The sequence below is a fragment of the Abramis brama genome, assembly GCF_963993115.1.
Source record: "Abramis brama genome assembly, chromosome: 4".
Taxonomy (NCBI): Eukaryota; Metazoa; Chordata; class Actinopteri; order Cypriniformes; family Leuciscidae; genus Abramis; species Abramis brama.
The window spans coordinates 12,785,479-12,929,657 of record NC_139966.1 but is presented as its reverse complement, the minus strand read 5'-3'; the positions used below and the strand labels follow the sequence as shown (position 1 = coordinate 12,929,657).

The window sequence follows — 144,179 nt, the reverse complement described above, 5'->3', positions numbered from 1 at the left end:
ACAGTGTTTTTTTCAGCAGCCGTTGGTATCTCTTCTTGAATTTCTCCTTATCTTTACGTTCCTTTTGCAGCTCTCTTTCCAGGTGTAACAAAAGGGCAGTTATTTTTTTCTGGTGCCTTTTTGAATGTTTCCTTCCTGCTTGACGTTGCCTGAAATGTAAGCATAAACACAAAAACTGACGCTGAAAAAGAAGTATGTCCAAATTCACAGTATAAGAGTAGGCAAAAGTACCCGGATGACCTACTTCTTCTGGTGAGATTCTGAAGTGTGCATACGATGAAGTGTGTTTTACTATCCCATGAGGCCACAGGAGAAGATTTATGTATGGCAGTGAAGCGACGCAACTGAAGGTGGTAGGTCACATGATAATGACAACACGGCGAATGTAGTACGTCCAGATTATATTCATACTACACACATTCATACTATATAAAACATACTTTTTTAGCGGTTATGAAGTAATTACTTATTCAAGAGAGTATGTGATTTTGGATGCAGCCTACATCTTGTGTAGTGTACTTGTTCTATGTCTATTCTAGAATGCATTGTCCCATGCTTCATTGCACTGCTTATACTGTTTGTCTGTGTATGTATGTATGTATGTGTAGCATTTTTTTTTTTTTTTACTATTCTGACCTTGAAGGACCAGCTGCTTCTTGTCGATCTGGCTGTAGTTCTGGGCTCACTGGAGGTGTGGACAGGCTGCTGAGTGCAACTGAAGCTGCCTTTTTAGCTGCCCTAAACTTTGCCTGGGCTGCTCTCCATTTTCTTCGCTGTAACCTCTGCTCCCTCTCGCTGCACTCTTGTATGTTTTTTTTCTTCTCCTGCTCTCTGTCTCTCCTCCTTTTCTGCTTCTCCCATTGAAGGTATTTTGCCCTTCTTTCAGGATCTGCATCTCGGCTGGGCACGGTAGCGCCTTTGTTTTTCTGCTGCACTTAATGGCATACTACTATCATCTGTAAAAGTGTATAGTGCAAATATAAAATAAAATATAAATCAACACAATAATGTTAAAACTATTTAAATAGTTAATACTTTAATTGCCAGATGCACCAGCAATACCAACTCTGAATGATATAGGCATTAGCTCAATAAAACACCCAGGATGACCTTTAAAAATGTTAGCAATTTACACAGATAAACTTTAAAAACAGTGTGGCTAAGGTGACACCTAATCTATGTCATCCCTGTTACCCCACATGTCAAAACCTGTTACTATACAAAAGTAACAGGCCTGACAGTAACAGGTTTGACAAATTCAAGCTAATTTGCTAATTGCTAGCTATTAGGGCAAGGCCACAAAAGCACATGTTGTACACTTTGAAAGGATATTACTTGTAGATACTGATTACATTAAGTTAAATAATTGTTTAAATTTATACTTTGAAAATCAGTAACAGTTTTGACATTGCATGATGTCCCCACCTCAGTTATACCTAATAAATCATCAAAATAGAGCATTATAGAAGAGAGAGAGAAACTTACTTGTGTTTTAACTGTTGGAATAATGATTGAGAGATGATGTAACTTCCTGGAAGTGATGTCACAGGAATGTACCATTATTTTACAAGGGGTTTTTGGTGAGGGTAACAGGCATGACATGAAATCAGGGGACACCGATAAAATGGTTTATATTTTACAAAACATTGCTTAACAGTGACACTATACTTAGAACAATATGAAATTGTGATTTTTGTATAATTTTTCCTTCAATTTGCAAATAAAAAGTCCTGCTGAAAAAGAACAATCACAGGGAGGGACAGGCCAAAAACCTTACCCTTATCAGCATAAATGCAATTTTAATTATTTAAAATAATATATAAATGACTTTAATTTAATGTAATATTGAGGAAATAATACATAGTACTATTATGTTTTTAAATCACAAATTTATTTGTTGTTATAGTAATTCTACGTCTGATTATTTCTCAGGGACACAAAAGGCACCAATTTCGTGGAATGACCCGTTTAAAGTTGAAATCTAGTGCTAAATAATAAAAAAACACATATTATATATATGAGATTCTGTCTAAATGACAAAACATGAATCACCTTTTTTTCATTTTTGTTTTATGTAATTTTTTTAAAACAGCTTTTATCAAAAACTATTATTTTGCTACTATACAATAAACGAAGTTCAATAAAATTATAAGGGCAAAAATACAAAGAAATGCAACAATCAATAACATTGTGTAGTATATATTTTGTTATACATACACACTCATATATTATATTCATTTATACATGTTGTATTCAGAAAATATACAAGCAGTTTATCAGTGCGTCTCATTTTCAACACTGTCAGTTCTTACTGGTCTATTCCAGACATCCCACCTCTCCCTTAAATTCAGGGATTCTCACTATTCCTTAATCCCTCCCTATTCTATCTTGAAATGATGGCTGACACTTTATATTAATAACACTTCTCCTGTTTATTGCCTCTTTAGATGACTTACTTCATTTGAATTACTCAACTGTAAGTCACTTTGGATAAAAGCTAAATGTAAATGTAGAAAAAAGAGAATTGAAACAAGGAACATTATGATATTTTGTCTTTATTTTCTGAGTTGACAGAGTAAAACAGCATTTGTTGTCTCTTTCTCAGCATAATATGAATCCAAAATCCCTTTCAATATTTCACTCTCATCAAACAGGGGAAATACATTCAAATACAATAGGATCTGTAGTAGAAACTGTTCCAAAACTGTATTTCATTGCATATGTTTACTGATACTGATCATTACTGATGAAAAGCCAAACAAAACTTTTAAAACTTTTTCTAATAAAATTCATCCTTATTTGCCAAATTAACATGTACAGTATGTCTTTACACAGATATCCTCAAATGATAAGGTTGAGTCCAATTGCATGAAGTTTCTTCAGACTTACTGGAGTCAAAGTCATTGTTTCTGGTCAAGATCAGTCTTTCCCCACCACCTGCCTCGTTCTTTCCAAAAGGGATCCGGTTCATATTCAGCTGCAGAAAGCGTTCTTTGAATGATGCTGTCTATGGCACCGACTGCAAGGGACGCACAGAGCTGATCACATCATTGAAGTTGTACGGCCCATAGCTGGGAATTCGATCGCCAGGGAAAGCAATAAGCTGGGCACCCCGACGATTGGTGTGCTCGTACAGCACCCAGACGCCACCTTTCACTTTGTGGGAAGAAGCATTGTCATTGAAATTAATTCCGGGAAGGTCAGTTTCTTTGTTTAGAGTCACACATCTTCCTCCATAGTTAGTGTGCTCAAACAGCTGGATTTCAGGGTTGGCCAGGTCATTTCTGACCATCTTGAAGGAGGAATACCTGCCTCTGTCAACAAGAGTAGCGTACTCTCCTTGCTCAATCACCCGCATCCATCCAGCAAAATCCTTGTCAAAATACGCCACCCATGGTTTGCCAATGACTTTTATGGAGGCGATGGGGTAGTTGAAGCCTGTCTCTCCTAAGTCGCCGACATCTTGGTTGAATTCAGCTGATTCGCCCCTGAAGCCGTCTTGGCTATAAACAATGATCTTGCTCATTTTGAATGATGACTCGAGGAGAGAGAGGCTGGAGAAGGCAAGTGTTTCTGAAGCAGATTCCTGTGGTTCTGCTGTGAACAGTGACTTTTAAAGCACAAAAACACACCAAAGTGGGCGTTGACTGGGTCTTGACAGGACATGTAGGTGTGGAAGCTGAGAAACATGCCTAAACTTCTGCTCAGTATCGACATACATGTAACATAATACAAGTTTCAAAACCGGACAGGGGAAAACAAAAAAACATTGTATTGTTGTTCACTTTGACGGCTGCTTAGCTCTCAGATACGAGTTGCAAGTGATAATGTCAGAATCTTAAATAATGTTAATTGACTCACTTTACTAATTTATTTCAATTATAAGATGCATCTTAACCGAGATGCAGAGATATCACAGAACTTAACTTACCATCATGCAACCACCTAAAGCAATCCAAGAGAAAATACACCAAAAGAATCTGCTAACCCACATGGCCGGTAATTAATGCATTCGGAAACAGTGTCAGGCCGTTGATATTTTTTTTTTTGACAATAAATTTGTTTGTTTTTTTAAATATCTTTGCTGACTAAAATGTATCCACACTTGTGTTTATTTGTATGGAAAGGTGTCTTGTACAACACGAATTCCGGTACGTTGGTACGTTCTTTAAATTTGAATAAAATTAAAACTAAAAGACTTTCAAATCACATGAGCCAACATTTTAAAACATAAGATAACATAAATGTTTAAACAGAGATATTTTACACTTTTATCTACTAAATGAGCTAATTTCAAATTTTATGCCTGCTACAGGTCACAAAAAAGCTGACACTGGAGCAATAAATGGCTGAAAAAGCATTAAAAAAAGAGATTCAGCTGGGAGAACAGCTAGCAACTAATTAAGTTCATTGATATCAGGTCTGTAATATCTGTCAGAACTGAATACCTGGATCGGTCGTGGCTCAAAAACCTTTGGGCGGCTTCAGTCTCGCGTCTGGAACAACAGCCACCTTTCTCTCAAAGTAAAGGTGCGCATATATGAGTCCTGTGTGCGCTCCGTCCTGCTATATGGAAGCGAAACGTGGCCTACATACCGGCGGAAGGAGCACAAGCTTAATGCTTTTCACTTCCGTTGTCTACGACAGATCCTTGGCCTGTCATGGCAGGATCGGGTCCCGAAGATCACCGTGCTGAAGCTGACTAACAGTGACATGTACACCGCGTTCCAGAGGAGGCGTCTCAGATGGATCGGCCATGTACGCTGTATGCCAGATGAACGTCTCCCAAAGTCCATCTTCCACACTCTCAGAAAAAAAGGTACACGGTGGTACAAATAATGTTCCTCAAAGAACAGTTTTGTACCTTTTCAATAATAGTACCTTTAATGGTACAGGAAAGACCACTGATGATACTGTTTGGTACCTGTTAAGGTACAATTGAAATGAAGGTACATAATTGTTCTCACATCAAGGGTACAGTGATGGACCAAATTACTGTTTCATTCATGATTGGTTGCTGTGTTGAGCATTTGGCATAGCAACAAGACACTGATTGGTCGAAATCGCTTCAGCCAGGAATTTTCCGAACTGACAGCGGGAAGCAGCAGGCTAACATTACACCACTGCAGCGCGGTCGAGATTATTTTATCAAACTTGAAGAAGACGAATTTTAAAGGTGAGTTCTGATAATTTATGTATATATTTAGTTCACAAGTCTAAAATATAAATGTTTCAGCCACTTAACGTTAATTTAGCGAGTTAAATTAGCTTTGCTCCAAATGCTTTTTAGCCATTTGACTTGTAAGTTATAACGTTACACTTTTAAAAAAAAATTAATGCAATTATTGACTATTATTAAGTCATCACGTGTACAATATATGGCGTTTGTTCTCCATTATCCACTATAACGTTAACTGTTAAATGTTAACTTTGCTATTAGGCAACATGAAACTGATTGCCCAAGGTTGCAGCCGTTACTGCATTTTCAAATAGACCGGAGAGCGGGAACTTCGCGAAGCAGATTACGAGCACGGAGCACCACCACAAGCCATGGCTTCGCCCTCTTTATCGTCAGAAGTACTTTAGTGGCTGGACTCGAATTATAAGACGAAGAGAAGAGGAAATTCAAAGGTGGGTTTTATGTTTATGTTTAACCAAATAAAATGTATAAAACGTTACAGCTACTCAACATGATAATAGCGAGTGTAAATAGCTTAATTGTACGAATCCAGTCAGTGATAGCCATCTGCAAATATATTTTAAAGCAAAATTAAGTTTCTGTGTCGTAAGTTCACATTTAAAACATTATTGTTGTAAATGAATGCTCAACCAGAGGTGCCATGCTGGTGTACTTTACATTAGTCCACAATACTGTATGCGGTTTTGGAACAACGTGATTGAACGCCAACGAACAGTGCGCAGATAAAATAGTTGATCACTCGTTCTGTGTTTAAATGAATGCGATTACCTGATTCTATCCTAAGTCATATAAAGTTACATGTCATATACTCAGCTAATGTGTCTTTGATTTTTAGATGGGGTAAACTGTCAGTGCTGGTCTCACTGATCACACATCTGAAAGTCTTCCTGCGTCCTCAGCTGTGAGGCAAGTATCAGTACAATGTGTTATTTGAGTTTCTTAATCTTATGATATTCTTTTTTCTGATGAGGTTGAATTTATATTTCTAAGACAAAATGTTTGCCATAATGACAGAGTGATGTCAATCTTGATAAAGCACAGTAACTGCACTTCAAATGAACTCTGAAAGATTTCTGTCACTTAACTGAAAGTATATTCACCTAAAACTCTAGCACTCACAAAGTATGGTAGCATACCAGTACCAAATGTCAATATGAAATGTAACATGCAAAATGGCAATGCAATGTGTAAAATGGCAATGTATTTCTGTATTTATATTTACATTTTCTATATATGTGCAACATCTGGAGCAAAAAAATATTCAAAATCAATAATATAATAATTTGCATTACTACACTAGCTTTAACATAAAATTAAAACATACATTTGAAAATGTTATCAGTTCAAAAATAAAAAATTAAATGTATTACAGAAATTAGATGTTTAAAATGTTCAAGCAAATATTATAGCAAAATTATAATTTAGGTTATTTTTCCTAGTTGCTTTTACACTCAAAATTTGTCTCGGAATCCTTTTTTTTAAAATCCAGATTGAATTTTGCCACGTTCATCGCGGGTATTTAATAAAAATGCAATCATAAGTGTCTTAACTGTGAGTGTAAATGCAATTAAGAAAAATAGCATTTAAATTAACATTTTGCTACAATTTTACGTTGAACATGTTAAAGGGTTAGTTCACCCAAAAATGAAAATTCTTTAATCAATTACGAGCTTTCTGACCCCCCATAGACAGCCAAGCAACTACCACTTTGACGCTTTAAAAAGTTCCTAAAGTGATTGTAAAACTAATCCATATGAATTGAGTGTTTTAGTCTAAATTTTGTGCTTCCTTTATGATGAACAGGTTGAATTTAGGCTTTTGTTCTCACGTGTCAAGCATGTTCGGTTGAGCTTCTGAAATCTGTTCATCATATAAAGCGATCATGTCTCTTCAGAAAATGTGAACTACGGTAAACTGCTCGATTCAAATGGATTGGTCTTACAATCTCTTTATGAACTTTTTGAAGCATCAAAGTTTTAGTTGCATGGACTATCAATGGGGGGACAGAAAGCTCTCAGATTTAATTAAAAAGATCTTCATTTGTGTTCCAAAGATGAACGAAAGTCTTACAGGTTTGGAACAACATGAGAGTGAATAATTAATGACAGAGTTTTTTTTTAATTTTGGGTGAATTATGCCTTTAAACATCTCTAATAATTTTTTGTAATATGTTTAAATTATATGTTAAAATAAGTGTAGGAGATGGCTAATTTAATTATATTATTGAATTTGAATTGTCACTTTGCCCCAAACATTGCACATATGGTATGGAAAATGTAAATTTAAATAAGAAATACATTGCCATTTTATATATTACATTGCCATTTTGCATATTACATTTCAAAATGTCTTTTGATACCTGTATGCTACCATAATAAAGAGATCGTAAAATAATTTGAATTGAGCAGTTTAGTCCAAGTTTTTCTGTAGAGATACGATCATTTTATATGATGAACAGATTTAATTTAGGCTTTTATTCACATATAAATATTCATCAATTCACACATCAGTTGCGGTAAACGGAAGCTCAAGCATGTTTGCTAGACGTGCGAAAACCGATGATGTTCATTCTCATGTGTTTTGCAGCACGTTTGAGCTTCCGCAAGAACCATTGAGGTTTGTTCTCGCTTGTCAAAGCAAGTGCGGTCGAGCTTCTGTTTGTTCAATGTTTAAATGTGAATAAAATCCTAAATTTAATCTGTTTATTATATAAAGCAGTAGTCTCTTCAGACATTTTTTACTAAACTTCTCAATTCAAATGGATTAGTTTAACATTTTACTTTTCTGGGTATTTTATATGAAGCTTTAAGTGAATAATTTAAAACTTTGTGGAAAATGTAAAAATGCAGAAAGTTTTTTTTTGTGTGTGTGTGTGTGAAAATTGTTTTCTTATCTGCATTTCAGATATTCCAGAAAATGGACCGAATGCATGCTGTGGTTGATTTAAGGTGTTTCCAGGATTCCTTAAAGGTATAGTTCAGCAAAAAAAAAAAAAATTCTGTCATTAATTATACACCCTCATGTCATTCCGAACCTGTAAGACCATCGTTTATCTTCGCAAATGAAGATACACAAATGAAGATATTTTTGATGAACTCCAAGAGCTTTATGTTCCTCCATTGGTAGCCTACGCAACTAAAACATTCAAGCCCCAGAAAGGTAGTAAAGACACCATTAAACTAATCCAAGTGACTCCAGTGGTTTAACCTCAATTTTATGAAGCGATGTAAGCTTTGTTTTGCGAAAAAAAAAAAAAAAACATAATTTACCTCTATATTTACAAAATAATATTATCTAAAGCACATTCACGGAACAACACCCGGTCTTGAGTCAACACAATTCGCATGCGTCGTAGTGCTCCCCCTACTAAATAAAGTGGTAAATTGTGTTTTTTGCTAAAAACAAAGCACCTGCATCGCTTCATAAAATTGGTTAAACCACTGGAGTCACATGGATTACTTCAATGATGTCTTTCCTATCGTTCTGGGCCTTGAATGTGTTAGTTGCATTGCTCCCAATGGAAGGACAGAAAGCTCTCAGAATTTCATTAAAAATATCTTCAGTTGTGTTCCGAAGATGAACAAAGGTCTTATAGGTGTGAAATGACATGAGGGTGAGTAATTACAGTTTTTTACGATTGCTATGACAGATTTTTCAATACTTTTAACAAATTTCCAAAACTCTTAACGCACCAACACACCTAAAACACACAATTGGCAAAACGGTTAATTTCATGCTCAAAATCACACATTGTAAACTAAACTCCAACACTAATTTTCAAAATACAATAATACACTAACACAATACACTATGTCTACCAAAACATTAACACATGTTCTCTTCCACCAGGAACATTTAGTCAATCATAGCACAATGTCATAAAAAACACTAACATCAGATGGAATTACAGAAACTGCATTATTTTATATGTGTCAGGTATGCCCACAACAGACAGTATATTGTATTGATCATAGATTGTGTTTTGCACTGCAGTTTCTTTTGAAGTCTCTCTACATTTTTGTTTTGTTTGTAATGTAAATGCATGCATTTTGTTGTTGTTTTTTTTGCAGCAGAAATTCAATACAACAAAATAAATTACCCTTCTTGGAGTAGCTTTATAGAATGTATGGTTTATGAAAAAAAGAAGACAGAGACAGTATTGCTGCAGTAACGGCTTTATTTTCAACAGGACATTTCTGCAAGATAACAAAAATATGCAATATAGCTGCCATTTACAGTATTACTGTATGTGAAAATACAAAATATACAAACAGAAAAAGCCATCTTCTAATCTGCCCGGTCTTCTGCATTTGTCCACATGTTCTCATCCACATCACACCTGATATCTTCCCTGGCAAGGCATCTTGGGAAGAATATTTTACAGTAACATGCCTTATCCACCCCTGGCAATGTTCAGCTGTGATGTCTTGGTATGCAGCATCTTTTGCATAAAGGAGGGACATTTGGTCCTGTGGACTATGGTCAAAAACCTTTCATCTCCAGGCTGAGAATACTCCTCAATGGGGATGAGGAAAGGGAAGGGGCAAGGAAAATGGACATCATCCTCTGATAGGCGTCAAACCAGGCTGTGACTAGACGGGAATGGTGGAATGCCACATTGTCCCATATTTGCATAACTTCAATCAGCTGTTTCTCACTAGCAATGGAATAATGTGAAAATACAAAATATACGAACAGAAAAAGCACCAGAAGAAAAAAGAAAAAGAAAAAAAAGAGTCATCTTCTAATTATTTGCATAATTCAATCAGCTGTTTCTCAGTAAGAATAGAATAAAATACAGGGGATATATTTGTGTTTCAGTTCACAATATAAGCAGCTGTTTACCTTGAGTTTAGCCTGTAAGGTTAGGTTTAGAACATGGTGTTATCTGTTCTGACATACAGTGTTAAAGCATTGGTAAATTTGGCAGTAAAAATCCATTGTTTTGGTCTTGTTTGAGCTTGTGTGTAAAAGAAGTTCAAGCATTTTAAATTTGTGCTAACTGTATGCATTTTGTGTTAAAGCAACAATAAATGTGTTAATAGTATAGCTTACACAGACGGATGTAGTGCTAACTGTGTTAAGAGTTTTGGAAAATTGTTAAATGTATTGAAAAATCTGTCATAGCAATCGTAAAAAACTGTAACAAAATAATTTTCATTTTTGGGTGAACTAACCCTTTAAGTAAAATTGTTGAGGTTGGCTAAGCTGAAATCCGTAATAGAAGCACATTACATGGATGCCAAACGAGATGTTGAAGGATTTGTAGTTCACCCAAAAAATGAAACAGTCAATGGGGCCCCATTGACTTCCATAGTATGAAAATAGTATGAAAAATATTCTATGGAAGTTAATGGGGCCCCATCAACTGTTTAATTTTCAATTCTTAAAATATCTTCTTTTTTGTTCAAGTAAACAGATTCTGAACAACTTGAGGGTGAGTAAATGACAGAATTTTCAGTTCTAGGTGAACTATCCCTTTAAGTCTAGAGGTTAAATTTGAGCTTGTCATTGGGAGTATAAATTTAATAAATTTACATCTGTCTTTACTAATATTGATTCTTCATTATGTTCAGGAAGAACTGGCTATCTCAACCCACTGTGCAGATCTTGGGAACTTCTTGACTGGACGTGTCTTCAGTGAGAGGAGAATCTTCAGCAGTGTAAAAATGGAGGGATCTGAATTGCCGAGCAGTTCGGTTGGAGGATGGTGTTATAAAAAAGTTAAATAAATGCAAGGGTATTGTGTGAAAAGTAGGGAAAAAACAATTCTAGCTTTGTTGTAGATGAGAAAATATATTTTATGTACTGTAACATTTTAGTGTAATTGCATTTTAAATTCTTTCAAATAAAGAAGTGCTATTCTGTTAATTTTGCTAAGTCTTTATTGTATTGTGAAGTCTTTGATGTATTTACACAAAGAAATACTTTACTGTAAGTTGGAATGAAAGTATTCAAACGTTCATATGTATTTGATATGTATTTACAGAAATGATTAAATTGATGCCTTTTGGATTCAGTTGTTGAATGTGCTTGTTATTCAATAGAAAAATAGCCTTTAATAGTTCTCGTAGGAACAAATTTGACACAGTTAAGGTACAAAGGGGCTTGTCACTGGGGTGGTACCTTAAAAGATCAAATTTGTTTATTTGACAACAATAACAAGTTTAAAAAACAAAAGGTACATTTTGGTTGCCCATGGTACAAATCATGTCCTTTAAGGTACAAACTGGAATGGAACAAATTTGTTCCTCTATATTAAGGTACAATTTTGTACCAGTAAAAGGTACCGCCCCAGTGACAAGGGTTTGGTACCTTCTTTGGTACAAAATTGTACCTTTTTTTCTGAGAGTGCATGGGAAGTTAGCTGTGGGACTCCGCCCTTGTTGCCGACCCAAGCTCCGCTTTAAGCTGTCAAGCTGGACATGAATGTCTTTACAATCAACCCTGACTGATGGCATCACCTTGCGGAAGACCGGGCATCTTGCCATGTTAGACACCGTTCAGATCGGCGCTTGCACTGAAAAAGGCCTTGATGATGAACATGAATAGCTATATTAGAGAGGCAGAGTCTCTCAGAAGTAACGATGGGCAGAGGCTCTCCAATCTGTGAAAGACTGCATAAAAAAGATTGTGGAATACTTTAAAAACAATGTTCCTCAACGTCAAATTGCAAAGGCTTTGCAAATCTCATCATCTACAGTGCATAACATCATCAAAAGATTCAGAGAAGCTGGAGAAATCTCTGTGCGTAAGCAGGGTATATGCAGGAATCTTGAAGTTAATTTTAATACCTTTTCAAGACTTTTTCAAGACCTTCTCAATATTTTTTAATACCTCACCGCCACTTCAAGCTGTAACCATTTACATCAGTGATACTTTTAACTTAACAGTTTTAGTTTGTGATAAAGACTATAGACCACTCTGATACAAAAAAATCAAATAGGCTGGGATAGTAAATCAAAGCAAAGTTTATTAAAAAACAAAACAAAACTTTGCTCCACCCTCAACAACAATCATGCTGACATGTGCCTCAGTTCTTCTGATTTTGTTTCCAGCAGCTTCTCAGTTTGGACCAATTCGTTCCGTTTTTCTTTACTACGTCTTCTGAGGGTGTTGGACTTCGTGATCAGTTGTGCCATTAATGTCCCAGATTTCCCCTCTGCCTGCTCGGATAACTTATCAGCATCTGTTTGGAGGGAGTCGCACACCTCTGTCAGAACCGTTCGTTTCCTTTTCAGGTCTTCTATCTCCTCTTGCACTGCTTTTCTTTTGAGGTCCTGTGTGGAACTCTGTTTCTTCTTCCGTTCATCTTCCAGGTAACTCCTGTACCTTGACCTTGCACAGGCTACTGAAGCCATGAGCTCCTTTGTGAGAGGTACCTTCAAAACACCCCCACAGACAATGATCTTGTCACATATCAGCCTCAAAGCTTCCATCGACTTTTCAAGGATGTTGCATGTTTCAACCTCCTTGTTGATGGAAAACCCTCTTTCCACCGTGGCTTGTCCGTGGGACAGAAGTAGAAGGCTCTGAGAAAACTTATATAGCTCTGGATAAGACTTGCTGAGGGCTGAATGCAGGAAGACATCAAGTCGCTCCTTCAGTGGCTGGAAGGAGGAGAATCTCTCATCTCTCGCCTCAAGAGAGAGAAAGCTCTGGAACTGTTGTATGATTACATCACCTGGAATAAGAGAAAAAAAAAAAAAATTACAAATAGGTAAAATATAATTCAAGTCATTTTATTAATCTTTCATTGGACAAATACACAGCACAGCGTCTGTACACATAAAAAGGTAAGTAGTGTACTGTAGATATCTTCTGTGTTGAAAAAAATCTTAGACACTTTCACACTAACACAACAGTAACTTCTTCTCTCCCTAAGTTTTTCCTACCAGCAGAGACGCCTCCTGCCAACTTCTTGTCCTGCAGCATTGTCTTAATCTTTGTGAGGGACCCTTCTGCATCGCTGTGCATGCTTCTGGGGTCCAGACATCCAATGGCCCTGACCACTGGAATTTTCAGGGGACTTTTCACCTGCACTTTCTGAACAATCTTAACCAGGCCCTGCATGCACTCTTTCCTGAAGGTGAGAACTAAAAGCTCACCTCCCCTGCTTCCTGGCTTGCTCTGAAGTGCCTGACAAATAAGCAACATAGACTATAAACATAGAATGTAAATGATGAAGAAGGTAAACTTAATCGTCTAAAAATAAGTTTCTCCATGTCGGCAATAATAATAATAATACAAACAGCAGAATAAAATGTAAAAATTTTACTAGTTGCATTGGTGTACAGAGAACAAAAATCCATCCCTGAAAAGAAAATAGTCAATATCAAAATTACCTTGATGGCAGATTCAGCACCCAGTCCTATGTCAACATTCTTGTAGGATACCCTATTCACTTCATCAGCAACGTCAATTTTGGTCAGCCTCAGGGAAGTGGCATCTTGCAGGAGCTCTTGCTTTACAAACCGCCGCAGGAGACTCTTAAAAGGATATAAGTAATCAGTGACAGAACCATCCTACTAGCCTACCATTAAACAGATCATTCTTCTTACTGCTTCTTTCTAATCATGAAAAATGTTGGTTTAAAATATGTGTTATGAATTTATGTATTAATTTTATATTGTATTATTGTGAACAAGAGGAACAAATAAAATGAAAGGAAATAATTGGTGTGTGTGTATGTGTTTGTTGGCATCCAGGTCTTATCTCAAGTGAGTTCTATGTAACAATCTATGTAAAACTGCACACATTGCATTGATTTTACATTTTACATTGAGTTGTGGACCACCACACATCCACGGGTAGATAGTTGAATTAGGCCCTATTGTAATGATTACCTTCAGCAGCTCACTCAAATCTTTGGCAATGAAGGGCAGAACTGGCTCATCAGTTTGATAGTTGGTCAGGAAGAGGCTAAAGGTCCTGGATATTGCCAGGAAGAACTGGAGCTTGGCAATCATGAGGGGATCTGCTTGTGCTGCCTCAATGGTGTCATAAGAGGCAGTACTGGGGTTTGGAAGCTTCTTCTGCTTAACAGCATCTACGTACATCATGACCATTGGCCACACTTGAACTGCCCTCTCTGCCACGGGGACATTTTCAATCCACCTATGCAAAAATGGACAATGTCAGCTCACTCCAATTTCATTTCACTTTATTGTTGCAAAATAAAAACACAGACATTTTGGGCCAAATCCTGTTTTGCAATGTGTATGGCAAACAACTCTCAACCCACCTGTGGCCACAGAATGGTAGCGGAAAGGAGGTGGACCCAGTCAAGGCAGTAAAATCTTCCCTCCTAGCTGGAACATTATGAAAGAGGTAGTGGAGTGCTCGAAGGAGCCTGTCCATCTGCCACATGGTAAAGCCTGCCTTCAGTGCATTGTGGAGGGTGTGAAGCCCACAGCTTCCAACATTAACCAGATGAGCACCATACAGCTCAGCATGCTCAGTCTGGAGGAGGTCTGCAAGCTTCAAGTTGACATTTGGGCCGTCCATACTGATGGAGAGAAGCTGCCTCATATTCAGTTTTGCAACACATTCCTGAGAATAAACACAACAGCAAGTATATTAATGGCAATATTCCTTTTATGTTTATTTTTGAATACACTGGCATTCAGTAAGGTATTAGCCTGATTTTCACTCATATTATGTAAAATGGTTATAAGAAACAATGTTTTTGGTGTGCAAATTCCTGGAGCAAAAAATACAATATTAGCACACCAATATGTTTTTATAAGTGAAACAAACAAGTGGTACTAACAAACATGAGTGAATGTTCTTCACTGTACATCCAGGTAATGTGCTCCAATTACTTCCAAGCCATTCAAGCTAAACTGAACTGCTAGTCTGGTCAACCAACTTCACTCTTCACTCTGAACCAACTTCAGACAATTTGCTAGTCAAAGAACCCACAGCAACCACACACACGCATAATCAAATACATGTACGCACGCGCACGCACACACACACACGTGCATGCAAGCACACAAATCTCAGATCTAAACAACAGTGACCTTGATCACACCACTGTGTGTGTCACATTTATACATGTTTATACTTTCTGACAGACAACCAACCTCTTTATCATCCATGGCTCCTCCTCCCCAACCCCATCAACCCTTTTTTTAGTCACTTGCCACATCCCAGTCTCATCTATTAATCTACACTTTAGCCACACGATTGTCCATAAGTATCAAAAATTGAAGATGAAATGCTAGTAAGTTAACTTACTTTGATGTGATGCAACAGGTCGACAGCTTTTCCGTGTCCCAAGAATTGCGAGCCAAGGTACCTAGCCAGAACAGATCTTTATTAATATGACACTCCTCAAAACACACACATAACAGGTTGAAAATGAAATAAATAAAAATATAGTATATAGAGTATATATAATATATAGTACTAAGCAGGAGGTACCTAGATTGGACACGGTCATCTTCCCAGAATCGAATGTGGACATCAAGCTGTTTCGTTTTTGTTGACTGGTTGAGCGACTCGTCAAACATTAACACATACTGGCCAGCCTTGTTGATGGTGTTGATGAGCTCCTGCTTGAAGTGTGGTGCTAACCCGAATCGTATGATGTATCCAGTTTTGTCCTTGCCACAAGTGAACGACTTTGCTATATCCGAATCTGGAAACATAGCATTGAAAACTTCAGCCAAGTTTTCGTTTGAGGTCAGTGAATGGTGTTTCTCCGCTGTGTGGAGACACCACAACACCTCAGCACGCAGTGTTGCTGTGCCGCCCAGAGCCACTCTGATGTCGGCTGCAGAAGATGAGGAAGCAGAGACAGCCCGGGTCGTAGCTGTAGCTTCAGATGCGACTGCCGGTGGTGTAACGACGTTGGCACTAGGTTGTGGTGGTGCAACGCGATTACCACAGAAGCTAGCGATGGAGAGCTGCCGCTCTCTGCGGCTAGCAGCGGCTTTGTGGCTAGCACAACACATGTGGGACTTTAACGAGTTAATGCCCATTGACACAATACTTATTTTTTTCTTGCATAATGTACAATATGCCTCCCTGGTTGCAGCCACTCTTTGAAGTCCGGCATTTCCAGCCAGGATGCTGCAAATTTGCACTTCCCCATTCTGTTCATGCGTTCACCAACCTTCTCTTAAAGCAGGGCTCAGTAGTTTCAGGATTGTACTGAAATGTTTTTGTATTTGAACTGACTAAATAAAAAATAAATAAAAAGTAGTTTCGGGATTTCTTCGCTGTGTTCTCGCTTTTTGCTCGCAGGTTTCTCTCTAGAGCTCCCCCCACAGCTTCGGAATAGATATTTGACAACACTGTTGTAAAAACTTGTTGGCGATTCTCAGACACCAGAGGCTAGTAGATCAACGACATCAAAGCAGATGGGACATTCTTTAAAACGTCTTCTTCATTCGGGTTCGAACAGCGTGAGGGAGTGCAATAATGACAGCATTTTAGCAGATTTCTTTTGGCCGTAAAGCAATTGTTTACATCGCGAGACCTGATATCACGCGATACTTCCTGACGCGGGCGGCTGGCGGCCAGCCGGCTCAAAGTTGCAAGTGCGGATTTTCCGCTCACGACCACCATTCAACCCGAAATAAGTAATATAACCACTCCAATGACTCCGAAGCTGTTCAGTTAAGGTAAAAAAGTTACTTAGATCACCTTTAAAACATTTCGGTGCGTTCGTAATACGCACTGGGACCGCCAGAGCTTACATTGTGCTTTTGAACTTCCGCCCGCCTGCCCGCTCTGGTGCTCTCAGAGGCAATTTACGAACGCACCCACAATAGCCTAGTTTTTTATGTACCTGTTAGTTTTTTTTAATAAAGATGACTAAATTCACACACTTTTACGATGTTTTTGGAACTCAAACTGTTGGACAGCTAATTCAGAAAAAATACTTTCAAAATTTAAGACTTTATAAAGCCATGATAAGACTTTTTAATACTTTTTAAGGGTCTTAATTTTCCTAAAATTGATTTATCACCTTTTAATACTTTTCAAGACCCCGCGGATACCCTGGTAAGGGACAAGGCTGAAGACCTTTATTGGATGCCCGTGGTCTTTGGGCCCTTAGGCGACACTGCATCACTCATCGGCATGATTGTGTCAATGACATTACTAAATGGGCCCAGGAATACTTCCAGAAACCACTGTCGGTAAACACAAACACAATGCTGAATTGGCCTGATCTTTCACCTATAGAGAACATTTGGCGCATCGTTAAAATGAACAATACGTCAAAGACGACCAAAAACTGTTCAACAGCTGGAGACCTATATAAGGCAAGAATGGGACCAAATTCCAACACCAAAACTCCAGACACTCTCGATGCCCAGACATCTTCAAACTGTTTTTAAAAGAAGAGGAGATGCTATACCATGGTAAACATGCCCTCGTCCCAACTTTTTTGAGACCTGTAGCAAGCATCAAATTTGAAATGAGCTCATTTTGTGCATAACATTTAAAAATTTCTCTGTTTAAACATTTGTTATGTTATCTATGTTCTATTGTGAATAAAATACTGATTCATGTGATTTGAAAGTTTTTTAGTTTTTATTTGATTCAAATTGAAAAAAAAATCCCAACTTTTCCAGAATTTGGGTTGTATATTGATCTCTGTAGCCCTACAATAACATTTTGTGAGGAACAGAGTGATATCTCTCTGCTCAGTGAACACAGCCTCATCCAACTCAAAAATGAATCCGAATATTAGCATGTGGCAATCGGCCACGAGAGCCAATGGCTTTTTAATGTTGAATTGCACGTAATGCTTCTTCAGTTATTGTGACTTTACTTTTATCTGCCTGTTGTGTGTTTTATAGAGAAATTGTTAGGTTTATGGCTATATAGGATATCAGACACCTTGGGAATGAGTGGGAATGTCTCACACCCTTTTCTGTGGCAGTTATAGCTGGAGGGGTACTAAAATGTTGATTAAATTCTTCTTAACCTTCACACACTAGCATGGATAAACAGACTACAGTATAAGGTAGGCTGCTTCCTAGGTGCGGACTATGCGACCCTGGGGCCGCTTTCCAGGGAAACGCCCTTCACATTAGAGCAAGGCTCACAGGTTTGTTTACGGCTGAGTCAGGTATAAGACATAGGTTAAGTAAAAGCAATAGAAAACTTTATTTGAAAACAAAAATATCCAACTTTTTTTAACACACAAAAACACCAACAAATCAAAGAAACAAGATAAAATTCACACTAATAACACCACTTCAGAATTGGGTACTGGCCCTCCTAAACAGGAAGGACACAGCAATCATACGTGCACACTCACACCACAGCACACCTCACTGTGAGCACAGCAGTCAGGCGAAGAACACAACCACCACAACACAGGGAGACGCTGATCCTCTGCAGCTGGCCGCCTTCATTCTGAAGAAACAAAAAAACATATATATAACACAGAATGAAACAAACACACGCATACACTAAACCAGTTATAAAAAAAAAAAAAAAAAAAACATTAATCGGTGCGGCATGTGTTTCACACAACAGTTTTAAACCACGTCAGTTCTGCCCATCTGATCGAAGCGTGTCCGGCCACCACGACGACAACCATTTTGCTGACGGACTGAAACAGGCAAAAGCATCCAACAATATTACAAATAGAGACACATACAATAGAACAACCTCAAGTAAAGAAAATAAAATAAATAAAAACAGACATGCCACTTTAGACTTTGATTCAAGTTGGTTACTCACGGCACATTTACAATCGATGGTGAAGGCCCCACGCCACAGGCCCAAACCAACGGTCCAGCTGATCCTGCGTGTTAAACGCTGCGAATGTAAACAGAAAGATAATGAACAGGCACTGTGCGCCTACACACAAGCTGAAACAAACGAGTACATAGCGCTGGTCTGCCGGTCCAATCCAGCAGCGAAATAGTGCAATCCCTTCTCCCTCATTTCCCAGGAACAGGATAACAGTCACAGTAGCAAGTCCAAAGCAGACAGTAAAACAGGCATCCAAACAGAAGTTAAGACGAGACCCAAAGCCCACTGTAACGTCCCTTGCATGTTGGCCCGCACCTTAAATGTGAAGTACAGTACACAGACACACAAACTTGCAACTAGACTGTTGTCTCAGACTGGCCAACTAAGCACTTAACCAGTGGACATGTATGCTATATTGCTCATAAACCGGGACTTTGATCGGCATACATGGTGGTGGCCATCTTGAACTGAGAAAAATAAGAAGATACCAAGTATGGTGGGAAAGGGCTGGGAATTTTTTTATGAGGTTATTGCTCTTGACTTTCTATAATTATTGTTAAAAAGGCCATTACTGGTTAGAATAATATGCCTTCTGACTTAACTCTTTTTCTTTTGCCGAGATTGATCGACACACAGCATCCAGCACAGCAGCCAATCAGTGTTTGCGGATCTACGTGCAAGCGAACATCCCGCCCACAGCGCTCAGTGTGAAGTTGAAAGTTGATTCTGTCGGAGCGCCAATGCTAACTCTGAACTTGGCTGTTGTAAATAATGTTCATTTCATGGGTGTTGTGCGTCAATGCAAAGTAAGTGTATTATATTCAATCTCTAGCAATCATGTGCAATACTAGACCTGTTTAATATTTCGTTTTGCTGTTATAACGTGCATTAGCTCGTTACAGTTAATTATAGGAGTTGTCACGTCTTTGGAACGATGTTGCGCTGTATATAGGATGTTATCTTTATGCTTAGTTGTTTATATGGATGTCATTTATGTACATTTCATCTGTGTTTGGTGCATTTCGATTGTCAAAGTCTGCGGTTGAGGTATTCTTAAGTTGTAAACAACTTAATGCTCGTGCGTGGAACAAGCCCAGACAGAGCACCGCTGACAAACTATATGTGACGCAGATAAAACTGTTTACAAATTAATTTAATTTATGTCAGAGCAAGTTTGTTTTTCTTTCATTAATTTCATTTCTGTATTTTGTTCAGTCATTATGTACCTGTTTGTTTTAAAACACTTAATGTTATTATCATGTATGTTTATACTTGTCTACATTTTCTGTTTTTATAGAAAAACCACAACCATATTATCTGAGTTGATGTGGTGACAAATAAACGGGTTATTCCCAAATATCGGACATCTACTGACCAGTCTCTTACCAGACACCCTGTGGCGGGTTTTCAACTTAACTGGCAATATAAATAAATGTGATTGTGCTATCAACAGCCAACTCATTTCTTCAATTATTGTTGAAATGAAGTTAATATGTTGTGTTGTGCAATTTATATTTGTGTATTGAAGAAATGGTTTATTTTATTTTTGATATTATTTCTGTGAGATGGTTGTACCCATGTGTACAAATTCTCACACAATGAAGCAGTCAGTCTGACTGATGTTCAGTGAGAGCAGTAACTGTTGAGGAGTACTCTGATTGAATTATTGTTATATCTGATCCAAAGTTTGGATTGGAGCATTACGGTCGATGGAGATGGTGATAGTTTTCGGGTTTGTTCTTTAAAGCAGTCGTTTGGGCGGAAGACCTGAAATATCTGATATTTTTTAATAAATTATTGTGGCCATACTTCCATTTTCATGATGAGAAATGGTTAGGCCTAGGTTTGGATGCTTTTGGCATCTGTGTAGTGTCACGCACATTGTAGCGATGCTACAATGTAAAACAAAAGAAACACATTAATATAATTAATACTTATATTAAATAAAGCGATAAACAACAGCAAGGATCGTCCGAATAGTCAGTCATAACATCTACAGCCAGTTTGTGTAGCCTCCATGTTGTTTAAAAGTAATTTAAAATCAACCAATGAAACCGGCTCCTTAAGATTCAGGACATTTTGCAGCTGATTCCAAGCGCAGGGGGCCGCATACTTGAATGCCCCTTTTCCCAATTCGGTCCGGACTTGAGGGACAGATAATAATAATAAGTCCTCAGAACGAAGACAATATCTTCCTATACTTTTCTTTTCGATGTAAGATTGGAGGTATGGGGGAAGCAGACCAAGAATCGCTTTGTAGATAAAAATATACCAATGATTAAGTCTACGGGTGGACAATGCAGACCAACCAACCCGATCATACAAAGAACAGTGATGAGTAAGTGCTTTAAAGTTTGTGATAAACCTAAGAGCTCCATGATAAACAGTATCCAATAATTTCAAGTTTGTAATGGACGCATGCATGTATATAACATCGCCATAGTCCAGCACTGACAAGAAAGTGGCAGCAACAAGCCTCCTTTTGGCCTCAAAGGAAAAACATGACTTGTTTCTAAAATAAAAACCCAATTTCAGCTTCAGTTTTTTTTACCAACTGCTGAATGTGAGGTTTAAAAGAGAGTGAGTCATCAATTAGGATACCAAGATACTTGTATTGAGATACAGACTCAATCTCGGAGCCCTGAGAAGTAGTGATAGGTAGAAGGTTCTGTTACTTTGATTTTTCACTGGAGAACAACATAAGTTTTGTTTTGTCGTCATTCAAAGCAAGTTTTAAATCGAACAAGGTACGTTGTACAGTATCAAAAGCAAGTTGTAACTGACAAAGAGCTTGGTTGGGAGTTGATGCAGAGCAGTATATCACAGTATCATCGGCATAGAAATGAAAATTTGCGTTGGAGACATTTTGATCAAGATTGTTGACATATAATATAAATAGGAGTGGTCCCAACACTGACCCCTGGGGCACACCCTTGGATATACTAAGAGGGCTGGAAGTGAGACCATCAGCCTGTACGCACTGAGATCTACCTGATAGATAGTTTTCAAACCAGCAAACTGTTTGTTCTGACAACCCGACACTGATAAGTCTTTGTTTTAATATTGCGTGATCCACAGTATCAAAAGCCTTCAATAGGTCAATGAAGAGAGCTGCACAATGTTGTTTTTTATCTAAAGAGTCAATGAAATAATTTACTACTTTTAGGGCTGCTGTAGTTGTGCTGTATTTTTTACGAAAACCTGATTGAAAATTAGACAAAATATTGTTGATAGTTAGAAACTCTTTCAATTGTTCGTTCACCAGAGTTTCCATAACCTTGGCCAGGACTGACAGTTTCGAGATGGGTCTTTAATTATTTAAATCTGTCGGGTCTCCCCCTTTTAACAGAGGAGGAACAAATGCGGATTTCCATATAAGTGGAATTTCATTCGTGTCCAGAGAAAGATTAAAAAGAAAAGTCAAAGACGGTGCAATAAAATCAGATGCTAACTGTAGAAAATAAGGCTCCAATTTATCAGGACCAGCCGATTTTCTAATGTCTAAAAGTGTAAGGGCTTTATGCACTTCTGAAACTGAAAATGGCTTAAAACTAAAAGAATTACTGACTCCAGTATGACCATGAGAATTACCTTTAGAATGATTCTGATGAGAAATGTTGAGGGAATCGAATAAAAAACAATTTATTTATAACTATCATAAAAAAAATTCCAAGCATTTTCGCAATAAGATACATTTTATCCCAGTCAAAATAAAACAGGTCATATAAAAACCCTTATTCCAAAAAATGTTTTGTGTCACGCTTAATAATGATGCGTGGCTTGGTTTTGGGAATTTTTGTGTTTCTGACCGTGGCAACAACACAGTGGTCACTAATGTCATTTGCAAAAACAGAAGCTGCTGAGTATTTATAAGGAACATTGGTTAGGATAAGATCAATTAAAGATGATTCATCTGGACATTTCAGGTTAGGTCTAGTGGGACTGTCAACGAGCTGAAAGAGATTTAGCGAGTCACAGTAAGCTTTAAATTCATCAGATACTGGATGTAACCAGTTCCAATTTAGATCTCCAATGACTACAATTTCGTTCTGATTCAGTCCTGATAAAAGCTGCATTAAAGAAGGCAGAACATCCCTGACAGCTGAGGGTGTCCTATAGCAACCAACTACCGTAATGTGGAGAGACCTCGAGATCAAGAGCTAAAAATTCGAATTGCTTACTCACTGATTTAGAGAGAAGCATATTAACACGAAACTTATTTTTGATATATACTGTGACACCCCCACCCCTTCTGGGACGATCAGTCCTATATACATTGTAACCATCAATACTGATATCCTCATTCAGAACAGATTTGCTTAGCCAAGTTTCTGATAAAACAATTACATCAGCATCAGTTGAGTGTGCCCAAATACGAATCATATCTATATTTGCGATCAAACTACGAACATTCAAGTGAATAAAACCAAGGCCAGCCCTAGATTTAAAATCAGCAGGGGTATTGAAACTTATGGCAGAGTCTGGGCCTGGATTGGGTTGCACATTTCCTGAAATCAACAGCAACAGAACAATTAAACACCTCAGCTTAAGTGATTTAAATGATTGAATAGAGGATTCATTCTTAGAACTTATTTTTAGTACAAAGCTACGAAGGCAGCTTTCAGAAATAGTAAAATTGTCTTGTAAAGCCATAACACTGATCAGATGGGCCAAGTCCGCAGTGTCAGAGGAGAAGAACAGAGGCAGGGGCATTGATTTAATGTCCGACGCACAAACAGATGCGCACGTCCCCCAGCGTATTGAGACTATTTAAAAGACCTGCACGGGAGTAGTTGGTCCTGTGCGGGCTTCCATACATTCCGCTCAAGGTTAGTAAACACATTACAAAGAAGGACAGCGCCATTGCACGTTCCGTTCCTAGCCGATGCATTAGTAATCCAGTCCAGTTTTTCCGACCTCCTGAGACAGATGACGTTGCGTCACGTCACACGTAAACAGGAAACAAGCCCAATGAAGCAATGCTGTGAAAGAAGTGATTAAAAATCAGGACCCGCCGGATTTTAAAACAACAAAGATACAGTTTCAGCACAAATCACAAAGGCAAGAAAAAAGCACTTCCCTTTCTCATGAGAAGTTTGGACTCGTAAGATTCAAACGGCGTGTCGGCGATTTGGCTCCGTTGAACAGGATCCAAGTTCCGCACTGACAGGGCGGTCCGGGTCATCCAAAACGTCAAGTAAGTTTCACTTCAATTAAATCCAAGTTCGATGTGTGATGGACTGGTTTCCTTTATAGACCGTTTGCGATGAACAGAAAACGGCCAGTGTAGATTAGTCCCAGCACAGTGCCTATAAACCACTTGCCGTATTCGCCTGCCAGATTAACTGTCTATTTACAGATCAAAGACAGTAACCTAGCTTACTCGGAGCAAGGCCAATATTTCAGAGACAGCACCATCAAGAGACAATGACATTAATGACAATCACACAGACAGACAGAAATGTAGACGATTTGGGACATGCTGCCATCTTGGATCTTGGAAATTACATCATAGAGATCCCTGCAGGATAGTGGATAGTGTGCAAACTTTTCATACAACATGCTAAGCTTATTATATGGTTATCAGCATTAAAAGTGTTAAGGAACAACAAAGGTAGTGGTAACCCGAAACATCAACTTGGCCTTATCAGTTCTATACCTCCGCTGGGGTTTCAGTTGACGGTGGATTGTCTTGGTGTTCAAGATTACATAAATCAGACTGTGTCGTCTGCCAATCTACAAACATACGAAAAAAAACTATTGTATGACATCCTACAAACAAATCCTAAAGTGTGTACCCATTAAGTTGGTAGAACCAATGTTTTACAACATCACATACAACTGCCCAAATTCCTATAAAACAAAAACCTTACCGCATGTCTTCTGTAAAACAGGCCATTGTGAAAGAGCAACTCAAAGATATGTTGTCTGCAGGTATCATCAAACCCTTTTTTGTATACTTAGTCAAAAGTCCAAGCGGCAACTATTGTTGCCGGTGGGCAAATGCCTTGGGAGTACAAATATCATGGTAAAATTGGGTATACGGTTAATAAATCAAGATTATTGGTCTTGTTTAGTTCATAAACATAACTTACCCTTTTAAACATACATCTCTACTGTTCATAAATGGTCTGTATGCACTGTTATTTTTGTTATTTTTAGTTTTTTTGTTATATAGATATCATTTTTTCTTCATTCTATTGATTTGTATTTATTTATTTTTATTTGACTTTTTGATACGAAATGCCCTGTTATGGCTGCACTTTGTTCTGCACTATGTTCCACTACTTTAACCCTTGTGCGCTGTTTGTTTGCGGCTTACAGTCGGGCTGTTTGGGGTCCAAACAGGTCCATAGAACCCAGGCAACAAAATGCAATTTTGTAACAAAATATATATATAAAAGTTTAAACAAATTTAATTTTACTCAGTTTATTAATGTTTTTACTCCACATTTGGACATTTTTACTTTTTTTTATATATGTTTACATTTTTAAATAATTTAATGTAAAAAAAAAAAGTTTTTTACCTTATAAAAGACCCACATTTCTAAATTTCATTCATGGGGATAACATGGATAATTTGGCATGGTTAAGTTTTAAAAGTAAAATTTTTTTTTTACTTTAATCAGTAGATGGCTACAGAGCTCTAAAAGTACTAAACGTTTAAAGCAACACTAAGTAGCTTTTCAACCTTCATAATATATTTCCAAGACCCTTGTGATGGTACATCGACTTACAATAGGATGAATGACAGGTCTGCCATAGCATGACGGGGTCTGTATCGCTTTTACTGGCACTACGTAACTTTGGGGTTCGGGTAGTAACCCGAGCACAAAAAGAACTACAAAATTTGACTGCTTTACGGCATATGTCACTTCCCCCACCACTTCCTCAAATTTGGACGTGAGAGGCCAAACAGCGTTTGTTTTCCGGCTTTCGTGCGTATGTTTTTGTCATGGCCAAAGCAGCAACGGACAAAAATAAAAGTCAGAAGTAAGCCTGTCTAAACGGCGTGTACAAGTTTGGTAGGAGCTACATTCTTGCAAGTAAATAATACATGATTAGACGGACAAAATTATCTTGCCTCAGGCTATAATGCAAATCTATGGTAGCTTGATATTATAATATTGACGATATATGGCTATTACCTACCACACAAACATTGAATTGAATTAGCATTCAGTAAAACAGTAGCCAATAAGCTTTAATGACGCTGGCTTGTAAACGTGAGCTACGCAATCTTTTGGCGTTTGAAAAAAATAAAACCCATGAAATTATATTCATATGACGTGCTGAAATATATGCCACTGTACCTGGGTTGAAGACATTTCACACGCAACGCAGGCAGTCTGCCCAAGACGTGAGAACTCCTGCAGAGTTCGGGGGTATCGGCTTGTCAACAAATGCACGTGTATCCCCTGGTGTAACCATGACAGATTTTACGACAGTAGTAGAAGACAATACTGTTTCCCAACTGTAGGGGGACCCCGAGAGCAAAAGCTACTTGGTGTTGCTTTAAAGCTAAAAGACAGTTTTAGGAAGGAAGTTTTTCCAGTTAGATTCATATCTACATATTATGAAATCACAGTTATAACAATAAAAGTTACTTTTTGTCAAAGTGTAGCAGGTTTTGTACTGAACATTTTTTTTTCCAATAGGCTAATGTTACATTATGAATAGAATCCAACCTGATCATGATGTTACAAAGAGAAAAGTTGGAGTTTTTACAGTTTATCATTTATTTCAAACATGTTTTTTTATATAATTCTACATATTTAAAGTGTGCCACTTAATTTCTGTCTATGTGTTTTCTGTGTTGTTTCTGATTTTGAGGATGAATTTTATCCATTGACAAAATTCATTTGATACTAATCATATAACATTATTCGACAGATTTTTTTTTCAGTACAAAAAAATGCATAAAGTTTGAAAAAAAGTAACTTTTATTGTTATAATTGTGATTACATAATACATAGATATGAATACAACTGGAAAAACTTTCAGTTAGTCAAATAGCAAATAGTGGAGATCTGCAGCCATCTACTGGTTAAAGTGATGGTTTATTATCCATGTTATCCCAATGAATGAACGTTAGAAATGTGGGTCAAAAAGACCCCGAACAGCGCACAAGGGTTAAAGGTCCCCTATTATGCAAAATTCACTTTTGCATGCTGTTTGGACATAAATGTGTGTTGGCAGTGTGTGTACACAACCAGCCAATAGTGATAAAAATCCACTCACTCCTTTTTTATTAATCCCCATAAATCATCAGCAGTGTCTCCCAACGACCTGTTTTCAGAATGCTGTGTTAGTGACGTCACTAAGCACAGGCCCCGCCCACGAGTGTTGACAGACACTGCCGTTTCAAAATAGACCCGCCCTGATCGAGTTCACAGCTGCTGCACTGACGAGAATGTCTCCCAAGCGTTGTAGGTGTTTGTGTGGCTGGATGTATTAATCCACATAGCTCTCTCTATTTACTCCCGAAATCTGAGGCAGCCAAGACGAGGTGGAATTATTTAGTTGTGAATTTCTGAAGTAAAACGGACGCTTCATCTTTTGTGTGATGTACAATAAACTTTATTAAACTCATCAGTATATGTTTGATCATCATTCGGACCTGGGGTGCGTTTCCCGTACAACTATATAGCTTGCTGCTTAACTACCATAGTACGATGTATCGTTGGAGAAATCAACTAGCTAGTCACGACTGTTTCCCGAAACCATATGTCGCAAAGTATCGTTCAACCACGTTGGTTTATGAAGTCTTGCACGCAGGGGCGGCCTTAAGCATCTGGGGGCTAAAGTTGTGAGATTATTTTATTTTTATTTTTTAAGTGCTAAGATTATCACAAATAAACAAAAGATTTTGATGCACGTCATTTAATTGAGAATCACTTTAAGCATGCAGACGCAGTTAAGACAATTTGATGTATTCCACTTAATACAAAATAAAACAATATACATGTACAGTAATATTCGTTAACAACGTACCTCATGGTGTTCTTCTAAAATGAAGGCGAGCCACAAATCCGTGAGTACAGTTTACAAACCCGTGGGAAAAGATCGGTTGCACGGGCACGGTTTATGAATTTGTGGGTACAGATTGCAAAAACTGAAGGCACGGTTTACAAGTCTGAGAGCGCGGATTAGAAACTCATGGGTAGCAGCTACAGTTTTTTAATCCGTGGATGATGCTGGACCAAAGAAAGAGGTAACTTTTGGTAGACTGAATAAAGCTTTTCTTTTGTTGTCTGATTTCTTTCGTTTTTCAGCACCACTGGCATATGTAGGCTATGTTTAATTTCCTATTCAAAGTATTTTCCTTGTCAAAAAAAACTTTTTAACCTTAAGGCAAAGTATAAACACATAAACTATTTATTTACTTCAGATCACCGTTCGCGGGGGCGGTAAACGTCGCCATGGTAACCGCGGCGTGACTCGACTTCGACCAATCAGAGATGTCAGTGTTTTGCTTAGAATTATGGGTAGTGTAGTATTTTTATATTAACAAATTTTTACACCTTGTGGCTTTTATAGGAGCAGAAACTTTCGTTTTGTTTCTACCTCGTCGCTCGTGGTCAATCTAACTTGGATGGTTTAGACATTATTTAGAAACTGATGTGACGTGTTTCCGGGTCGAGTACCCTGTGCGCGTTTGTGCTGCCGCTTCGTATCCTGGATTGTTTGTACTGTTTGTATGGTTTGTCTGGATTCGGATATTTATTTCGGATATTTATTTCTTTTTCATCGGATCTCTGTATTGACTACTCCGTTTCTCACTATTGCTCCCTGACCTGGACTGTTGTCACTGTCTGCAAGAAGTTGAGAACTCTGTGCGGCTGTTTCGCGCCTGGTTGGATTACTTAATTTTTTCACTGTTTGAACTCAGAACTGAACTGTTGATAAGTTTGCCATCGTGCTGCTGCGAGCTCTCTTCCCTGTAACATCTCTACCACACTCTACCACACTCTACCACAGTGGTTCTCAATTCCAGTCCTCGTGACCCACTGCTCTGCACATTTTGTATGTCTCTCTTATCTGACACACTTAGTTCAGTTCATGGAGTCTCTCCTAATGAGCTGATGATCTGGTTCAGGTGTGTTAAATAAGGGAGACATACAAAATGTGCAGAGCAGTGGGTCACGAGGACTGGAATTGAGAACCACTGCTCTACCACACAGGTCTCCCATCAACTACTCATTTCTCGCCTTTCGGATGTGGGTATTTCTGGTGCCGCTCTTTCATGGTTTTCTTCCTATCTCTCCGACAGACTGTTCTACATTTCACTTCAGGATTTTTGCTCACCTACTGTCGCCCTGAAGCAAGGTGTCTGTCATGTAGAGAATTGCCAAGAGGCCTGGGAGAAGTTAGGAAGGCTCAGTACAAGGGAGTGATTTTCAAAATGGCAGTGGTGATTTATTTCTGAAGCTGCATTGTACAAGGAGCAGTCCTCAAAGTGCAAAAAAAACCCAAAAAAAAAACACTTAGGGTATCATACATACACTGATGCTACAAACAAAAGAAAAAGGCTGTGAGCAGCAAAACTGGCACTAAACAATGCCTAGTGGTGCATCCACCAAAATTGACAGCATGTCTCACCTCAAACATGTTCAATGGTTTGCATAGCTTTCACAGGATGCAACAACCCCCCTTCAACCTGCTCAATCCATTGTTTAAATAGTCAGTTTTCCCGCCCAAACTCTATTGGGACAAACCATTATCACGGGGTACAACCCTTTGCCTGCAACACTCATCACAAACTTCCACAGCTAACATTAATACATAAATAACATAACTACAGTTCATGAACTCACTTCTGACATATAGTAACCACCATACAAACATGCATAACATAGCACCACAAAAAAACTTACATTAAACATTAACACCTCATAGCACTCATGTTTCCCTCCATTTTGTAAAATGGTACATTCCGGATATGCGCACTACCCGAACCCACCACCAAAACATTGGATCAAACAGGAAAGATCTAACATGTGATATAAAATGTAAACTCACACAATAAAGAAATAATTTAAAGCAAACAATGACTATTATCTTTCAACACTAACACATTGCCCACTTGTTGTTGGTACTGTCCCTCCTCATATACATTGTCAACACCCAATATACAATAACTTATTTCTGAACTCAACATGCCAAGTAAATTCAGAATAGCATTAGATTGATACTCTAGTGATGATGTAATAAACCTAGCCCATCATCACAGTGTCCCTCAGGGATCCGTTCTTGGGCCATTATTATTTATAATCTATATAATACCTCTTGGTCAGATCCTCCGCCATCATGGTTTTAATTATCATTTCTACGCTGACGACATTCAATTATATACTACCTGTACATCGATTTTATCTATCACAACTGACAAAATCTCTGCTTGTGTACATGAAATAAAAGATTGGCTTCATTAAAATTTTCTAAAACTTAACATGGACAAAACTGAGATTATTTTTACCGGACCTCCGTCACTCACTAATAAAATTTCTACCAACTTCACCTGTGAGATCGCTGGCTCTCATATCAAACCATCTAGTACTGTTAAAAATCTTGGTGTAATTTTTGACTCCTCTCTATCTTTCCACTCTCACATTAATTCTATCACTAAATCAGCATTCTTTCATCTACGTCGTATCGCTCAGCTCCGTCCCTTTATCAGTATCTCAGATGCTGAAACTGTCATCCATGCATTTGTCACATCACGTCTTGATTACTGCAATGCACTTTTCATTGGCCTTTCTGCTAGCTCCATTTCCCAATTACAATACATTCAAAACTCTGCTGCCAGCATATTACCCCAATTCTGCATGACCTTCACTGGCTTCCTGTGGCTTACCGTATCAAATTCAAAATCCTCCTTCTCACTTTTAAATCTCTGCACGGCTTGGCTCCCCCCTATCTCTGTAACCTGCTCCTCCCCTACACCCCGACTCGCACTTTACGATCATCCGATTCCAGCCTTCTCGTCATCCCTCGGCATCGCCTGTATTCTGCTGGTTGCCGCCCCATCTACCCATTTTTCATTTACTGTACTTACATTCTCATCATTCTCACCTACCTACTGTTGTTTTGTTTGCTGTCTTTGTCAATTGCCTTTATTGTTGTTTGTTTATTGTAAAGCGTCCTTGAGCCCTGGAAAGGCGCTATATAAATAAAACTTATTATTATTATTATTATTATTATTATTATGGCTGAAAATCAATATCTATGGAGAAAATGAATGGGATTTTGCTGGTCTGTTGGGGGCCCCCCTTGGAGGGCGGGGCCTGTTTCAATTGAAACGGGTGAAAGATAGGTAAGGCCGCCTCTGCTCGCACGTGGTGGACTAATAACTTATTTTAATTAATCTGTTTGAAATCAAATTAACGCTAGATTTTGTCATATAAGTTACAGACATGGCATCTGAAGACCATTTCTAATTTTTCTCAGTTATTTTGCTTTATTACCAGACTCAATATTTGGCTCGTTCTTACATAGTAGAGCACGTTCGCACATGTGCAGTCTTCAAAAACGGTGCTTTAAATCTCTTGACAAACTAAAAGACGTAAATTACATTTGTATGCATTCTAAATAAATAACACGGGTTGTACTGAATGTCAGCTTGCTTATTTTGCTAAAGATCAGGATTTATTCAATCTACATCTCATGTAAAATAGAAACTATGCTTCTAACGACAGCTCTGAGATGAAACTGTCCTGAGAGACTGAGTGCGAGCTCATGAAGCTCCGCCCCCTGTGTCGTGCAGCAGCAGCTTATTTGCATTTAAAGGGCACACACTAAAACAGCTCTGAGCCCCAAAAAATGACAATTTAAACATGCTGTAAAAAATGATCTGTTGGGTATTTTGAGCTAAAACTTCACATACACACTCTGGGGACATCAGAGACTTATTTTATATCTTTTGAAAAGGGGCATAATACGGGACCTTTAAGACAAATGGATTTGTTGTTAGTTGTGTTTTCATATTAAATAGATTATAAGATAGATGCAGCTTTTTTGGGTTCACATCAAATGTTCTTTGACTTTTATACATAATAAATTTGTTTATGAATAAAGATTGATCTGTTGAAAGCAGTTTGAAATAGATGCCAAATGTTCTCCTCCAATTCATATTTGACATTGAGGGGGTGCATACAACATATTTGCCCACCAGCAGCTATAGTTGCCACACATTAAAATACGATTTTCAAGAAAGAAAAAAAAAAAATGGGGGAAAATAAATGCAGAACATGTTCACATAGGACACTATTAAAACGACTATATGCATGAAACCATTCAGAAATTTTTTGGCACAAATGGGTTAAAAGAGTTGGTACTGGGAGACTTGCGTGGTCAGTGTTGCCTGGTGTACTTAGATGATATAATCATTTATTCTTCCTCTGTAACACAGCATAGTTTGGATCTTCAGATGGTATTTGACAAACTCCAACAAGCAGGACTAACCATCAACTTGATCTAGTCACTGATCATTCTACCTTGCAGTGGGTTCTGACTTATAAAAAATCCACAAGTCGTCTACTGAGGTGGGCTTTAAGATTGCAGAAATTTGATTTCATTGTAGAGTTCAGAAGAGGCAAGCTCAATGTTGTTCCAGATGCTCTCTCTCGAATACCTTTGACAGTTAGGTGCAATTTGTTCTCTACAAAGGAAAAATAGAGGATCTCCCCTTTACTGCTGATATTGTGTGGGCAGAACAACACCAAGACCCTGAGATTGAAAAAGTGTTCTGTGCTTTGGCAGAAGGAGATCCTGTCATGTTAGAAAAATATACAGTGCTGGAAGACAAAGTGTATAGGAAAACAAAAAATTTCTGATCACCAAACTAACTTCCGGATTTATATTCATTCTTCGCTAAAATCGCTCATGTTACAGGCTTATCACAAGAACCCCCTATGTGGACATCTAGGCATCTTCAAAACCTACAAAAGGCTTCATAATGTTGCATTCTGGCCTAAGATGTGGTCCGAAGTAAAACACTTTCCTGAAAAGTGACAATAAAATACCTCCTGGGAAAATGCAACAGACTATTGTGAACAGACCAAATGAGCTACTGGGAGTGGACCTTATAGATCCATTTCCACGCAGTTCTCAAGAACATGAATACATAATGGTGGTGGTGGCGAGAACAAGTATTTGATACACTGCCGATTTTGCAGGTTTACCCACTTACAAAGCATGTAGAAGTCTGCAATTTTTATCATAGGTACTCTTCAACTGTGAGTGACGGAATCTAAAACAAAAATCCAGAAAATCACATTATATGATTTTTAAGTAATTAATTTGCATTTTATTATTGCATGACACTGTATATGCGTTGGGTTGAGATTTTCCCCATGCGGACTGCAACAGCTTCCACCATTTCTCATATGTGACCCTGGACCACAAAACCAGTCGTATGTCACACGGGTATATTTTTAGCAATAACCAACAATACATTGTATGGGTCAAAATTATAGATTTTTTTTATGCCAAAAATCATTAGGATATTAAGTAAAGATCACGTTCCATGAAGATATTTTGCAAATTTCCTACCGTAAATGTATCAAAAAATATTTTTGTGAGTGGATGCAGCAAAATCGCGCAAAAAAATGTCCGGAAACACCCCTACAAACTTTGCTCGCTGCTGACCGCTATTTGGAATTACCCACTCAAGTTTGGTATCTATGTAAAGCTTAGATTTCCCACTTTCGGGTTCATAACTCTCCACAACGTCATTACAGCAGTAAGCCAATAAAGAGCGTTAAAACAAACCCTTCTCGTGTAAACAAAACTGTTTTCCTCTTAGCAACGGCCTGCTACAGCACCTCTGATTGGCTGGCGACTTCTTCGTATGCACAGTGTACACAATCCGCGATGGTTGCGGTGCAAGCCATTGATTCTGAGATAGCGCGTTTGCTCAATTTAAACTTTAATGACAACAATAATTTAACAAACATAGTAAACGATTTTTTCGCAAATGATTGGGAAGATGATACAGAATGTCCAGAGACTGGCTTGGCAAAGGAGGATGCCCTGGAAGATGATGAATTCGATCAATGTGTGGATCTCTTCGACTCCGTTATGGAAAATGCCGCCATGGAAGAATACAAAGTTTTCACTGCGGACACTGAATTTGATCAGGTTGAGTGGGAAAATGCCTCAAAGTTCAGGTGAGTCAGTCACAAACATTCTTAAATGCCTTCTCTACAAAAATAGTGGTTTTCATGAGTTGTTTATGTTACAGGTATAGCATATTTTGCTTGGACAAAATGTAAACAAAACACCAGCTTAGCTGAGGATGTCATGTGGGTGTGTATGATGATTATTTGCCATAGCCAGCTCCTATATTCAACAAAGTGATATTGTTTTGTTTTCAGCTGTAATTGTCAGTACAATGATGGGCAGCCGTGCTATCGCCTCTTCACCCCAGAGGAAATGATACATAGGAGAGCAGCCATGAGAGAACTGACATCTAGTTAGTATGCCAGGAGTAAAAAAAAAAAAAAAAGAATTCATGAAAATTGTACAGACAGGTCAATTGCTAAGTGCTAAGGTTTCAACAAGTTTAATCAGTTTTCTAACTGTTCCTTCATTAAAGGTGCTCTAAGTGATGTTGGGTGATGTCACTTCTTGTTGACGTTCGAAGTATTGTCAAACAAAACGGAGGCTAGCTAGACCCTCCCTCCTCTTCATCCACGCACTAACCCCCCAAACCCCACCCCCACATCATTCTTGTCAGTTATTGGCTGGAACAGTTTATGTTTTCGTGGTGCGGGTGAGCCCAGTTTGTTTTAGTTGCTGTTTGTGGAGCCTGTGGTGTCTAGAGAGACCGCATTTTTTTTACAGTGTGTTCAGGGGACAGGCAACTAGCGGATGGTGAGGAGATGTTTGCTGTATGTGACAAAAAATATTTTGGCCTAAAAAAACGCGTGACATCACTTAGAGCACCTTTAACAAGCATGATGACAGGAATATAGAATAGAATAGAATAGAATTTTTTTGTCATTGTCCAGTGAAAAATAATGAAATACAATAATGTAAGCCTTTCTCTGGCAAAATCCAGAACCATAAAATTCAGTTGTTTAGCTAGTTTGAAAGTTGCTGTTTCATTTTCAGGGGACCAAATGCTTATCCTCCTGGGGAAGACTTCGTGTTCAATCAACAACTCTGAGACCACAAACTTAACAAAAAGGAAGGAACAAACTCCTCGTCAGCGACAGAGGACTTACTATTGGATGGAAGGAAAGCGGTTATGCCGCAATACGTTCAAATTTCTGCACATGTAAGTAAACTAGGAATGACCCACCACTTAGTTTTGTAACAAAAAGCTCAAAGCTGCTTCCAATCTGTACACATAGGATTGTGTAGTATTTTATAGACACTTAAGATTTTCTTTCCTGAGATGTACAAAGACATTCTGTGTGCAGAAGTCATTGAAAATTAGTTGTGTTGGTCTGAATGTTTTTTTTTTGTTTTTTTTCATATATATATATATATATATATATTCCAGGCTAAGCCAAGATCGCCTCACAGGTCTACTTTCACATTATAAAGAGCATGGATTGGAGTCAAAGGAAAAGAAATCTGGAGGGAGAAAAAACAATACACGATCACTAGAATTTGAAGATATACAGCGAGCTGTAAGGTTCCTGACAAATTATGCATCAGAAAATGCATTGGTCCTTCCTGGGAGGGTTCCTGGTTTCAAGAGGGATGACATGCAACTTCTGCCTTCATCTCACACAAAGATTTTGGTCTACAACTGCTACAGACAAGGTCTTGAAAATACAGGTAAATAATTATTATTGAAATTGGTATTATAGAGAGAGCACAAACATTTCAAGCCTTTGGAATACTTCAGAAAATTACTTTATCAGATTCTTGTATTTGTTGCTTTCAGGACACAGAATAATGGGAGACAGCTATTTTTTCAATCTTTGGAAGAGAGTCTGCCCTTTTATTATCACGGCCAAGCCAATGACGGACTTGTGTTGGGTTTGTCAGGAGAATAATACTCTCATTTTCCGTAGTGCGAACTTAACAGACGTCCAGAAAATAGACCGCGTTGCACAACAAAACAAGCATCTATTAATTGTTAAAACTGAGAGGACCCTGTACAATAACATGGTCACAGAGGCCAAGAAAGTGTGTGCTGAGAATGACATCAAAGACCTAAGCAGCAACCAGCCATGTAGTCGCAACATCACTATGCATTACTCGTTCGACTATGCCCAGCAAGTCCACCTGCCAAGTAACCCCTTGCAGCCAGGACCAATTTATTTTCTAGTTCCAAGGAAATATGGGTTGTTTGGTGTCTGCTGTGAGGGGATTCCTCGGCAGGTGAACTTCCTTGTTGATGAAGCCCATCTCATTAGTAAAGCCTCAAATGCAGTGATTTCATACCTCCATTTTTTCTTCAGCAATTATGGCATTGGAGAAACAGATGTGCATCTCCACTGTGATAATTGCTCAGGGCAAAACAAAAACCGTTTTGTCCTTTGGTTTTGTTCCTGGAGAGTCGCAATGGGTTTGCACAGGAGCATAACCTTGAACTTCCTTATTGCCGGGCACACCAAATTTGCGCCTGACTGGTGTTTTGGGCTTCTCAAGAGAGCATTCAAACGTCATGTGGTGCCTTCACAGAGTGTGCTGGAGAAAGTTGTAAATGATAGCTCCACTGTTAACATCGCCCAGGTCATTGGAAGGGAGGATGGTACAACAGAAGTCCCAGTGTGTGACTGGCAGACCTTCTTCGCTGGATCCTGTAAACCAGTTCTTGGAATGAAAAAGTATCAACACTTTAGGTAAGTGTGCAACTTGTCTAAGTAAAATGGCATGTACAGTGTATTTATATTAAGCAAACCACTACCACAATCTGCATGTAGGAACTTTGCTCTAGTTGCCTTTTTAATGACCCTTTTTTATAAGCAATAAGCAAGATGAATCTGACCAGAAAGGATAGATTTTTGTGTTGATGTCAAGTCACCTTCAGAACAGCCATCTCACTTGCTATGTTTATAAGCACTAATATTCTCATTGTCTCATTATTTTTTCAGGTTTGATGCTGAGCATCCTGGAATGTTTTTTGTCAAGAAAGAGGCAGGCAGTGACGAATTACCTTTCCAGATCCTTCTGCAAGGCATGGATTTCCCAGATGGAGAACCAGTTATCCTGACTCCTCCTGGATTATCACTCCAGAGGCAACAGTACCTGTATGAGAACATCCGCCCTTTCGTTGATTATCCCTACAAGGATACTGTTTGTCCAAGGCCCGAGGTCCTACCAGTTGATGATTCTGATGACAAAAGTGCTCAAGAAATGGACCTTGTTGTGAACTTGGTCTTGGAGTAAACTAAGGATGCTGAACTGGGTCTGGGTCTGGGTCGGGGGTGTGGTCAGCCACCGAGATACAGGAGTCGAAGCCCTCACTAGGCAACTGGGACAATGGCCCCCCAAAAAAAGAACACTTTGTGGACTGTTCAAGGTCAGATGTGACTTAAGATATAGACCGTAACCTCATCCCTGATTGAGAGCATATGAAAATGAATGGCAAAATTTATGAAAAATTTGCAAAAAGTCAAGTGTAAAATTTTATATGTTCCTGATGAAATATTTTAATGAAATTTTGTGTATAAAGGTTTAGTTGTGGTAAATCAATGGTGTAAATTTCATTTATTTCCCTTCATTAGTAATATGCATAGCTAAGGACATAATTTGGACAACTTTAAAGGCGATTTTCTCAATATTTAGATTTTTCTGCCCCATCAGATTCCAGATTTTCAAATAGTAGTATCTCGGCCAAATATTGTCATATCCTAACAAACCATACATCAATGGAAAGATGATGTATTCAGCTTTCAGATGATGTATACATCTCAATTTTGAAAAAAATACCCATAAGACTGGTTTTGTGGTCCAGGGTCACATATCCTTAGAACAGAAGTTCTCACAAGATGGGGGGTTCCAACTTATATTCTGTCGGATCGGGGTTCCCAGTTTGTTTCGTCCATTTTTCAGGAATTGTGTGAGCAATGGAAAGTCATTCCAAAACTTGCTACAGCGTATCACCCCCAATCTAACATGACTGAGCGTGTTAATCGTACCTTAAAGTGTATGATTGCCTCGTTCGTTGAAGACAATCATAAGAAGTGGGATACATACCTTCCTGAGTTCAGATTCGCGTTGAACACTGCAGTACAGGAAACGCCTCGGTTACGACTGTAACCTCGGTTCCCTGAAGAGGGAACGAGCGTTGCGTCGAGTTTGACGCTATGGGAACGCTTTGCGTGATGACGTCTTGAAGCACATGTAAAATCAGTCCAATGGTGTGGCGGAACGTCAGAGGCGGGTGACGTCACGTACCAGGAAGCTATAAAAGCCGGCCCGAAACAGAAAACGAAAGCTTCGTAAAGTCTGAAGTCGTGTTGACAGGCATGAAGGAGATATGGCAAGGTGACGCAACGCTCGTTCCCTCTTCAGGGAACCGAGGTTACAGTCGTAACCGAGGCGTTCCCTTTCAAGGGAACTCGCGTTGCGTCGAGTTTGACGCTATGGGAACGTCTATACCAACGCCTCCATAGCTACAAATGTCTGTCCTGTGTGAAATCTGGTGAGCAGCACTAGGAAGACAAAACATGAGACCCTGGAGCAGAGTCTAGATCCAGAGAGTAGAACCTGACGAAAGTGTGCGGTGAGGACCAGCCTGCCGCATCACAAACGTCCTGTAACGAAACTCCTGATATAAGGGCCTTAGAGGCCGCCATACTCCTCGTAGAGTGCGACCGGACAGCCAAAGGAGAAGGCTGTCCAGCCGCCTCATAAGCAAGTGAGATAGTCTCAACCACCCACTGCTCATCCTTTGCTTAGACACTGGACCTCCCTTGTTAGGGGAGCAAATGTCACTTTTACGCCACAGGGCAGCTCTGTGGACATACGCGTCTAACGCCCGAACAGGGCAAAGCAAATTATTCGCCTCCTGGTCCGATTTCGAAAGGGAGGAGGACCTCCAAGTGCCACGAGGGAAACGAGATACCAAAGGGGTCTTTCCCCACAGACATTCCACCCAAAGGACTGTGGTAAGCACCTACGGCCGCCACATAAACCTTTAAAGTGGACGGGGTCAGACCTGCAGTGAACCGCTCTTGCAGGAACTCCAGAACTGTACCAATTGGGCAGTTGACTGGATCCAACCGACGGTCACTACACAAAGAGGTGAATACTCTCCAGTTCAGGGCATAAAGTTTCCTCGTGGAGGGAGCTCTGGACTGTAGAATGGTCTCAACAACCTCAGTTGAGAGACCTGACTCTATGAGCTGGGCCCCCTCAGAGGCCAAGCCCACAGGTTCCACAGTTCTGGTCGGGGGTGAAAAATCGAGCCCCCTGCTTGGGACAGAAGGTCCCTCCTGACGGGTAGCTCCAGAGGAGGCCCGTCGAGGAGGGACACAAGATCGGGAAACCATACTCTGCCCGGCCAGCGCGGGGCTATAAGAAGCAGGCAAACCCGGTCCCTGCGAACTCTTTCCAGAACTCCCGGGAGCAGAGCAACTGGGGGAAAGGCGTACAGACGTAGCCTCGGCCACGTCTGTACCATAGCATCCAGTCCCAGAGGAGCTGGATGCGTGAGGGAGAACCAAAGTGGACAGTGAGACGTCTCTCGAGACGCAAACAGATCCACTTAAAATTTCCATATCAGCTCCACCACCTCGGGGGTGGAGCCACCATTCCCCGGGCCTCGGCCCCTGTCTCGACAGAGTGTCTGCTCCTATATTCTGGACCCCGGGGATGTAGGCTGCCTTGAGTGACAGCAACTTCCCCTGGGACCACAAGAGGATATGGCGTGCCAGCGCAGACCCCCTTGATATAGGCGACTACCGACGTGTTGTCCGTATGTACTACACATGGTGTCCCCTGAGACCTGTGATAAAGCTCCTCAGAGCCCGGAAGACAGCTAACATCTCTAGGCTATAGAATGCCAGGAACGATGATGGTCTTCCCACAGACCTTGAGATGAGCGACCCTCAGGATCGCTCCCCAACCCGTGAGGGAAGCATCCGTCGTTAGCAGTTTGCGACGACAAGGAGCTCCCAGCACTGGGCCCTGGGACAGGAACCAAGGTTTCTTCCACATAACCAAGGCACGTAGGCATCACCGCGTGACCTTGATTGTGCGAAATGGGTTGCCCCTCGGGGAAAAACCCTCTGGTCCTGAGCCACCACTGCAGGGGCCTCATGTGCAGCAGTCCAAAAGGTATCCCGTTGGAAGCTGCTGCCATGAGACCCAACAGTCTCTGGAACTGTTTGACAGTGAGTAGCTGGCCTAGCTTTACACTTCTCACAGCTGCCAGGATCGAAGCGTGGCGATGACAGGCGCGCCTGCATCGACACTGAATCCCAAACCACGCCTAAAAAAGTGGTCCTCTAAAATAGAGAAGCACACTCTTCTTGGCGTTCAGCCGTAACCCCAACTCTTTCATATGGGCGAGAACAACATCTCGATGTTGAACCGCCATCTAATGCGACTGAGCTAAAATCAACCAATCGTCGATGTAGTTCGTGATGCGAATACCCCGGAGGCGCAGAGGCGCCAGAGCTGCATCCACGCATTTGGTGAAAGTGCGGGGTGATAAAGCCAGGCCGAATGGAAGAACTCGATATTGGTATGCTTTGCCCCCGAAAGCAAACCTCAGGAACTTCCAATGACACGGACGGATGGAAATATGCGTCCTTGAGGTCTATCGTGACAAACCAGTCCTCGGACTAATCTGTGGCACGATTGTCTCAATGTTAACATTTTGAACTTGAGCTGCATGACAACTCGAAGACCTAAAATGGGACGCAATCCCCCGTCCTACTTTGGAACTATGAAGTACCGGCTGTAAAACCCGGTTTCCCTGTTGGAGGGAGGTACATATTCTATGGCCCCTTTCTCTAACAGAGTGTTTACTTCCTGTTCCATAACCAGAACCTGCTCGGGGCCCACCATTGTGGGCAGGACCCCCATAAACCGCGGTGGGCGTTACTAGAATTGTATCTAATACCCTTTTTCCACGGTCTGCAGGACCCAACGAGAAACATTTGACAGTAGCTTCCACGCTGTCAAAGATTCTACTAGAGGTACCAGTCTCTCGAGACTGGTTTCTGGATTTTGTTGCTGTTGAGTAGGGAACGACCAAACAGACTGCTGGCAGGGAACGACCAAACAGACTGCTCTAGCACCCTCCTCAGAGGGGGCGGGCATCCCGAGGCCACTACGTTTCCGGGTGGACCTTGAGATATGTGCTCGCCGGAGACCGCTGCGCCCTGTAACACTGGAGGCGGCAGGGTTGGCAGAACGGTCCCCTGAGGGCACCGAAGAGAGACGGCACCGTATTTTTCTCCTGCTGTTGAGCAGTCGGTTCGTCGCCCTGTAATGGCGCACCGGCAGGGAACGACCAAACAGACTGCTCTAGCACCCTCCTCAGAGGGGGCGGGCATCCCGAGGCCACTACGTTTCCGGGTGGACCTTGAGATATGTGCTCGCCGGAGACCGCTGCGCCCTGTAACGCCGGAGGCGGCAGGGTTGGCAGAACGGTCCCCTGAGGGCACCGAAGAGAGACGGGCACCGTGAAAAGAGGTGTTAACCGCTCTGCTTCGGGGGGACTACCCTCATTTGTCCTGAGCCCTCAGACATCAGGACTTTTTCCCAGCAGCCTTCTTGGCGGTAATAACGGTCCGCAGATCCGTTTTACCCCTCGAAGACTGCTGGGTTTGAGAGCGCCCTCCGTGTCCCCGAGATTTTTGTGGGGGAGCACGGGAGGAAACGCTCTGTTTCTGAGTGGCGCGGTGCTCAGCGCTCTTTTTAGAGGAGTGAGGCTGCTCCCGCTCAGCAGCCTCATAGAAAGAACGGCGGGGGAGAAGTTTCTGAAGTGCAGCTGCCTGTTTTGAAGCTTCTTGTGACTTCGCTACAGCACTATTAACTGCGTCTCCAAATAACCCTTGCGTGGATACTGGTGCATCTAAAAGAACATGTTTTTCTTTGTCCTTTATGTCACTTAAGTTGAGCCACAGATGCCTCTCAGTGGCCACCAGGGCTGCCATAGAGCGGCCGATGGATTTAGCCGTCTCCTTGGTGGCCCTGAGAGACAAATCCGTGGCTCTACGCAGTTCAGACACCGTATCAGCACTAATACCCCCGCCCTCCTCAAAATCACCCAATAACTCAGCCTGGTAAGCCTGCATTATGGACATTGTATGTAAACACGCTGCAGCTTGACCGGCGGCGGCATAAGCTTTATGAACCAGGGAAGAAGTAACTTTTACTGGCTTGGATGGAAGTGCAGGAGCCTTCAGAGAAGATGCCGTTGCTGGAGAGAGATAGCTCGCGAGCGTCTCTTCCACCTTCGGCATCTCCCCATAACCATGCTCTTTATAATTGTGAATGGATGAATAGTGTGATGTTTGTGCAGTATACACTCGATATGACGGTGTGGAGATCGGGGAAAAACGGCAGGCTCCTGCGCTGGGGCTGCGCACGAGATGGCAGGAAGCGTTCGTCGAGCTTACTTTTCGAACGAACGTCCTGCCTATCTTCTGGCCACTCAATAGACAGTCTGTCAACAGCTCTAGTAATGACATCGAGCAGTTCCTCAAACGCATGAGACTGAGGTGGCGAATCCTCAGACTCAGCTACAATACTCACAACATCCAACTCCTCAGAGCTGGATAGTTGCAGTACTGGTACCTCTATCGGGGGGGAAGAAACCGCAGCGCGTGCTTCCACACCCTGATAAGAGGCACTGGATCTATCAGACGGATGCTGAGATAAGGCAGAGCCCGTCTCAACATCCACTGATAAATCCATCTGTGAACCCCAGGTCTGAGATCGACGCCGTGCCTCGGCAGCGGCGGGACCCGAGCCCTGGGGAGCGTGGTCGGGATTGAACCGAGCCAAGCGGGATCGGAGCGTACGCAATGGAAGCGCACAGCAATGCACACAGTCACCACCCTCGAGTGCTGACTGGGCATGCTCCTCTCCCAAACAAACAACACAAAGAGTGTGTGTGTCACCTCCCGTTAAATAACGCGGGCAGGGATGGACACACACTCTAAACTGCTGCTCGCTCGCCATACTGAATATATATATATATGATATAGACAGACAACACCAAATATACAGACAGATTTCACACAGAGCGCAACTGAAGACTCAGAAAGCTTTCGTTTTCTGTTTCGGGCCGGCTTTTATAGCTTCCTGGTACGTGACGTCACCCGCCTCTGACGTTCCGCCACACCATTGGACTGATTTTACATGTGCTTCAAGACGTCATCACGCAAAGCGTTCCCATAGCGTCAAACTCGACGCAACGCGAGTTCCCTTGAAAGGGAACTACAGGACTGACGCCAGCTGAACTTCAGGTAGGCAGGAAGCTTCGGAGTCCGATGGACCGAATTCTTCAGTCATCAATCCCTGTTCTACCAGATACACCTCTTATGAAACTATCGATAGACTCAATCAACTACAAGCTATGGCAGACGCCAGTTCAAAAAAATCACGTACTAGACAACTGAGAAACTATAATAAAAACAGAAGAGAAGTGACTTACCAGTTTCAAGACAGAGTATGGGTAAGACACTTTCCCAAATTGAGTGCCCCGCATCAATTTACTGCCAAGTTGGGTAAGAAATGGAAAGGTCCTTACCGGATAGTCCGCCAGCTGGGGCCGGCAAATTATCAAGTTGCCCTGGAAAGCACTTGCAAAGATGTTAAGAATATATGTTTATAACCTGAAACCATGTTATCCTACTGCTAAAGAGGTAGAAAGACAAGAAAAACAAAAAATTCTGGAAATCTTTCAGGACTCATCGGATGAAGAGGAATTCTTAGGATTCCAAGAATAGAACAACCATGGGTTGACTTTCCAATGGGGGGAGGATGTACCGATGCTACAATGTAAAACAAAAGAAACACATATTTAATTAATACTTATATTAAATAACACCAAATGGAAACCTACACAACTTCATAACATTTATCAGAATTTGTACTAACGAAAAACAAGATATAGTAACGAAAAGAGGTTGGGTTTGTGTGGAAAAGAAAAGAGGAAGTAGAGAAGCAGAAGCGAGGGCCTGGTCGGGAAATTTGGAATCAGCGTCTGGGGAAAACTAGGACGTTGTTTCAGCGTATCGTGAAGGTACTCTGTGGGATTATTGTCCATGTGGAAAGTCAGAATTTCTGCGCTGAAATGATGGAGAAGGGACACGTAAGCACGGAGTAAGAGCGGAGTAGCTGAACGAGCTGAAATCTGAACGCCGCCTGTGAGAAATCAATGCCTAAGGAAATGTTTGACCCAGTGAAGTTGGAGAAGTTGCAGACCTGTGAGGGTTGGTTCCTTTTGAGACTCTTTTCCAATGTGAGATCACCAACCTAAAATGTAAAAAGTCTTCCCGAGCCCTCCTGGTTACCGATCTCCAAAACTCTGAACGCATCGCATCTCTCATCACAAATAAAAACAATTATAATTTTTTCTGTCTTATACCTATTATTTTGTTTGAATTAATTTAGTTTTCATTATATACTTACTCACGGTTTGGGATGATTTTTGGAACTATTTTTGATTTTTTTATTCTTGTTTTTTAAAGAAAGGCCTACTGTTGAACCTTGGCGGCCTGTGTGCAAATGTGCCAGTATTTCATTGAAAATAATCTTTTCGTTTGCTCATTTCTGAGGGTGTGTTTCTGGACACTAAAAGACTTAAATATATTTATTATTTTTTTGTTGTTGCTGCTATAAAATGTGAATGGACATTTCGGTTTCTTTCTTCTTCCTGTAAGGGTGGTAAACAGAAAATTATAAATTTGTTTGTCAGTTTTTTAAACTGTCTGGTGCCCAAACTGAACAATTAAAAACTTGAAAAACCACAGTTACAACATTTGTCTTGGACACATGATGATATTGGACACCTTGGGAATGATAAGCCGTTGTCTCACAGCCTTTTTACAGTTAACCAGATGTGTTTTCTCAAGAATATACATTACCTATAAATCTTCATCAAAAAACCTAATGCCACCCCTTTGGCAGTGAACTGACAAAAAAAATTACATCAGTATTTCATCAGCAAAGTTAAATAAGAAATCGGTGTTGCAATGGCACTATTCATGATCTTGGCAACTGTAATAGTAAAATATATCAAACGAGTTCCAGGTGTAATAATTATTTCATGCAACAATATTACTTGATCACAGAAGTCTTAAATGAGACACAAAATCTTACAATATTTAAATCAGAATACTAAAATCAGGGTAGAAAATGAACTATGTATAAATTATGACAGTTTTGATGTAATTCTACTAACATTACAAGAACAACATGGAAAAATAAATATTGATGCATGATCTTTTAACATGAAGATACAAAAATGAGTGAACTGAGAAAATGTACAGGACAAAAATATTTGAAATCTCAGTTCATAATATATAGGCCTATTAAATTAATAAACAATACTAGGAGAATAGTTACAACGTGGTTTATTTGATAGTGTGCAAACTTTTCATACAACATGCTAAGCTTATTATATGGTTATCAGCATTAAAAGTTAAATATCAATGCTGCTTTTTGCAGTGCAAATTTAGTTTGGAAAGATGAAAATGTTTTTGTCAGTTATTTTATCTACAGGTTGCTACATTTCTTACAGATTTCTGCTTATTCGAAATCAGATACAGATGAAGTAGCACTGTATTACATTTGTTTGAATGCATTAGCGAGAGAGTGATTGCGTGTGTGAATAAGTGCTAACTGTTTCAAATGTGCTTTCACTCGATCATATTCAGTCTAGAAGGCTCAAACAAATTCCTTGAGAACTATAACCTACCGCTCATGTCCATCGCTGTCATCACAACCTTTTTCTGATTTGAGTGATCCATCTGTATTATGTGAGCTAAATGTGTTTAACGTGTGAATTCTTGCTAAAAAGAATTCACATTTTTGGATCAATTATTGTGACTTTACTTTTATCTAGCTGTTGTGTGTTTTATATTGTGAAATTGTTAGGTTTAGGGGTATATAGGATATCACACACCTTGGGAATGAGTGGGAATGTCTCACACCCTTTTCTGTGGCAGTTATAGCTGGAGGGGTACTAAAATGTTGATTACATTCTTCTTAACCTTCACACGTTTTATTAGCATGGATAAACCGACTACAGAATAAGGTAGGCTGCTTCCTAGTTGCGGACTATGCGACCCTGGGGCCGCTTTCCAGGGAAACGCCCTTCACATTAGAGCAAGGCTCACAGGTTTGTTTACGGCTGAGTCAGGTATAAGACACAAGTTAAGTAAAAGCAATAGAAAACTTTATTTGAAAACAATAAAAATATCCAACTTTATTTAACACAAAAACACCAACAAATCAAAGAAACAAGATACAATTCACACTAATGACACATGGATTGTACCACTTCAGAACTGGGTACTGGCCCTCCTAAACAGGAAGGACACAGCAATCATATGTGCTCACTCACACCACAGCACACCTCACTGTGAGCACAGCAGTCAGGCGAAGAACACAACCACCACAACACAGGGAGACGCTGATCCTCTGCAGCTGGCCGCCTTCATTCTGAAGAAACAAAAAAACATACATATGACACAGAATGAAACAAACACACGCATACACTAAACCAGTTATTTAAAGGTGCCGTAGAATGGATTATTTTATTATTTTATAATGTTTCCTGGGGTGCCCTTATAATGTTAGTATGTTTTTTAGATCAAAATTTGTTATAATTTAGAAATAAAAGGCATATTTCCTAGCCTGATTTCATACCCTGATTTGAACACTCTGTTTGAAGGGGCGTGTCTGCTGTGAGACTTCAGTGTTGTTGCCCACTGCTGTGATTGGCTGACATGCTTGCATATGAAATATCTGGCATTACATGTAGAGCTATCTGGAAAACTTTTATTATTACAGCTTTTATACGTTTTTACTATTACAGCTATCGGGATTAACGAATCATGAGAAGTTTTTTAAGTATTTAGATCTATTCCAGCATTGAGCAGATGACAGCCTGTTGATCGCATGAATGAAGATCTTATCACTGCAACGCGATTTACTGATGCATAAACAGTGTTGAACGACTTTGAGAGAAAGATTATCTGTGTGAACTTGAACAATTACACATCAGAAATTCACATAACCCACTGGTTCTCCAGAGGCTCGGATGAAGGAGCTAAAAAAATACTTTTGTGTTCATTTGTACATCCAAACACTGAGCAACTGCCATGCTTCGTTCGCTCGTTTGCAAGCCACGATGTCTCTCGAGGAAAAAACAATATCGCGCTGGATCTAGATAACACAGTGTAAATTATCGTTAATAAAATCACTACTTACCGCTTGCGGGAATATAACGTTAGTTGAAATTGCCCCCTTCGTCCGTTTGAGACGCTGAGAGAAGCCTGGCTGCTTGATATTGTTCAAGGTTAGAAAAACAGTCCGTGGTGAAATGGGCAGAGCAACTAACAACTTCGAATTAAACTGTAGCGGTATCCGATTATAGATAGATTATAGATAGATCTGCCATTTGATGATTCGGCTGCGCAGTTCCGCCTGGCACTGAGCATGGGCTGGCATATGCAAATTTTTAGAGGCGTACATATTAATGATCCCGACTGTTGCGTCACAGTCGGTGTTATGTGGAGATTCGCCTGTTTTTCAGGGGTGTTTTTCAAAAACGAGATTTAAATAAGAAAGAGAAAACTATGGTGTTTGAGACTCACTGTATGTCATGTCCATGTACTGAACTCTTGTTATTTAACTATGCCAAGATAAATTCAATTTCACATTCTAGGGCACCTTTAAAAAAAATAACAGTTGGGCAGAACAGTTAGTTCTGCCCATCTGATCGAAGCGTGTCCGGCCACAACAACAACTTGTTTGCTGATGGACTGAAACAGGTAAAAGCAGCCAACAGTATTACAAATAGAGACACATACAATAGAACAACCTCAAGTCAAGAAAATAAAATAAATAAAGACATGCCACTTTAGACTTTGATTCAAGTTGGTTACTCGTGGCACATTTACAATCGATGGTGAAGGCACCACGCCACAGGCCCAAACCAACGGTCCAGCTGATCCTGCATGTTAAACGCTGCCAATCTAAACAGATAGATAATGAACAGGCACTGTGCGCCAACACACAAACTGAAACAAACGAGTTCATAGCGCTGGTCTGCCGGTCCAATCCAGCAGCAAAATAGTGCAATCCCTTCTCCCTCATTTCCCGGGAACAGGATAACAGTCACAGTAGCAGGCCCAAAGCAGACAGTAAAACAGGCATCCAAACAGAAGTTAAGATGAGACCCAAAGCCCACAAGGCCCACACCTTAAATGTGAAGTACAGCACACACACCTGTATGAGTTTCTTTCTTCTGCTAAAGTTCAAGTTCACTTTATTTATATAGCACATTTACAACAGCCACTAGGCTGACCAAAGTGCTTTACAGAACAACCAGATAAATAAGAAAATAATACCTGCATAACAACACATACAACACAAATAAAAGCAACAAAGCTAAGAGCAACCTTAAAGGTCCCATTGCATGAAAATTTCACTTTATGAGGTTTTTTATCCTTAATAATAAATGTTATGTGAATGTCTGATGTGTAATTGTTCAAGCTCAGACAGATAATCTTTCTCTCAAAGTCGTTCAATACTGTTTATGCATCAGTAAATCAAGCCAGTGACTAAACGATCAACTTCACGTCGTTTATCTTAGTAGGATGAAAATAATCGTACTTAAACTGTGATTAATATATATATATATACAGAAAGTGATCAAAGAATAATCCCTTTCCAATCGCCTAAGGTGTCAATCACACAGTGCAAGTTTTTCTGGACACTTGCCAAAACTCGTTATGAAATCAATGACGCTGTTACACTGCATAACGAAGCTCTTACTGTACTTACCTCATGTTTGCATTGGTGAAATCATTAGTGGGTGTGCAGAAACTGCGTTGCAATGATAAGATCTTTTTTTAAGATCTTCATTCACGTGATCAACAGGCTGTCATCTGCTCAATGCTCATCACTGCAACCTTTTATGTGACGGGAATAGATCTAAATACTTAAACTTCTCACGTTTCGTTAATCCCGATAGCTGTAACAGTAAAAACATATAATAGCTGTAATAGTAAAAGTTTTCGAGAGAATTCCACATGTAATGCTAGATATTTCATATGCAAGCATGTCAGCCAATCACAGCAGTGGGCGTTTACACTGAAGTCTCACAGCAGACACGCCCCTTAATATGCCTTTTATTTCTAAATTATTACAACTTTTGATCTAAAAAACATACTAGCATTATAAGGGCACCCCAGGAAACATTCTAAAATAATAAAATAATCCATGCAATGGGACCTTTAAAACCGGAGTAACAAAACAGTATCAGACTCAAATATAAAATAGTAAAACAGAAGTGGCAAAACAGTATCAGACTCAAATATAAAATATAGCTTCAAGCAGCGATATGGGGCCAAGCCGCTGAAGCAGCTGCAACAGCAGTGCAGAGCAGGAAGAGCAAAAACAGCCAAAATTGAACATACATGAAAAAACAGCTGGTTCAGAAGTACAGGTGAAAATGAACTCAAAATGAACAGAAGTTCAGATGAGAATGAACACAGAATGAACAAAAACATACTTATTTATAATCTAAGAGAAAGAAAGATTAGTACAATGCTTGAATAATAAAGGAATCAAAATTACACAATATCCCACACAATTTTTCTAAAGTCGTCCCACGCGGGACTCTAACCGACTATCTCTAGATCAGATACCTGCCACTTATCTTGTTGCACCACTGGGAAGACTTGCAATCGCCAAGATGCCGATGTTCCATAATTCAAGTGAGAGTAAACTCAAAATTAATAATTTTTATATACGCCACATGTCTTATTTATTAAGTTCCTTCTCAGATAGATTCTAGTTTTTCCAGGTTTAGATTTACAGCTCTTTATGTTTCTCCAAAAGCACTCTTTTCATAAACAACCCTTGACAGTACACACAGTGAATGAAGTCTTGACCCTCACACTTTTCTTTTGGTTGTTTGAAGGGAACAAGAATTCCAGACCCTGTTTTTATAACTTCAGCATTATGTGCAAAGTTTCCTTTGTTTCTCAGAAATTCAAGCTGCAATTTCCTTTGATGGGATCCCTTTGGAAAAATCAATGCTCTTGAAACCTCAATCTCTTTTAAGTGAGCACGCTCCAAGTGTCTAGATAATTTTTGGACCGCTGATCTACAATATAGGCAGTACTGTCGCTTGTTGTACATTCGAGATCCATTACTCTTTCTGACAACAACAGGAACAAGTACTGATACATCTCCAACTGTTGTTTGTGTACTAGCAGCAATTATGTCATTATCCTGGAATTTAGCAAGAGGTGTCTTGAATTTGCACTTGTATGGAAGTACTGTTACATCAGCTCGACTTTTTAATGATAGTTATTGGATCACGTTACCAGAGGTGGGAGTAAGTCACTAAATGCAAGTCTCAAGTCAAGTCCAAGTCTTAACATTGCAAGTCAAAGTCAAGTCAAGTCATTCTGTTGTAAGGGTCAAGTCAAGTCAAGTCATACTCTTTGTCAAGTCAAGTCAAGTCAAGTTGCAACTTAGTCATCAAGTCATACCAAGTCACACACAGGCTCGTTTTACACATTTTTTTAACTCTGGGACTTTTATTACTTATTTAGACACAGAGGGCTGATGGGTTACAAAAATAAACAAATTAACTTGTGTGTAATAAATAAAATATCGTTAAGAAGCACTTTAAATGCTCTAAAATAAAAATAAATTAAATGAACACAAGTAAACAAGAATTAATAAAACTTTTCCCATCTTGTGCTAGCCCTACATATAGTTATTTTGCTGTGATGTCCCCTATGAAAGTGTAAACTAAACAAAAACATTCAAAATTTAAATTTAATCCAATTAGGCCAACCTGAACACGCTTAAAAAGAACTAAGAACATATATCTGGGAATTTCATATTATTGTAAGTTTTTCAGACAGTAGAATGTGCTGATGTTCCCTTCTCAGGAGGAGTCAGAACTACAGCTGTTAAACTGGATCATTTCTATCTATGAATTCCCTGATGTATCTGTGTAAACATGGAGTGAACATTGTCACATGCCCCCATCTCAACATATAGTAATAATACCTATAAGTGTCCAGGGATGCAAACACATGTGGTCAAAAAAGAGAGAGGTTATCGAAGCCCTCGCCCCGCGGCAAATTTCCAGATATTACATAATTGTGATGAATTTAATCCTTTTTAAGTTATTATTTTGCAGTGTAAGATTACAGTTAACACCTTTAAATATTACATAAATGTATTATGTATTTTTATTAAACTTAATGAGTGTATAAATCAGCAGCAAAAAGTAATTCTTGAAAAAATCTGCACAAAACTAAACATGTTAATAAAAACAAATTACTATTAGTACTCTTATAAAATTCAATCAGGCAATCATACATTTCACAATTTTATATTTATATATTAAGAATTCAGAAGTGTATATATTTATATAGCCTACACTACACAGAAATAATATACAATTAAATGATGCTTATTTTAAATGTATTGAGCAGGCTAGGTATAAAAAAAATATAGGCTTTTAATAATCTTTCAGTGCGGAAAACCATGATAATAATGCTTAGTCATGGGGCAGTCATGGCCTAGTGGTTGGGGAGTTGAACTGGTAACCCAAAGGTTGCTGGTTCGATTCCAGAACCGGTGGGAAATGACTGAGGTGCCCTTGAGCAAGGCACCTAACTCCTAATCGCTCCCCAGGCGCCACACAAAGGCTGCCCGCTGCTCTGGGTATCCACGTTTGCAGTGTGTGTGTGTTAACTACTCACTACTCTGCTCCTAATGTGTGTGCATTAACTTGGATGGGTTAAATGCAGAGGTCAAATTCCAAGTATGGGTTACCATACTTGGCCGTCACGTGTCACTCACACTCACTTCAAAACAGAGCGCACAAAGCGCGTATGCGCATCGCGGGCGCAGAATGATGTGCTCAAAGCAACATGGAGTCACAGTGTGCAGCGCTGCACTGCACAAGTGCGCATTTAAAAGTTCACGGCACAAAGCGAAGAAATGTTGAGCGCACAAATCCTAGTGTATATCTGTCCAACAGGTTATTGATCATTTGTTTCACAGTTTTAAATTCCAGTTATTGTGCGTTTGATGCCGATTCATAGTCCTTGTGATGTGTGTGATCTAACAAGCACACGGTAGTGAGTCGTTCAAAAACAGCAACAAACTCCAACAAAATGAACACAGATTCAATTCCCCACTTGTGAATGGAACACATTCTTCTCCACTGTCCTGACTTGATTCACTTATTTTTTCAGATCCAACAGAAATCTTCTGATTAACCTATAAAAACATAATAACAAATAAGCTACACAACACACAACTAGGTTTTTCCAATACAACAAAAGTAATTTAATTTAATAACTTTTAATTAAATGAATTATAGCTACACAGATGACTACATTGATAATGTATAAATCTAAATATTATTGGTTAGAATTGTTTTCCATTTTCATGGCCGAAGCCAGTAGTTGTTCACAACAAAGTCACGGAATGCAAATATAATTCTGTAAGAATATCTTATATTATCATGCACATTCTCATCTCTGATGTCTATTTTTTTAGTTCTTGCAAGTCTACATTTCTTAATAATTTTGTACATAAAAATGCTAACATTTTAGAGTAAGACTTGATAATAAAAATCACGTGGGTCTTAAACAAACGGAATGTATTACAATTGTGCTCATTGTAACTGGCTAAGTTAAGCTTCTCATTGGCTTCATTGTTTTCCACAGCAGCATCAATGCTAAAAGATGCCAAAAACAAATGATTTGTATTTATTTTGTAAATTCAAAGGTCCCTGAACACATGGACCAGCGAGAGGGAGAAGGATAAGTTAAGTTCAAAGGTAACCGACTGAATGGAAAAAAAGAGGAAAACAATGCAGCAGCTCAGTACTCCAAATGCCATTAGAGCGCCGCCTGCGCCATTCCACATCCATCACCGTACGGATGGTGGACCTATCTACAAACTGGTCTATATTAGAGAAAAAAAATATTTTGTACTCTAATGTTTCCCCGGATAGATCCGGGTACAACTGTGCATATGTGCATGAAGCCCGCAAGCTGGCTTTTGTCCGTCTTTAGCAGACAAGTCAGAAAGGTTAGCTATAAGCCACGCGACCAACATATATCACATAAAATATAAATGTTGTGTCCCAAAAGCCATTGTGCCGCCATGGTTGTGTTATCTCGGAGAGGGAACATTTGATTTTCACACATTTATTTATTTATTTATTTTTCCTTTTACAAAGTTCTATCTTAGCCCATTGGACGGAACAGAGTCCATGTCTCCAGCTGATCTAGCAATCCTACCAGCTCAACTCTGATCTCCCTTGGTAAGAGAACGGCTTGATAAGAGTGACAGTCAAATTATGACTTAAAGTGATTTAGGAACATAGACCAATGAAAGATTTTTAATGCTGTTCCCCTTTAACACTGTTCATACATGTTTTTTCAATTGGGTACATAATATGGTCGATAACGAGTTCACTTTTTTTCCAGAGTTTTGAAAAAGTGAACTTGTTATTGAAGGTTGCATGTATGCTATTGAAAAAGTAACCTGTTTAAATGCTGTCTAGATTCTTACCACCACTGTTTGCCATGCCAGTAGAAGTCAAACATAAAAACTGCCTGTGATGGATGATACTTCTTCCTCCTAGCTTGAGATTCAGCAGAGTCTATCATTTCTCCTCTGTACTCCACAACAAAATCCAATTTTTGAAATGGGGACAGGGCAAACACTCCACGACCTATCAAGATAAAATACATGCATGCATGTGTGTGTGCGTTCATGTTTTTGTGTGCGTGCGTGTGTGTGTGTGTGTGTGCGCGCGCGTGCGTGCTTTCAAGTGTTTGCTCGCGCGCCTGCGTTTGCAAGCTTGTTCGTTACATTTTTTGCATGCCTTTATGTATATGTATGCATGAATGTGTGTGTGTGTGTGTGTGATGTGGCAAGAATGCAAGTGCACTGTGTAACCCAGTGGTTCTCAAACTTTTTTGGTCGCGCCCCCCTTTAAACCTTTAAAAAAATCTGGGCCCCCCCTCCCAAAAAAAATAAATAATATACACACACATATAAGCGGAAAGTTTTTTTACAATGAAATATGTGCAATGATAAACTTACAAGTGATTTAGGAAATTATTGAAGGCCTGCTTTCTGTATTTCTCCTTGAAAAAAAAAAAAAAAAAAATTACAAAATAAAATAAAAACGTGCAATGAAAAACAGGAATAGTTTTAATTTGTCATGTCATTGAATCAACAGTAAGAGAGAATAATAAACCAGAACTTTAACTTTTAATTTATAATTTGTGATTCGGTCCGCTGAAGAGGTTTTTTTCTTTGGCGAGCAACTTCTAGGTTGGGCTTGTTCCAACGGTCTGAAGAAGAACGATTCAGTGTAATTGCCGTTCGTTGCCGATTTATAAAAGAAAAGAACGATTCAGTGTAATTGCCGTTCGTTGCCGATTTATAAAAGAAAAGAACGATTCAGTGTAATTGCCGTTCGTTGCCGATTTATAAAAGAAGAGCGCTATCACTACCGCTTTCACGCACTTGAACGCCGTAGTAACGTAACGGCTGTATTTTTTTTATTTATTTTTTGCAGATCTCCCGCGCCCCCCCTGCAGTAACCTTGAGAACCGCCCCACACTTTGAGAACCACTGGTGTAACCACTGTTATTGACAGTAAAGGCAATCTAAATTAATTGTACAAAAATATACATAAATAATCCCGAATTGTGGTAAATTGTGGTAAAAAATATTTTGTAAAACATTTCATGTTAAACTTGCCTTTTATTGGATTTATGTGTCGTGCCTCCAAAAAACATGTGTGGTCTGTGGCACTACGCACATGTTGCAGTGCCACACCTTCTGGGTTTATTGGCAACCTCTTTCTAGTGACTTCCTCCTGTGCCGAATAATTTAATTGCACTATTTTGGCTATTTTGAATTGTTATCACAATTGCATGTGATGTACCAAAAAACTAAATTTGTTAACATTTTGTTATATTAGGAACACATGTTCATCATTAACTCTGTCAGACCAAATTAGATATTCCAGGAGCTTTATGCAACTCCATTGTGTATTCATACAAGTATGAGATTGATTCTCACTGCGAGTTGCCCATTTTACAAGAATAAAATACTTTTTCAGCAAAGTAAAGTTACTCAAAAGAATACAAAAAGACAGTATACTGTATTTTGTCATTCAGCTACTCAATATGGTTACTACTTGAACTGTATTTATCTTGTGCATCTGCATTGCCAGGGCAATTACTTCAAACCTGTTGACAAAGAACTTGTTGAATATGATTTTTGAACAGCTGAGCGATTTAATCTGATGTGACTCACATAATTACCATCCTCAAATCACCCAAATGTTTTTCTAAAAACATCTTCTTCTTTTTTCCTGTACCACTGTTTAAAGACCTCTGCAATAATCTGAATCATCAGGGATTGACATTAATGCTTGTCCACTTGTCCAGAACAAGTAAAAAAACAAAACAAACAATTAGCATGGTGTGTGATCTGGAAAGTGACTGGTTGCACCTGAGCAATTTTATATTGGGGGCTGATCCAAAAAATGTATTTTCACTAATTAAATTGAAATAATTGTTCTGCATTTTTGTAAATGCTATTTTATTTTGATGTGCAGATTTTAATGTGTAAATACGGCTGGCAAAATTTAGATTTAATTTATTTTAATTTCCAGGGTGTATATTATGACAAAAGGTAACAATTTTGACAGGGTATGACGATTTTCTACTTTAGAAAATTTTGTCAAACATATTGGCACAATAATTTTAGTGACTTGCAGATTTTGTCAAGTGCCATGTTGTAAATGTGATTTCACTTCACATTGAATTTAATTGGTGCTTTTAAGAGAAAGTGCCAATTTCATGTGACAGCCCACTTGTGCAAAAGTTCTTAATTTTCAGAATATCAAGTGAGATATGTGTTTATGAATGTGTTCTGATCCTGCGTGATTTTTTTAAAGAAGCGTACTTCTTCTAGAAAGGGTGGATCCCACAAGTGTCCCAGTCATGGGGCCTCACAAAGTAACAAACACAAGTATGTGTGTGTGTTTGTTTTTATGGGCTGTGACATGAAATTGAGTTGGCTATGGCCTTAATTCCCTGGCCAACGACCTTTGTGCCATCACAAATTACAAGCATTTTTTTTATGGAGCTACTGTTTAACCATATATTCTGGTTTCGACATGACACAGGGAGAGTAGTATTGCTTGTCTGAAGGATAGACAATACATTTAATGTCAATGCCTGATCATGGTCAATTGATAACTAGGTCTTTATGAGCAATAATTTTTTCAATAACTCCATAGTTAATAATGTTAGACCCTAGCTAGGTAGTGAGTAGTGAGCTAATAACACTAGCAGGCAGACAGTAAGCTACAATTATAATGCTAGCTTGCGGCTAGTAAGACAATAATGCTAACTAGCGGCTAATAAGATAAAAACGAATGCAAACACATGTATGGTCAAAAAAGAGAGAGGTTATCGAATCCCTCGCCCCGGGGCAAATATCCAGATACTTACATAATTGTGATGAATTTAATCCTTTGTAAGTTATCATTTTGCAGTGTAAGATTACAGTTAACAGCTTTACATATTACATAAATGTATTATTATGTATTTTTGTTAAACTTAGTGAGTATACTGTAAATCAGCAGCAAAAAGAAATTCTTGAAAAAATCTGCAACGTAATTTTATAAAATCTAAACATGTTAATAAAAACAAATTACTATTAGTATTCTTTTAAAATTCAATCAAGCAATCATACATTTCACAATTTTATATTTATATATGAATGTCAAGAATTCAGAAGTGTATTTATATAGCCTACACTACAAAACACAGAAATAACATACAATTAAAGTATGCTTATTTTAAATGTATTGTGCAGGCTAGGTATAAAAAAATAAATATAGGCTTTTAATAATCTTTCAGTGCGCAAAACCATGATAATATGAAACGCTTCAGAACAGAGCGCACAAAGCGCGTATGCGCATCGCGGGTGCAGAATCATGTGCTCAAAGCAACATGGAGTCACAGTGTGCAGCGCTCGGCACAAAGCGAAGAAATGTCGAGTGCACAAATCCTAGTGTATATCTGTCCAACAGTTTATTGATAATTTGTTCCTTCACAGTTTTAAATTCCAGTTATTGTGCGTTTAATGCTGATTCATAGTCCTTGTGATGTGTGTGATCTAACAGGCAGACGGTAGCGAGTCATTTAAAAATAGCAACAAACTCCAACAAAATAAGTCATTTTATGCAAATCCACAGCCTTTTCTCTACAGATCAAGCATTATAATGTGAATATATCATATTGGAGAGAGTTTTACCGTGCATTCTGCTATAACCGGAAAAGACATGCACGCTGTTTGAATAGGTGCGGTAAGGTAGGTTTTATGTTGGACATTCGTTAGACATTCGGCAAGCAAATTAAGGGACTGTCTCAAAACTGCACACATACACACATTTTTAATGATTTTTTTAAATACGCAAATCTATATAACTTCCTGGTCATGTGACCTGATGATGTCACATGACCTGGAATTTATTCACCAACCCTTGGAACACATCATACACGACTTGGATTTGGAAAATGTCATTTCGTCTAATTTTAATGAATTTTTGAAATACGCAAATCTATATAACTTCCTGGTCATGTGACCTGATGATGTCACACCACCTGGAATTTGTTCACCAACCCTTGGAACACACCATACATGACTTGGATTTGGAAAATGTCATTTCTCCTATTTTTAATGAATTTTTGAAATACGTAAATCTATATAACTTCCTGGTCATGTGACCTGATGATGTAACACCACCTGGAATTTATTCCCCAACCCTTGGAACACACCATACACGACTTGGATTTGGAAAATGTCATTTCTCCTATTTTTAATGAATTTTTGAAATACGTAAATCTATATAACTTCCTGGTCATGTGACCTGATGATGTAACACCACCTGGAATTTATTCCCCAACCCTTGGAACACACCATACACGACTTGGATTTGGAAAATGTCATTTCGTCTATTTTTAATGAATTTTTGAAATACGCAAATCTATATAACTTCCTGGTCATGTGACCTGATGATGTCACACCACCTGGAATTTGTTCACCAACCCTTGGAACAAACCATACACGACTTGGATTTGGAAAATGTCATTTCGTCTATTTTTAATCAATTTTTTTTTCATCCTGCACAACACACAGAACCATTCCGTTTCAGAACTATTGCACAGTAGCTGTAGGCCTACACATAAAATGTGAAACCACCTTCAACACCTGTCACATTGAATCTGCAAGAGTGCAAAGTCATGATCTTAAACTTCACTGTTTTGTCAAGACATGTTATGTTATGTGTTTATGTTTCTGGATGAATTGCGAATGAATGCATGCAGTACTTTTGGGTTTTCAAACCTGTCCTGGAGCCTCCCCAGCCCTGCACATTTTGTATGTCTCCCTTATTTGACACACCCATTTCAGGTCTTGCAGTCTCTACTAATGAGCTGAATCAGGTTTGTTAGATGTGGGAGACATATAAAATGTGCAGGGCTGGGGAGGCTCCAGGACAGGTTTGAAAAGCCTATACTAAAATCATGTGCAATGCTACATCCATGCCGCTAAGTGTCACTCATAGGCTAATAACAACAGATGTTATTACTCCCTGGAACACTAGCTGGGTGCCACGCCACGCTTGAGCTGTGTGAACAAAACGATTTTTTATGCATTTACTATTTCTTGCACCTGTGCATATTTACCAGGGGGGACGTGGAGGCAAAATAACAAAGTAATTAATCAGAATACTTAGCAAAAGTTTCTCCTGCTCCGAGCTCATGGAAAGCTCCTACTCACACTCTCCGTCTCTACAAGATTCGGAAGGGAATGATTCAGATTTCTCTTGGCACAGCTACTAGAAAGACAGACGGGCTGCTCACGTCACATCTACGTCGTAAAGCTCAGTTTGAGTCTAGGCAGTACGCTCGACCATCAGGAAGTTAGTGCTTCTAGTTGACTTCACTTTTCTCTGTTGAATCCAATGGGGTTGCTGTGTCCAGTTTATATACTGTCTATGATATTTACCCAGTCAATCATCTGGACATCCGTCTTGTTTGGGAGGTCTCTCAGCCCACAGGTAGAGCAGAATTCCTCGTTTGATTCTAAGATAAAGTGTAAAGTTACTTAATGCATTCATATTTCCTAATTTTGTATAATTAATTCACTGTCATTAAGATGCAATGATAAATTGATTTGAGCAATTAACCTGCTGCAAGTAGAATTTCCTGTGCCATTTCCCTCCTGAGGTTTCCTATATTTTCTGCAGAAGGATTTATTTGAAATTCCTCTGGAATGACTGGAAACTCTTTCACAGTTTCCTTTACCATCTTAAAAATAAATAAAAAATAAATAAATAAATTATATAACATGAATAATTCTAACAATTTATGCTATAAGAAATCATTACTTTTACAAGGTTGGGTTTCCAGAAGCACTCATAATTGTTAATAATAATAGGCCAATTTATCGACAGAATTTGACAGCAAAACCTTTCAAATGAAGATATCAGGTGTGAAGAATTCAAAAGTGCAAATATTTAAAATATTGCTCTGTCTTTGTTTAGTATGATTGATATGCTTGAAATTCTGACTAACGATATAAGCTCAAGGATGTTTTTTTTTCCCGATCTTCGTGAATTAGCTGATGCAGCAGTGCTGCACTGCACTCTGGCAGCGAGATTCATCGGAAAGACAAAAGGCGAAATGTAAATTGGTAAGTACACATACAAACATTTCTCAATTAGGCTACTTTTTATTCTAACGCTATTTGCAATGTAAAAACAATTTCCCGTTAACTCTAGTTCCCGCCGAGAGTTCAACCCATGTGTAAAGTTTGCTTAATTGCCTTTTAAAAAGTTCTATTTTTAGAGTGATTTGCAAGGTAAACACATTAGAGTGATAAACACGTTTGAGTTACTACGTTTCTGTCAGAACATCACATTGCTCAATTTCCGACCTTTTGACGACCTACTGACATCTTTTAAAAGTGACTCGTATCAGATATGCATTTACACTAGGCACACTTCATAAAGGCGAAGTTTGGCCAGAGCCAGTGTAAACGATAACCTTTTAATCCATTTTTTTTTATTAATGATACGCGCTAAAATAATAAAATAGTACAAATAATTAAGACTCAATTCAATATCAAATATTATATCATATGGCCTATATTAATTCTCATATATCATTTTGACCCCACTCTACAAAATAGTGGATTACTCAGTAAATATTGGTGACATTTAATATTTTGCATTTCATCACTATTTATGTTTGTTTTTCTACAGAAAAAAAAATTAACAAAATAAAAAATGAACCGTGGTTGAATTGACACAGAATGACCCTATTGTATTTATATTATTGATTACATTTTATTATGCTGTTATTATACATTACAAAAGTTCAACTATGTAACCTTAGTAAAGCTCTTATTTGAAACAAAAACTTGTTTTATACCATGGGCTGTTTAAATACTCGATTCTGATTGGCTGGAAGGTGTGCAGTAAAACCGTTTAATGCACAGGTAGTTCCAGTCAGTTTGATTACAGTTCGAAATTAATCCGCTACATTGGTAACCATAGTAACACAGATACACTTGCAAGCAGAGTGAGAGACGCATATGAAAACGTTTATTTAGGTAGGCTAAATGGATGAATTTTTCATATCGTTTAATTTGTATGGTGAATATGGCAACTCTGAGAAATGGGCCCAGGCACAAGACGAAATAGAAGACTTGGAGAAGACGTTGAATGACAAAAAGCAGCACAAAGAATTAACAATAAATAAATGACATGATTAGTTCAAATAAAGATTGCCTTGTCACTGTCAGTGTTGCCTGTCATTCATAAATAATTGTAATAAATCCATTAAAGAATCATTAAGTTCGCTATATTCTTAAGCAACGAGGGGACGTTAGCTAATAGACTTTAAAGAAGAGACGCACACAGGTAACTCGCGCACGCATCTCTCTCTCTCTCTCTCTCTCTCTCTCTCTGTTCCTTCTCCTTCAGTTCTCTGTCTCTCTCTTTTAATAATGAATTTAAATAAATGTGAATTCATTCAAATAAAAGCAATCCGATGGCTCTACTTTATTTAAAGCGGTCGGAGTGCAAGAACACGGTCGGAGTGCAAGAACACGGAGTGCCTCTACTCTTCGTAGAGGCAACCACCCTCCGCTTCGCGTCGGGTGGTTCTTCGCCTCTACGTCGTGCATTAAAATCCTTTAATGCACGGCTAGCCGTGGATTATCCCTTACTTAATGCATTATTAATTGTTTTATATAAACAAGCAAAACAGTATATAAATGTAAAAGTTTGAGTTAAGTCTAATTGCCTTTTAATTGATCTGTTCTTAAAAGTTTAAGTTAATTCATGGAAAAGACCACATTAGGTGGTTGTATTAAACTGAGGGTAAGTTTCCTCAACTTATTAGGGTTTACAGTGCGCTACAAATGAGTGGATACCACACTACAGCAGTACACTTTCACATTGTCTGAGAAAAGCAGTGTAACTATTTTCATACTGGCAAAATTAACAGACGGAAAATCTGTTTTTCGCCACTCTGAAAATGCACTGCTTTTATGCGTTAAACAAGTGGCAATGGCATCGGGAAACCCAATCATACTTCTAGTAGGCCTATGTATCGTGCACAACAATACCTGTAAAACAAATACTCCACAACTGGTAGCATCCTCTTGCACTGTGTGGTTTATGTGACTTGTTTTCCACTCAATATTGACCAGGTCCTCTTTTCCCAGGCGATTGCGACGCATTTTGAAGTACTGTCTGTGTTGGACAATAACTTGCTAAGTAACAATTTTATTTAGATATCCTAAGTATTCCTTTTTTTTATATATATATTGTTTAAGTATTACCATTTATATGAAGAAAAATTGCTTACTGAAATTTTTCTGATGCGTTTGTCAGGCCCCTGATGTCAGGTGTAGCACATGCAGGATCCACAACAAAAATTTGTTGTGATGAAGGTACTAACACAACACATTAAACAGCAAAGGCACCATTACTGAAAATATTTTGTGCCGTCATATCTATTACCTATAGATTATTTACCTAGTCTTGGGACTGCAATGTGCTTTTGGGACTTACATTTCTTTCATGTTCTTGTTTTCACATGGATATTTTTAAATAGAGTCAAACCAGTTCTGTATTAGTTACATAGTTATAATTTTCACACTTTCTTTTTGATCTGTAGTTTTCTGTTAAATATAAGTTCATAATTTTTAAAAAAAAAACATGGCTATAAACAGTAAAAAGATAGTCCACCTAAAAAAAAAAATACATTTTGTCATCATTTACTCCCCTTCATGTGTCCAAATGGTTACCTGTATGTCTTTCTTCTGCTAAACAAAAGGAAAATATTGAGTCACTGTGGGATTTTTTTTTTTTTTTTAATTCCTTTTTATGCTCCTAAGAAAGTCATTGAAACGACATGAATGATATATTTGATGACAGAATTGTACATTTTTGGTGGACTATCCCTTTATTGCAAGTCTTTTCAAATCTTTTTTGGAGTCCCCATGGTTAAAGAAAAACAATGTTATATTCAACATAGTATGACAAATGAACACCACCAAGCGGTGGAACATCTGAGCTGAAAAACAGTCTATCTTTACTAGTAATTTTCTGTTTGAATCAGGAATTCATGCATACAAATCAGTGTATTTAAAAGTAAATTGTATCACTTGCCACAAATTTCCAGTGGATGTGACTTACATTAACAAATGTAATAACCCCATCAAATGCGGCAAAATTAACCTGTACAACATAACAAATATGCATATTTATGTCAATATTCAAATACTATAATTAGATTTAATATTTAAAGCCTTGTCGAGCCACTTGTTCTCTTTCGCCTTTCAAAATTACAGAGGTGGTGTAGTGGTTTAACACATTTTCCCAGACTTGTCATGTTCGTTAAGGACAGAGCAGATGTAACTTTCCATAACCTAAACAGTTTGACAACACAACAATATTGATACTTGCTCAAAAAATTCCTTAGCTGAACTAAAGTCTTTTATCATATACCTATATTCATTATTTGTGATAACATTCAGTAATATAAACAGCATCTACGCTAAAAAAAAAATGACATGTACAACTTACAGGAAGTAAGTTTTTTGCAAATGTGCTACCCATTTTTCTACATGTAATTTGTGTATTGTTGAATATTGGAAAAGGAAAACGTAACGTAAATATTATGAAGTTTATTTAAGAAAGTGCACTTATTTCTCCACATAGTCTGTTGTGGGGTTTCAATGTCAGAAATTATTTTTGTCGTAATGTCATATCAGTGGACAGCCTTAAAGGGATAGTTCGCCCAAAAATGATATTTAAGCCATGATTTACTCACCCTCAAGCCGTTCGAGATGCATATGTCAATCTTTTTTCAGACGAACACATTTTCAGTTATTTTAGAAAATGTCTTAGACCTTTCAGTGGTTATAATGTGAAGCAATGGGGTCCAGCTGATTCACGTTCGAAAATGTACATGCATCCTTCTCAAAAATAATCCATCCGGCTCCAGGGGGATAAACGAAGACCTTCTGAGGGTAATCCGTGCGGTTTTGTCGTAAAAATATACATATTTAAAACTTTATAAACTAAAATAACTGGCTTCCGGTGGCGGTCGGTGCGCGTTCACAGAGATGGATGCTGGCGTATGACGTAGCGTAGGAAGCGTCGTGACGTAGAAGCCTCCCGAGCCTTCCTTTATAGGACTAAGCCACGCCCGTTTCGGCGGGACGTGACGCGGAGGGCGCAAAGCGCCCTCATTGGCCTGACGTCACCTCAGGCCTCGCTCGATAGGCTGATGCAGTTGCCGCAGAGCAGCCAATGGGCGCGCGAGCTATCTCGCCCATGGCCGCGTGCTGCTGCAACGCGTTTTGCAATAATTCAAAATTATAAGGATAATTTTTTGGCTTCAATATCTCGTGGAAAAGAGGTTTTCCCCGAGCATAAGATACCTTACGCAGTACGAGAGACCTCTCGTAAGAGAACTAAGGACATTATTTTACTCTATAATTTTATTTTATTTTAGTTAGTTTTGCCAAACACACATTACAGTTTTAGTTAGTTATCGTTTTTTTGTAATGCCTCGTTTTATATTTTATTTCAGTTAACGACAATGTTTTTCCCACCTAGTTTTCGTTTTTTCGTTCGTTTTCGTTAACGATTATAACCTTGGCTGTAAAAGGTTATTATATGGTACGATAGTTATTTTAGGCTGTTTAAATTGGAAAATAAAGCTGAGATTCTGTGGCACCCCTATCCAGTTGTCACGGCACCCACTTTGGGAACCACTGAGATAGATAGTAATAAAGAAAGAAAGATTAGTTAAAAAAAGAAAGAAAGAAAGAAAGAAAGAAGAAATAAGCAAAAACTTATCATAAATTACCGGATTTGACATTTATTGAGCAACTCTGTTACTCCGATAAACCACTATATAAAACTATCTCTAGAATATATGAAGCTCTTATCTCAAATTAGTCTTTAGATGACCCAGATAAATCCAGAAGGAGATGGGAGCAGGATTTGGGGGTAAGGATAGATGCAGACCTGTGATCTTAGATTACATACATTTAATAACAGCATTTCACCCCTCTGCTTCAGATGTGGTACAGAGGAAGGGACATTTTTGCATTCCACCTGGTTGTGTCCTAAAGTTAAGGTGTTCTGGGTACAAGTATGTGATAGTATATCACAGATTCATGGAATTGACTTTCCAATGGATCCAGAGGTATGTTTATTAGGCAATTTTACCAACTCTAACCTCCGAAACAGACAAGCTATTAAGCTTACTGAAATGTTGTTAATAATAGCTAAAAAATGTATTGCTTTGAAATGGAAAGCAGACACTGATTTGCCTATTGGAATGTGGTTTGCAGCTGTGTACCCTTAGAGAAGATTACATATTCAATGAGAAACAAGGGTGAATTATTTTATAAAATCTGGAAACCCTTTTTGAATTATATAAATATAGTACCACATGTCTTGATTTCATAGTTAATTGTAGTTAACTAGTTAACATAGTTACACTGTCTTACATTGTATCTCCATTTGTTTTTTTTAATTTTAATTTTATTTTTATTTTTGTTGTGGTTTTTGTTGTTACTGTTGCTTTATTTGTGTTTTGTCGGATGTTTGTTATTGTATTTGAAAAAAGTTAAATAAAATTTTCAAAAAAAAGAAAGAACGATTAGATAGATAGATTAGTTAGAAAGAAATAAAAAGATCAGTTAGAAAGAAAGAGAAAGAAAGATTAGTTAGAAAGAAAGAAAGATAGATTAGTTAGAAAGAAAGATTAGATTAGTTAGAAAGAAAGATAAGTTAAAAAGAAAGTTAGAAAGATAAATTAGAAAGAAAGAAAGATTAGTTTGAAAGAAATATAGAAAGAAAGAGAAATAAAGATTGCTTAGAAAGAAAGATAGAAAAAAGAAAAGATAGTAAGAAAGAAAAAAAGAAACAATAAGAAAGAAAGAAAGAGAAAGAAAGAAAGAAAGAAAGAAAGAAAGAAAGAAAGAAAGAGAAAGAAAGAAAGAAAAAAGATTAGTTTGAAATAAAGAAAAAGAAAGATAGATAGAAAAAGAGAAAGAAAGATTAGTTAGAAAGAATTAATGAAAGAAAGATTAGTTAGAAAGAAAGAAAGATTCGTTTGTCGCAGCTCGACGTTCGGACCGTATAGTGTGAGCACATAAATCCTGAGCTTTGGCTTTACATCGCATGCAATCTACTCGTTCAGTGTGAGTAGGTACCTTGCTGAAATCGCACAGATATCGCACAGTTTATGCCCGCCTTTACTCTCAACATGAAGAAGTGTCACTTCTTTAAGCGACAACTAAAATTCCTGGGACACATCGTGTCAGAGAAAGGAGTGGAGGTGGATCCTGAAAAGACCCAGGCGGTGGCTGATTATCCTCCTCCCAAAGACCTTAAAGCACTCCAACGCTTCTTGGAATTAACTGGATGGTACCACAAGTTCATTCCACGCTTTGCTGACATCACTGCTCCTTTAAACCATTTAAAAAAGAAAGGAGTAAAATGGGAATGGTCTCCTGAGTGCCAAATCAGTCTGGAGACTATCAAACAGACAGAGGTGGAAAACGTAATTGAGTAGTTTTTTTGTGCACTTCTACTTTAAGTAGTTTTTAAAATCTGTAATTTTACTTTTACTTAAGTACGTTTTGATTTAGGTATTGTACTTCGCTACATTTTAAATCATATCCGTTACTGAGTAAAAAAATAACAATAATAAATCATAATACAGGGGGAGGGGTGTAAAAAAAAGCGATGCAACACCATCGAAAGCGAACCATTGTCAGTATGGGCAATATTTGGATGTGCAGTAAACGACTGCGCGTGGTTTTCCTCGAGGATAGATATACAATTTGCAAAAAAATGTGGATGCAAAGTGGCTGAAAAAGGAGGAAACACATAGAACACCATCCCTCTGCGCGGATAAAGGTATGTCCCGTTTATATTTAGATGCAAAGGGAATCCCAGAATCCAGTCATGCAAATTGAATTTACAGTATAGGTACTTGGCCCTTGTCTGGGGCTATATGCCCCTGATAGGGTCTCCCAAGGCAAGCAGGTCCTAGGTGACGGGTCAGACTAAGAGCGGTTCAGAAACCCCTTATGAAGAAGTTAGATCAAAGGACCGTGACGTCGCCCGGCATGGCGGGGTTGGGGCTCGTATGTGAGCGCCTGGTGGCCAGGCCTCCCCCCACGGGGTCTGGCCGGGCTCAGCTCAGCTCCGGAACCATACTCCTTGAGAGAGGATGGACTCTTCACCACTCTGGAGTTGCCCATGGTGAGAGGCGGCGGGCTGGTGTGGGTTTGCTTATAGCCCCCCAGCTCAGCCGCCATGTGTTGGAGTTCATCTCGGTGAACGAGAAGGTCGCTTTCCTGCGCCTTCGGGTTGCGGATAGGTCTCTCACTGTCGTGTGTGCCTATGGGCCAAACGGCAGTGTAGAGTACCCGGCCTTCTTGGGGTCTCTGGGAGGGGTGCTGGAAAGTGACTGGGGACTCCGTCATTCTACTGGGGGACTTCAACGCCCACGTGGGCAGCGACAGTGACACCTGGAGGGGGCGTGATTGGGAGGAACGGCCCCCCTGATCTGAACCCGAGTGGTGTTCTGTTATTGGACTTCTGTGCTAGTTACAGCTTGTCCATAACGAACACCATGTTCAAGCATAAGGGTGTCCATCAGTGCACGTGGCACCAGGACGCCCTAGGCTAGAGGTCAATGATCGACTTTGTGGTCGTTTCATCTGACCTCCGGCCATATGTCTTGGACACTCGGGTGAAGAGAGAGGTGGAGCTGTCAACTGATCACCACCTGGTGGTGAGTTGGATTTGATGGTGGGGGATGAAGCTGGACAGACTCTACAGACCCAAACGTACTGTGAGGGTCTGTTGGGAACATTTGGCCGAATCCCGTCAGAGAGACATTTAACGTTCATGTAAACACTACATTCAGATTCACCAATTGGAATGAATTCAGTCCGATTGAAACAAAAGGTGTGCACGTAAACATAATGAATGGGGACTGTGGAAAGCAAAAGCCGAATCCCGGACATTTTGGGCGATCCAGGCATGACATGGGAAAAAGAGGATGTATGTTCACCCTAGTTAATGTATGACATAAAGAAATGATCATGGTCAATGTATCACTTATTAGTGTAAAACTGTGGTAAAACATCAATGCTTGGGTTTTTAGGTACACAACAAAAATGGCAACAAACTGACACTTTTATCATGTTCATTTTGCGATCTCGCTGTTTCCAGTGATTTCTTTCTGATTCGTTTTCTGATAAAACTTCATTAGTTGGTGAAATGATGGGTTTGTGTGCCGTTGTTCCAGAGAGAGGTGTGTTTTAGTGAAGCGCTGTGAAGCTTCTGGCCCGATGGTGGAAACACAGTGTGATTTGGGGCTCGGTGCTACAGGCCCGAGGCTTTTAGCGTTTAAAGCCCTGGCTCGACAGTGGAAAAGCGGCTATTCATTTCTGTAGAGCTGGACATTTTAATAAGGATGTTAACCATGTGCTCTCAATGTGCATTATGTTTTCTTTTGTTTTTTTTCTTCTCTTTATTGATTGATATTTATGTCTGCGTTGATTGAGCTGAATGAAATGTCACGTGATGAGTAATGAGAGTGTGTATATTTGTGATTGGTTGTTTAATTAATAAAAATCACATTGAGTGAGCACAGCTGCTGCTGTGTGTGTGTTGCAAGTCAGACACGTTGTTGCGTTTACTCTGTGAACAAAGGATATAATGACTGAGATCAGCTTTGAGAATGAAACTGACCTGTTTGTTCCTCAGTTACTTCATGTTTCATGTTTCTTCAATATTCACATCTTCACTCTCCACTCGCCATCTTTAAGATGAGAATAAATAGCAAAAAGTAAAACACTCAACTAAATCTCTGAGTGCGTCTCAATCAGATCTAGTTCAGTAGTTCAGTTCACTGGTAAGAGAGTCGGTCAGAGAGAGTGAATGGACTTAAATGACCTGATTAGACTAAAAGCATTATAACAGACAATTAATATTTAGTTCTAATTTATATTTGGTATTTAATAACTTTTAAATGACATTTAATAGATTACACTTAGCAAAAGTTGTCATTACACCTGTTTCTGTTTGTTGTTCTCGTTGTATTTACACTGTTTGACCAGCAGGAGTCGTCAGTGTTTGTGGTGATTCGAGCACCTTGCAAATAAATCATCTCATCTTGCAAAACATTTGGTTTAATTGAGTCAGAGTTTCAAAAATCTCAGTTTCTCTCAAAACTTCTTATCAGTGATCAACTTGTGTTTATAATGAACTGATTCACAATATAGGGATTGAAATGAGACGCATCTTTTCTGTTACTGGTAAGTGGATGCGCTTTACTCACAAAAAAATAACGTTCATTAATGATTGAATTGAATTGAATTGAAAAACTTTATTAATCCCGGTAGGGAAACTGGTTAGCCACCAACCATACAGCCATCAAACACAATACACAACTAACAGACAAATAAATAATTCTGCATTAGAAGACTAATAAAACCTGATTAGGAGACACAATTTAAAGAAATATTCAATTTCACAGTTCAAAAGTATCAACAAACACTATAAAAGACAAGGATAATATTCAATAATTAACAGTGTTCGTTAAAGTATCTGACCGCTGCGGGAACAAAAGACCTTCTCATGTGCTCACTAGAGCACCGAGGCATAACCAATCGCTCACTGAAAGAGCTTCTGAGTCCTTTGAACAAATTGTGCAATTTTCAATTTCGAACTTATCCTCTTCTCCACAGTCACCTCCAATACATCTGGGTTAAGACCAATAACTGAACCAGCTCTCTTGATCAGCTTATTTATCCTATTTTTGTCCTCAACAGATATACTGCCCCCCCAGCAAAGTACAGCATAAAAAAGAACACTAGCTAAAATCCCTTGATAAAAAAAACATTTAAGAGCTTTGTGCTGATGTTGAATGATCTGAGTTTTCTCAAAAAGAACAGTCTCGACTGAGCCTTCTTCATCACGACATTAGTGTTCTCTTTCCAGTTTAATTTTTCATCCAGATGGACACTTAAAGGTGCTGTAAGCGATGCCGGGAGTCGTAACTTCTTGTTGACATTCGAATTGTTGTCAAACAAAACGGAGGGTAGCTAGACCCTCCCTCCTCCTCATCCCGTCTCCTCCCTCCTCCCCTCCCTTCCGGCATACAGGAAGTCAAAGTAGTCACTAGTACAAACAAAGTTAAGTTTTACTGATACTTCATTCAATGTGTAATGTCGCCAAGTTAGATAAAGGGTTTTATATATTGCAGAAAAAGAGAAACATTATCTTAAAATCGTTTCGCCATCTGAGGTTATAACTATACGTTAGCAGCTAGCTCCCATACAAGGACGCAATAATAACAAGATAACGTTAGCTTCGCGTTTCCCAGTTAGCATAAACAACGGCGGCGTCGTAAACATATTTAGTCAAAGTTGTCAACAGCCTATAAATGAACATTCAAATTCATAACAAACAGTGGATGAAAACAATCATTCACACAAATTGTCGCCCTACTGTGAATTTGATTGATCATTTACAATAGAGATTGATCGCTAACGTTAGCTGCTAGAAACATAAGTTATATGTTGTATTCACCAAAGTTACGCTGACTGCATAGTTCTAGCTAATTACATCCTTGTGTTGGTTTGGCGAATATGAACGTCAGTTTAGAAAGAAATATGGATTTACCTGTTCTGCAAAAACAGAGCACCTGAATGTCGGATTGGAAGCCCTTCTGCCCACGAGTTCTCGCCACCTTTCAAAGGGTTTTCCGATGTAAATTCGGTACTTCCCTTATCCTTGTCCCTCTTCTTTGCAATTTGTTCATCGGAACGTCGTCTCTTTGGTCGTGTTTTGGCCATAATTCAAACTTCCCTCATCATGCTTCTCTCTCCTCCTCACGCTCCACACCCACTTCATGTGCACGCGCACCAACCCCACAATACCCACCCTCAAATACATCTTGTCGGTGATTGGCTGGAGCACTGTTTGCTGTGTTTCATGGTACGGGTGAGACCAGTTTGTTTTTCTTGCTGTTTGTGGAGCCTGTGGTGTCTAGAGAGACCACGTTTTTTTTACAGTGTGTTCAGGGGACAGGCAGCTAGCGGATAGTGAGGAGATGTTTGCTGTATGTGAACAGCAAAAAATTTTAGCCTAAAAAACGCGTGACATGACTTAGAGCACCTTTTAAAATGTATATGACTGCACAATTTCGATCAACTGACCATTAATTGTAACTGGAAGGACCTTCTCTTTTTTCTTTCTGAAATCAATCACAAGTTCTTTAGTCTTCCCTACATTTAGTTTCAAAAAGTTTGACTCACACCAGCTGTAAAAAGACTGAACCTCCCTTCTGTAAGCAAGATCAACACCCTGATTAAGTAGACCCACTAAAGCAGTGTCATCAGAGAATTTTTGTACACAGCAAGATGGCTGACTATGCCTATATTCAGCAGTATAAAGTGAAAATAAAAAGGGGGGATAAAACTGTACCCTGAGGTTCTCCAGTATTAGTTAAAATGGTATCAGAATGTTTGTTACCAATCCTAACAAACTGTGGTCGTGCTAGAAGGTAGTGTAGAATCCAGGCAATGGTTGTATTGTGCAATTTAAAATCAATTAATGTATTAGCTAAAATATGTGGCTGTATAGTATTAAAAGCACTGGAAAAATAAAAAAAACATGACCCTCTCGAAACACTTCATAATCTGCGAAGTCAGAGCTATAGGCCTCAGATTAGAAAGATTGTTAGACACCTTAGCTTTTTTGGGAATAGGGACAAGACAGGATGTTACATAAACTGGGTTTACTGGTCCCATATCCAGTAATAGACTTCATACCATTCCATAGTCATCTTGTATTGCTACAGGACATATTTCCTTCAACCTTTTCCTTATACTTTAATTTGCCCTGTCTGATAATGACTTTCAACTCTCTTTGAGCATTTTTAACTCTTTCTTTATCACCACTGTAAAAAGCAGCTTTCTTCTTATTTATAGCAGCCTTAACTTCTCTGGTGACCCATGGTTTGTCATTGGGAAAATTTTTTGATTAGTTTACAAGGAATTATAGACTCAACACAATAATTAATATAACAAGTCACTTTGTCAGAAATACTGTCCAAATCACGTCTCCATCAAAGAACACAGTCCAGTCTGTGCAATCACAGACTGATAGATAAAGTAGTACGATGTTAGATTCAATAATACATAAAACATTTTAACATTGCTTGTAAAAACTAAAGAAGTGATTGAACAATTTAAACTCAATTTAAACAAATTAAACACAAACCTTTCTTCAGCCAAATCACAACATTGCAAGAGCACGATGCAACATGATGACATTACATCACCACACCAAAATAAAAGTCCAGTTCAAACATGCATAGAAACGTCCATAAAATCACAGTCCATACAAATCCACATACAAATTATAAAACATATCAATGTCGTTTAAAGTTGAAATCTAGTGCTGAATAATAAAAAAAACCATAATATTTATATATATATATATGTGAGATTCTGTCTAAATGACAAAACATGAATCACCTTTTTTTCATTTTTGAAACTTTTAAAACAGCTTTTATCAAAAAACTATTATTTTGCTACTATACAATAAACGAAGTTCAATAAAATCATAAGGGCAAAAATACAAAAAAATGCAACAATCAATAACATTGTGTAGTATATATTTTGTTATACATACACACTCATATAGTATATTCATTTATACAGGTTGTATTCAGAAAATATAAAAGCAGTTTATCAATGTGTCTCGGTTTCAACACTGTCAGCTCTTACTGGTCTATTCTAGACATCCCACCTCTCCCTTAAATTCAGGGATTCTCACTATTCCTTAAAGCTGCAGTAGGGAGTTTTTAGAAAACGTTGACTTAGCCTGAAAATTCGAACAAGCACAGCTTACAGGTCACTCCCCCTCGCTCTCTGCTGCGCTACAGCCCTCCCTCCACTGCTCCTCCCCCACAACAGAGCTGCCGTGAACGCGCAGGCTAGTAAACATGCAGGGCCACTGATGACGGCGGATAAACAGTTATCGCACATTCACTGGTAGGGACGAAACATCAACAATATGCTTTACATTGTCTATGGCCTGCCCATACTTTGACTACAAACTTGGTCCTCAAATCATTACGTATTTTGCAATACATGTAATGTAACTTCATAACGTTGCACTCTTTCTATAAGTTATAATAGCTAGTAAGATAATATAATAACAGTAACGTTACAGTATGTAAGTAATTATTCTAGCGATGTGTAATGCTAAATAAGGTTTTCTAGTACATTATTTCAGCAACATGACAAGCCAGTGAATTAGCAGGTTTCAATTGTTGCTTTGCACAGTGTGTGACATTTTATCTGTATGTTAGCTATACGGCTAGAGTTTTGACACTGAGTCAATGGGCTTGTTTATCGTCATCGGTCTTTTTCCGTTTACCTGTCTTTGTTGTATGAGCAGGTGCCACTCAAATAATTGGCAGTTTTGGTTGTTTGTCCGCCATTAGCACAGCTGCGGCACACTGGCAGTCTTGATTTTGAATGACGGTACGCGCTGTGCGAGAGAGGGGTGTGAACAGCGCGTACACGAGCTTGATTGACACTGCTAAGACACTCCTCCTGGCTCTGATTGGTTGTTTCTGACCGGGAGCGGTGTATTTCTGCAAATGGCAATAGGACCACTGGAAGGAGCCTGAGGAGCTTTATTTTTTCACAGATTATCTGTATCATATTCTACTGTCAGGACATAATGACAGTTTTAACAAATATGTAAAAAATACATTTTTACAAAAGTTACCTACTGCAGCTTTAATCCCTCCCTATTCTAGTTTGAAACGATGGCTGAAACTTTATATTAACCCCCTGAGGTCGGCGGTATCGCCGGCGATACCAGCTCGCTTTTTTTTTATCAGTGTAAAAGAAACTCATAAATACTCTGTTGACTTTGATTTTCCATAGGAGTTTCATACATCAATCGATTCTGTTAAATGTGTATTATTTTTGTGTATACTCACAATAAAAACAAAGTGTTGTGCTTTTTGCCAAATAAAGAAAAATAAACACGAAGCGAGTTCTGCCTTCTCTCTGCCAGTGAAGTCCATTCTGAAACGCGTCCGAAAATGAACAATAACTCAGCGAATACTCAGTCAAACAGGCATACAGACGCACAGGCATGAAGCTTGAATTCTCTTCTTTTAAAGGCAGGGTAGGTAGGATTATATAAAAATAAAAGATCCAAATTTGTTAAAACTTTCTATATATATCAATACATAATTAAAATGTAAGTACTCTGAAAAAAAGAGTATAAAAATCAAGTGACTCTAGACCGTTTAATCTGTATTAAACACAGCTCATTATTTCGATTCGGGACGAATCAAAGGATTGGCTTAGGCGACTGTCACTCTCTCTCGCAACCATGGCAACCACCCTTTTGCCACGGGATCTGCCCACTTGCGCGCGCACGTTTGATTTGAGGAATTCGAGAGGCACGGAACCTAGGAATAGCAAAACAATGGCAGAGAAAGAGCAATCAAAATTCACATTACCGGCATGCAGTTAGTGAAGGCAAACAAGGCAAAAAAAGAAGACAGTACAAGAAAAGGTAATGAACAAAAAGTCTTTGGATAAACAAAGAAATAAAACGCGTGTCAATATCATCGTGGCTTTCCAGCGACCACCCCGTCCTCAGCCTCTACTTCCTCGGACCCTAGTTGCACGCCACGGCCTCTTGCACGACCTCCTCTGCTTCGCCCTAAAATTATTTTTATTTTACAAAAGGACATTTTACAAACCTACATTTTGCGCATGTGCTCCTGCATGCACTTTTCCAGTCACAACACAGCAATCAAAGGAGGACGCGCTGAAAACTGTAATGCTGTTCTCTTCCTTCATAACTCGTACTGAGAATGTTTGAGTTGCAGAGGAATTTGTGACTGTTTCAGCTGTTCAACCACATCAAAGTTTCGTAATTAGTAAGTCCGTGCTTTTTCTCTTTTTGTTCTTATGTGCTGAAGGGCTGCTGTGCCTTGGTGAAACGGTGTTTGTACGTACGTGAAGAGCTCTTTTCCAAAACGCCATAAACCTAAAAAGCTGCCTCAAAGAACCAGCAAAAGTAATGATTATGAATGTGTAAAATATTGCAATAAGACATTTTAATTGTTTATTAATTTCTGTGTCGGCTGCAAAGATGAAGTTGACGATATTTGACTCGCGATCTTCGCAGTAGGCTAGTGAACGCATGCACCGGAGAAATGCACATTTAGGCTACATAGTTTTATTTTGTTTTGGATGGTTTTGTTTAGAACCAGATTTCTGTAAATATATTCCACATTTTTTAGGCCTGTGAGGCGAGGCTACGGTTCGGTTCACGATGATATAATCTCCAGTTCAAGCACCTTATGTTGTGATTGATAGCCTATATTTACTTTATGTATTTAATCCAGGAATGAAAATATTAATGAATTAATGAAAAAAATATATATTAAAATTAAGATACAATTAATACAAAACGAAATTCGTTTTAAAGAAAGGCTTTGTGCTTTCTGTTTTGAGGTCTCTGTTAAAGTTTGAAAGTCTTAGTGCAGCTTTCAGAGCGCTCGCGTCCATAATGGAGAACTGTCAAGTAATATTGTTTTTTCCTCATAAATGCAAACACGAAAAATAAAAGACAAAAACTTTTTTAAAAAGACAAACCATAAATTTAGAAAAAAAAAGAAAAAAAAAGATGGATTTATAGCGTTTTGGGGGAAAAATGAATGGATTTATACCGTTTTGAAAATGTTATTTTTTTTTTACTTTGAATTGATCATCAACAATATTGTTGTTTGATTTAATAATCACTGTTGCAAGAAGTGCCTAGTTAAGTTTTTTTTTTTTTTTTTTTTTTTTTAAGTGGAAAAAGTAGGGGCTGCCACAGATTATGTTTAGTTAGCTCCTTTATTGTTTTTTTCTATAGCCTAGAATAATATAGGTCAAATGCAGCAAGTCAAAAGACCAACTGGACCTTCTTTGCCAGTTTGCTCACATTTCTTTGAAGGATGGCAAAAATATCGCCTGAATATCGATATCTAGATATTGGAAAAAAATATCGAGATATTCATTTTTGTCAATATCTCCCACCCCTACATGCAGAACACCATATATGTTATGAATCTTACACGAAATTCATCTTCATCACAATATAACTGATGGTAATGTAAAAAAGTGTATCAATGCAACCTGTTTTTAGCTTATATAACTAGCTCGTTAGCGAATCAAAAAATATATATTTTAAATTTACCAATATCAATATGCAAGCTTGATAGTGAGTACTAAAATACATCTTATTTGTTTATATTCATAAGCAATTAGCGTTAGATTTTTTTATTACATGTGATTCTGACATGATGTCACTACATGCACTGTGCTCCTTCCTCTCTGCTTGTCTCAGGTAAATAATGCGTCTTCAGCTCAGCGGTTGGAGTCGCGCGTTCATGTGTTTTGGGGGCGTGGCTTTGGAAGGAGCCCAGAAGGGAGGGGGTGGAGTGAATGGAAATAATGAACTGTCTTTAAAACAGTCGTGAGAGGTCTACAGACACTCGATTTTTATACTTTCTTTTTCAGAGTACTTACATTTTAATTATGTATTGATATGTACATAAAGTTTAAACAAATTTGAAAAAGAAGTTTTTTAGACCATTCCTACCTACCCTGCCTTTAAATGAAGTAATTTATATAAAAAACAAATATTCTCATCTTGTGAAATCTGTATTAAAAGAGAGCGATTCCAGTCGAGCTCATTACAGCTAATTCAAATGTAATGTGACGCCCACGGAGAGCGCGCGCTATTCAAACGCAAATGGCTGAGGCAATCCCCTGTGAACGCCCCCATATCACCTCGAGAAAACACAAGTTTATTCAGATCATTACTTGTTTACACCGTCTTGCAGCGCTGTGAGGAATTATAATAATGGAAAATGTCCCTCAGAAGTGCGGGTATTTCGAGGAGCAAGGAGCTGAGGAATACTGTAGTAAGTTTTTTTCCTTCTCACGTGAATCGGGTTTCTGTTTATGAATGAATGAACGGCAGAGATGCGAGCTGTTTACCACAGCTCGCAAAAAGACAGTTTAAATTTAAATCGCGTGTGTGAATGAATGATGATGTTTTAGCAAACTGTATTGCTATACTGAGATGAGTAAAAATCGACTGAAATATGTTGAAATAAAATGTAGGCTATTTGTATAAGCAACGTATTAAACTGCAAATTAACATTTATATGCCCTAATATTTCATAAAAACAACGTTACAGTCAGGCGAAATATGAAAGACAACATTTTGTTGACTAGATTTGGGTACAGTTTTTACTGTAGAATATACTGCCACATCAAATAAGCTTTTGTTTAGCAATTTCTATATATATAAAATACTATTTTTGTCAAAAATAAAGTCATCAACTAAGATGTTAGCTGTTCCAATGTTGGCTATATTCAAACTAATGAATACATAGATAAAATGTAGGCCTATAATCATTTTTTTTTACAAAGAAAGAGTACACTTGAAATATTGTTGAAATTGTAATTATTGTTGTAATTGTAACCTTTTTAATAAAATAGCAAAACATATTTACAAGATAGATGTAAGCAAAATCTTAAATGGTCAATATAAGTCTTCTTCTAAATATATCTTTTGTCCTTGCATTGTGGCTCAGTCAGTGTCACACCTGAATGAATGGCTCATTATGCAGAGTGGGTGGGACATTGTATTCTAAGGTGTAAACCACTCCTCGTTCACGCCCCCCTCGCATATTGGCTTTCCAAGCAAAACCTGTTTTACATCAATTTAAATCAATGTATTGTTTTATGTGAACGATAAAGCAAGACTATTTTCACATAATTTTGAAGCCTGAACTCGAAGCGACAACATCCATTATTCAAAAGTCTTATTGACACATATTTATTATGAGTTCTGTGGTCTTATTTCAGCAACTTTCATTTTTATTTTTTTCAATAACCACGCATAAACATTATTCTCTTAAAAATTCAAAAATATACATGCATGGTGATCACATATTTTGGTAGCCCTGTTTGTGCTATATAGAGTGAATTTACACCTTTGCCATTAACATGTTTATAAATAACTGAAAAAAGCACAAATGTTAGAGCATGTCAGAACACCTCCAAGGCCCAGAAAACCGCTCAGACTCCAGAGGGTTTATAACACTTCTCCTGTTTATTGCCTCTTTAGATGACTTTCTTCATTTGAATTACTCACCTGTAAGTCACTTTTGATAAAAGCTAAATGTAAATGTAGAAAAAAGAGAATTGAAACAAGGAACTAGAGTTCTCAACGGGTCGGGTCGGCCCGACAAACCCGACGGGACCCGCGGGTTCGGGCCGGGTTCGGGTCGAAAATATAATCAAATGACTCGGGTCGGGTCGGACCTCGGGCTTAATCTTTTCTGCTCAGTGAAAAAAAAAAACATTTATTAATCATCGCTGCTGTTCACCGTAAAGAAAGTCTGGATGCTGCGTGCAACGTGCATTATGGAGAGGGGCGGGGGCAGACCTGACGCCGCTGCGTGCACGCCTTTAAGGCCTCATTATACTTCTGCGTCGGACCTACGCCGGAGCCTATACGCCGTAGGTAACGTGTTGGTTTTAATTTATACTTCTGCGTCGTTGTCCGCGTTGACGCGCACCTAGGGAGCATGTGAAACCCCGAGGGAGGGGGTTCTGGCAGACCAATCACAGCGCTTGCGTCCGCGTAGAATTGACGCGTTGTTACATTTTTGGAGAGGTGCACGTCAGGGTACGCGCGCTACACACAGCCTACGACGTAGCTACGGCGGCAGTTCGACGCAGAAGTATAAATAGGCCTTTAGCCTGGAGAGAAGAAGATGGAGTTGGTGAAAAGTAAACTTGCCGCGGGTGAATTCACCGTCGCTACTACAGCCTATTTAGATATTTTAAAGTTTATTGTTTCAGTTGTTTGTATTATTAAAAGGCGTGAACATTAAAGATTGGTTTGAATTCCCGTCTGCTGGTCATGATAATACGTGTATGAGAAAAAAAAAAATCCGACGCGCGGGTTAGATCGGGTCCGGGCTTTAAAAGCCACGGGCCGGGTCGGGTTGTAATTTTCAGGCCCGTTGAGAACTCTACAAGGAACATTACAATATTTTGTCTTTATTTTCTGAGTTGACAGGGTAAAACAGCATTTGTTGTCTCTTTCTCAGCACAATATGAATACAAAATCCCTTTTAATATTTCACTCTCATCAAACAGGGGAAATACATTCAAATACAATATGATCTGTAGCAGAAACTGTTCCAAAACTGTATTTCATTGCATATGTTTACTGATACTGATCACTACTGATGAAAAGCTAAACAACCAGCAGTTTAAAACTTTTTCTAATAAAATGTTATGTAACATTTTTAAAATTAACCTGTAAAGTCTGTCTTTACACAGATATCGTCAAATGATAAGGTTGAGTCTAATTGCATGAAGTTTCTTTAGACTTACTGGAGTCAAAGTCATCGTTTCTGGTCAAGATCAGTCTTTCCCCACCACCTGCCTCGTTCTTTCCAGAAGGGATCCGGTTCATATTCAGCTGCAGAAAGCGTTCTTTGAATGATGCTGTCTATGGCCTCGGCTGCAAGGGACGCACACAGCTGACCGCATCATTAAAGTAGTGTAGCCCATAGTTTGAAACATGATCGCCAGGGAAACCAATAAACTGGCAACCCAGACGATTGTTGTGTTCGTACAGCACCCAGACGCCACTTTTCACTTTGTGGGACGAAGCTTTGTCATTGAAATTAATTTCGGTAAGGTTAGTTTCGTTGCGTAGGGTCATGCTTCTTCCTTGATAGTTAATGTGCTCAAACAGCTGGATTTCAGGGTTGGCCCGGTCATTTGTGACCATCTTGAAGGAGGAAAACCTGCCTCTGTCATCAAGAGTAGCGTACTCTCCTGCCTCAAACATCCGCATCCTTCCAGCAAAATACTTGTTATAATACGCCACCCATGGTTCGCCAATGACTTTTATGGAGGCGATGGAGTTGTTGAAGCCCGTCTCTCCTAAGTCTTGGACATCATGGTTGAATTCAGCTGTTCCGCCCCCGAAGCCCTCTCTGCTATAAACAAGGATCTTGCTCATTTTGAATAATGACTCGAGGAGAGAGAGGCTGGAGAAGGAAAGTGTTTCTGAAGCAGATTCCTGTGGTTCTGCTGGGAACAGTGACTTACTTGGTGTGCAGAGCTGCCTTTTAAAGCACAAAAACACCAAAGTGGGCGTTGACTGGGTCTTGACAGGACATGTAGGTGTGGAAGCTGAGAAACATGATGAAACTTCTGCTCAGTATCGACAGACATGTAACCTAATACAAGTTTCAAAACCTGACTGGGGAAAACAAAAAAACATTGTATTGTGTTCACTTTGACGGCTGCTTAGCTCTCAGATACGAGTTGCAAGTGATAATGTCAGAATCTTAAATAATGTTAATTGACTCACTTCATTAATTTCTTTAAATTATAAGATGCATCTTTTTTTGATCAAGGTTTCTTGTTTTCAAATTATACAGAAAGAACAAAGATATACAAAACTCAACTCCCCATCCCTCAAACACCAGACATAAACATAATGATACTATACATGATCAGGCGTCCATAAAGAGATAGTAACAATAAATGAACAACATGAAGTAAGTATGAATAATATTCCCCTCCCTCTTTCTTTTACAATGTCATAGTGTCTGCTTTCATTCCCTCCACAAAATTTAAGAAAGGTTGCCAGATATTATAAAATGCCCCAGTAGACCCTCTGACTGTATACCTAATTTTCTCCTGCTTAAGATGGTACATAACTTCTCTTATCCATTGACTAAATGTAGGTGGCATAGGGTCTAATAAACAAGTGTTTTCTCTAAAAGTGTCGACTCGGCTGCAAAGATGAAGTTGACGATCGCCATCTCCGTGTGAACGCGCTTATTAGAGAAATGCACATAAATCGGCCTAATGGATTACATAATCAGAGAGTAGCCTAGCCTTTTTCATTTTTCGTTTAGAATTATTTTGTTTAAAGACATTTCAAGCTTTGTGTATTTGATGTATTTGTCAAGTCTGTGTGAGGCATGCACTGAGTTTCGTTAAGTTAGGATAAGATACTCCAGTTCACGTGCAATGCAAGTGAGCGCGGGCGCCTCCGTTATTTTTTTCGTATTCATTAAATACAGGCAATTGCTTGATGAAAAATTGATTAAAATTAAGATATAATTTATACAAAACGAAATTCACTTTAAAGAAAGGCTTTCTACAAAACAACTTCAACTTCAACAGTCAAAATCATGTCTGACCCGCTCCATGTCTCAAATTGCGCATCCTATCTTCTCGGTCGGTCGTGCTGTTCACTTTTCATAAATCAACATAGGCCTAAATGGAAAAAAAAAACATTATAATATTTTAACAAATATGAAACTAAATGCGCTTATTTAATGGCTACAACAGTATAGTAGGTCTACATACTCTCTATTTGTACAAATTTCTGCACATTAATTTAATTCTGAATTTTGCACACACAAGTTGAAAGGCATTTGTTCAAATCAAGTTCACGGATAATTGTGCGTGCATTTATTAACCATTATGATACTAAAATCCTAACAAATAATAGGCTATGCTATGTACAAAAAATCTGATGAGCCCATAATATGAATGCATTTACACGTTAAGCATTTTCCTCCCATAGAAAACCATTAGCCTATAAGAACGCTTAATGTGGCTTAATGCAGATTAGAATGTCCCCAGATTAGAATGTTTAGAATAAAGATAAAATGCTTATATATAAAATGCAACATACACATCAATGCAGCAGTCTTCTTAAACCAGAATCATCAGATATAATGGTTTCACATTACACAACTTGACTAGTGACTGACAGGGAACATTTTACTGTACAAAGAGTTTTTACACATCTATTTCTACTTCATACTCAATACTTGCATTCATGTTTTTTAATTTTACAGTGTGATATTACTTTTACTTAAGTAAATTATCTGAATAGTTCTGCCAATGATTACAGCTCATGGAAATCAAAACTATATATCTCAGAATATTAGAATAAAGAATGTATAATACAGAAATATCAACAAGGGAAGAGCCTTTAATCTCTCTTCATGGGATTTTATTGGCGGTTGGCACACAGCGAAATGGTACAGCCAATCACAGAGGACAGGAACTGTAACCAATCATGTGTAGTGAAATGATGCCGACTGGATCCGCCCACCTACTGTCAAAAAGATTAACCGCGAGCGAGCGAGCAGGTTAAAGTTTCGCGAGCAGCAGAGATGGATGATGGGATGAGATGTACATGGTATTCTGCGCGCGCTCAAAGCACAGTTTTCTCCTCGCGGGTTACAATCCTGCTCGCGCGAGCAGAGAAATTCTGCGCGCAAAAGTAATGTGCGCGTGTGCGGCTTTTGCTTGAGCGCGCGCGGATCTAATTTCCTCTCGCGAGGATCTCATTTCCCCCTCGCGAGGATCTCATTCCCTCTCGCGATTATTGACATTATTATGCCGCCATACTGCAACATCAACATCACACATGCACACAGAACGCACATGTAGGAAACCTTGTGAATTACGGCCGTTTCAGATCGCGAGCGGCGCGTGAGCAGCGCGAATTTTTTTCGCCGTGCATGTTCAGTGAGTGCATTCACACCGCGAGCTGGAGCAGCGCGTGAGCGTCAAGCAGGAGCGTCGCATGAGCAGCAGTGAAGCAGAGGGTTTCGACGCCGAGTCTATTTTTGTAGCGCTGCTCACGCTCAGTTAAAGTGAAAGCACACTTTTGATGGACAAAATAAATATGATTTCACTCAAAAAAATGCACATAATTTGCATGTATAGTGTGTTTTAACAAGGAGCAGGCTATGTCAGAAAAGAAAATGAAGACAAAAATATTTATAGAGAATGTATCCATTTAAACTTGTTTTTATTAACCAGTTTGGGTAAAAGTGGTGTTTTATTATATATATATATATATATATATATATATATATATATATATATATATATATATATATATATATACAGTACCAGTCAAAAGTTTGGAAACACTACTATTTTTAATGCTTTTGAAAGAAGTCTCTTATGCTCATCAAGCCTGCAGTTAAAAACAAACAAAAAAACAGTAATATTATGAAATATTATTACAATTTAAAATAATGGTTCTCTTTTTTAATATACTTTAAAATGTAATTTATTTTTGTGATGCAAAGCTGAATTTTCATCAGCAAGTACTCCAGTCTTTGGTGTCTTATGATCCTTCAGAAATCATTCTAATATGCTGATTTATGATCAATGTTGGAAACAGTTGTGCTGCTTAATATTTTTTTATAACCTGAGATACTTTTTTCAGGATTATTTGATGAATAAAAAGTTAAAAAGAACTGTATTTATTTAGAATAGAAATCTTTTGTAACAATATACACTACCGTTCAAAAGTTTGGGAACAATAACTATTTTTTTTTAAAGAAATTAGTACTTTAATTCAACAAGAATGCGTTAAATTGATAAAAGGTGATGGTAACGATTTATATTGTTAGAAATGTTTTTATTTTGAATAAATGCTGTTTTTATGAATAAATGCTGTTAACGTTTTACTCATCAATGAATCCTGAAAAAAGTATTCCAAAAAAATATATTAAACAGCACAACTGTTTCCATCATTGATAATAACTGAGTATCAAATCATCATATTAGAATGATTTCTGAAGGATCATAAGACACCAAAGACTGGAGTACTTGCTGATGAAAATTCAGCTTTGCATCACAAAAATAAATTACATTTTAAAGTATATTAAAAAAGAGAACCATTATTTTAAATTGTAATAATATTTCATAATATTACTGTTTTTTTTTTTGTTTTTTTGTTTTTAACTGCAGGCTTGATGAGCAAACACCATCAAACACCATCACATAATCTGATGTTCACCTAGATGTTTTATTTATTTATTTCTACATGTGCCATGCCGTAGTATTGTCGATGGGTTCAATACGGGGGGCCTTGGCCAGAACCTAGTGGTATTTGGGGGGCCTTGGCATGGAAAAGTTTGGGAACCCCTGATCTAATTGATCGCTGCTACTTTGCTTGTGTTTCGGCTTAACCATTGTTTTTAGCTGCTATGTCAAAAATGGCGGTCACAAGTTTCTGTTCGTCTTGTCGGTCACGGTAACCCCACCCCTGACGCAAGCGGTTCTTCTCGACCAGCAATGTTTTGATGCTACTTATGAACATCTTTTCCTGGTTCAGTGCTGGTGCTTTGGGAGTTGAAAGACAAAGAACTGATTTGAAACTAGGCTCTGGCTCTGAACCAGCACTCAAACTGCCTTGGTGGAAAAGGGGTGTATTAGGTCCTCTGCTTTTCTCCTTGTTCATGCTTCCTCTGGGAGTCATTATCATTAAATCTCACTCTTATGTCAAGGAAAGAAAGTTTACATGTACTGTTACATTGTTTTCTACAATTAAGAACCATGGGTGTTGCGTTGACAGATACGTTGCGTTCTTTGATAATGACATTTCGGTAGCACTTTATTTTATAGTCATGTTTTATAAACAGTAGTCAACATTTGAAGTGGATCAAAATCTTTCATCAAAGTTATTCCCTTAATTTTGAAAAATACCCGTTTAATTAACTTTTTTGATCCACTTCAAAAATGTTACTACTGTATATAAGAATTGTCTGAATTCACTGATGACTCTCATACTGCCACTCAAATGTCTTTCAATCTTATTTTCTTTAAAAAGTTAGTGAGGGTGTTTTTAATCAGTCTGTCTTCAAAAAAACGAGTGCCTACAAGACACCGGTTTGATACAGCCAGCGCTCACTTATAGACAACGGATATTATATTGATCACTCAGATTTCACAGTTCGCTTTATGCTAAATAATTGTATTTTTGTCTGGTCATGTGATCTCAACATATCTGTCCACATGAGGCGGCCCGCTCCAAATCATATAAAAGCGCTTTAATTAGGACTCACTTCAAAAATATCATTAGCCACATTTCCACTGTCGGGCCAAAAGCTAGCGTGCTAGTGTGAGCCAGGGCCAGTCACAGTCATTTACCATTACTGTAATATTATTTTTTTTATTCTCAAAAACATTGATGCATTATTATGAATAACTACTTTTATTGTTCTCGTATTCTTTTCGTATTTTATCCGTGGCACATGCATTTTGATTCTTTATATGTAGCCTAAGTAATGTTGTCCAATAACTTGTTTGCATTATTTAGGTATTTTATTTCTTTTTTTCATTTATTTATTTATTGTTAGACAATAAGGTCTCATTTGTTAATGCATTAACTAACAGAGCAATAACCTTTGTTAATGTTAGTTAATACAATATTTGTGTTTTTGTTAGTTCACAGTGCATTAACTAATGTTAACAGATACAACAAATGTCTTAGAAAATGTTAAGATTAATATTAGATTAGTAAATCCTGTAGAAGTATTGTTCATTCATTGTATTAACTAACTAACAAATTAATTCTAACAAATGATTCAAACAATTTTTTTAATAATAAAGTCAGCCATAGGAGTGTAAAATAAATTTTAAAAGTCAAGGAATCTTACACTGGTTCAAACTAACTGTATATGTTTGATTTATATTTAACTTTTGAGACATGGCTTTTAATAGTGAGCCTTTTGTTTTTGTAATCAGGCTCTGAAAGTATATTAAAATTTGAATTTAGATTTATCGGCCAATATATCGGTTATCAAGCTTTCAAATATAAAGAATTATTGGTTTCAGACAAAATGTTCATATCTGTGCGTCCCTAGCAGAAATATGCGATGCAAAAGACTCGCGTGCTACCCATTACCATAGTAAAAGTGGTAAATACGAACACTTGAAGAAATCAGACAAATTAAATATTAAATATAGTCTATCACAATCGTGTTTTTATCTGTCAGTACGTCTCGTCTCTTTATCCATTTAGACTGACTGATGTCCATATTTAGCTCTGCATGTCATAAAATAAAGCAACTTTCCTCTGTTTCTCTGACTGAAAATATGACTGTATTGGGACAGTCACTGGAGAGAGTGCTAAAGCTTCTCAGGTCGTGTTTTTGGTGGAAAATTTGTAGAAATGATCATTCTTTCCAAATGTGTTGTAAATATACTGTCCTGTGATGACAAATAAACAGAAACAGACACGACTGAACAAGTATGTGTGTCCTCTTTCTTTTTTGAAATAATGATAAATAATTTATTTCTGTGTGTCTAAAGCGCTGCTGAGCTTCAGGCCCGACGGTGGAAACTCACAGGCTTTTAGCCCAGAACGGCCCGTTTAAAGCCCTGGCTCACGCTGGCCTGACAGTGGAAACGCAGTTATTAATTTCTGTAGACGTTTAAAATAAGGATCAAATGACTGAGTTCAGCTTTGAGAATAAAACTGACCTGTTTGTTCCTCAGTATCTTCATGTTTCACTCTGAACGTTTCTTCAAACTTCACGTCTTCACTCTCCTCTTTAATAAACGCCATCTTTAAGATGAGAATGAATAACAGAAAGTAAAACACTCATAACTAAATCTCTAGGTGCGTCTCAATCAGATCTAATTCAATAGTTCAGTTCACTGGTAAAAGAGTCAGAGAGAGAGAGTTAATGGACTTAAATGACCTGATTAGACTAAAAGCATTATAAAAGACAATTAATATTTAGTTCTAATTTATATTTGGTATTTAATAACTTTTAAATGACATTTCATTGATTACACTTAGCAAAAGTTGTCATTACACCTGTTTCTGTTTGTTGTTCTCGTTGTATTTACATTGTTTGACCAGCAGGAGTCGTCAGTGTTTAAGGTGATTCGAGCACTTTTGATTCGAGCACTTTGCAAATGAATCATTTTGGAAAACATTTGGTTTAATTGACTCGGAGTTTTGAAAATCTCAGTTTCTCTCAAAACTACTTATCAGTGATCAACTCAGTGTGTATCAGTGTTTATAATGAACTGATTCACGATATAGGGACTGAAATGAGACGCATCTTTTCTGTTACTCATGTGTGGATGCGCTTTACTCACAAAAATAACGTTCATTAATGATAGATAAAGCATTACAATGTTACATTCAATAATACATTAAACATTTTTACATCGCTTGTAAAAACTAAAAAAGTGATTGAACGATTTAAACTCTTTAAATGCTTAAAAACACAAACCTTTCTTCAGCCGAATCACAACATTGAAAGAGCGCGACGCAACATGATGACGTCACATCACCACACCAAAATAAAAGTCCAAATCAAACGCTAAAATCACAGAAGTCCATAGAAATTCACATACAAATTAGAAAAAAACTTATATCAATGGCGTTTAAAGTTGAAATCTAATGCTGAATAAAAAGTTTGAACCACATATAATATGTGAGATTCTGTTTAAATGTCAAAACATGAATCACGTTTTTTTAAAACAGCTTTTATCAAAAAACTATTATTTTGCTACTATAGACCATTTCAATGGCCTTTCGTCTGTTTAAGGAAGTGACGTATTTGGCCCTAGGACGTTTCCGGTTAGTTGTCGAGCGCATTCAAAACAATGGCGGGATGCGCTTGATGTACAGTGGGATTGCGATAATTTATTTAATCCTGCTATTTAGAATATCTAAATTAAATTTTTTTGGAAATTAAAATGTTTAAATTCCAGAAAAACGCGCCTGGATTGCATCAGTGAAGCGAGAAGGCTGAATATGCAACTAGCAATATACAGCACACATTGCGATTCTGGTAAGTAAAATACCCTTTTCTGATCATATTTTGTTTTTCAGACACATTTTTACCAATTCAAAACCACATTAAGCTTAATAACTACTATTCATTTTGTATTTAATATATTTAAGGTATATATAATTGTACATGAAGACTGGAAATGAAAACGCCTTATATTCAGGTGTGCATAATTATTAGGCACGTTTTCTTTTACAGATAAAATAAGCCAAAAAAGAGATTTAACTCAGACTGAAAAGTCACAAATTATTAAATGCCCATGAGAAGGAGCATGACCATTGGACAGTGAAATCCTCATTGGGTCAGCAGGGTCAGACAAAATCAGGTGGAGAGGAAAAGACACATGTTAACTGCAAAATAATTAAGTGTGAAACCATCAGGAACCCTTTAGTCTCCAGCGCCACCATTTTTTCAGAACTGCAACTTACCTGGAGTCTCCAGAAGAGCAAGATATCAGGATCTCAGAGACTTGGGTTCACAAGCTGAAGTGTAGTAAAATACATGAAGACTGTTTTTATAGGCTTTATGGACAGACAGATTGGGACTGACTCTTGAAGGACCAGCATCACATCCTCTTGTTCCACTGTTTGAAGAGTTCATCTTCATCGGTAAGTTTTGGGAGTTAATTTTTAAAAATTAACTCCTAAAATGTAATGCCAAATTCTGGAAGATTAATTCTTCATGTATTTTACTACACTTCAGCTTGTGATTCTTAAGTGTGGGACATTTTTTAGTATTCTTTACCTCTCTCTTTTGGCTTATTTTAACTGTAAAAGAAAACGTGCCTAATAATTATGCACATCTAAATATAAGTTTTTTTTTTATTTCCAGCCTTGATGAACAATTCTATATCACTTATAAATTATTAAATACAAAATGAATTGTAGTTAAGATTAATGTGGTTTGGAATTGGTAAAAATGTGTCTGGAAAAAAAATATATGATCAGAAAATCAACGTGCAAAATCAATAATTCTGCACACATATGAACCCCCAGATGTGTTCGAGACCTTGAGGATTGATATTGACCCCCTTTGTTCAGGGACTCCATTTCTGTTTGTCAAAAAAAGTCTGTGAAATGTGTTTTATGTTGTTTTCTCAGTTGTTGAAGCAGATTATGTTCATAAAAGTATTTATTTACACATTAAGAAATTTGCTGGAAATAAAAGCTGTTAAAAGTGAGAGGATGTTTCTTTTATGTATTTTTAAATATATACAGTAGTCAGCATTTGAAGTGGATAAAAACCTTTCATCAAAGTTAACATTAATTTTGAACAATACCCGTTCTTGTCTTAGGACAACTTTGATTAACTTTTTTGATCCACTTCAAATGTTGACTACATAAATACACACACAGCTAGCAAATCTGTATGTGACTATACTAACCATAAAATAAGATTTTCCCTTCAAGGACCTAAAAAGTGTATTCTGTATGTTTTATTCTTAATTTTACAATTATTAATCTTCACGTATACATTTCTCTTAAATGACTAATACAGGTTTATGCATTAGAAAAAAAAGACAGCCAGCATTACATTGCTTTCACCTTCTATTTATTTGTGACCACATGAGGGGCTCAGATAGGACATTTAAACCCTCTCGCACACCGTTCCACAGCAACACACTTCACCCAACTAAGCACACACATTTGGAAATGAATGAAATGAGTACTGGCATAACTTAAAGCGATTTTTACTGAAGTCTGTTTACTAGCGTACATTTAACGTTGTAATATACATGCATGTTCTCTAAAGCTGCTCTGAAACGATATGTTGAATAGCGCTGTACAAATAAATATGAATATTTGCATAGATATGCAAGTGAAATGCCCACTCGTAACCTCCCCGGACAAACCATGATAAGTACGTTTTTGACGCTGTTTGACTTGCTTCATCTTCACCAAACACAAGACAGATGTCATCAACATTTTACGAACGAATGTTCCCAACCTTTCTGCTAAGAAATTAATTGTAAGTATCCAGACTGCGATAGGCTTTTATCGCATCTCTCGTGTACACGCAAGCAGCCGAAACACTCAATCGGACTACTCAGGCAAACGTTGTTCTGTGTAAAAAGTATACGCATCAAAGTCTTATTTAAAGGGTCCGGTAATTCCAATCATCGTTTATTTTCAGTTTTTGGAAATACTTTAACTGTTGCCTTTTCGCTAGACGTAAAAGTTACGCGCTTGTTTTCACAGACCTGAGATTTAAAAACGCTGCCACCGGAAATGCTTCAGGGCCAGACATGCGCAGTAGCATTCCAACGGAATGTTATTGTTTACGTCCTTGAAATGGTCTATACAATAAACGAAGTTCAGTAAAATGAAACCTTCATAAGGGCAAAAACACAAAAAAATGCAACATTCATTAACATTGATTGTGTAGTATATATTTTGTTATACATACACGGGTGATTCTCCAGCACTTTTGGCACTGTGTGAGCTTATGGAAAATTCACTCTCTTAAAACACACTTAAAACAATTTTCCTAGCTTCATTCATTTGTCTTCTAACACAATATAACAGTGGGCAGTTTTATAATTCCATGGAATATTATTATTTTTAACAGTTTTTCTGAAGAGCGCTTTCAAAGATGTCATTTCCACCACTTTTCAATTTATGTATTTTATTATTTTATTTTAGAATATTGTAAAACTGTAAAATCTGCTAATAAACAGCCTCCCAAAAACATTTTTAAAAGAAAACTTGAAAAGAAACAGAAAACATTTGGTGGTTACTAGGATGTTGGAGCATGAACTTCATAATGACAGTGTATTTGTGCATTTGTTTGTTTATTTATTTACAAAAAAAGGCCAAGGACACAAAAGTGCCTGTAGTTGGAGAATCACCCACACACTCATATAGTATATTAATTTATGCATGTTGTATTCAGAAAATATACAAGCAGTTTATCAATGTGTCTCATTTTCAACACTGTCAGTTCTTACCGGCCTATTCCAGACATCCCACCTCTCCCTTAAATTCAGGGATTCTCACTATTCCTTAATCCCTCCCTATTCTAGCTTGAACGATGGCTGAAACTTTGTATTAATAGCACTTCTCCTGTTTATTGCCTCTTTAGATGACTTACTTCATTTGAATTCCTCAACTGTAAGTCACTTTGGATAAAAGCTAAATGAAAAATATAAAAGTAGAAAAAAGAGAATTGAAACAAGGAGCATTACGATATTTCAGAGTCTTTATTTTCTGAGTTGACAGAGTAAAACAGCATTTGTTGTCTCTTTCTCAGCATAATATAAATCCAAAATCCCTTTTAATATTTCAGTCTCATCAAACAGGGGAAATACATTCAAATACAATATGATCTGTAGCACAAACTGTTCCAAAACTGTATTTCATTGCATATATTTACTGATACAGATTGCTACTGGTGAAAAGCTAAACAACCAGCAGTTTAAAACTTTTTCTAATAAAATTCATCCTTATTATATAACATTTTCCAAATTAACATGTACAGTATGTCTTTACACAGATTGGTTGAGTCGAACAAGGTTGAGTCGAATTGCATGAAGTTTCTTCAGACTTCTTGGAGTCGCAGTCATCGTTTCTGGTCAAGATCAGTCTTTCCCCACCACCTGCCTCGTTCTTTCCAAAAGGGATCCGGTTCATATTCAGCTGCAGAAAGCAGACTTTGAATGATGCTGTCTATGGCACCGACTGCAAGGGACGCACACAGCTGGCCACATCGTTGAAGCAGAGTGGCACATAGTTGGGAACTTGATCGCCAGGGAAAGCAATAAGCTGGGAACCCTGAAAATTGATGTGCGCGTACAGCACCCAGACGCCACTTTTCACTTTGTGGGAAGAAGCTTTGCCACTGAAATCAATGCTGTGGAGATTGGTTTCTTTGCGTATGGTCACACTTCTTCCTTGATAGTTAATGTGCTCAAACAGCTGGATTTCAGGGTTGGTCCGGTCATTTATGACCTTCTTGAGGGAAGAAAACTTGCCTTTGTCATCAAGGGTGGTGTACTCTCCTTCCTCAAACACCCGCTGCTTTCCAGCAAAATTCTTATCACAATACACCACCCATGGTTTGCCAATGACTTTTATGGAGGCGATGGCATCGTTGAAGCCCTTCTCTCCTAAGTTGTGGACATCATGGTTGAATTCAGCTGATTGGCCCCCGAAGCCCTCTTGGCTATAAACAATGATCTTACTCATTTTGAGTGATGACTCGAGGAGAGAGAGGCTGGAGAAGTGTTTCTGAAGCAGATTCCTGTGGTTCTGCTGGGAACAGTGACTTACTTGGTGTGCAGAGCTGCCTTTTAAAGCACAAAAACACCAAAGTGGGCGTTGACTGGGTTATGACAGGACATGTAGGTGTGGAAGCTGAGAAACATGCCTAAACTTCTGCTCAGTACAACCTAATACAAGTTTCAAAACCTGACTGGGGAAAACAAAAAAACATTGTATTGTGTTCACTTTGATGGCTGCTAAACTCTCAGATACAAGTTGCAACTGATAATCAGAATAGTCTGAATCTTAAATAATGTTAATTGACTCACTTCACTAATTTCTTTAAATTATAAGATGCATCTTAACCGAGATGCAGAAATATCACAGCATCAATGTTCTGAAAGAAAAAAAAATCTGTGAGGAACAGAGTGATAATCTTTCCGCTCAGTGAACAAGGCATCACCAAACTCAAAGATGAATACGAATATTAGCATGTGGCAATCGGCCACGAGAGCCAATGGCTTTTAAATTATGAAATTGACGTAATGCTTCTTCAGATGACGATTTGTGAATGTGTGCAAGATTGGAGCGTTACGGTGGATGGAGACGGCGATCAGTTTCGGGATTGTTGCTTAAAGCAATTGTCTGGCCTCAGAAGACTAAATTTTTATTTTTTTGGATCAATTATTGTGACTTTACTATTATCTGCCTGTTATGTGTTTCATATTGAGAAATGGTTCGGGTTAGGTGCTCAAAAACATCTACACAATAGTCATACCCCAGAATATCATGTCATGGTGACAAAATTATACCCCAATATATCATTTCATGATGATAAAATTCCCATAACCATTGTGTCTGTGTATTGACGCCAAATGTTTCTCAATGAAAGCAATGAGCTACCGGCCGTGGCACAATAAAGACACAATAAAAGGCGTTTTTGGCATATGTGTAGTGTCACATTGTAGCATGGCCACATAAGGGGAAGCTTTTATATAATATTATTGACTAATAAAATTGTATGTTTAGTCATTTGGTTTAATTGTTTTCTCCTGAATGCTGTATTCCGCCCTTCTGTATGTGTCCTTGACCTCAAACCCCATCATCACGAGAGCTTTCTCGTGACCTCGCGGCACGTGGGACCACGTCACCAAACAGGAACTAGACTGTGGTGTTTTACCACACAAGGAACCGGCTTACCGATGTTTGAGAGATCTGGAATCTCAATCATTAAAAAGGGACTGATCGATTGGGGATTACCTGTTTTTGCTGGCTGTTTTGAGTGCATGTTGCCATCCCTTTGAGAAGTACATCTGCATCTTGAAATGCTGGATTACTTTCCTGGAGGACTTTAAACAGTCAGAAACTGAGACTGATCTGGACTTTTGCACCTAGCGCGCCGCACGCTGGACTGAAGGATTTCATTTTCATTTTCCATTTGTCTTGGAAACGTGGTGATATTTAACACACAAAAACACCAACAAATCAAAGAAACAAGATAAAATTCACACTAATGACACATGGATTGTACCACTTCAGAATTGGGTACTGGCCCTCCTAAACAGGAAGGACACAGCAATCATACGTGCACACTCACACCACAGCACACCTCACTGTGAGCACAGCAGTCAGGCGAAGAACACAACCACCACAACACAGGGAGATGCTGATCCTCTGCAGCTGGCCGCCTTCATTCTGAAGAAACAAAAAACATATATATAACACAGAATGAAACAAACACACGCATACACTAAACCAGTTATTTAAAAAAAAAAAAACATTAATCGGAGCGGCATGTGTTTCACACAACAGTTTTAAAAAGAGTTCACCACGTCAGTTCTGCCCATCTGATCGAAGTGCCGTGTCCGGTCACCACGACGACAACTAATTTGCTGACGGACTTCAAAACTCAAACTCTATTATTTATTTACAATTTTTAAAACAAGATACATAGCACCCTGATTTTTTGCTGACTTACAAGGACATGTGTCCTAGAAGACAAAAAACAGGATTATGAGGACAAATGGATTACAAGGACTATGTGATGTCACAATGATATAACATAGTGAGTTGGGTTACTTGGGTTACCATGTGTTACTACACATGGGTTACTTTCACTGATAGTAGTAATAGTGCACCCCCTCACAAAACATATCCAGCTAATGGGTCACATAACCCACCACTGGACTTCCAAACCAAATTGTTGGAGCCAAATGTAATTTAATTACTTCACCACTAGATGGTGATGTGGTTCAGTGGTGTGGGTAAAGCCGCACCCGTTCCTTCACATGGTATTTAAGCTACTTTGGGTTGAATCACAGTGGACAGGTGGTGGGAATATATGGTTCTTACCATAGAATCGATGTATTGTAAACTCTGAGCCAGCAGACATTGCATTAAATGGACAAAACACTGTTCAAACGGATATCGCTGTGTGCATTGTTTTTATTATGCTTGAAGAACATCTTACCACCTTTCCTGGGCTTATAGGAAAGCCATCACACAAATAAAAGAGGCTTCCTGTCCTGAGATCGTCCCTATCAAATCTTTACAGAAAGAAAAAAGAAGAAACACAAGTAAGAGAATGCACCCATTACCGGTAATATCACCAAGTGTAGTGTCATAATGAATGCCTTTAATCAGCTGCCACTGCCACACTTGCTGTGTGGGAATCTTTGTTGATTACACTGGGATTCATGTAGAGTGATCATACCATGTTCGACTGAAAGTGAAGCCTTGTAATGTCAGAATGAGGAGATGAAACAAGGTACAGCTGCTTTTTCTGACACTTTGCAAACACGAATATTAACACAGAGCAGGGGTGTCCCAACTCGTGTCCTGCAGAGTTCAGCTCCAGCTCGCCTCAACACTCCTGCCTGGAGAACTCTAGTATGCCTTGATTCGCTGATTTAGCTGTGTTTAATAGGGGTTGGAGCTGAACTCTGCAGGACAGTGGCCCTCCAGGACCCACTTTTGGCACCCCTGGCTTTTTAGACTTTTCATTTAATTATATATATAATATTGGCAGCAATAACAACCTTTGCATTCTACCTGTTAAGTTTGTCGTAATATTAAGATGTATGAAGCGCTATAGAAATAAAGGTGACTTGACCTGACTTGAGATGAATTTTGCGTGATTTTATTCCCGTGCCTCATTCCCAGTGCGTCCACATAAAGCTGCCTATTTTTCATTGTTGCGCTTACGGTCAAATACACACAAAAACATTGTCACAACGTCCGTCTTGCCGCGTATTCACATAAATACATCGGTTATGTCCAGTGGTGTAGTGGTAAAAAAAGAGGTGGGTAAACTATAAATTCTGGTGGACCACGACGTGGTCACCCGGTAAGGTGGGCCACTGCCTACCGGTGTATGTGTATCCTGATGACATCGCTATAGGCTATCATTTGATGGTACTATCAAGGGTATCACTGGTTGTTCCCTCATCATAGGTCACACAATCACTATTCAATTCATGCATTAATCTAAGTTCTTGTTAAAGAGACTCAAAAAGGAATAATATGGTTGAAATCTATAAAGTTTACTAAATGACAAAACAGAGAGAACAAAAATATTTAAGAGAGATCGAGAGGGAGGCTTATATCCAGGGCTTCCAATGCAATGCACTTGTGCATAATGATTAGGGATTTGGGATTATTTTCATAGTTGATTAATCTGTTGAATATTTCTTCGATTAATTGATTAGTTGTTTGTTCTATCAGAAAAATGTGGATCAGTGTTTCCCTGTAGAGGGAAAAGTTTTTAACCTGGTGCAGGCTTGATTCCCTCTGAATCTCTTGTACAGTTGGGTTTTGACATGCTCCCTACATTAAACCAGCTGCCTGTAATGAATTTAAAAAATCACTTTTTTTGCATTGTTTTAATGATTTCCTGTTGCGGCTGCGCCTGCGATCAAGTTTCATTCTCGCGTAGCTTGTTTAGTAACTTCACGAGCGTGTGTTTTCTGCTACGTGTGTGCGCCGTTCTCTTTGTTCCGTGTGTGTGTGTGTGTGTGTGTGTGTGTGTGTCGGCGCGCTGCGCTCTCTGCTCCATGTTTGCGCGCTGCGCGTTCTGCTCAGTCGTTAACGGCCCAAATGCTCGAATCATGTGCCGATCGGCGATCACGCACTGGAAAAGCAAAGTCCGCTCAAATAATGTGAAATTTAGAGGTGGATAAACGCCATGTAGAGGTGGATAAACGCACTTTGGAGGTGGGCAAACGCTATTTCCAAATTTTGGGAGGTGCGTAAACGGCGTTTACGTGCGTTTAGCCTCCACTACATCCCTGGATATGTCCGTGCTGCTGTCAACGGTAAAGCGTGCGATTAATGTTTTTCAGTTTAACGCGTTAAAAATGTTTAACGCAATTAAAGCAGCATCCGTTTTTTTCTGTCATCCTTTGGCTAGCGTTACATTATATAATCACGTTCTTCTTCATGCAAATGCTTTTAAACCATGCAAGCGAGAAAATACAAAAGAGAATGCGCTGTCTGTGATGCTGACACATACGACACACACGACGCACAGAACGATGTGTGCCAGAATCGACTTCTCTTTCGCTTTGAGTATCCTCATGAGAGCAGTCTTAAATTTGTTCAATAAAGTCTTAAATAAACATTAAGAGTTGTGAGAAAATAGGACATGTGTGGGATCCACATGTGCAGCAGTGACATCAGAATCAAATAACAATTAATTCATAAAAGATGCTATTAAACAATTATTTGAAATATACTGTCTTTATGTTGTTTCTACATTAATTTGGAGATTAACTGTGAAATTATTACATCAAATATATTAAAAATAAGCTATCTTGTGCAATTATAACAAAATTATCCCAATATAAAAACACAAATAGGCCTACACTGAGTGAGCAAACATTTAGGTGAGATTTGCAATGGTAATTGAGCAATGTTTATAATAAAAGCCTTAATTAAATATGTCATCATGTAAAGTGATCTCTTCAGAAGAAATTAATGATTTCCTAGACTTTAAATGGATGGACAATTTTTCTTGATAATATTAAAAATATCTATATGACAGTAGGCCTACGGCAGTTCTTCCCTGTGGTATTGAAAATTGATACATTTCAAGGTATAGTATCAGTAGTATCAGTAGTATCGTGACAACACTAGTGTAGGGTGCCACACATTTTTTTAAATTTTGACTGAAAAAAGGTTGGGAAACACTGTTCCAGACTATCAGATACAGTATAATTTGTTTTCTGTAACGCGCCCGTTAATTAAAGTGTGGGTGTCTGCAGGCTGGAGTAATGGGTGTGGAGAAAGGTCTTTATGATTCGTCACTAAAGCAGCCTGTCAGAGTGTGGGGTTGGGTTAGGGCTTAGTTTCTGTTGTAGCAATTCACCTTTCAGCACGTCCATTACTCTGACCTTCACCTATCCCCTTCTCCTTAATTTAAAGAATTTCATTCCTCTGCATCAAGCAGGTACAGTTGAGCTCTTATGTATGTGCACTGAACAATGTTTGTATGTGAATAAAAGCCTGAATTAAATCGGTTAAGTCATGGTGTCTCGTCAGAAGACTGGATTAAACCACTCCATTCATATGGATTTGTTTTACAATCTCTTTATTTTACAAAAGAAGATAGAAGAGTGAGGAATGTTGTAAACCAGACAGTTGACGGTAGCCATTGATTTCCATGGTAGGAAAAATAATAATATGGAAATCAATGGCAGGAAAAATAATAATATGGAAATCAATGGCTACCGTGAACTGTCTGGTTTACAACATTCTTCACTCTTCTATCTTCTTTTGTAAAATAAAGAGATTGTAAAACAAATTCATATGAATGGAGTGGTTTAATCCAGTCTTCTGACGAGACACCATGACTTAACCTTCTTTTGTGTTCAGAAACTCATACAGGTTTGGAACAACTTGAGAGTGAGTAAATTATGACAGAATTTTAATTTTTGGGTGAACTAATCCTTTAAGTCATGAAATTGTGAAGGTTTTTAACTGACTGACTACTTTTAGATGTTTTTGATGGTTTTCTGTCTGCAGCGTAGTGTTCCAAGTCTGACATACATTAAAGGGATAGTTCACACAAAAATTAAGAATTTGTCATTACCCTGAAGTTGTTCCAAACCTGTATGAGTTTCTTTCTTCTGCTAAAGTTCAAGTTCACTTTATTCATATAGCACATTTACAACAGCCACTAGGCTGACCAAAGTGCTTTACAGAACAACCAGATAAAATAATACCTGCATAACAACACATAAAACACAAATAAAAACATCAAAGCTAAGAGCAACCTTAAAACTGGAGTAGCAAAACAGTATCAGACTCAAATATAAAATAGTAAAACAGAAGAGGCAAAACAGTATCAGACTCAAATATAAAATAGTAAAACCAACCTAAGAATAGAGATCAATATGTTAAAGAAAACAGATAGGTTTTTAAACACAAAAGAAGATAGAGTGTAGAATGTTGTAAACCAGACAGTTCACGGTAGCCATTGACTTCCATGGTAGACAACAACACATAAATCGCTTGTATCCCCACTCATAATGAAGTGAGAGCGGGGAGGAAAACACGATCCAAAATGCTGTTTGCTCGCCATTATATTCCTGTCTAGATATATAATATGCTTGTGGATAAACAACAATAAATAGACAGAGACAGATTTCACAGAGAGCGCTTGCTGAAGACACAGAAGTTGACAGTGTTTGGTCTGTGTGCGCTTTATAGCTTCCTGCCATGACGTCACCCGCCTATACGCCATTGGACTGATTTTACAAGTGCTTCATGATGCAATCACGCAATGCGTTCTCATAGCATCAATCTCGACGCAACGCAAGTTCCCTTGAAAGGGAACAGACAGTTGATGGTAGCCATTGACTTCCATGGTAGGACAAATAATAATATGTAAATCAATGGCTACCGTGAACTGTCTGGTTTACAACATTCTTCACTCTTCTATCTTATTTTGTGTTCAGCAGAAGAAAGAAACTCATACAGGTTTGGAACAACTTGAGAGTGAGTAAATTATGACAGAATTTTCATTTTTGGGTGAACTATCCCTTTAACGTATTTAGAAAGCAGAGGCCCCTGGGCACAAAATCTTGGAGGCCCCCCTCCCCCCTCGTAGGCTCGTGGCCCAAACTAACACAGCATCTTAATTTTTAGAAACAGTAAAATTAAGCTGTGGGTTTTTCTTTAGTTTAAAACAAAACCACTTTCTCCAACTCCATCTTGTGATGTTAACTGTGACGGCAAAGGAGATCTATAAATATCTATGAAACAAAAGACAAAATGGAAACTATCACAGAACAAAATCAACAGAATTTATTGGAATAAAGCAGATTAAAATCTATGAAAATACAGCCTAATAACATAACTAAGAATAACTATAGTCATGTCTGTACAGTCTGTCAAAATAAAACTAGCTTCCCACAGTGACCACAAATTTATCTAAAGAGCTGACTTTGGAAAAACAGCTGATTGTTGAGCACCTCTTTTTCTCTCTCTCACTATCTCTCCCCTTTACGGTGAAACAGATGATCAACGATATACTAGGTTGGGTACAGCTGCATCACCTCCCCTCCTGGCCACCCTCCTTACTGACAGTTAAAGTGGGAATCCACCAGTTTAACAGCACAAGGGACTCTTTACTGCCTGGGACCTTATGCGACAGTCTTTTTTCTGGCCTTTCTCCTTGAAAACTCCTCCATGACTTCAGTAAAGTCCAGGTCTCTGACGAGATCCGACTCTATTGCCAGAATTGCCAGAGAGTTCAAGTGTTGTTGACTCATCCTTGTTCTCAGTTCATTTTTAATTCTCGCCAATTTCTTCCTCCCATCATGTAGGTTGCTTTGATCTTCTTTAGGCTCACTCCCTTCATCTCCAAAGGTTTTCCGTTTTCTGCTTCGTTGTAGGTCACACTTGTAGGTGTGGAGCACACCTGTTACATTCAGAGCTGCTTTTTCATACATCTCAAACTGATCATGTTGTGTGGAAACAAACACACGCAATGACTCGTAGTCTCACAGCTGTCAAAATGTTGATGTCACTTTTTTTGTAGCATTATGCTTGTGGTTTGAAATCTGTTAAGGATTGTATCCCAGAAAAAGGCCATAAATGCAGTTTCTAGATATTTTTGGGTAGGTAGTGCACATTAGCCTGGTTTCCCCATGCTGCCTTGCACGCAGCGTGATTTTATTCACGCTGCTAGGCAGCCTGGACACCATGGACCAGATTTTCCCCTCAAAAAGGGAACCAATCACAGAACGGGGAGGGAGCAGCAAGACGATGACGACGTCTATGCGACACACCGAAGCAGTTTGTTTATATGTATGGATCCAACATGGCAGCAGACGCAAAGTTACCTTTTCGATGCAGCACAAACGGCAATAGTCGCTGAACGCCATCGTGTACACATAAATCTCTGACCCATCGTCTTCTTCCTCGTCGAATTTCTGTCGCTCTACATACGTCATCTGGTATAATTGAAACGATTGGCTATGAGCTACGTACAGGCGCATTTGATAGACATTCGTAGCACCCAATAAACGGCTCTGGGCATTCGTAAACCACGCCTCAAATACGAGAAAATGAACGTGGTTCCCAGACCACGTCTCAATGAGACGAGGTCTGACGTTAGCCAGGCTAAGTGCACATAGGAATTTACTTTAATTCTACTTTACTCTTTCCCCACCATTGACTGAATTTTCCAGCTATCCATGTTTTCACTGTTATACGGTAGGGGGCGCTATGACACATCTTCTAGTACAGAATCTCCGGATCAAAACACAGGAGAAGAAGAAGCTGAAACAAGTGATAGAAGATTGCTCACTCAAATGTAAAATAATGTGATCATCAAACATTAAACAGCTTGTAAATCAAAACTGCTTAATGTTTCCAAATGAAATGAAGCGTAACCCATGAAGAGAAAACGACTGTGAAGCTTTGGGGGTGTTGGACTCGATCTACTCCATCTGTGTTTGATCACGTTCCCAATGTGCATACTATCCATCCTAAATAGTATGTGACATTAGTAAATGTCAATACTATTTAGGGTGGATAGTATGCATTTTGGGACGCAGGGGTAGTAGTCTTTGACAAAAAATTTGATTTTTCTCATCTTTTTTGTTTAAAATGTTGCCTTTATTTATGAAACTTACCAACATTCAAGTGTTGATAAAAAAGGATGCATGAAGCTAATAAAATGTTTTTAAAATTAAAGTACAGTTAAAGGTATTTTTCAAGTATAAAAAATAACATTTGAACATAGTAGTATAGGCCTACTGCAAGTGCAAAAATTATATATAAATAGTAAACTATAAGTATGATGTTAAGTTCACTTAAAGAAAACTTGTAGTATAAAACTACTAAACTAGTAGTTTACTGAGAGTATACTTCAAAGTTGCTACAAGTATTAAAATAGTAAACTACTAGTATACCCATAAGTTCACTTGCAGTACAAATGAGAAACGTAATTATGAACTTGTCATGATGTTAGAACGAGGAAGCAATAGCAGGTGCAATAAACTCTTTATTGGTAGGTCAGATGAAACATACAAGGCAAACAAACACTGGCGGGTGACGCAGGGACCTCGATGGTCAAACACGGGTGAGTCTGGGCTGGTGCTGAGTGACGTGATGGTGATGGTGAATTCCGGCGTGAACGATGAACAGACCCATACAAAAATGTAATATATGGCCATATATGTACTTATATTTTAAATAGCATGACATATATCTATACATATATTTGACTTATATGAGAACACAATATATGCCTGCAACATATATCTATACATATATTTGACTTATCTGAGAACACAATATATGACTGCAACATATATCTCTACATATATTTGACTTATCTGAGAACACAATATATGACTGCAACATATATCTATACATATATTTGACTTATCTGAGAACACAATATATGACTGCAACATATATCTCTACATATATTTGACTTATCTGAGAACACAATATATGCCTGCAACATATATCTCTACATATATTTGACTTATCTGAGAACACAATATATGACTGCAACATATATCTCTACATATATTTGACTTATCTGAGAACACAATATATGACTGCAACATATATCTCTACATATATTTGACTTATCTGAGAACACAATATATGCCTGCAACATATATCTCTACATATATTTGACTTATCTGAGAACACAATATATGCCTGCAACATATATCTCTACATATATTTGACTTATCTGAGAACACAATATATGACTGCAACATATATCTATACATATATTTGACTTATCTGAGAACACAATATATGACTGCAACATATATCTCTACATATATTTGACTTATCTGAGAACACAATATATGACTGCAACATATATCTATACATATATTTGACTTATCTGAGAACACAATATATGACTGCAACATATATCTCTACATATATTTGACTTATCTGAGAACACAATATATGCCTGCAACATATATCTCTACATATATTTGACTTATCTGAGAACACAATATATGACTGCAACATATATCTCTACATATATTTGACTTATCTGAGAACACAATATATGACTGCAACATATATCTCTACATATATTTGACTTATCTGAGAACACAATATATGCCTGCAACATATATCTCTACATATATTTGACTTATCTGAGAACACAATATATGCCTGCAACATATATCTATACATATATTTGACTTATCTGAGAACACAATATATGACTGCAACATATATCTATACATATATTTGACTTATCTGAGAACACAATATATGCCTGCAACATATATCTATACATATATTTGACTTATCTGAGAACACAATATATGACTGCAACATATATCTATACATATATTTGACTTATCTGAGAACACAATATATGACTGCAACATATATCTATACATATATTTGACTTATCTGAGAACACAATATATGACTGCAACATATATCTATACATATATTTGACTTATCTGAGAACACAATATATGACTGCAACATATATCTCTACATATATTTGACTTATCTGAGAACACAATATATGACTGCAACATATATCTATACATATATTTGACTTATCTGAGAACACAATATATGACTGCAACATATATCTATACATATATTTGACTTATCTGAGAACACAATATATGACTGCAACATATATCTATACATATATTTGACTTATCTGAGAACACAATATATGCCTGCAACATATATCTATACATATATTTGACTTATCTGAGAACACAATATATGACTGCAACATATATCTATACATATATTTGACTTATCTGAGAACACAATATATGACTGCAACATATATCTATACATATATTTGACTTATCTGAGAACACAATATATGACTGCAACATATATCTATACATATATTTGACTTATCTGAGAACACAATATATGCCTGCAACATATATCTATACATATATTTGACTTATCTGAGAACACAATATATGCCTGCAACATATATCTATACATATATTTGACTTATCTGAGAACACAATATATGACTGCAACATATATCTATACATATATTTGACTTATCTGAGAACACAATATATGACTGCAACATATATCTATACATATATTTGACTTATCTGAGAACACAATATATGACTGCAACATATATCTATACATATATTTGACTTATCTGAGAACACAATATATGCCTGCAACATATATGAACATTTATGTGTCCAAACATGTGAAGAAAATATTTGAGTTCATCCATATATGATACCATATATCTGCATATATTACAGTATAGTATTGGTTTCTCGCATATATGGACAACATTAATTATAAATATGTGACATACATATTTGTTTTCAACATATTTAATAAATGTATGTAAACATACACTGTAACCCTTTACTGTAAATTTACAACGAATTTCTTACAGAATTGTACTGTATTTCCATAATACAGTATTAAGCTGTATCTTTTACAGAACAGCTGTAAATATACAGCACATTTCTGTTTTCGTCCTAATAAATTCGTTACCATCATACTGACTGAAAAGGCATTGCATTGTGGGATTGATTTCTTTCGCGCTCAATTCAGTTCAAATGTGACGCGTCATGCGAGCAGATAGTAACGTTAGGCAGCTACAACAGGCAAACTCGTTTTGTCAGCGGGATTCAACTGAACAAATAATCATTCCTGTTATCAAGATAAACAATGTCTGCGAATCTGTGAGCAATTTAAAAGCTTTTTTGAGGTTCGGTTCAGTTTCGTGTTTCAAACATTAGTTGCCTGTGACGCAGCAGAAAATGGACGACGTTAACGGTAGCAGCTACCTGAAGACGGATGGAAGAATTTGTCATTGAATAATCTAACCTGCGCTAAGTGGGATTTAGAGTTTGACAGGGTACCCGCGGGGTCTTAAAAGCATTGAAAAAGTCTTAAATTTGATAATCTCAAATTAAGGCCTTAAAAGCCTTGAATTTGGTATACAAAGTCTTGGATTTCGTTACAAAGGTCTTAATTTTTTTTGTCTTTTCTATGATTAAGTTCATACCGTAACAAAATTAACTGTTACTAATGTAGACTAATTAAAAATTAGTCGCGTAACGTTGATTGCACCTCGCGCTCCACGTCATAGCAGAACGCGCGAAAGCGTGCGCATCCGTTACGATGGTTACTAATCAGAGCTTTTCTGTTAAAAGAACATGTTTTCTACCCCGTCTTTTCAGTAGTATCTGGCCACAACCATCCACGCGCGCTCTCTCTACATTGTTGAAGAAGCGCGGATGATCTGAAAACACAGACAAGCTGGAGTTCAGCGATCTTCATTTGAGAAGATCTGTCACGAGCCGCTTGCGCTGTTTGTGCGACTAAATCTGCGATCAAAATGCAGGCTGATATACAGCAGTTTTTAATGTTGATCATTATGCGAGCAAGAATGCAATGAGTTACTGCCACCTACTGGCGATTTTAATATAATATTTTTATTAATATTAAACGTTTTTTAACATTGCATATTTATTGAACATTGTTTTATTTAAAGCATTATTTATTTTTTAAAGGTATTATAAAAGTGAAAAATGAAATGGAAAAATCGATTAAATGGGGCAAATATTGTCCCTTAATGGAAAGATGTGACTGCAGTCTAAGTGGAAGAGGCACTCTAAAAAATTGGAGAACTAAGGAAAAGGGATATGTAGAATTGCACAAGTGCTACTGCTAAAGAGTGCAATGTCAATACAGCCTGTTAGCTTAATTTTAATTTCTCATAAGCTTAATCGAATTGGCCTAGAGAGAATAATTGACATTTTCTGTCTAAAGACTACATATAAAATAGCTACCAAAATTAAAGTAACTGCAGTTTGACTAAAAGTAATGACTAAAAGTTGACAAAAAATGCAAACACATTTCGTCAACTAAAACTATGAAAGGCAGAATGACTCAAATGTGACTAAGACCAATAAGCATTTTCGTCTGAAGATGAAGAGTAAGACTAAATCAAAAATGGCTGCCAAAATTAACATTGGCCTACACACGTGCACGCTACAACGCTGTTGCGTATGTATTAAATATGAATGATAATTTAAATAAAATGTTTTATTTAATTCAAGTAGTCTACTTGTACATAATTATGTTTTAGGGTTTAAAATGTATACAGATTTGACATTTTCCCCTCATACTTCTGTCGGAATTGGTACGAAGTTGGCATTGAATTTCATTTGAAATGGTATTAAAAAGGTCTTAAAAAGCCTTGAATTTAAGTTGGAGGATCCTGGGGGTACCCTGGTTTGAGAAGATGGAGAATTGTTCAACTGAGTGATACGGTAAGCCAATATATAAGTTTTTTTTTTTTTTTGCGTTCGCATTTCTACATTGTTTTCACGTATTTGGTTTGATTTTGCGAACGCGGTTTACTACCGTGGCCGCGCAAGCAATTCACTGACTCTGTTCCACCTGTTTACCAAGTAACGTTAACTTCGACATTTCATATAATAGGCAACCTTTACCATGCTATTTGCATGACGTGCATTTGATATATTTTTTTTTTCGTTTTAGGCTTTGTAATCTGATGGCCATTGTTAATGTAAGTGCTTTTAAGTAGTGTTACAGTTATAGTCTATGTGGTAAAAAAAAAATGCTGTCAAATTCTGTCAGTTCTGTGATCGTGCTTTTGAATCGTTGTCAGAATTTTGCTAGCACATGAAAATCCATGTTCCTAATGCTGTTTTCAAATGTAGTAGGCCTATTCCTGATTGCCATCCCATGGTCCTACAACTACTCCCTAATTCAAAGAAGTTAGACGGTGTTATCCTTCAAGCAGATAAGTAGAGATTATTCAGCAAATCTCATTAATTTGTAATATGTTTTATGTTTTGGTTCTGTTGATCAAGGTTGTGCTGTCCTTTTTAAAAATTGTTTCAGGAATTTGCATCGCTGATGTCCAGCAATCTACATTTGCCAGAAAGTCCACGACTTATTTCCTGGTATGTAAACATTAAAGGGGTAGCCTAGATGAAACCTAAAATGAAAAGCCATCATTTACTCACCCCACTGCAAAATATGTTTTTCTTAATTAGTGTTTTTATTTTGTTTCCAGTCCAGATATCTACAATTCTCACATGAAGAAGCATTTAATAGACACGTAAAAATTGTCTTGTTTTCTGAAAGAATAAGTCAAAATTAAGTGAGTTTATGCTTAAAACAAACAAAATTATATGCCAGTGCATTTTAGCATTCTAACCAATTTTAATTTTTAGTTGAAAAATTTAATTCATAGAACTATGAATAGACAACTACATCGAACCACAGTGGAACCCACAGTAGTTATTTTAATTATTAATATTATTTATTTATTCTTTTTTTTTATTTTTTTTTATTCCATTACAGGTCAATCTCTAAGCAACCAGTGCTGGATATTAAGTTTGGAAGGTCAAGGTGTGTGTGAAGGATCACAGCCTCTTCATCACTGGCCTGGCAGCGCTGTTTGCCGCCTCCTATAACTTCAGCTTGCAGTACCAGGAAGAGGCAGCACCTTGAGTTTGTTCAGAGGTTAGTCATTGGCATATTTGCCATATATATATATATATATATATATATATATATATATATACATATATACATATATATATATATATATATATACATATATATATATATATATATATATATATATACATATATATATATATATATATATATATATATATATATATATATATATTAGACTGAATTGTGTCACTAACCTTGACTTGACAGTATTTATTATGTTGACTACTGGTATGAACAATATGGCCCTGGTTTTCATACAGGGCTTAGCTTAAGCCAGGTCTAGGCCTTAATAAAATTAGGGTATTTAAGCAGCTTTTATAATAATGTATCATTAAAAAAAAACAAAAACATTACTGGTGTGCATCTTGAGATAAAACAGTGGCAGTCATATATTTTAAGATATGTCAGTGCAAGTTGTTTTCAGTTGAAGGATTAGTGAAAATTCTGTCATTAATTACTCACCCTCATGTCGTTCCAAACCTGTAAGACCTTCGTTCATCTTCAGAACACAAATGAAATATTTTTGATGAAATCTGAGAGGTTTCTGAACCACCCATAGACAGCAATGTCTTTGCAACTTTTAAGGCCCAGAAAGCTAGTAAAAACATTGTTTAAATAATCCATGTAACTAGTGCAACCTTAAAGGAGAACTCCGGTCAATTTTAACATTGAGCTCATTTTTTTGTCAATTTGGAGTGCTGTCAGTACAGAGAACAACGACAAAAATCGGTGTTGCCTACACCGTGTTATCCTCTTTTTAAAATTTGCACCCTGTTGACTTCAAGTTTTAAACCTGCTTTTAGCCTCTTAACATCCTTGATGCGTCATTACAAGTGCCCAGCCATGTGAGTGATTCCTTCAGAGTGAACACGGGTGAATCTGACTGCAGTAGATGTGAAAGATATCTTGTTGAAACATCTACAAATGTCCGTATATAGGTGAAAATGCCCCTTGAAATCAATTTAAGGTGGCAAATATTACCCCTTAATAAAAAATGTTAATTTCTGTCACTGCTGTAAACTGACCACTGCATAGAATATGAAAAATATGAATATCTTTGTCAGTCAGCTGTCAACAGGCCTGAACAAGCCATGGCACCAAGCACAGAAACACAATCAGTAAAATGTTATCTAATTATTATCAAGAAAACTTTGAAAATATCGATCGAGACATATTTTGTCAATATTGCACACCCCTAATGCATGGTATTAATTTTGATTTCTTCGGGTCTTAAAAAGGTCTTAAAAAGCCTTAAATTTGACTTTAAAAAATGTGCAGAAACCCTGCTTCATAATATTTAGGTTGAACCACTGTAGCTATATATTTACCAATGTTTTTACTAGGGATGTCCCGATCAGGTTTTTTTGCCCTCGAGTCCGAGTCTGAGTCATTTGATTTTGAGTATCTGCCGATACCGAGTCCCGATCCGATACTTCTATAATACATAAAAAAAGAATAAAGAAGAGCGAAAAAACAGATCCAGGATGTTCCTTATTTTTTATTTAATTCACCTTATTTTAACATTCAACAACTCTGTTAACAAACAGCACTTCTGTGAGGTAGCTTGAACAATCAAGTAATAAATAACATAAATTCTTCACTTTTGGACTTAAGTGCAACAGTAAATATAAAAAAGTCTAATATATAAACAAATAGCAACTCAACTTAAAATACCCAGCAGGCATGTAAACAAATAAAAAATAAAAGTGCCACAGTGTTTGCAAAGCCAGTAATGTGCTTTTAGGAACTGCACTCCTAACTCTTACGCCGGTTTCACACTGCACTGTTAGCAGAGCGTGCAGCGCGTATTTTTAGTCTAGTCTTTACAGCATTCACACCGCGCGCAGAGGTGGCGCGGCAGTGCGTATAGCAGAGCAGAGCAGTAGTGCCGCGATCGTTTCGGCGCCGAGTCTAATTTTGCTGCGCCGCTTTTGCTGAATTAAAGTGACAATACATTGATCATGGCCAAAATACACCGCAGTTTTATCCAAAAAGTGCATTGATGATATCTATTGTTTTAAACAGTCAATCAACTGACCAACAGCAATGTAAAAAATAAATAAAAAATGTCCAAAAACAAACTTGTTGCCATACCAATAAAAACAAAGATGAACCAAAAGTTATATAAATGAAATTATTAATAAAATAAGCTTCTTGACAAGTCTTTTCTCTTAAATGTATTTGAAAAAGAAAAAAAGCAATGCCAACTTATCCATTATAGAGTACTCTGTCTGTACACAACCCGCGGTTCAGCCGCGCGTGACAAACACTGCCAGTGTGAAAGCAAAATGCTCGTGTCCTGCTCCTGCTCACCATACGCACTGCTCCTGCGCTGCTTATGCTCTGCTAACGCGTGCAGTGTGAAACCGGCGTAACTCTGTGCCACCACATAACTATAGATGTGTTAAAAAATAATGAGAATATATATACATAATCCGAGTCCTGATCGGGAGGTAACGTCCGATTCCGATCGAGTCTGAAAACACGTGATCGGGCCCGATTTCCGATCACGTGATCGGATCGGGACATCCCTGGTTTTTACCACTTTTCTGGGCTTTGACAGTTGCAATGATATTGATATCAATGGAAGGACAAAACTATCAGATTTCATCAAAAATATCTTCATTTGTGTCCCGAAGATGAACAAAAGTCTTGAGGGTGAGTAATAATGACAGAATTTAAATTTTTGGGTGCAAACATGCATTTTAGTCTGGTAAATCATGTTGTCATATATGCAATAAACATTGCAAGGCTTGCAATTAAGTTAAATTATTTCTGTCACAAAGGTTTGGGCTGGATTCTGGCAGTGTGTGCTCTATATAAACGGAGAGTCTAACGCCGGTTTCACACTGCACGCATTAGCAGAGCGTAAGCAGCGCAGGAGCAGTGCGAATGGTGAGCAGGAGCAGGACCCGCGCGTTTTGCTTTCACACTGGCAGCGTTTGACACGCGAAACTGAACCGCGGCGTGTGTAGCTACAGACAGAGTAACCTACTGTATAATGGGTAAGTTGGCATTGCTTTATTTCGTTTTCAAATATATTTAAGAAAATACTTGTCAAGAAGCTTATTTTATTAATTGATATATTATAGCGTAACTTTTGGTTCATCTTTGTTTTTGTTGACTTTGTTTACCGTGTAGTGCGAGTTGTTGATAGAAGGAAGGCCATTGCGTTGTATTTGCTATTAAGAAGACTACGGAAAAGACGCAGACTTTGGGTTCACTCCATGAACCGACGAAGGAGAGAATATGGTGCATATTACCATCTTGTCGCTGAACTCCGCCTTGACCGTGACCGCCACCTAAACTACTTCAGGATGAATGCAGAGCAAATGGATCACATTCTTTCCCTGATTGGAGGCCAACTAACAAGGCAAACAACAAACTACAGGCAGTCTATTGAACCCAAGCAGCGACTTGCAGTTACACTGAGGTAAATATTAGGCCATTGTATTTATTTTTAAATATTAATGAATAAATGTAGCCTATTTTGCTTCAATTAAGTTAAAATATGTATTGCACTAGTTTCATGCTTCAAATAAATAACTTTGACTTGGGTAAATCAACTAAAAAAAGGTTTATTAAGTATATTGAACTAATATCTCAACAAAGTCATGCATAAAATTATTATGAACATTGGCTACATGCTTAACAACATGAACAATACAAAAAATAATAATTGAAACTGCTAAACTATTTACAACCAATGGTTGGATTAAGTGAAAAAAAAAAAAAAACTTTTGGATTGCTAAACTGTAGTACTACAGTCGATGGTAAGTGCTGGAATGTTGTTCAGGCATGGTGGACATTGGCGAAGGAGTGACTTGGTGGGGGTGATGGTGGGTTTGTTCCTCATGGTAGGTGGGTGTGGGGTGAATAGGCTGAAATCCAGATTGTGGGTGCTGGCTTCCTCTGCTAGGGAACACTGTGTGTGATGCTGTCGCTTGTTGCCTCTGAACCTCATCTTCTAACTCCAGGTCAGCCAGGTAGGTCATTATGTGTATTTGTGCCCTGGAACGGTTTCTGGGAAGCAACCGATTCAGTTTCGGAATTAAACTGAGGGCAAAATAATACATTTCATCCTCCTGTGTGGGGACATTTGGTGGTACAGGTGTAGTGGGTTGTGTTATTATGTCCAATAACTGTTGCTCTGTTGTATTTGGGGAAACCGTTCTTCTCCGCTTCTGTCTGTATTGTTGAAGGGTGGGGGTAGGGGTGTCAGCTCTGTGAGTTGTTATTTGTGGTGTGGAGGTGCTAGGCAGTGGTGTGGGGGTAACCGATCTTTCGTCTGCCAGTAAGGGTGCTGCAGGCCTCTGTATGGCAGGAAGGGGACTGAAAGGTGTAGTGAGTTCTGAAAATTCTGGCTCCACTTCCTCCTCTGCAACGGTCATGTCCAGAGGTTCCAGCTCACTCTGTAAAGTGTGTCTGGAACTGCAATTAAATTAATTAATATATTATATAAATATATGGCCCCAACACACAAGTATTGTTGTACATTACACACAATTAATAATATTCTCATAATATACTCATGCTCAGTGAAATACTATTTAGTACTAATTGTCTATAAAAGAAAATAAGACACTAAATAGCAAGGTAAAACATAAGGTCAACAACAATGGCATACTAACCTTCTAGGCTGCATGTGTGGCAACAGAAATGACATTACTCTGTCATACTTCCATTCCCTGACTGTGCCACCTGCAGAACCACTGGGCACAACTTTTTTTTGCTTTTTGTTTCTGACAAAAGCATCTCTTAGCAACTTCCATCTTCGCCTGCATTCACTCACTGTAAAATACATTAAAATATGTATTACATATGTAAATGTAGCCATAAATAAATAAATAAATAAATAAATATAAATAATGCAGAAACAATAAAACAATGTTATATTTGTTTGGTTTTAACAGATTTCTGGGAACTGGAGAGAGCTTCACCAGCCTGGCCTTCCAGTACCGTCTAGGCATAAGCACTGTTGCTGAGTCTGTCCACATGACCTGTCAAGCAATTGAGCAGCAGATGATGGCATCACAGTTCCCTAGACCAACAGAGGACATGTGGAGAGCCATAGCGTCCACGTTTTGGGAAAAATGGAACTTCCCAAACTGCCTGGGTGCTATTGATGGGAAACATGTTACCATTGTGTCACCTGCACATTCTGGTAGCTTGTTTTTTAATTACAAGAAGACTTTTTCTATAGTTCTTCTAGCACTAGCAGATGCAGACTACAGGTTTACGTTTGTCCAGGTCGGAGACTTCGGCAGAACAAGCGATGGTGGAGTGTTTAGTAGCTCTGCTCTTGGAAGAGCCATGGAGGCCAAAGGTTTGTCTGTCCCTGCAGACTTCCCTTTACCAGGATCTGGTGTACAGGGCCCAATGCCATACACCATGGTGGGTGATTCTGCATTCCCACTAAAAACATATTTGATGAGACCTTTTCCAGGGAACAGAATCCCACGATGGAGACAAATGTTCAATTACAGACTGTCACGGGCAAGGATGGTGGTGGAATGTGCTTTTGGCATTCTGTCATCCAGGTGGAGGGTACTCCATACAAGGATTAATGTGAAGCCAGAGAATGCAGACTCTATAGTCACTGCAGCCTGCATCCTTCACAACTACCTGACAAACCCATCAGAAAATCAGAGGTGGGTGGAAGAGGCAGAAGAAAGGGGGGAAGTCCTACCACCTGTTAGAAACATGGGTGGAAATAGGGGATGCAGAGAAGCTTACGATGTGCGTGAAAAGCTTTGCACATTTTTCTGCTCAATTGAGGGTAGAGTGTCCTGGCAAGACAACATGGTCTAGGGTTTAAGACAAAAAATTCATCACTGTAAAAATTCTAGATATTCTAGATATTGAAGATATATAAGTTATATCTAGATATATAAGTTAATAGCCTAACTTACTGCTCAACTTGAAAACTGCAGTTACTTGAATTAATTTCTGCTTCTCTTGTTTATGTGTGCTTACTGTGTGCAAATTGTAAATAAATGCTTCATTTAATAAATTTGTTGTTTCTTGGAGAAAGTTTTTTTCATTTAAACTTGTCAAAAAATATTAAAAACTTACCATCTGCACCAAGAGCCACTGCAACTTCCTCCCATGCCTTTTCCTTTGCCTGTGAGTCTTTATAAAGTATGTTTCTTGGATCATAAATAATTGAAAGTTTCTCAACCTCCACAATGAGACGAGTGTCGTCCATTGTTATATTTTCAGGTGCACTCGACCACACCTGTGACACCATGTGCTTTTATTTGATTGTCAGCATGACATCCTTATGGCAATGTGTGTGTGTGTATATATATATATATATATATATGTATGTATGTATATGTATATGTGTGTGTGTGTGTATATATATATATATATATATATACACACATATATATATGTGTGTGTGTATATACATAAATATATTAAATTAATATGTAAACTGGCAGTAGGCTATACATCGATTAAACTTGTTTTTGTAGATTGGCCAACAATTTTGTTTTGGACATTTATTTTTAAATTGATGAAGGTAATTTGATTGACCGTTTAAAACACAAGAGATCTCATCAATGTCCTTTTTGGGTGAAACTGCTGTGTGTTTTGGCCATGAAAATTGCATGGTCACTTTAATTCAGCGTAAGCGGCGCGTTAAAAATAGACCAGACGCCGAAACTATCGCGGCACTGCTGTTCCTGCTCTGCTCCTGCTACGCGCTGCCGCGCCGCTTCTGCGTGCGATGTGAATGCACTCATTGAATAACATGGACGCCGAAAAAAATACGTGCTGCTCACGCGCCGCTGACACTTGCGGTGTGAAACCGCCGTAATAGTGCTGTAGCGGTGCGTCGATGACGTCGACGCCAAAATTACGTCGACGTCATATTTTTTGCGTCGACGCTTCTTTTTTTTATTTTTATTTATTTTTTTGTACCATTCCCGGAGGTACAGCTCGCCACACACACACTGCCCGCCGTGTTATTCTGTCATGTTTTCTCCCTTTCTTTCCAAACCGCGACAAACGCCAGTCTCCTTTCTCTGCAGAATGCGATAAATCCGCTCAACCAATCACAGCGCACCATTTCACGCATTGTAAACAGTAACGGCGGCGCTTTGAATACACCCGGCATCCTAGTTTTCCTTATCTACTTTGCACTTTTTGATCAACAAACAAACAAAAAAATTTATACATTTGACGGCATTGATGAACCTGTGGTGATTTCTGCCGTAGGGAAGAAACGTAAGCCATCGAAATCTAATCATTTACGTGAGGAGATTAAGAAGATGAGGCACGCGGGAGGAAGAGAAATGCCGACTGTTGCTTGTTCTCACACGACAGCGTCAAACTTATGTCGAATGCTGACACGTGAACCCCAGTGGATCTTTTTAAAAACTTTAAATTCTTGTACTCAAAGTCAACGAAAACCGAGCAGGACCAAGCCATTTTACAGCTGATCGCCGTCAAAAAAGTTCAGAAGGTATTTCTTAGCGATGGCTGATTGAATGTAGCCTATGTTTAGTCCAGTACGTGTCTGTATAAGATTAGTATTGACCGAGTTCAGAGGCTGTCATGTGGATCAACTTACTTTGTTGTGTATTTTCAACAGTTTCAATATGAAAAATAACTTTTATATTGATTCAATGGATTAATTGCATTTAAAAAAAAAAATGTGTCATGAATTTATTGCATTTTTGGGAAAAAATAATCTGTTTTTATAATAAATCTTTGAAAATCAAAATCTGGATTTGAATTATTTATGTTATTATAACCTAAAGATGCTATGTGAAAGTTTGAAACAGAAAATAGTGGTTTTCATCTTGCCACTTTCTTGGTAAAGAAAACACATTTTTTACTCAAATTAATCAAAATGGATTTATCACGTTTATACTATATTATTCAGAAGTAAACATTGTAGCTGACAGTGTGTTTATGTCAGAATGTTTATTTTTTTTAAACCACAACCTTCTAAGTGCTTCTTTTACTGATATATTTAACAATATCTTTTGCATTTCTCATCCAAACAACGTCAAACTTGGCACTGCACTTACTCGTGCCCAGACAGCTGTCGAGTTTGAAATCCATCGGAGTAACGGTTCGAGAGATATGCGAATAACAGACAGGATAATTAATTCAAATTAGTCGTTAGATTAGTCGACTAATCGATAAAATAATCGCCCGACTAATCGTTTAATAAATAATCATTTACCCCAGCCCTAGAGTCTAAAGACTGCCTTTCCACTGATACTCTGATGGCACCGGATGAGGGGATGATATTGTTAATGAGCTGGGTGATGAGTAGACAAAAGTTGTAGAATAAAACTTTAAATCTGGCAACCCCACTTCCAAAAATTTAGTTAGTTGACAGTGTGCATGTAAACAGACACATTGAGTTGATGTATTTTACCAGGGCAGAAAAAATATCAGTTATTGATCAAAACATCCAACATTGCATTTTTTTTTTTTTCACAATATCCAACATTGCATTTTTTTTTTTTTTTTTTTTCATGTTCAGTTTTAGACAGCTTTTGTGCTGTCTCTCTTTGTCAAAATATATACACTCAGTTAATAATATTTAATTGTTGTTTTTTTCTGCCTTTCAATCCTGAACGTGGATCAAAAACAAAGAAAGGACAAGTAACTTCAAAGAAAACTGGCCAGGTTGTGCAAAACAAGAACACCACTGTAAGCCTACAGGTGTCCTCACTTCTGCGAAACTTCTGCGAGACTTTGAATGGGATTTCGTTTGCACTTTTATGGACTTCAAAAAAGAAACAGCATTTCACTGTCGTTATAAAGCTTGGAAGAGCCAGGACATTTTTTAATAGAACTCTGATTGTATTCGTCTGAAAGAATAATGTCATATACACCTAGGATGACTTGAGGGTGAGTAAATCATGTGCTAATTTAAATTTTTGGGTGAACTATTCCTTTAATTAAGTGCTAACTGTTACCTGTTTGTTGTTAAGTGTTAAAATTGCATTTTATGTTGAAAAAGTAATTCAGCCAACATGTTCACAGAAGGCAATTTAACTAAATAAATGTTTTAAAACCCAGAAAATGTTTTCTTTTTCCTAGTGTGACTACTCTTATGAAACCTTAAAGTATAATATTTTAATTATGTAATAATAAAAGCAGTATTCCCTGTAAAAATACAATTTATTGCTGTCGACAAGTTTAATAATGTAAAATGTGGTATATACTGTATTTGGTAATTACAGTGGAGTACTGTAAATGCTGTTTACTGTAGTAGTGTTGTAAAAATACAGTATGTGGATAGCAACCCAGCTGCCAGTATTTAACTGTAAATTTACAGTGAAAAGTTTTACAGTGTACATGCATGTGATACTGATGCATTTTTAAAGCTGTGGCATATGGTTATGGTACTTTGTGGAATGTATTTGTCAAAAATGAGAAAACACTGCATTATTGTATTAAAATACTATATTTGGTATTCACACAATAGACAAAATCTCCAACTATAGGCATTTAATTTCAAGGCATTCAGATATAAGATTTGTATCCCTAATATATGTGAAAGTATGTACTATAGAAATAAGTACATATATGCATGTATAAATATATGCGTCATATATGCGTGTATAAATATATGCGTCATATATGCGTGTATACATATATGCGCCATATATGCGTGTATACATATATGCGCCATATATGCGTGTATACATATATGCGTCATATATGCGTGTATACATATATGTGTGGCAATGCTGAAGGAAGGGGGGAGGGGAAATCAACGTTATAAGTACGTTTGAACAAATACAATCCGACTACGCCACCCCGTAAAGAAACGGGGAAATGACCAAAATAAGGGACACAGGTTCGTAGGCTGAAATAATCCGAGAGAGGCGTGTGAACAATGTACAAAAAGACTTTATTCAAATCATCATAAATAGTTAAAAATGTTCCATGATAATCAATGTCTGGTCACCATCAAGCACTGTCGCAATCAGATACTCTGTGTACTGGACAAAAATAAAGATGTCAATTGGAAAATAGTCACAACAAAAAAATAAACAAAAGACATAAAAGACACAGGCTTTCCAGTGGCTGGGGCAGGCTAGATGGAGTGAAGACCCTATCTGTGGATTTGTGTAACACGCACACACACACACGCACACACAGTGAGAGGTGAATCCAAGCAGCACTGCACTCCACACAACTGCACCACCACCTGTAGTACTCCAAACTAGCTAGCTAGCCTCCCAGCCTCGAGCCAGCAGTGCCTAGAATACACCAAAGCAAACAAAACAAATTAAGTTCAATAATACAGTGGAAATATTTCCATCAAAGTAAACACAAACATTTATAAAGAAACACTATTACAATAACAAGCTTAAACTATTGCAAATATACAAAACAAAATACTAGTAAACAACGACATAAACACAAAAATGAAATGAATGCAACAGTTCGAATGATCACTGAAGCAGGTCCCAGAATCAGAGTTCCCTGAGCGTAAACACTTAACAGGGCACGAACGATGACATTAATAATGCCCTAGATGTAAACCAGCCCCAAAAACAGCAGGAAAGGAAAAACAGCAGCACATCCTCCTTTAACAACGGATATAAACTTCCGCCTTCAAGAAACGCGATGGAAGAGACAGCTCAGCGCACTAAGAAGGAAGAATGCTTAATTAGATACTGGTCTTGTGAAAAAGAGGAAGCAGATTAAATCACACTTACCCCACGCAATTCCTCGTGCCACACGGGGTGTAAGGTCACTCACAGCTCATAATGAATTAACATGCAGGAAGACTTTTCACTGATTTCACGGCTAAGAGTTAAACAGATAATTAATCACCCGACGCCAAAATAACAGTAGGTAAAAAGAATCGCGCACATACCTAACATGCAGTGGACAGCCTATGACCCAACCAGGCATAAAACGCACTGAGAAAAGAGAAAGTCTACATTTAAAATCCACATGCTCACGTCTATTAGCCAAACAGCTACAAACCAAGAGAAACCACGTACCGTCTACACCAGCGCGCTCAGTATGGGCGGTCCCAGTCGTGACGCACACCAGGCGATCTAACTCCAGCCTTAAAATACCATCAGTGCCACCTCCAATAGGCTATGGTGGGTGACAATCATGTACCAATGAGCCAATGAAACTGAACTACGTCACCCACCTTGCCACAATCTACCCCCAGCTCTTGAATCGTCGCCCCGACGATTACTCCAATAGCCCTAATCCCAAGGTCTAAACAATGCGGATATAGAACCAGTTGAGGCCTCAACAGCCTCCAAACCTACCACCCTCCCTACAGCCCTAGGAAGATGGTTACGGTTAGAATGATGACCAGCAGTAGTTTGCCTAGTACGCCTCACTGCCCCATCCACATAAGATGGACCAAAGGGGCCAAGATCCGTCAAGGGTAATTGACTTACGGCGCCCTGCCCTGATGGTCCAGGAACCACAAGAGCCTCAACCTCCACATCCACCACAGGCTCCAGTGAACTAGAGCCCGCCAAAACGGGGCCCTGACTCCCTGACTCCATGGCAGCCGGAAAAGTCTCAGGTACCACCCTAAAAAGGTCAACTTCCTCCATTGAGGAAGGATCCTCCAATAGTGGTTCCTCGCCAACCGACGCCCTATTCTCTGGGGGCGGTGCCAAGGGCTCCCGCCCCACTCTGGCCTTTAACAGAGAGCGATGAACATGTCTCACCCTACTCACATCGTTGACCGGTGCAATGGTGTATACCGAGCCTCCTGTTCCAGGTGCTTTCAATACCTGATACACCACTGCACTCCAATGGTCCTGGATCTTGTGACGACCCTTTAGACCATAGTTACGGAGATAGACTAACTGGCCTTCACTCAGGGGTGCGTCCCGGACACGAGAGTCATGCATCTCCTTGCGGCGCTCTGCAGCTAGACGCAACTGTTCCCGGGCCCCTTCAAAGGCTACCTGCAGTCTCGTCTGATGCTCCAACACCCAACTGTTAACACTATCAGGACCCCTCCCCGGACCACGACCCAACAGAAAATCTACAGGTAATCGTGGTTCCTGTCCAAACATGAGAAAATAGGGAGACTCTCCAGTCACCTGATGGGGAGTAGTGTTATAACAGAAGAGTAGCTGGGGCAATGCAGAGACCCAATCATCCTTCTGTGACCTAGGCAGGGTACGCAGGAGATTGTGCAGTGTCCTGTTAAAGCGCTCACACTGCCCGTTGCCGGCAGGATGCCACGGGGTAGTGCGAGACTTCTCCACCTGGTATAAGCGACACAACTGCTGGATAAGGGAGGACTCAAAACTACGGCCTTGGTCTGAGTGGATGCGGGCAGGAACACCAAACTTACAAAACCACTCAGACACAAGTACCTGGGCTACGGTTTCAGCTCGCTGGTTCCGGGTAGGGACCGCCTGCGTAAATTTAGTAAAGACGTCAGTCATTACCAATACGTTCTCAATCCCTGAACGTGAGGGCTCAAGCAAGGTGAAATCGATGGCCAAGATCTGATTTGGCCTTTCTGCCAAGAGGTGACCCATAAAACTCTGAACTACAGGCTGGGTGTCCTTGGCAGCCTGGCATCTCTCACATTCACGGCACCACTGAGCTACATCAGCTGCAAGGCCTGGCCAATAACAGCGCTGTCGAACCAGCTCAGTGGTGCGGTCAATGCCCTGGTGCCCATGCCCTTGATGAACCTGGGCCAAGACCTCACGTCGCAGAGTAATTGGAAGAACCAACTGAAAACCCTCCTCACCTCCATCTGGGCGAAAGACACGGCGATGCAAAACACCCTCTCTATCCACCAGCCGATCCCATTGGCGGAGTAACACGAGGGCAGCTTTAGACAGCTGTCTCCGCTCTGCTGGGGAAGGGGGAACGCCTCGTCTCCAAAGCTTCAGAATCTGACCAATTACGGGGTCGGCTTGCTGACAAGCGCCCATATCGCCCTCAAAACCAGGCAACACAGAGACTACAGCTTGAGTTGCTTGTGGACGCGATTCTGCCACAAACACCTGCTTAACAGTGGCTGGCACTTCAGTTCCCAACAAGAGTGCATTCACCTCACACTGCCCAGAGGGGTCCTGTCTTGAAAGGGCATCCGCATTTTTGTTACTCCTACCCGACCGATACTTGATAGTAAAATCGAACGCTGCCAGCTGGGCAGCCCAGCGTTGCTCAGTAGCAGCAAGCTTAGCGGTCGACAGATGGCTAAGAGGATTATTATCAGTGTAAACGGTACACTTGTGCCCTAACAGATATTCGCGAAACTTTTCGGTCATGGCCCACTTGAGCGCCAAAAACTCCAATTTCATGGAGCTATAGTTAACCATGTTGCGCTCAGTGGGCCTAAGACTGCGGCTGGCATACGCAATAGGTCTTACTCTCCCATTCTGCTCCTGAGAGAGGACTGCTCCCAAACCACCATAACTAGCGTCCACCTCCAGGATAAAAGGTAGGGAGAAATCTGCGTATGCCAACACCGGTGCTGTTGTAAGCCTCACCTTTAATTCGTCGAAGCTCTGTTGGCACTGTTCCGACCAGACATCAGCAAAGCTCTTACCAGCCCGTACCCGGGGCCTGCCAGCAGTACACTCAGCCACCACACGGTGCAGGGGGGCTGCCAGTTTCGCGAATCCCTGGACGAAACGGCGGTAATAACTGGCGAACCCCAAGAATGAGCGCAGTTCCGAGGCCCCGGTAGGACACCGCCACTGTGATACGGCCTCCATCTTGCTGGAATCTGTAGATACACCCTGAGCCGAAATCACGTGACCAAGATACTTAACCTCTTTCTGGAAGAACGCGCATTTTGTCAATTTGGCCTTTAAACCCTCACGCTCCAAGCGACCCAACACAACCTCTAAACGCTCCAGATGTTGCGAAACAGAAGAGGAGAATACTACAATATCGTCTAGGTACAACAGTAACGAGCTGCCCTGTTGGTCTCCAAACATCCGTTCCATCAGACGCTGGAAGGTGCTTGGAGCATTACAGAGCCCAAAGGGCATACGGTTAAATTCAAATAGGCCAAATGGTGTACAAAATGCGGTCTTCGATCTGTCTTTTTCATTGACGGGGACCTGGTTATAACCACTAGCCAAATCCATGGTGGAAAACCATCCAGCCCCCGTCAAGAAATCTAGGGACTCCTCAATGCGCGGGAGGGGAAAAGCATCCTTTCTTGTTTTCGCATTTAGCTGGCGGTAGTCAACGCACATGCGTAGACTACCGTCCTTTTTCCTAACCAGCACAATGGGTGACGCATACGGGCTACAGCTTTCTCGGATCACGTTGGTTTCTAATAGCTGATTAATATGAGATTTCACGACCTCATACTCTGATGGCGGAATCCGCCTATACCTCTGACGAACGGGCACAGCATCCAACAGTGGTATCTCATGCGAAATCAAGTTGGTGCAACCCAGATCACCGTCATGAGCTGAGAACACAGATTGATATCGCTTCAGCAATGCCCTGACCTCACCCTGCTCTCCCTGAGACAGGACTGAAAGATCAACTGCATCAATGGGTTCTTGAACTGGTGCAACTGTCTCCGCAACCTGAGAACGCACTAAGACCCTCATCGGCTCTACCTCAGTTATCCCAGCTGGCAGACTTACCACTTGAACACTATTAAGTGTTCCCAATGTCGCACCTGCATACAACATTACATCTGCGGTCCCCACATTAACCATGGGCAAATAAACTGTACCCCGAACCACTCTAACCAGCGCAGGCGAGGCTAGGAGGCCAGCCGGCAATCCAGACACTGGAGGCTCAAACAACACTGTTCCATCCGCATATTGTTCAGAACAAGTGGCAGGCACTAGCTTCAGCATGCCACCTGGAATGCGACACAACTTACGACCCCGCAATTTAGCCCTACCAATACGCACCACAGAAGACTGGTCTCCCACTAGATGGCAATGTTGTAACGCCTGTAAAACAAATTTTGGGGCCTCCACGGAAGAGGGAAAATCAAATAAGCCGGGGCCATACTGTCCAAAGAGCTCCTGGTAGCATCGACTAAGGACATTCATTCCCAGTACTCCAGGAACTTGAGTACAGATGCCCCCAGGAGGATCCCTGACCACCAAGACCCCGCACTTAGAAATCAAACGGTTACACATCTCAATATCCAATTCCATGTAGCCAATGTAGGGAATTGACAAGCCGTTGGCTGCACGAAGTTGGAGCCAATGGCACGACTTTAAACGGTCTACGCCCCATGTTTGGAAATGAGTTTGGAAACAGCTTTCGGTAATGGTAGATACCATTGATCCTGTGTCCACTAAACAGGGCACTGGAACACTACCCATATGAACAAGAAGATGTGGGCATGACGACATCAAATGGGATAAAATAGTACTTGAGCCATTTTCTTCCCCAACCACGCCTTGGCTCTGCAACGCGGTGGGAATTAGTTTTCCGACGACCTAGTTGAGTCAGGCTGTCCACTAACCATTAGTGATGAAGCACTTGGAGGAAAACGGGTAAGTACGCGTTCTCCATCACACTCCCTAGCAAAGTGGCCCGGTTTCTGACATCTACGGCACACAATCTGATTACGACGAGGGGATTGACTACGGGGTTGAGGGGCCTGTAACCGGGCGATACTTTGAGTCAGTTTACTAATTTGTTCTTGCTGCAACCTCAACATTTCTTTAACTTCGCCCAATTCGGACTCCTGAGAAGACCTCACGGTGTTCTCACGAGGCTCACTCCGCACCCCATACTGGATACCATATGCAGAAGGGAGCGAATGACTACGACCCCTTGAAACCCCTAGCATGCCCTCCCGTTCCCACCGAAGTGCCTCACAACGTACGTCTAAAAGAGTCAGAGTAGGTTGACCTCGTACCAACTGTTTAAGTTCTTGCCGAAGGGAATTATCATTCACGTGCTCAATAAACTGATCACGCAACAAAACTTGAAAATTTGGCATGGCATAAGGCGACTTTTGCTTCACTCGCTCCAGGAGGCCGATCAGAGCGAGGGAAAACTCCAACAAAGACTCCCCCTCCTGCTGCCTCCTAGAGAAGAAAGCCTCCTGCAAAGATACATATGACCGTGAGCAACCATACAACTCCCTAAGCACCGAAATAATTTTTACCGGATCATTACGTTCGTCGTCGGAGCGGTAGCGAATCTCCTCCCTTGCTTCTCCCTCCAAATGGTCAAAGAGGAAGAATGCTTTATCAGATGCAGACATATAACGGGCCTGCATACAGGCCTGAGCCTCCTCAATCCACTCCTCAATATCAAGACTAGACCTGCCACTAAATTTTGGGCACCTTCGATCTCGTGGTACAAAAACGTACCTCTCTGGTGGGGCAGCGCCCTCATTACTTGACTGTGGAGTGGAAAGAGGGGGGCCAGACGCCATAGCCGACGGCCCACTAGGACCCGGATGAGCAGATGATTGCTCCTGCCGCAATCTGTCATTGTCTGCTCTCAACTGAGTTACGATTTCTCTTAATTCTCGCAACTCTTCCTCCATATTTAACTACAAATCTCACTTACCATAAGAGAAAAGTGCTCACTGGATATACGCTGCTGTTTTTCCTTCGTCTTAATGTTTTCACCACAAACTCAGTCCTAAGGGAAAAAAAACAAGCAACAAACAGTACACAGAGCAAACCATATACATGTACCCACGTCTCTCCCGAAAAAGAAAGCCAACCCTGCCGACTATACGCCAAATGTGGCAATGCTGAAGGAAGGGGGGAGGGGAAATCAACGTTATAAGTACGTTTGAACAAATACAATCCGACTACGCCACCCCGTAAAGAAACGGGGAAATGACCAAAATAAGGGACACAGGTTCGTAGGCTGAAATAATCCGAGAGAGGCGTGTGAACAATGTACAAAAAGACTTTATTCAAATCATCATAAATAGTTAAAAATGTTCCATGATAATCAATGTCTGGTCACCATCAAGCACTGTCGCAATCAGATACTCTGTGTACTGGACAAAAATAAAGATGTCAATTGGAAAATAGTCACAACAAAAAAATAAACAAAAGACATAAAAGACACAGGCTTTCCAGTGGCTGGGGCAGGCTAGATGGAGTGAAGACCCTATCTGTGGATTTGTGTAACACGCACACACACACACGCACACACAGTGAGAGGTGAATCCAAGCAGCACTGCACTCCACACAACTGCACCACCACCTGTAGTACTCCAAACTAGCTAGCTAGCCTCCCAGCCTCGAGCCAGCAGTGCCTAGAATACACCAAAGCAAACAAAACAAATTAAGTTCAATAATACAGTGGAAATATTTCCATCAAAGTAAACACAAACATTTATAAAGAAACACTATTACAATAACAAGCTTAAACTATTGCAAATATACAAAACAAAATACTAGTAAACAACGACATAAACACAAAAATGAAATGAATGCAACAGTTCGAATGATCACTGAAGCAGGTCCCAGAATCAGAGTTCCCTGAGCGTAAACACTTAACAGGGCACGAACGATGACATTAATAATGCCCTAGATGTAAACCAGCCCCAAAAACAGCAGGAAAGGAAAAACAGCAGCGCATCCTCCTTTAACAACGGATATAAACTTCCGCCTTCAAGAAACGCGATGGAAGAGACAGCTCAGCGCACTAAGAAGGAAGAATGCTTAATTAGATACTGGTCTTGTGAAAAAGAGGAAGCAGATTAAATCACACTTACCCCACGCAATTCCTCGTGCCACACGGGGTGTAAGGTCACTCACAGCTCATAATGAATTAACATGCAGGAAGACTTTTCACTGATTTCACGGCTAAGAGTTAAACAGATAATTAATCACCCGACGCCAAAATAACAGTAGGTAAAAAGAATCGCGCACATACCTAACATGCAGTGGACAGCCTATGACCCAACCAGGCATAAAACGCACTGAGAAAAGAGAAAGTCTACATTTAAAATCCACATGCTCACGTCTATTAGCCAAACAGCTACAAACCAAGAGAAACCACGTACCGTCTACACCAGCGCGCTCAGTATGGGCGGTCCCAGTCGTGACGCACACCAGGCGATCTAACTCCAGCCTTAAAATACCATCAGTGCCACCTCCAATAGGCTATGGTGGGTGACAATCATGTACCAATGAGCCAATGAAACTGAACTACGTCACCCACCTTGCCACATATGCGTCTTACATATATTTCACATTTATGTGCATATACGGGAAAATATATGGCACTTACATGAAAACGGTCATTTTTGATATATTTTGAAATATATGTTTCATATATGTATATGTGTTTTACATATATGAATTTTGCATATATTCTCATATATGCAGCAGACATACATGGGCACTAATATTATATATGTAATTTACATATATTGACATATATTACATTTCTGTATGGGGAACAGCAAACAGGAAATCCAGGAACGAACACCACACCACACCACACCACACCACACCACACCACACGATCACAGAACGGGAACAGGAACACAGATCAGGACACCAGACAGCACAAGACTTCAACAACGATCTGACAATGGAGATGAGAAAACGGTGAGTATTTAAGGAAGTGATGATGAGTCGCAGCTGGCGCCGATGATGATTGCAGATTGATGAATGAGCGTGATTGCTCCGGCCACACCCACAGATCCACGCGACACACACACACACATACACAAATAACAAACGCACGAGACAAAAAGAAAGCAATACATCTGTGAACCGTGACAGAGCTAGTTGTGCACTTAAAGTTTACTACTGTTACACTTATAGTACACTTAAACATACTTTTATATACTAAAAGTGGGCCAATTTAGTCCCAAGCGGTATTAAAATAGTACACTTACAAGTTTACTACTAGTACATATTGACATTAGTATACTTACTACATAATGTATACTTAAAAATATACTTGAACATTACTTAAGTATACTTCTTTTTCGTAAGGGCTACGATTTATCAGAAATATAAAACCAGTCCTAATTGAAAGAAAACAAGTTGACAAAAAGATTGAATCCAATATTGGGTGATGATATAGCATAACAAGTGATTTCTAAGCTAATTTTTATAGGCCGGTCAGTTTTGACCGGGAACATCAAAAGTGTTATAGGGTTTTGAACACAACCTGAGGGTTAAAAAAAACTGTAAAACGGGGCAAGGGGGTCTGAATAACTCGAGAATATAGTCTTCCGTAGAAGTTGCATGTGTGCTTGCCGGGTTTTTTTCACATTGGCGCACAGGCATTCATAACGGTGTGCGTCCACTGGTGCAGAGCGAGTGTTTCCAAATCATTACTCAGTGTGTGTGTGTAAAGAAATGTGCTTGTGAAGTCGAACTGCGTCTGACATGGATCAACACAAAATAATAGCTTTTTACTTTTATCTGGGCTTTCAACAAAAGGAAATTCTACAGGTGCCAATCTACCAACATGGCATTAAGCTACCATTATAGGATGTTATAAAATATACTGTGCCGGAACAGATTTTAGCCTACAGGTGCAAACACTTTTCAGACTGGATGGAGATATCCAGCTTTATGAATGAATGAATGAATGAATGAGGCATTTATATAGCACTATATGTCTACTGTAGGCCTACACTCAAAGTGCTTTACAATCATATCAGGGAATCTCTCCTCAAACACCACCAGTGGTTATTAGATCTGAGGAAATCACAAGATCCGGCCAAATGATTGAATACAGAATGATGCACTTAAAATGTACCCAGAACGTATTTCACAAGTTCACACTTACAAATAAGTCAGATAGAATAAAAGTGTATTTGGCGTGCTGTCCGAGGAGAGGGCTCCGGGCTCAGTATCCAGCCCGAACTCAGAGTACTACCCCAAAAGCTGCAAATAAATGCAGGACAGCCGCCAGGATGATGTTGATGACCCCCCAAAACTTGCAGAGTGCAAAGCTTAAGGTATCAGAAGTGGGAAGGGGTTAGTCGCTGGATATCTTCTTGTGACATCGGACGGGAGTTGGTTGTCATGACGTCGGATGGGTGTGCCTCTAAGGTGGTAGGCTGGGGATGGTCATATGTGATATACCATTCTCCTCCGCTTCCGCAGAAGTACAACCGCTGCAGTGGAAGCAAGTTTGATGGAGAACTAGCTCCTACAGTGGTGGAGGAGGTGACACTACTTTGGCAGTGGATCAAACTTGCTTTTGGCTTGCTTTCCAACTTTCTGATGGCAAAAGGATGGATAATTGAGTACTTGTGGGAACGGAAGAGGAAACACTGCTGCGGGAAACGAAGCTCCTGCGGGAGTGGAGGAGATGACACTGCTGCGGCAGTGGACCAAACTTGCTTTTCAATTTGCTTTTAAATATCCAAACTATTTTGGACATAGAACTGAGCTCCTGCGGGAGCGGAGTAGATGACACTGCTGCGGCAGTGGACAAGTTTGGATGGAGTAACAGAGCTCCTGTGGGAGCAGAGTAGATGACACTGCTGCAGCAGTTGACCAAACTTGCTTTTCAACTTGCTTTTTAAGTATCCAAATCAATTTAGGACATAGAACTGAGCTCCTGTGGGAGCAGAGTAGATGACACTGCTGCGGCAGTGGACAAGTTTGGATGGAGTAACGGAGCTCCTGTGGGAGCAGAGTAGATGACACTGCTGCAGCAGTGGAACAAGTTTGGACGGAGTGACGGAACTCCTGCGGGAGTGGAGTAGATTAGCTGTAGTAGAAAGACTTGGTTTTGACTTGCTTTTAACTGACAGGAGAGCCAGTTGGGTGGAGAATGGGCTCCTGTTGGAGGAAGAGGTAATGCTGCTGTGGTGTTGGAAATAACTTGCTTTCAAACTGTGATCCAAAAGGTGAGTGGGACAGAGATCTGAACTCCGGCTGGAATGGAAATAGCTCTGCTGTGGCAGAAAAGCGAGGTAGGATGGGGAACATGGCTCTTGCAGGAGTGGTGACCTATAGGGTTGGGTGTATGAGGAGTTGGCAAAAGAATTTAGCTGATGAGGGTTCGTTGTGCTTTTTTGATATGGAAGCGGTTTGAGCGGATGTAACTCTTGAAGGCTTCCGATGACCAGCGACCAAGTGATTGGATCTGCTGCTGAGAGAGGCCTTTTTGAGCAGCTGTGGTTGCTGCGCCTATGCAAAATGAATGGCTGGAAAAGTGTTCTGCTGGGATGCCTGAATGGAGCAAAATGGATTTAAAGTGTTTTTGGAACCAGAAACGTGTGACAGGGCAGTTGGAGTCGTCTGCGAAAAAGTGGGTCGGAAGGAGACTTAGTCTGTGAATTTCTGAAAAGCAAGTAGGCTGAGAGAGTTTGGTATGGTTGGATTAGTGATGAGAGAATGAAAATGTATATGAAATGGCCTTTCCTGGTTTGATCTGTCTTACTTTGCTTTATGAATTAGGAGATGGTTTTGTTGTCTAGCACTGATAGATCTGTGATTGTGGGGTGGACTTTTGGGTTAAATCTGGAAGTGATGAGCATCTGAGAAAACCGAAAAAAGCCAATATGAACATTGCGTCCAGTGTGCGGGCAGTGTTGGTGGAGTGGTAGCCTCTGCGGAGGGTGGAGATGCATTTAGTGAGTATGTCTAATGTTATTGGTTGTCTGGCATCTGGGCGGGTGGGTTGGGTTTTCTGGATGCCTTTGATGAGCATTGATGTCTGAGAATTTGCTATATCTGCAGAAGGTGAACCAAAAATTAGTTTGTGGAAGAATTGGATTCCGCTTAAATAACCCTTGATGGAGCAGGCTTTGAGGTTCTTGATGCTGTTGAGATAGGATATGAATGAAGTGATGGTGAGCAGAGAAAAATTGGGAAAAGGCAGATTGTATGTGAAGTGAAAAGACTTAAAACACTTCCATGCAGTTAAGTAAGATTGGAGGGTGCTGGGTGAAACGGCTTGAAGAATGGAATTAAGAGAGGCATCAAGAAGTGGTTTCAATGGGTGGTTTATGGGAATATCAGTTCTGAATAGTGAGGTACTGGGGTTGGGAATGGGTCCACATCTGGTGCCAGCAGCCTGAATTTCTGGAAAGCAAAACGAGAGAGAGAGTCAGCTATTTGATATTTGGACCTGGAAACATGTTTTGCAGTTAAGATGAACTGATCACAGGCTGCGATCCAAATTAGGCGTCTTAGGAGAGGCATAAGTGCGGGGGATTTGAGCGGCCTTTGTTGATGCAATTCACGGTTGCTTCGTTGTCGCAGTGCACTATGATGCTGTTAGTTGACCATTCTTTACCCCACAGGAAAGCTGCTACCACTAAAGGATACAACTTCGAACAGCGCTGAGGATGTTAGTGACTGCGGTGTGTCTAACAGCTGGGCGGGCCATGTAGACGCGAACCAACGGCCTTGGTAATACCCTCCGAAACCAATGGAGGGAGCTGCGTCGGTAAACAGTTGAATATCCTCGGGGAGAGAAACAAGATCATTATAGAAAAAGGACAGGCCATTCCATTGTTTAAGGAAGGTTATCCATAAACTGAGCTCATTGCAACATGAAGTAGTTGGGGAGATTTGGTCCTCTAGCGCGTGAACTGATGATGCGAGGAAGAGGAGATGAGAGATGAAAGGGCGGCCTTGCGGGATGATGCGCATCGCAAAGTTTAAGTGGCTGAGCAGAGATAGTAGCTCTTGATTAGAACAATTTGGATTTTCTAGGAGGGTGGATGTGACCAGAATAATCCTGTCGATTTTTTCCTTGGGCAGTGAGGCCTGGAAGTTAACTGTGTCCAATTTAATGCCCAGAAATTCGATGGATGTGGCTGGACCCATGGTTTTGTCTTGGGCGATTGGAATCCCGAGCTCAGCGAAGACTTTTTGGACTGTGAGAAGATGCGCGGCTGGGATGGTGTCGGGCGTTGAGATGATTAGGAAATCATCTAACAGGTGGATTAAGTAGGGAATCCAACAAATGGCTTCTGATAGCATGTCGAAAATCTTGGGGCTGCAGCCAAAAGTTAAACGGACGACAAAGTAAAAATTTTCTTGCCAACATACGCCAAACAAATACCATGAATCTGGGTGAATGGGCATCACTTTAAAAGCAGAGGTGATGTCGACTTTAGCGAGCCAAGCGCCATAACCCGTGTCTTTAATCAAGGTTATAGCTTGGTCAGTGGTGTGGTAATTGAGAGAAAATTGTTCAAGAAAAATAAGGCTGATAATGCCTGGAAACGGGGAATTGTGTAGGGCTAAGAGATCGATTATTAAGCGTTTTTTGCCTGAAAATTTTCTAGTAGCCAATGGGGCTGATGCGGAAACACTCGAAAGGAGGAATGTTGAAAGGAAATCATAAAGCCTGATTCGATTTCTTTTTTAATCAGGATGTCGACTGTGTCGGGTTCAACGAGAGCGGACTGGAGATTGTCACATATGATACTTTGAGTGGGGAGGCTTTCAACGCCGGGTTTGAAGCTGTGCTCGAGACCAGAAAAAAAATAGTCGGTAAAGTCAGTGTTAGGGTGGTGGGACAATTCAGTAGACAGACAAGAAATATTCACAGGAGTCGACAGGTAATTTTCAATCTTTATTTACGGACCTTTTTATAGGGCATATAGTGTGGGCGTGAGCACCGCCACAATAGCTGCAAATGTGTAAATAATGGCAGCGTTGCTGTGAGCAACATCCTGAGTTGAAGTTATTGCAAACTTAGCTGTTAGTTGCTTAGCTGTTAGTTGTTGAAGTTTTTGATTGCTGGCCGCGGGATGTAACTGGTTGATTTTCCAGCTGGTGATGAATCTGGGCGGGGAGAATTTGAAGGGTTAATCAAGGGACAAGCTGTGGTGGAGTGAGAAACGGACCTGCAAACAGCGCAGGATATGTTACGGCAGCCTAGGAACACTCTATTGTGTAGTTCTGTGTCTAGGGCGCCCCAGTAAGGGCACTGGTTTCACTGGGCTATGTGGACAGCGCATTTTGCTGAGAACAATTTGTGGTATGTATAGAAATGGGTTCCTCCGTACGATAGCGTGAGCTCTGCGATTATCGCGAGATAGTTGTTTAATTCTCGTCTCCTGTGGGGTAGTGCGGCACAAATTATTTCGCTATACCGACTGAAAGCAATAGCAAATTCAGAAAACGATAGAATGCGGGATGAATTCAGAGATTCAGAGGCAGATGTACTTGCCGCGGCAGTCTGTAGCTCGGCGGAGCGGAGAGAAGACTGGGGCCTGGCGGCAGCGACGGAATCTGGGGCGTGGCCCAGGCAAGCTAAAGGCCTGCTGCGGCCTGACGCTCACAGAAAACTGGGCCCTGCGAGAGAGGGAGAAGATGTTTTCTGGGAACGTGAGTTCTGGGCCTTGTAAATACTTGCCTTTTTTGCGGATTTTGAAGGTGGAGTGGATTTTGGAGAAGGGAAAGCTGACTGGAGTGAAACGTACAGGTTGTACAGTTGTGCTTTATTCATTCTCCTGGAAAAATGAACATCAGCGCTGATTAGCGCTTGTCTCAACCCCAATACTGTCCATTTTTCTATTGCAGGAATGGTCGGTTGTGCTGAGGTGTAGGAGGATGCTGGAGATGGTGGTGGAAATCTTTATGGTGGAGGTGAGGGCAAGCCACGGCGCCGCGGGGTACGGGAAGTGGCTCGGATAGGCCGGCGGCCTCGCGGTGTTGCTGGAGGTTCAGTTGCGGTGTCCCGTTGAGCATGGGAGCTTGTTGCACTCCAGCCGGGCTGGGGTTCTGTCTTGTCGTGCTGGTGCTGATGCTCAGGTTTATCTAAAATAGCAAGGCTGGATGTTGTGTTAAACCTCTCTTTGCTAACATCATGGCCGCCAGGCTCTTTATTTTCGTCGAGCTGACTTTTGAAAAAAGTGGAGATGGTAGGAATATTACTCCTAATTAAATCCTCTCTGTTACCCTTCTCCCTTTCAGCTTTGCTGGCTCCGCTGCTCCACCGATTTTTATCCATGTTTTTTTGATGTCCTCAACTCTCTGTTTTTCACACTATCTTTACCGCCTGTCTTGCCCCTATCAACAGTTTTCACGGTAAGCTGACTCGTCATCATCAGACACAGCCGACACAGCCAAAAAACTGATCATGATACTTCTTTTGTGTGCAAATAAATTATTGTTAACACACATACACACAAACACATTCATTAATGAATTTTATTTTAATTTAATAAAAAAAAAAAAAAAAAAAAAGGATGAGGTCTTGGAGGCCCCCTAGAGGTCGGAGGCCCCGGGCACCGGCCCAATCGGCCCGGTGGTAAATCCGGCCTTGACTACGCTGCAGACAGAAAACCATCAAAACCATCTAAAAGTAGTCAGTCAGTTAAAAAACTTCACAATTTCATGACTTAAAGGATTAGTTCACCCAAAAATGAAAAATTTGTCATTACTTACTCACCGAGAAGTTGTTCCAAACCTTTATGAGTTTCTTTCTTCAGCTAAAGTTCAAGTTCACTTTATTTATATAGCACATTTACAACAGCCACTAGGCTGACCAAAGTGCTTTACAGAACAACCAGATAAATAAGAAAATAATACCTGCATAACAACACATAAAACACAAATAAAAGCAACAAAGCTAAGAGCAACCTTAAAACTGGAGTAGCAAAACAGTATCAGACTCAAATATAAAATAGTAAAACAGAAGAAGCAAAACAGTATCAGACTCAAATATAAAATAGTAAAACAGAAGAGGCAAAGCAGTATCAGACTCAAATATAAAACAGAAGTGTTAAAACAGTATCAGACTCAAATATAAAATAGTAAAACCAACCTAAGAATAGAGATCAATATGCTAAAGAAAACAGGTAGGTTTTTAAACACAAAAGAAGATAGAGTGAAGATTGTTAGATAGACAGTTGACAGATTGTTAGACAGACAGTTGACAGTAGCTATTGACTTCCATGGTTGGAAAAATAATAATATGGAAATCAATGGCTACCGTGAACTGTCTGGTTTACAACATTCTTCACTCTTCTATCTTCTTTAGTGTTCAGCAGAAGAAAGAAACTCATACAGGTTTGGAACAACTTGAGAGTGAGTAAATTATGACAGAATTTTCATTTTTGGGTGAACTAATTTGATATTTATTTATTTATTTGATATGGACATAACAACAGCATTGGACAAACTAGATACATTGTTTTTTGTGTTATAGCAAAACTGCTAATTTGCAACACAACCAACAATTTAAGAAGGTAAACAATACACATCATCAATATACCTTCCATACAGCATTACCATGTGTGCAGCTTTGACTTGACTTCAGCCATTGTTTCAGACCTCTGTTAAAGCTGATCATGTCTGTCTGCAGTTTTAAGTCAGTGGGCAGAGAGTTCCATAGTCTCGATCCATTAAAAGAGAAACTGGACTGACCAAAAGATTTAGTAAATCTTGGAAGAACACAGTCCCCACTGACTGAGGCTCTGGTGGAGGGTCTAAGTGAGCCCTGACGCCTAATAATGAGAGCGGAAAACAGCGGCGACACATGACTGTTCAAACATTATAAAACAATTTCAGAGTACTAAAATGTATAAAGTTTTCTAAAGTAAAAAGATTATGTCTATGAATGATGTCACAGTGATGCGATCTCATAGGTTTTCTGTCAAATACCTTGACTGCCTGCTTGTACACTGAAACAGCCGGCTTGAGTGTGGACGGGGAGGTTTGTGACCAGGATGTGACGCAGTAAGACAGATGTGAGAAAATCATTGCATGCATGTATAACAGGGCGGCCTGATGAGACGGATCCCTCCTGATAAAACGTAAACAATTCAAGTTGGATTTGACCTTTTTACAAACACTTTTGACTTGACTTTGAAATTTAAGGTTGTTGTCAAGAATAATTCCAAGATATTTGGTCTCTTTTACTTCTTGAATAATTTCATTGTTTATGCTTGCTTCAAAGGTGCTGTCAGAAGGTCTTGTTTTAATTGAGAAACAGACAGCAACGGTTTTCTTCACGTTTAAGGTTAGGTGAGACGACTAACCATTTAGAGATGTCTACTAGGGCAAGTGTCAACTGCTGCGCTGCCAGAGCTGGGGTTTTAGCAGATCGATGGATGACTGTATCATCTGCATACAGCTGGCAGTTGGCACCTTGGCAGCTATCAGGGAAGTCATTGATGTACATTGTGAACAACAATGGCCCCAGTACTGATCCTTGAGGAACCCCCATGTTGTTAGGGCAAAGAGCTGACGTCACCCCATTAACCTTAACGCACTGTTGCCTTCCCTCCAAATATGATTGTAACCATGCTAGAGAACTAGGTGACATTTTGAAGAGCTGGAGTTTGTTAATAGGGGTTATGCGGAACGCCCAACGTTCGAACCGGAAAACAGGTATAAGCATTTCCGGTTTGCACTTCCGTACGCATCTGCAGCGGTAGGTGATCTCTGAGGTAACTTATTTTTCGCTTTTTTAGAATACAATTCTTATTTCTGTTTTAATTAAAATGTCATGAATGCTTAAGTATCAGAAACATTTTTTTTATAAAAAAATAAAATGCAGTCTTCATTTGATTGTTTTAATCGTCTGTAAGCAAATATAAAAGGTTAAACTACTGATAACATACACGTCTAAACTAACTTACTGATAGTTAGCTAACTCTACATCGGGTGCCATTAACAAAAGCTACATATACTAACTTACATACCTTCATAATCATGAATAAATGAGGAGGCGTAAAACTTAAATCCTTTATCTAACGGAGTACTCGGGGCTCTGGAAGTCCGTTTGGCAATACGATGTACATCTGAAATGGATAGAATGGGTAGCTCCTGTAAACACCGGCTATAAAATGTCGCCATTCCTACGCTGTGTTTACCTCAGTAGATGACGACCGGAAGTAGTTATATCTGTTTTGTAGAACCCGGAAGTATGTTGGGCATAACCCCTATTAGCACACTGTGATCCACAGTATCAAAGGCCTTTTTTAGGTCTAGAAATACAGCACCAACTACTTGCCCTTTGTCTAGAGGCCCTTTGATCTTCTCTAGCAAGTAACAATTAGCTGTTTCAGTGCTGTATTTGCACCTGAAACCAAACTGTTGAGGATGCAGCAGCTGGTTTGACTCAAGATGTTCAATGAGTTGTTCTGCAATTACCTTCTCCAGGATTTTAGACACAACAGGTAGAATTGCAATAGGCCTGTAATTGTTGGGTGTGTCCTTTTCCCCTGACTTGTGGATTGGTGTCAGAGTCTATTAAAAAATGATTAAAAACATTTGCCACTGACTCATTGTTATTAACAAGAGTGCCATCCACTTTGATGGAATCTATCATAATGTGCTTTTTCTTTGCAGGGTTGGTTAAGTAGTTTATGTGTTGCCACAATTTAGTACTACTACCGTTAGCCTCTTCTATCTTTTTAGTAAAATAGTCGGTTTTGGCTTTACGCAGATTACTTATGACTTGATTTCTAAGTGTGGTATAAATTAGATGATCTGTGCCGTTTCTAGATTTCAGAAACTTTTTACGTGCAGTGTCTTTTCATAATATGCCAAATATCGCCATTAAACCATGGGAGGGAATGTTTTTTTGGTTTACTTGTCCATGTTTTAGTAAACTTTTTTATCGTATTACTCAGTGTAGTGACAAAGATATTAGCACTTGGTTCACGTTGGACTCTTTCGTAACATTATCCCAGTTTATTTGGTTCAGTTCTTCTTCAAAGTTATTTTGCTTTTGAAATTCCTATTTTCTGTATTTTTGTTTCTTGGTTATAATAAGTCAATCGTTTTTTACCCAGTTTCCTAACAATTAAGGTCATGTTATGATCCGAGAGCCCAGTAATGAGGTTATAGGTTTTTGTTATTCTTTCAGGCCTATTTGTAAGAATCAGATCAATCAGCGTTCTACTACTTCTAGTGACTCTGGTAGGTTTGTCTATGAGCTGTTTATATTTAAATTTATATACTAGAACTTTTAATTTCATTTTACTACTTTTTTCCAGCCAGTTTATATTGAAGTCGCCCAATATTATGCTTTCAGAGCAATCCATATTTGAAAGAAAACTCTTGAATTCATTGTAAAAGTTCACACTGTGTGAAGGTGGATTGTAAAGAACACGTAAGTTAAATTTCATGGTTGTAGACAGAGTAATTCGTAGTGCAAGGCCCTCCAATTTCACATTAATTGCAACCTCTTCACATTGAAATTGATCTCTGATGTATATTAACACCCCCCCGCCCCTTCCTTGTTCCCGATCTCTTCTAAAGCACTTGTAGCCTAATATATTAATTAGATTTGTTGAAGTACATTGATTTAGCCAGCTTTCAGAAACGCACAAGAAGTCCAAATTTGAGTCAGTTAATAGGTTACGTATTTGGTCTATTTTTGGTAAAATACTTCTAACGTTAAGGCGTCCACCTAGTATTCCTTTGGGGTTCGTTTGCGGATTCCATATGACTTGCGCATGATTTACAGTCTGATTTACTTTAATCCTTTAAGTCATGAAATTGTGAAGGTTTTTAACTGACTGACTACTTTTAGATGTTTTTGATGGTTTTCTGTCTGCAGCGTAGTGTTCAAGTCTGACATACATTAAAGGGATAGTTCACACAAAAATTAAGAATTTGTCATCACTTACTCACCCTGAAGTTGTTCCAAACCTGTATGAGTTTCTTTCTTCTGCTAAAGTTCAAGTTCAAGTTCACTTTATTTATATAGCACATTTACAACAGCCACTAGGCTGACCAAAGTGCTTTACAGAACAACCAGATAAATAAGAAAATAATACCTACATAACAACACAAAAAAAAGCAACAAAGCTAAGAGCAACCTTAAAACCGGAGTGGCAAAACAGTATCAGACTCAAATATAAAATAGTAAAACAGAAGTCTCAAAACAGTATCAGACTCAAATATAAAATAGTAAAACCAACCTAAGAATAGAGATCAATATGCTAAAGAAAACAGGTACGTTTTTAAACACAAAAGAAGATAGAGTGTAGAATGTTTGAAACCAGACAGTTCACGGTAGCCATTGACTTCCATGGTAGGAAAAATAATAAAATGGAAGTCAATGGCTACCGTCAACTATCTGGTTACCACAGGGTCCCCGCGGATCCGTTAAAAGTCTTAAATACAACTTTCATTTTTTATGGCCTAAAAAAGTCTTAAATTGTCTGGAATGTCTTGAATTTTCGAAAGGGAGGTATTCAATTTCATATGGGACAGAGCAAGTGAAATGTCTCCATCTGGTTTTGTGTATTTTTTTTAACCGCAATTTTATAAATGACCAGCGTACCTTTTGGGGGCAGCATTTGTTCTGTGCGGGTGTCATCTGCTAGCCTGGATGCCAGCCGAACTTAGCCCCGGCCACAACATTTTTAGGTTGGGAAGTTCGGTCTGGACTTGATCCGTTGTGGAGCTATTATACCCGAACAAAAGCTGTTCGGACCAATCAAATTGTCAGGGCGGGCTTTATACGATGATGGACAGATGATCAACAGTAACATAATCATCCACGTAACCAAAGAGCGCTTGGGTTGAATTTGTTTACAACAAAGATGACTGCTGCTGGAGAATTGAGATTTCACACTTACAAATAAGTCAGATAGAATAAATGCATATTTGGCGTGCTGTCCAAGGAGAAGTACACCCCCCGTATTCCTGGCTGTGGAAGAACAAGCCAAGAGTGAGTGGAGGGATGCTGAAAACTGTCAAGGAATGTTAGGTGAGTTGACAGAGTGAATAAATATATGCTTCCTCTCATGCTGATAGGGGTAGACATGGTCATTGTTTGATGACAAGTTGATTGGATTGATTATTTGAACGTGCTCCTCCCGAACTTTGTTTATGAAACATCATGTGTAGATTCCGCCATCACGTCTGTTATAGAAGATATCGACAGCGCATTCATTTTAAAAGAGGAACAGAGAACAGCGATCAAGGCATTTGTCGATCGGAAAAATGAATGAAAAACATACGTCACTTACTCCGTTGCTCTGATTGGTTGTAGGTCTATCCAATTGAGATCAGAGGCATTTTCCTTCCTGGTTCGGTTGAAACACGCCCCATAATCACAGCCCAATGGAGCAGTATCAGACTCATATTCTGACTAGAATCTGAGCATGACGACGTCAGGCTAGTCATCTGCATTCTGTAGATCAAGAACTAGAAGGCTACTGGAGGAAGTGTAGTGGTTGCAGAGTGAGAGATACGCAGGTACCCATACACAAAAGAAATATATTTGAAATATATTTTCAGAATATATTTTGGAATATATGCAAATATTTGAAATTGGCCCAATAAATATATTTTAGTTAATATGTAAATATATTTTTTTATTTTTTTGAAAATATATTTTAGTTAAATATGTGAATATATTTATTTGTCAATATATTTACTAACAACATATATGTTCATATATGTTTTAACTTTTGCAAATTGTTTCATTTGAAATATATTTTGAAATTTAAAAAGTTAACAATTTCACAAACAAACAACACATTTTCAATTTATTTTTTAGATAGACCACTTCAGCTGTGGATGTGGGCATGGGAGAGCAGTGCTCTAACACTTCCCCCACCCACATTTTTCCTACTGGTCGGGGATCGAACCGGCAACCCTTCGGTTACAAGCCCGAAGCCTGAAGCCCTAACCAGTAGGCCATGTTTGCCCCTTTACTGACTTTATTGGCCTAAAATGACAATTTTATGTAGGAAATAACACACAGAATGCAGAGTTTTTTTCCCCTATTTTTACATAATTGAATACAGTTATTTAATAGTGTGTGTATGCAGTGTTAGACACTGAGTTCTATCTATTGTTTAAGTGCACTTCACTGTTGGAGTGTCACTGTTATACTTGCATCATAAATACTGTGCATATTTTCAATATTTAAATGACTTAAGGAAAGATGTCAACAATAAATCTAATAATTGCACTTAGTGTTAGGTACGTGCCACCTAATATGGCCTAATAGTCCTAGGAAAGCAACTATCTGTCATTTTACATTGCAGTCATTTAAATGTAAGTACAGTATTTATTATAGCTGTGTGTCAATACAGTAGTGAAATATGGTAGCCTACTGTTGTGTATAGGGGAAAAGGTAGAGGAATTACTATGATCAAAATACATGTTTGACCCTTCTTTAGCAAGCTAAACATTTTATGACCATATATTTTGTCATATATTTTACATTAAATGTAAATATATTTCACACTTAACATAATATATTTTTGTTATATTTCAGAATATATTTCAAAATGATAAATATAAGTGAACAACAATGCAAATATATTTCAATGTATTTGGAATATATGCCACATATATTTTTGACACTTTAAAATATATTTCAATATTTTTTTTTTCTGTATGGGTAGCCTATGCGAGCGGTAGAATGAGCGGGAGAAAGAGTTGGTAAGCCAGTTAGCGAAGCGCTTAGTGACATTATGGGCAAATGTCTGTTTAACGACAAGTGGTTGGAGGATGATAAATATAAGGGTTGGTTGAAGAAAACTGGCAACATGAAGGAGGCCTGATGTGATCTCTGCAAAAAAAATTATACAGTTGGTGACAATGGGTCAAACAGCCCTAGATTTCCACGCGAAAAGCGAGAAACACAAGTGCTACATTGCGGATCAGTCGGGTAGTTTACCTATTCAAATGTTTACAACACCATCACCCAGTGCTCAGCCAAGTACACCTGCTACTAGTAGGCCTATTGCGTCTACCTTTGCCTTCAGTACGTTCTCTAACACAGCCACGTTAAACGTCAAACGATGACATTCACACCGTCTTCCAGGCGATGTTCCTGGACTCCGAGTGTGTGAGCGCGTTTAGTTGTGGCAGAAACAAGACGGCGTATCTTGCGTGATTTGGCATTGCTCCATATGTGAAAAAGGAGCTTGTGGCACGGATAAACCAGGGAAACTTTGTCATCATGTTTGACGAAAGCATGAACAGAGCAACAAAGAGTAAACAGTTGGACCTGCATGTCAGACACTGGGTAACTGACCAGACTGGCACTCATCACGTTCAATCCCGTTATCTTGGGTCCCAATTCATGGGCCATTCTACAGCAGAGGTTTTGTTGGAACATTTTAAGGTAAGCCATTCACCTACTAGCCTTTTACTAACCAAAATGACCTCTGCGTAGACATACAGTGTTTTTATATAATTTTCATGCTCTTTGCTACTGAATGTTTGTCTTGAATTCATTCTTAGTGTAGAAAAAAAAAATCCCACTGTAATCAAGCATTTTCCTTGCAGTGAATTTGTGATGATGGGTAAGTGTGACATCTAGTGGATGAAGGGAAAATTACACTTATGCTTACCCTATGCTGCAAATAAGTAAAATGGTTTGTTAATAACAATTATACTTCAATTTTTGGAATCTCAAGTCATTTTGACACAAAAGCATATCACATAGGCTAATATGCCTTGCCCATAATCTATCTTAAGATAGCAATTCTCCTGTACTAACATACTGTAATATATTGTTCAGAGCATGTGAGCGGAGTGGAGCGGGAGCGGGAGCGGGCGAATCTTGGACAGAGCGCAGAGCGGCATTTTTAAAAGGACGGAGCGTCGCCCTATTTCCCGCTCCAGTTTCGCTCGAGAATCCATCTGTCTTGCACAGTCATCAACAGACTATTTTCAGTCAAAACTCAGCTCAATAATGGAGTTCAAAAAGTACTTCAAAAAGGAAAATGAGATGTCATACAGGTGCACTATTAATATAAAACTAACTAACAATGATAATGGTACAAGAAAACTAATGTGGAGACATCGTTTCAGTCAGTAAAGATTAATTTTGGAATCTAAAAAGACACATCTCTCGAAACGGTTAGCAAATTGAATACGGTAACTTATAACAAAGTGTAAATTAAATATAGCGTAATATTCAAACAAATTTGTTTTGTCATTCAAGTAGGCCTAATGGTTAGTTTTGTTTAATTTGTGTCGTCCGTAATAATTTTTATATTATTAGGCCCATTTATTCGTTTAATTTTACAGGACTTTTTGTGTAGGCTATATTCCTTTTCTTAAAGGCCTAATTTGTAATTTGAAATAAAACATTTCTATTTGAAAAATTTTGTTGTTTCTCATTAGTTCTTAAGGAGGTAAGGCTGTGGTCTAAGCTACAAGTGATATACATGTAGATTTTTTTCCTTTTTTGGAGCGAGCAGGGGGCGATTTGAGTGGAGCGCGAAGCAAACTGCGTTGAGCGCTGAGCGATAATGAGCGGAGTGGCCTGATGTAGCTTTGAGCGGGGGAGCAGAGGGGTGGAGGGGTGAACAGTTCCGTGAGCGATGAGCTGAGATTCTCACCGCTCCACTCCGCTCATATGCTCTGATATTGTTATAAACCGTATCTGAGTGAACACATAAATGAACTATCCCTTTAACCTCTTCCACTCTAGGGCATATTTTGGAATTCCGCCTGAATTTAACACACCCAAGTTTAAATATTCACCCTAGACACATACAGTGTAGGACATTTAAAAAGCTAGTGTCATTGTACAGAAAACCCTTCAAATTTACTAAATCAGATTTCAAAACTTCATAAATAGCATTGTATGCTTTTAAAATATTAAGATAAACATAAAAAAAATAGGCCTTTTTTTTTTTAATCCTGTCTTTGAAAATCTGTGATTCAGGTACTGTTTGCTCTGGGGACCTGCTGATTATATTGTTTGACAACACTAGGTGGCAGTATACACCAGAATTTTTTTTTCTCTATCACATTCTGAGCAAGAGTTATTCAAATATAACCGAAGGGAGGCAAAGTGTCATTTTTAGTGCATATATGTGTCCTTTGGATTTTTCTAATACTCAAATGCAAAAAAATCCTACTTTTAATACATACTAAAGCACTTTACTTAATTATCGATTGATTTTCTTCATTTTCATTCAGGTTTAATCTTTGTATCTGAGAAACACAAAATGGCATAAAGGAATGAGACTAAGTAACATTGTTTGTGTTTTGTGAATAAAAGCACAACAAATTGATTCTCCTTTCAGGAGACACTAATCACTTAAAAAACAGTCTTGTAGATTATATGTGGTCTAAAACAGACCACTTGTACAAATTGAAACATAAATAAAAATGAGAAATTATAGAAATATGAAAGTAGCATATAAGTAACAATAAATATGCAAAACTGCAGATTGTGAAATACTGCAACATGAAGTTAACATTAACAAAACATTATAAAAAGCTATAAAAACATTTATGAAACTCATTCAAAATAACTAATTAAATAACTCATTACATAACACAAACTAAAGTTGTTGTACATCAATATGCCTCCATCATCCATGTCCATCAGACCCGTGTTAGCACCAGACAGTTTTGTGTTTTTTTACAAAGGGGCTCAATATAGCTCTCAATATAGCAGTGCTCATTTCTGAAGTGTGTGTCCCTCAGTATGCCACCTCCTGAAGCAGTTTCGTTCTGGCACAGAGCACAAAGGCACCTGACATTTTGTGCAGTACATAGGCGTTTTTACCCGTTTTCCAGCCAGGATGCACAAGGCACATCTTCTTCTCTCAGCTGTTCCGTCTACTCCAAAAAATTCTGGAAAGCATTTCTCATCTTCCACATTTCCAGAGGTGGCAGCATTTGCCAGCTCACACACAAGTGCCTCTCTGAAAGCCTTTTGGCTGAGTGGGGTCTTGCCCTGTTCTTTTGCCAGCTGTTGGTGGAAAATAAAACTATTCACCACGGCAATGTCCAGGAAATGGTAAAAAAGTGTTTTGTACCATTTAGTCGTCTTATGCAAGACATTGTAGCAGCCGATAAGGGCATCAGAAAGATCCACACCTCCCATGTTCTTGTTGTAGTCTTTGACTGTGTCAGGAATTGGAATTTGCCGTGTACACCACCCACCTGTGGGATTCCTTGAACGCCTGGTGACCTTCTCACCGCTATATGCCTTGTGCATACTGGAGCACATTACAACCTCCCTTGTGTCCATCCATTTGACAAACAGCAGCTTACCATCTCTGAGCCATCGGATCGTTCCTCTTTCTGCATTTTTGCTGAGGTCATTTTCTCTGGTTTTGGGAAAACCTTGATGGTTCGGACGTATGGTTCCACAGGCCAGTGTTTTTTTTCCAGCAAATCCATAAAAAGGGTTGGGCTAGTGTAGAAATTATCTACATATACTACTGGTCAAAAGTTTTAGATCGGTTAAATTTTTTATGTTTTTAAAAGAAGTCTCTTCTGCTCACCAAGGCTGCATTTATTTGATAAAAAACAAGAAAAAAAACACTATTATTGTGAAACATTATGACAATTTAAAATGACTGTTTTCTATTTTAATATATTTTAAAATGTAATTTATTCTTCAGATGAAAGCTGAATTTTCAACATCATTACTCCAGTCATCAGTGTCACATGATCCTTCAGAAATCACTCTAATATGCGGATTTTATGCTCAAAAAACATTCATTATTATTTTCAATGTTGAAAACAGTTGTGTACATTTTTTTTCCAAAATTCTTTGATGAATAGAAAGTCCAAAGGACAGCATTTATTTAAAATAGAATATTTTCTAACATTATAAATGTCTTTACTGTAACTTTTGATCAGTTTAACTCATCCTTGATGAATAAAAGTATTGATTTTATTTCTTTCCCCCAAAAATAAAATTACCCTTCAAAAGTTTGGGGTCAGTAAGAATTTTAGTGTTTAATGTTACAAAAGCTTTCCATTTCAGATAAATGCTGTTCTTTTGAACTTTCTATTCATCATAGCATCATAAAATAAATGTGTAAAAAACTGTTTTCAACATTGATAATAATCATAAATGTTTCTTGAGCATCAAATCATCATATTAGAGTGATCTCTGAAGGATCATGTGACACTGAAGACTGGAGTAGTGATGCTGAAAATTCAGCTTTGATCACAGGAATAAATTACACTTAACTATATATTCACATAGAAAACAGCTGTCTTAAATTGTAATAATATTTCACAATATGACTGTTTTTGTTTGTATTTTTAATCAAATAAATGCAGCCTTGGTGAGCAGAAGATACTTCTTTTAAAAACATTAAAAATCTTACCGATCTAAAACTTTTGACCGGTAGTGTACCTGATAGCCTTGGCCTAATAATGGAGTATTCAGCAGATGCATGACAGAATCATAGCTAAGGCCTTTGCCTTTGACTAGTGAACCTTTACCTTCGTACACAAAGAAGTTCCAAGTGTACCCACATTTTGAGTCAGCAAGGACAAAGAGTTTGAAGCCGCACTTAAGGCGGGCGTACACGGTGCGATTTTTGCTGTTTTTACGAGCTCGCATGGTCGCGGCTCGCAGCGTGTGAGAGGAATTTCGAGCCGAGCCGAGCACGTTATGAGCACCTCCTGACCTCCCGATAATTTTTAAACATGTTTAAAAAATTCGGGGAGTCGGTCCGATTTTCACCAGCTGTCCCCTATTGCTAAATCATACACAACCACGTCGATGGGGCTATACCTCAGTGGCAGCAACCATACAGCGTGTGCATACACTGTCTCTCTCTCACACTCACACACACACACCTCTCTCTCTCTCTCTCTCTCTCTCTCTCTCTCTCGCTCTCTCTCTCTCTCTCAAGTTTTTATGTTGAAAGGAATGGCT

General features: G+C 38.9%; 4 protein-coding genes and 1 long non-coding RNA gene across 7 annotated transcripts; 2 read left to right on the top strand and 3 right to left on the bottom strand.

Annotated features, from left to right (window-relative positions):
- Positions 1 to 1,763: 1,763 nt before the first annotated feature.
- On the bottom strand, positions 1,764 to 3,592 carry LOC311081524 (epidermal differentiation-specific protein-like). Its single transcript, XM_084112073.1, has one exon. It carries the CDS (start codon positions 3,524 to 3,526, stop codon positions 3,008 to 3,010), a length of 519 nt encoding a protein of 172 aa, XP_083968199.1. The 5' UTR covers positions 3,527 to 3,592; the 3' UTR covers positions 1,764 to 3,007.
- Positions 3,593 to 11,331: 7,739 nt separating this feature from the next.
- On the bottom strand, positions 11,332 to 16,161 carry LOC311082061 (uncharacterized protein; the record flags this gene model as incomplete). The annotated part of the gene is made up of 6 exons (XM_084112805.1): positions 11,332 to 12,884; positions 13,546 to 13,689; positions 14,047 to 14,317; positions 14,445 to 14,752; positions 15,443 to 15,503; positions 15,629 to 16,161. The coding sequence occupies 6 exons, from the start codon at positions 16,159 to 16,161 to the stop codon at positions 12,876 to 12,878; spliced, it is 1,326 nt and encodes a 441-aa protein (XP_083968931.1). The 3' UTR covers positions 11,332 to 12,875.
- A 30,072-nt stretch (positions 16,162 to 46,233) lies between these two features.
- LOC311081689 (epidermal differentiation-specific protein-like) lies at positions 46,234 to 86,993 on the bottom strand. Of its 3 annotated transcripts, XM_084112314.1 has the most exons (9): positions 86,935 to 86,993; positions 86,171 to 86,255; positions 79,238 to 80,113; positions 68,475 to 68,544; positions 62,047 to 62,134; positions 61,805 to 61,931; positions 59,358 to 59,478; positions 59,177 to 59,253; positions 46,234 to 46,519 (listed from the first exon to the last, which is right to left on the bottom strand). In XM_084112314.1, exons 4-9 carry the CDS (start codon positions 68,503 to 68,505, stop codon positions 46,418 to 46,420), a joined length of 546 nt encoding a protein of 181 aa, XP_083968440.1. In that variant the 5' UTR covers positions 68,506 to 68,544; positions 79,238 to 80,113; positions 86,171 to 86,255; positions 86,935 to 86,993; the 3' UTR covers positions 46,234 to 46,417. The 3 variants fall into 3 exon arrangements, with proteins under 3 accessions (XP_083968440.1, XP_083968439.1, XP_083968438.1); XM_084112313.1 differs by lacking the exon at positions 79,238 to 80,113; XM_084112312.1 differs by lacking the exons at positions 46,234 to 46,519; positions 59,177 to 59,253; positions 59,358 to 59,478; ... (1 more) ...; positions 62,047 to 62,134; positions 68,475 to 68,544 and having other exon boundaries at positions 73,974 to 80,047.
- An 18,453-nt stretch (positions 86,994 to 105,446) lies between these two features.
- LOC311081703 lies at positions 105,447 to 109,501 on the top strand. Its single transcript, XR_014605974.1, has 5 exons — positions 105,447 to 105,484; positions 105,717 to 105,744; positions 105,899 to 106,144; positions 106,548 to 106,709; positions 109,273 to 109,501. It is a non-coding gene; the product is annotated as an uncharacterized lncRNA (long non-coding RNA).
- Positions 109,502 to 109,550: 49 nt separating this feature from the next.
- On the top strand, positions 109,551 to 112,992 carry LOC311081849 (uncharacterized protein). The gene is made up of 2 exons (XM_084112554.1): positions 109,551 to 110,142; positions 111,623 to 112,992. Exons 1-2 carry the CDS (start codon positions 109,937 to 109,939, stop codon positions 112,518 to 112,520), a joined length of 1,104 nt encoding a protein of 367 aa, XP_083968680.1. The 5' UTR covers positions 109,551 to 109,936; the 3' UTR covers positions 112,521 to 112,992.
- Positions 112,993 to 144,179: the final 31,187 nt, after the last annotated feature.

Bases quoted from the DNA above. Each gene is read 5' to 3' on its own strand.
- LOC311081524 (XM_084112073.1), bottom strand. From the start codon at position 3,526: ATGAGCAAGATCATTGTTTATAGCCAAGACGGCTTCAGGGGCGAATCA.
- LOC311081689 (XM_084112312.1), bottom strand. From the start codon at position 86,255: ATGGCGTTTATTAAAGAGGAGAGTGAAGACGTGAAGTTTGAAGAAACG. The intron at 80,048-86,170 runs GTCAGTTTTATT...CATGTTTCTCAG, and splicing joins AGATACTGAGGAACAAACAG to CTTCCACACCTACATGTCCT.
- LOC311081849 (XM_084112554.1), top strand. From the start codon at position 109,937: ATGAACCGACGAAGGAGAGAATATGGTGCATATTACCATCTTGTCGCT. The intron at 110,143-111,622 runs GTAAATATTAGG...TGGTTTTAACAG, and splicing joins CGACTTGCAGTTACACTGAG to ATTTCTGGGAACTGGAGAGA.